This window comes from Amblyomma americanum, chromosome 4, assembly GCF_052857255.1.
Source record: "Amblyomma americanum isolate KBUSLIRL-KWMA chromosome 4, ASM5285725v1, whole genome shotgun sequence".
Lineage (NCBI taxonomy): Eukaryota > Metazoa > Arthropoda > Arachnida > Ixodida > Ixodidae > Amblyomma > Amblyomma americanum.
In genome coordinates this window covers 217,427,056-217,569,932 of record NC_135500.1, presented here as the reverse complement: position 1 = coordinate 217,569,932, position 142,877 = coordinate 217,427,056, and the positions used below count along the sequence as shown (strand labels likewise).

Here is a 142,877-nt window from a genome sequence, read left to right as displayed (position 1 = left end):
GGTGCTCTAAGCGCAGGCACTGCGGACACCTACTTGTATGAAGTCCTTTGTATACGCCTTGATTGAAGGATGTAGTAGGAGTTTTCCAGTGAACCGTATCACTCACTGCGGCCACCAATGCCGCTGTCAGCCGCTGTACCGCAATTTTACGCTGTTTCACATCAGTGGCAGTTGATTGAAATTTTCACTTCCATACCATGAGGTAGGTGGGAGCATGGATGCATCTTCATTGTGTCGCCATCCACATACGTACTAAACCCTTCTTCAAAAATTAGAGATCACTGCGGCTACCCGCAATGGAGGAATGTGAAAGCGTTAACGCCTCCTCGACACTCGTCGCCTTTCAAATTTGGCGCCATGGTTGGTTTTTTTCCATTTCCGTTACTCACCTTAATTAGCTAGTTTTACTCTGATTATACCCTCTTTTCATCTCAATCACCCATTTTCCAAATTTGGCGCCACGGTTCGTTCCCGCCCACTTACTGTATACCCGTCCAGCCTATTCAAACGTCCATTGACTTTTGCTTATATTACCTATTTGCTGCACAGCAATCAAACATTTAAATCGATTACTTTTAATTAATCAAACCGTTCTAAATTCATTCGAAATTTTTTCTCGCTTTTTGCACCCTTTCTTACTATTTTACCGTCCATTCCCATATCGACGTCCGCGCTAATTAGACGTTTTTTAAAAAGTTCTTGGCTGTAATTAATGAACTACTCATCCTACTGACATATTTTATTGGAGGGCGTCATCCTCATATCTTCCTCTTTCGATTACAACCACTCGTTTTGCGCTACCTCTACTAAGAACGTCACAACTACTGTGGACACGTTTTGATGACGCGCTTTGCGGACACGACCCTGTCGACATAGCTTAGAAATGCTTTCGCATTAAGACGCACATTGTACACTCGATCTCCTGTCCATGTTGTGTGTCCTATTGCAAGTGCACCTAGCGCCTCCTCGATTTTGATGCCAGCCAGATGAGCCGGTTTCGCCAATCAAGGCCTTCCCACTACTCGTTCTCTTTCTCCTTTTCGCCAGATTTCGTGCCTGCTCCACACGTGCTGGGAGTGAGTGAGAGAAAGAGAACCGAATAATTAGAAGGAGATCACAAGGAAATGAGAAAAAAAATTATTTTCCTTCGTGAGGCAGCAGCGCTTTATTGACCAGCCACGTCAGCTGCTCACACTATGACGTAAGCGGTCGCTCACCTTAAGTGGCGCTACGTCGCCGCAGTTGTAACGAAACCAATACATTTCAAGGGTCCCCTATCACGGAGCTATCAGTTAGACTGCCAGCAGCTTGCACTGCCTTTACTTTCGTCCTGGCTAGCATGACTATAACGCCGTCGTCTGCCTCGTCTGGCATTACCTGAATACCATTAGGCGTCTCTTTATATTTCGCTTCTACTCCTAATCCTTCCTTATTAGCGCCTACATTTCCCAACAGCGGGTCACCATCGCATCAGCTCAATGGGCTGGCGACGCCACCTGCGCACTTACCTAGCGAACCGCCTGAGCTGGCACCATGGGTCGAGTGTCACCCTGTCCAGCAAAATTTCTTTCGACCTGCACTATCACACGGTGAAAAGAGGATGTGACTTAACAAACCCTTGTTCTCCGTAGAGTCCGCTGTCTTCTGTCGGATGCCATCGAGTTCCATAGGACATAGCACTGCAGTGTTGTCGTAACAGCGACCAGCGGCGTTGTGGCCGCGGTGAGTTGTGACTGAGGTGTAGCCAGAGAAGCGAGTACGTCGAAAAAAACAAACAAAAAAACGATAAAATGAAGTGCGCACTTTCAGCAGCACCACCTAGCGCGCTCAGTGCTTGGTTTTTCATTGGTGTGCATACTTGAGAGACACGCAGATCTAACCGTGCGTCCCACGCGTGCGCACCACTAATCCTCTGATCGATGGGCGCACGGCTGGCTTCCGGAACCGCTGCAGGCCCAACAGGTGAAGGCACCAATGGATCACGCTCGGGGCGAGCAGGCTAAGGACGATAAGGCTGCGCCGGCCGCAGCAGAAGCAGCAGCAGTGATAGGCAAGGACAGTGATAAGGACAAGGCTCAGGACGAGTCTAAGAACGGGGTCGCTGCAAGCCCCACCGAGCCACAGTCCAGCGTCGAAGAGTTACCCCCGGAATTGCACTCGACCGTGTCGGCAGGCCCGACGGGACCGGGCTACGTCACAGACTACGCCACGATCAATCAACTCAGCGTAAGCAACTTGCCTGCAGAAATGATGATGCACGGAGAGGGCCGTTGCGCGTTCGAAGCATGTGTGCATGCGTGTTGCATGTTCACCGGGCAACTGTGCGTAACTTCAGCTATGTTCCGCACGCGTCCCTCCAGCGTTGCGATCTCGACGAATCATGTCGCCAGAACGGACAGCGAAGTGAGGTGGCTGACTGAGAACCCGGCCATGTACGGGACACGGTAAGGGCTCGGAGCTACTGCGCGTGCCTGGGAATACATGGCGGTTCTGCGCATGCGCGGTGGCTTCGAGCCCTTGCCGGCTTTCGTAACGGGACCACATGCCAGTCTTGTAGAGGTGGGCAGCACTCAAGTCATAGTGGCCGCCATGTTGGAGACGTTAGAGCACTGCAAGAAGCTGCGCCTTATCCAGTTATCACAATATGGTCCGATGTGCACTGTGAAAGCTATGCGTGGACTACCACCATGACGTCTGTGACATCACGTGCAACGTATCTATAACATAATGGCTACTCTCGCGATCTGTTATACTTGTTAACCAAGTATGCGAATTATATGACTAAAGAAGGGGAAGAATTAAGTGAACAAAATGCCCGCGCCGAAAAGCCGACTTGGTACCGGTCGTTGCCAGTGATGTTCCATTCGGGAATTTCCATGCAGGAATTTGAGAGCTAAAATTCGGCGAAAAGGGGAATTTATAATTTATAGAGTTTTGCGGAATTTGACGAACAGAAGTTGCCTCACTTTTTCCAAACTGAAAGGGTCTTCAAGCTGCTGTAGGAGAAAACGGCCTGAAACAGGGAAGTCTGTCTAGCCGAGGGAATTCTCGGCTACGGCATTTAACATCACTGATCGTTGCCTTCCCCCTCCCCCTTTTTTATCCTTAAACAAACCAAACACTCCTTTTTGCCAACCATGTTCTAGACAAGCCCCTGTGATACTTATTTAAAAACTTTGCGCAGAATAACACAGGACGGGAGGAAGAAACACGCACAAACACGAACGTTTCTCCCTCCCGTCCTGTGTTATTCTGCGCAAAGTTTCTAAATATGTCACTATACCAACTGGACCAACGTTCTACCCTATTAAACCCTGTAATACTGGCTTCCTCGTTTGCTCGGCTGTCGGAATATACAAGTAAATAAGGTTTCCCGACAAAGCTACTTAGTTTTTCTCCACTATGAGATGCCAGCCAAGAGAAAAAATAAGATTCATGGTGCATTACATAGGCGAAACAAAGCACGGATGCTCAAACAAAACGTTGAGATCAGAAGAAGGCAGTGGCTGCACGGAGCTCATGAGATAAACAGCTCCGTAACTTCGCGTGTCCAATATTTTGCTCGTCAGGCCACCAAACATTTAGCTAAAAAACAAAGACGACGTTGACTTACTGCCGAAGGAATCGATCACTGCTTTAGGGTATGCACTGCGAATACCGCATAAATGACGCATCCAGAGTTGATTCGAAGATCAAATCGGGGGGATTTTGCATTCATGGAGCGGGAGAGAGTAACATAGCCATTGAACGAGAATTTGTGTGGGTGTGTGTCTGTGTGTGCGCGCGCTCGCTTTTGTTCACTAATCTGAGCCAGCAAAAGGGAGGACAAAGATACCAGTGCAGCATTTTTGGTTTTTGGGTCTAAGGAACTGAAAAGGACCTCTGGCTTTTCTTGCATACAATGCAGATACACGCATGTGCCGGTCACTCGTTCAGAAGTGCATCAAGCACAGTGGCTCCTTCCTGTGGTACTTCCTTGCAAGGGACATACAGTAGCTGGCGTAAGATGTGCAGAGTCGCGTGCATACACGCGACATCAATAGGGCATAAGCTATGCCATTAATTGTGCAGATACGTGGTGGTGTATGTGTGTATGTATGCGAGTGTGCATTGAGGGGAATGGTTGCATGCTTTTTTTTGTTTGCTCGGCTTGTCGTCCTCTCGGGCGGGGCGAATGTGTGTCGTCACTAACGTGCGGTGTCCTGTGCTTGCCAGGAGGTCACGTCGTCGATTGAACCGTCCAGCGAGGCCGCCGGCAATGGCGGCGGTGGGGGCCGCAAGCGCCAGTGGCCGGCCTACGTGCCGCCCACGCATCCTAACCCGCACATGTTTATTCAGCCCGCCGCCGGCGCTGACAAGGGCCCTAACGGCTTGGTAAATGGACGCCTACGCTTGCATCTCTCTACCTCTATTAACCGCCTGCTTTTGATGCTTCTGTTCGCTGCTTTGTGGCTGCTAGCGGGGGAGTATTGTTCTCACGGGTCACCATAGGCAACAGTAGTCAATGCAGATCAGGAAACGGCGAAATCGCATCGAAATGCGGTCCCGGCAAAAATGGCTTGCACCGACGTCACATCGGCTGCTGTGCTGGTGGACTAGAACCATGGCGAAAGGCTGCACTCTTCTCTACATCTGCCCCAAAGTGCACTGTGGAAGCTGTGCCTTGTCCACCATCAAGGAGCCCGTGACATCGCGTGCACGTCATCTACACATACGGCGCTCGACTGTGGGTTCAGTATCACGCTTCGCATGCAAAGAGTTGCTTCCAAGAGTCCTAAATTCGCGGCAGGTCGTCGACCCTGAACCGGGCTCTGCTACTGGGAAGATATTCTGTAAAGTTGCCTTGTACGTCCGGTCGCTGGAAGCATGACAAATATAATAGGACGCTGAAACACCGTCCGCGGAAGCCGCCGCCGCTATTTGGACCTTACGACCTTCCTTCTTGTTGCGGCATTTGAAGCGTGCAGGGAAGTGCAAGGGGCAGGCCCACTGTGGCGCTTGACCTCCGCTATGCTCAGTCAGCACACGCGCGCAAGACATCTTAGTTTCCACCGGGGTGGATGCAGTGGCAAACGAAAACTCTCGGCTATTAACGTCATTTCCCAACTGCTGCACTTAAAGCGGGGTTAAGGCGTGCGATAAAAAGCAAAGAAGCCTGCAAGATGTGCTTGCCATGTAAAATACAGTTCGCATTGGGTGGCACAGAGGCAGAACAATTCAGGGTAGCGGCACCCATCCCGGCATATCTCTATTTCATTCTGATCGCATAACGATCAGCATCACTCGGCCGAAAGCAGAAAAAAAATGAAAATTGGTTTTTGTGGAAAGGAAAGGGCGCAGTATCTGTCTCAAATTTCGGCTGACACCTGAACAGCGTAAGGCAAGAGATAAAGGAGGGAGTAAAAGAAGAAAGGCAGGAAGAGGTGCCATAGTGGAGGGCACCGGAATAATTTCGACCACCTGGGAATCTTTAATGTGCAGTGATATGCATAGTACACGGGCGCCGTTGCGTTTCGCCTCCATCGGAACGCGGCCGCTGCGGTCGGTTTCGAACCCGGGTACTCCGGATCAGTAGCCAAGCGCCCTAACCACTGAGCCATTGCGGCGGGTCCGAAAGTAGGTCAAGGACAGAATTCTGTGCTGGATTCTATAGCAGTGCCGATATGGAAAGTTTTAGATGCTCTTACAGGGAGTTTCATGAAGAATAAGGCCAATTATAAAGATTCACGCAACAAGTGGAAGGCCATTCTGCACTGCAGCGCTTCAAGTTCCTCGCGCAGAGAAAAGGTCTACTGATCCTGGACCAGATGTGTGCACCTGGTGCATGCCCAAAAGAAGCGCAAGGAACGTCGGCAGTGGAAGGAATCTGCCTCCGTTAAGGGCCTGAAAGAAGGCGACAGCAAGAAAAAAGAAAATCCGAGACGTGTATCATAGAAATGAGTAAGGCTGCGTCTTTCCGGTGGACAGTTCCGTACGTGCTTGGAAGCTGGCGAGGGTAGTAGCACACTCAGCTTGGTGAGCCAGCGGAGCAGACTCAAAGCACTACAGGGCAGAATGGCATTCCACTTGATACGTAAATTTCTATAACTTGGCCGCAGCTTGGGTAGACTACAGTGTTATCGAAACCCTATGATGCTCTTAGCACTGATTGGGCGCTGGTCGGATGAACTACAGCGTTCGCGTAAGCTTGAGAGCTCTCGGGGGGATTTGTGTCGGCCGCCTGGACGAAAATCAGCAGCGCTTCCTATCGGTCGCACCACGAACGACAGAGTGCGAGGAGGGATGGGCCTGTTGACTGGCACCCTATCACTTCCGTGTCAGAGTGCGAGGAGGGACGGTGGCCTGTTGACTGGCACCCTATCACTTCCGTGTAGTGATAAAAGAGGAAAAGCAAAAACAAAACAAAAAAGAATAGATTACGTCCGTCAAACTATCTCACGAGCACGTCATATTCTTCGACAATGTTCCCACACACGATTTCGCTTAAGAAAAGAAATCAAGGACATACGACACATTTGTTGCGAACGGCGCTCATCCTCGTTGGTGGTTTTTGGTTGTTCTGTCATGCTGCTGCCATTAGTTTTCCTGCAGTTTCTGAAGCAATCACCACCTCGTGTGTGCCAGTGGCCTCCACGATCTGGTCTCAGAGCTTTGTTCTCATAGCATAGGTCAGAGCAAGTGGAGCTTTGGTTTCGTGGACGTGAGCACCACAATGGACAACTTCACTCTCCGACTGCAAGTCCACAGTGTGCACTTTTACAGCAGTTCGGCGATATATCAATAATGCGAAGTGCACCGTTCTCTATTCTACCCTTCGCGTAAATTTTCACTGCCCCGTTAGCATACCAGATGCAAGCCTGGCGAGTACCAAATAGTCTCGTAACTTTCTTACTCGTAACTTTCTAAGGGTCCTGGATACGAACACTCGGCTATTGCCCTAGGACGTGCGGGTCTGTTTCAGATGCTGTAGGGGCGTGGAAGAGGAACCAGTCATCGCACATCCAGCTCTCGCGTATTTTTTCTTCATTCGCGTTAGTGCGTTGTTGAACCAGATATAGTCGGCCATATGCGCACTAGTGAATCGAGTTCTACAATAGCGAATGAAAGCGAGGACGAGCTTTTTGAAATACTTCCCCGAGCGTTGTGGTTCCACTTTTGTCGCACGCAGTCAACTATGCGTGAGGTGGCGAAGAGCTAATAGTACACTACTACCACTAGGCACCTGATTGCTAATAGCGACTTGTAGCCTGCCGTTAGTAATAGCTATATCAGTTTTTAAAATGTCAGAAACTCGATTACCGTTGCCGCTGTGACTCAACTAATCTGAGCCACTTCTCGCGCGATTCGAAAACCGGGCGCCTGCGGGATGCGTTAGCTACGCATCCCGACCTCTCTCTCGACCCCAATCCTGGTCCCGAGATGCCGGGCGAGCTAAGCCGGTGCCTCCGTGTTCCGCGCAGACAGCGAAGAAGGCCGATCGGCCCATCGCTCGTGCCGCGCACGTGGCCAAGGGACCCGCGCCCAAGCCTCCCGTGTCGACGGGAGCCAAGGACGTGCCCATCACCGACAGTCGGGGCCCCGACTCCAAGCCTCCCAAGAGCTTTTTCGGCCCCAAGCCTCTGGTCACCATCGGCAGCTATCCGGACGGCAGCAACCCCAGGCCCAACCGGTTCGCCCGGCCCGCGAATGTCGAGATCGTCGATGCCGACAAGGGGCAAGTGCTCGTCCTTCCAGCTGGCATGCGTAATCATCTCTACATGGCATCCGAACCGTAGGTGGAGTTTTGACATCACCTCCTAAACTGCAGATTTGGTCAAGCTTCTCGGGCAGAGGGAGGAAAGGAGGGTAGTCATCAGCTCGAGTGGTCCGTCCAAGCGAGGCAGCACTTGTAAAATTATAAGGGAAAGCACGCACCGTCGCATCCACTTCCTCACCTGGCTCCCTCTCTTTGACACTGGCCCATATTGATCAGGGCCTGTCAGGATACTCCCAACCTTTCTTTCAGAGAAACTGTTCGTGTAATATTGATTCTTCCTTTATGAAATTATCAGCTCTGCAAGCTGGACCACATGCATGAGCTGCTTAGTTTCTTGGTGGATATTTGCTAAGTGAGGCTGATTTGGCACACACTGTTTCAGGACGACCACACTGGACTCATCTGGCAAATCTAGTGGTGCACGGACACCGTCCCCTGGTCGGACGCAATCACCAGATGGCCCCAAGATGACTGTCAGTATCAACTGCAAGGCACCCAACAGGCCGAGTCTCAGTACACGCTTCAGCACAAATACGTGAGCTGACCACTGAATTATTACTGAATATTTATTTGTTTGCCAATGCTTCCCTGTTCCCAGTTTGCCATATGTTTGGCAAGGCCACGAGAGTGTGGCTTTATATGCACCAACAGCAACAGGCAGTCTGTAGTTCTAAGCCCTGTATAGGATTATAAACCGCAATATGAAGTCGTTCTAGATCAATCAACCTTTTCCAGGCATACAGAACAAGCAGATTTGACCAAAACCAGAGCTTTCATATATACGGGGGATGACTAATTTATACACTTTTACAAACCATATTGACTGCTGAACGGGTGATAAAATTGAGGGGCCCGCTTGTTTGACTGCACTAGAGAAATGGAATGCTCAAAAGTTGAGTTCATAGTTTTATATTAATTACTCATTTTATGGGTACTTCATCACTGCTGCATCAATATTCTGTCTTATCTCGTAAGTAGCACATACATTCCATCACTATCAACAAAGTGGCCCCGGTGTCAGCCTTATTAAGTGTTGTTACAGGTGTTTGGCCCAACAATGGCATGCATCAATAAACTGCCAAATCCGGCTCAATTCTTTGAACAATTGCTGCTGTGGCGGATATGAAAAATTAATCGGATGTTTACCCTTGTGGTAATGTGAATTTCGGCGACAGTTGGCGTGGTGTGATATGCTTTTGCCGCTTGAAATGTTTAGTAACTCTGGGTAGAGGTATGGGATGTCTGTTTTGCTTATGTCGCTACGCTTGCATTAGTGCCACGGGTAAACTTCAGTCAATGCCTTTTGCGGACAGTGCTGGACCTGAAGATGCAATAACCAGTCATAAGCAGTGGGGTGGGATGGATAGTGTTGGGGGTAGGGGTGTTACTCGTCGAACTGTGTGTCATGCACAGTTGCTCATCCATCATTATAAGGCAACACATTAGCGTGACAGGTGCGTGCGGCAAAGGAGAGAGGGAGAGTGCAAACGATTATGATATGATTTAGCCTAACATGCCATATACAGCTGCCATTCTAAAAGAGCAGTTCACATCAAAGTGAGGGGGTGATAAAATTGAGGGGCCCACTTGTTTGACTGCACTAGAGAAATGAAATGCTGAAAAGTTGAGTTTACAGTTTTAAATTAATTGCTCATTTGATGGGTAGTTCATTATTGCTGCATCAATATGCTGTCTGCAAAAGTGTGAAATGCGACATTACTGCAGGCATCATACATAGTACACCATCTACTACACCACTGCTTTGGCACGCATGCAGTTTTCATTTAAGGAAGACGTGGCAAAGAACCTGCTTGTCGCAATCTTCGAGAGCCAGGCAGTACATTAGCTTGACCTGTTAGAATTTTTATTTTTTGCAGTATCAGTTTCTTTCTTGTGACATGAAGTGTGAGAAAGGCCACTAAAATTTCACTAAATATGCTGTTGCTCTGTATTCTTACAGCTTGCCATGCTTATCCTGGTTTACCTGTAGGTAATATTGTCATTATAGTATATATTTATGGTCAAGGTTCACAAATACTCGAGCAATGGTCAGAATGGAGAAAGCATGGCTCTCCGGCAACTTCACTATGATTTGGACAAGCTGTAGTGCATGATTTCGATTTACTTATAGTCAGCTTAAACTGGTTCCCATATGAACAAGTGTAAAATATTTGGTAATGTTTGTCACTGGGGATGTTACATTATTACTGATGTCAAGATGATGGTGTAAATTATGAGTTCCTCAATGAGACCTATCTTATCTTTTTACTTTCCAGCAATGCAACGCAGCCTGTTTTGGCAAACCTTGCGGTGAGTGACCAATTTGTACAGAAATATAAAAGAAGGTGCCATTTTAGCTTTATTGGCACTTTGAACGATAGTATAGTGTGCACAACATATGGTTCCTGGACACAAACATTGCAGCAATGTGCGGGAAGTCTAATCTCACAGCGCTGCTAATTGCTGCCTGTGTAGCACATTAGAGGAGTAACTACGCGAAATTTTCGCGGTACTAAAAGCTGTCTAAAAGCTTTCTGCGTGAACAAAGATGTGTACAGGTAAATATCGAAGGAAAAGTAAAACACGCGTGTTATTTTTATTTTAAGTTATGCAAATCTAAGCCTGACTATGGCAAGCAGCACCAGTATGACGCATGAAATGTGGCTCATAAGAACACATTGCCAACTACATGAGATCGATGTACTGAAAAAAAAAATATTAAACTCCTAACAGAGATGCATGGCATGTGTGGTGGAAAGCTGCCATTGCTGTTTCCCCAGGTTTTGACACAAGTCAGGCCTCAGAAATTGAAACAAACTACTGTGCAGAAGTTGCAAGTGTTTTGGTAAAAGTTTTTGCACAAAAGTCTCCATAAAGCAAACTATCCATAATAAAGGACATTGATAAAAAACAAAAAAATGTATTCAGGAGAAAACTTGGTAACAGAAGCCTGTTCTTGTGTTTTAAAACTTGCACAAGCAATATCAGAAAACCTCAACTACAAGTGCATTCTTCTGGTTGTCAGCACCTTAAAAAAAATGGAAACAGTTTGAGGCATGTTGCAACTGGTGAGAGATGTGATGACAACAGACATTGTCATGATTAAACTCTGGACAACGGCACTTATAACTTCACTAATTATGGCCAATTACAAATTTGCTATTGCAAATCGGGAACCTGTAGGAATGGCTTCATTTCCAAGGTATTACTTCAGTTTACTTGTCGTCATCAAACAATATATGAGCAGCTTTTACTGCATTCATTTTGGAAATACCTGCATCCTCAACACCAAGGCCAAACAGTGTGCTCCCAGAAATGCACACTCTCTATTACAACCTTTGCCTTGCTTACATTTTAAGCAATTTTTGTTACTCTTGCCAGCAACATATAAGTGTTACTAGCAACTCGTAGAGAGAGACTTCAGCAAGACGTTGCTGAAACATGAGTGAGAGTGTGCTAATGCTGCGACCCTTTAAAGTCGCACTGAGGACGAATTGAAATTTGACAGTATCAGTAGGATACTGTGGTCTAATTAAAAAGAGACCAGTCTCAAAGAAAAGCGATATTTCATAAGCTAGAAAAAAAATGAAATACAGGTGTCACCATCACCAGCTGATTCCAAAAGTAAGATGCGTGTGTCAGCACAGATTTTTGGCGCTGATCTAAAAGGCTTCGCTACACAGCCATTCACTTCAAAACTATAGCAACCAGTCCTTGTTGGTAAGAATGTCGTGATTTTTAATCGACTGACCTGGAAGATTTTTAAATCGAATTTTCTCACTGAGAAATGAATCTTTTGCTGCAGGACAAACATCAAAATAGCCACAAAGAGCCAGACAATTTTTATAGAGAACAGTAATTGCTGCTGTTCTTGTACGGCAGCTCAAGCAACCTGAATTGCTGTTTGTACAAGTTCTGGCCTTGGCTTTATAATCGTATAAATGAGCATATGTATGTTAAAGATCTGGGTTTATGTGCATATTTCACCTGCACTTGTGTTACCAAAAAATGTGTACGGCTCCCTTTTTGCTATGTGTCACTGCTGTCTGAACAAGGTGACATCTCAATTCAGTTCAGCGGAGATATCTACCACACAATGCCCTGGAGCGCCTTTCTCACTCTCCCCACTCCTAGAAGCCACCAGAAAACCCTGCAAATATATATAGGAAATTCACCATTACATGTGTGCCTAAACTTCTATAAACACTGCCCTATGGTCAAAATACTGGATACGGCTGCACTGTCACACACAGAATCGCTGTTGTACTTATCACACTGTTCGGTAGTGTATTGCTGTGTGGCCAAGGCAAGTAGAGGGAGCCATGCTTGCATGCAGACAATGTAAGCAGTTAATTCGATGTGGCTATTGTCATTTCTTTTTCAGAATGATGTGACTGAAGGAGCTGTTGTGAAGACACTGACATTTAAGAAGGTACTGGATACCTCTTTATTTTAGCAATTTTTCTATTGTGGTGATGAAGGCTTCTCATCAAGATGAGGTACAGAATATCATGGACTATATGTTATGTGTATGCCTGCCTCAAACTGAAGAGCCTCATTTGCACAGGTACAGTTGGCTTCATTACAGTGGACAGGCGCAGCACTAGACTGCAGCCACGTTTCAATAAGGTGATGCTCATTAGCAGCCTGATGAACTAGCTTGATAAATATTTTGAAAGTTTCAACATTGTGCTTACGCGAGATTTCATAATCGATTATTATTGCATGGTGGCTCTGTAGTTATGGCTCTCGGCTGCCGCCCGAAAGACGCGGGTTCGATCCCGGCTGCGATAGTCGAATTTCTATGGCTATGAGGCGAAATTCTAGAGGCCCGTGTACTGTCTGATGTCAGTGCGTGTTAAATAACCCCAGGTGGTTGAAATTTCCGGAGCCCTTCACTATGGCGTCTCTCAGCATGAGTCGCTTTGGGACATTAAACCCTCATAAACCAAACCAATTATTTGACTACTGCTCAGAAGCACACTGAAAGCAAAACTACTCCAAAAAGTAAATCGCATCTGTATATCCATTCTTAACAGAAAGCTTTAGTTAAGAATGAAGTTAGGAGCAGAACAGACTAGTAAAAATGTAGGGCACAATTAGAAATGAGGCAGCAACGTCGGGCTATTTCGCCTGAGCATCCCATCATTGTAGTTACGGTAAGGGCAGGCAACAGCTGCGATATTCAGATTTTGAAAGATATGCAGTAGCGTATAGCTTTAATGACCACAAATAATGTGGTTGGGCTCAAGCTTTCTCTTACGTTTGCATGGGGCTAGGCAGTGAAATAAAATGCAGTTTTAATTGAAAAACTTTGGGGGCCTTCTAACTACATTCTTAATGAAGAATATGCGATAGCTTTTAGGTTTCCTGCTATGGTGCCTACAAGGAGCATCTAATGCTCTTGCAATTCTCTTGCCAAAACTCAATTGAAACCAGTTCCATTGCCCTTATATGGTATGCATGAGTCATCAACTTCTAGAATGTTGGAGTACCTTCCACTGGATTATCGTTAGGTATTATACTAATCCATCCCACTAAACTACAGTAATCCCTCGTTATAACGAAATCGCTTTACTCGAAATTTCTTCCGGGCCCGACCCAAACGCATGCATTTTCGGTCGCATTACTCGAAGCGCACGAAGAGCTCGACCCGATTAGAGCAAAGTGGCGAGCGGAGGCATCGCTGCCGCGGCGATCCTTTTGTGCATGCACTGTCAAATTAACACAGCCGACAAATTAGTCTCAGGCAGGCACAGAAGAGGCCACAAAAGTACCAAACAAACCTACGACCGATGACCTGCCTAGAAACGAGTAAGCGAGTGCCCCCAGCTGTTTACAGCGGAAGCGCGCCCGAACAGGTCGCAATCGCGTCGCTGGTGTCCCCCTTTATAGAATCCAAACGAAAATAAAATTTTCGTGACGCTTTGCCATGCCAGAAAACCGCAGTCTCTTGGATGCTGAAAAGTGGCCAAAAGACCGTGGGCACAGTTGCGTCGTAGCATTCCATGGGGTGCGCTCGATGAGCAAAATTTTACCGCTCTTAAGAACATTTCTGGCGCTGAAGCGTGCCAAAAGGCACAAAAGAAGTGTCCCTCCGATTATCAGCCCATTCATGCTTGCGAGTAGCGAGCGAGGTGAGCTTTCGGGAACGAACTTAGCTGCTCCTTGGCTGTCGCAGTCGTCGCTAAGCCTAACCGTTTCACATCGGCCAAAGCAGACGGAACTCTCGAAAGCGCGCGAAAACGTCATTCCCGAGAGTTTTCGCTTCAAACGAGAAGGCGATCCGCAGGTCGCGCTTGCAAGTGTGAACAACGGTGTTGTCGAGCTGCTGCCTGGTCGCAAGCGACTGCTGGTCGCACGCCCTTTGCCGTGTTCGACGCGAGGAGCTTCGTTAAAGGCGCATTTATAATCCGACGTGTTCATCGCGCGGGCACGCGCTCGACTCAATCGCGCTACGCCGGTTCGATGCTCCCAGACGCCGCGCGCCGCTTCGGAGCATGCGCAGAACGACCGCCGCCTCGTGCGCCGATCGTCGACACGCGGGCAGTTTGAATTCCGTTCGCGCCTTTTTCTGCGTCGCCTCATCCGTTTCGTTACATCCACGGCATTGCGGCTACTATATAAACATGGGTAGGGTGTTATCCGCGCGACAGAAAATTGCTTTCGTGTTACTAGTCCACCGCTTGCGGCGAAAGCGCGGGCGCTCGATGTATGTGCGAAAGGTCGGTTTCTCCACGGGAACAACTCACCCGTGTAGAGATCGCTGCTTCGCCTTCTGTTGCCAAGCGTTCTCTTTGCCCTGGTGGTCTCTGAAATCCAGCCGTTTGGTGTCGTATACACAAGGGTGTTGTTTGATGGCTTGGAGAAACCGTTCCACACCGATATCCGGCACAATTTCAATATTTGGGCAGCTCGCGCCACTCACGCCGCTCGCACTGGCATCGGCCATTTTTCTCCGCGCGATGCATTGTGGGTCGACGCAGTCAGTGGCGCCGGCGCGCAATTGGAGCAGGAGCCAAATCTGCGCCGGGTCCATCGGGGCACGCTGGCAGCCACCGGTTACTTTGACCGCTGCAGTGCGTCAAACTGTAACGGAGCTGTTTCACCAACGCAACGCAGCGTGCGCGCGCGCTTCCTTGGTGTACGCCAAAACCGGTCAGCACATGCGCACTGCAGAAGACGCCAGCGAGCCTCGGCGAGAAGCAGATATCTGTCCGTGCTAGATATCGGCGTCAGCGCACGGGCGCTCGCGTACGCGTCGGAAGAGGGGTCCGGTCTATAGCTATGGGAGGATCGCGGGGACCTCGGTGACTCTTTTCTTCATGGCTTGAAGCTCTCCCAGGTTCCCCGAAGTTTTCTTCGCGGTTTAAGTTGTCCTTTCATCGCCGCCGCCCCCCCCCCCCCCCCCCAATCCCTTCTCTTCACGGCTTGAAATTCTCTCCCTCGGCTCGAAAGGGGAAGCGAGCCAGCTCCAGCAACAGGAGATGCACGCCTCTTCGACGCCCGTTCCCGTGTACACCGAGAGCCGACGCTGAACGCGTACGCCCAGGAAGGGCCCTCGGAGTTGGCACTTCACGTCGGACTATATTCGCGCCTTAACAAATCGGGAAGACGACTTTGGGGAAGCCAGTCTAGAAATCTGCTTACCGCTCGTCAAAATCGGCCTGCATCGCAATAAAACACCGCCCCTAGCTTCGTTGCACTTTTGACGGAGCAAATAGAGCGATAACTTGCCGAAAACGTGAAAAATCCGAGCGTCGCCAGCTGCGAGTGAGGCTGTCAACATGGCAGGTCAACGCAACCACGGTGTTTCCCCGGCGATTTTCTCGAGCCCGGTCATGCTTGATTCGCGCCATCCGACTAGACAAACGGTCTAAATGCGTGGTAGGGTCATTGAATTTTGTTCTGAGACATCTGTCAACGGCGCGGACGCGACGCTGCGCGAACACTGACACTCGAACCGTAGAATTAGCACAGTGTCGTCGACAACGGTGCTCTGAAAAACTCAAATGCACAGCTGTACACATCGGGAAAAAACTGCCCAGTAATCATGCGAAGCCCCTATTGCGAAACCGTTCAGTTTTCGCGATAGCGCTGCGTACCTACAATGAGCGGCTAATCGTTTTTTGAGCACAACAAACACCTCAGACTCGAGCCACGGCGTGACCCCCCCCCCTATGAAAGCAGCCACTGCCTTCGCGATTCGAAATACTCCGAAAGTTGAATGCATGGGTGCGGCGACCGCGGCCTCGTGCAATGCTTGGTCAGATTAGAGCAGCGGTTGCACGCGCCCGGTAAAAACTTGAAACAGCCAAAGCTCACTGCCGTTTTTGAACCTGAATAAAGCTTTGCTTCACTGAATACATTGTATTTCTGACTTCCTCGCCGTTGCGCCGCAAGTAAAGATCGACTGCTTTAGATTTTCTTGGGTGGTCGTTTATATCGAATTACCGCTTATAACAAATTTTTTCGCCGTCCCGCTGACTTTGTTATAACGAGGGATTACTGTACCTGTAATCTGCACTAATACACCTTAATCCATTTTCCGGGCTACAGACTTCCAAATTTGGGTGTCCTCAGATTTTAATATTTGGCAGTGCCCTATGATTGGTCCACTGGTGGCTATGTGGTGATGACGTCAAGACCCTCTAAAACGCATTCATAAATAGCGGGCAGTCCTCATACCACTACTGGCGCAGTGATGTAGCGATGCGCCACTGCTCCGCAGGTGGCTGTTTCAAGAATAGCCACCAGTGGGGCTTGCAAGACCCAGGTTGTTGTTCACGAGCTCCCACAAGGTGCATGCACAGTTCCACAGTGGGCATGCTGTAATGATTTCACAAGTTCATGTGACCTCTCTGGACCAATCAGGGAATTTCATGACAGGGGAGCTGGAAATTTTTAGTGTGCTCCACAAAGATCCCCATTCACCAATTTTGCCACTGTCTGTTTGGCTAAACTTGACATCGGTGGCCCCCTAGGTCACATGACCTTGTGACATCACCACAATCCACCCACCAGATTGTGAGCAAACTGCTCACTGTGGCAAGTGGTAGTTCAATTAATTGGTCGCGAGAGGTTGCTTGGGAAGAGCAACCTGGGTCTGACCCACTGGTGGCAGCACCTGCCATCGCAAGACAGTGGCCCCAGGAGTGATATGAGGACTCCCAGTGATCTATGCGTCTAGAAGGGAGAATGACCAATTTCACATATATGGGTACTAACGCTCTTGCGTCATACCCTTAAGGTGAATTTTAAGTGTTCCCTCCAGTCTTAGCACGCTAACATTAAGGCTGCCACTCACAGATTTCGCCGATCTTTGTCTGAAGCCTGCTTGACCTTGAAAACAGCGCCTCGAACCGAAACCAAAACTGAAGACAAATCGAAGTGCTAGCGCACCTAATTCACATTTGGCCTAACCACGCTAAATAATCATTTTCTGCGAGACGCCAACTTAAATGCTGTCACATTTAAAGCTTTTCACACTGAAGCGCTGATCTTTTCTTATTGCTGCAGGACGGCCCACTGAACCTTATTCTGGATGGAGGTCTGAACTCTGCGCACGACGGCCGCATTGTGGTGGCTGAGGTGCGGGAGGGTGGCATGATTCCGGTGGATGGAGAGATCAGCAGCGGCGACCAGATTCTCATGGTGGACAACACCCGCCTGGTGAACACCACGCTCACCGCTGCCAGGGTGGCCATCCAGAATGCCATGGCGAGTGCCGATGTATGTACACTTCCTTTTAATGAAATAGCATTAGGAGGGTCATGAAGGCGAAGTCTGTCCAGAGGCATAGGTGGTGTCTGTGTGAAGCCTTCACCTGCTGGGCGATGATTAGACGGATTTTCCACTCCACACCTGCCACCTGTCAACCGTCTCCCTCTCCTGCCTCTCTCAACTTGCAGGGGAAAGGAGGGTGAGGGCGGACGAAGAATGACTAAGCAAAAATGAAAACGACAAACTGGCATATGTGCAAAATGTACAGCCTAACGAAGAAGCAAGAGCTTAATGGACGTCAGAGAACCATTTAACTGCCCGAGAGCTAATTAAGTCTAGCTCTCAGCGCCTGCATTAGAAACACTATTACCTGTTTAATCGGGGCTAATGAAATGCCATACGTGCTTCTTACATGAAACTGTATTGAGCACTAGTCAAAAGTCGATTGCCTTGTAGTAAACTGTAATAATGTCACCTTACAGCTTGAAGGAAAGTAAATTGCCAGATTTGAAGTGCGAGTTAGTAGTTTGCATTCAGGTGGTATTGAATGCATGATAAATTTTCGCAAAACACACATTTCGATGTCTCAGGAAATCCCAGGACCCACATTATGAAATGTTTAGACAACTCCTGATGGATCATGGGACGATGCAAAAATTAGGGAGAAAGAAAAAAGGAATTTGTTGCGATATCAAACAGACATGAGCCAGTACCACTGTGGCTAGAACTACAGTAAACGGCTAGTTCTGGTAGTCATAAAGTTTAATACACAAATGTCAGATGTTTCAATGTCATGTAGAGCCAATGAAAGAGGAAGACTTCAGAAATACTGCTCTAGATTAGATATGTGCTAAATTGCTGCTTATTTGTGAAGAAATGGGCCAACACCCATAAGAATGCAACATTTTAATGCTATTGTTATGACACAAGTAGCAAAGAAAATCGACAAGGTCATTGTGCATTGCTTTCTTTTGCCTTGTTCATAATCAACGTGAATAGTTGTGGGAAGACTGTGAAGTTACCAGTGTTCCATTGTTTATTTCCTTGACTGTTAGTGCTGCCTTATTCATGCTTTTTTTTCCAAATAAAATTCTCATGCGAAGCACATGAAATACTGCAAAACAGGTCTCTAAATACTTGAACAACAAAGATTAGTATAAGTGCTGCTTTAATGCACGTGCTCTTTTGTCAGAACCCAGAACACAAGCAGAACAGAACGCACTAACCATTGCTAACAACTGAAGTGTGTGTCCATTCAATAAAATTAACTTAAAAATAGAATAGTTAGAAATAGAGTGCAGCAAAACAGAACTGCAGTCTATCAAGTCTGACTCTGCATACAAGATAAGCACATAGAACAAACACAACTGAGCCTCCAAATTCCTTCACTGAAATGATAGGCTGCATAGCACTAGCACGAACACACACACAAAACAAAAGGTGAGAAAGGGAATGAATCTTACAATGAAAGTTTTGAGAATATTTAACCAAATCGCCTAGTGTCTTAGTGTTCACAAGTCAAAAATATTTAAAATTTTTTCTCACTTTAACTGTTTCAGAATGACCTCCGGCTGACCATTGCAAAGATGCCGTGATGACCACGTCACTCTACTATGCAACAGATGTCACCTCAAAGAGCCATGAAACAATGCCTGCAGCTTTTTTATATAACCCGATGGGAACACAAAATGCAACAAGAGTTAACGCTCTCCATACACTGTGCCGACCATATGCAGACCCGGCTGCTCAACACAGTGGTAGGAATGTGAGGAACAAAACACTTGTCATAAAATACTCTTAGAACAACAACAAAAAAAGGCTTAAATTCCTTGTACATACAAATAACCCAAGCTGCTTCCCGAAGTACTTGTTTGATGTTGTACCATAAGCAGACACAATGTTTGTCCAGAGTATGTAAATAAAGGAAGACGAGCATTGCACTTTTTTTGTTGTTCTTTTGACTTCCCAAAAGTTATGCTGGCATACAGTTTAACAAGCTGTATCCCATGACGTAACCCATCTGCATTTGCAACAATAAACATTCTTCATAGAGTCCTGAAGTGTTGTTCAGTCACCAAGAACTGCAGTGCTACAAAACTGCACAGGCAAACTCTTGCAGTATATGGCTTGCAAAAGTCTCAGCACTACAATAATTTGACTAAAATTATAAACCAGCCTATCTGTACAGGTATATGGGGTTTAACGTCCGAAAGCGACTCAGACTATGAGGAACGCCTTAGTGAAGGACTCCGGAAATTTCGACCACCTGGGGTTCTTTAACGTGCACTGACACCGCACAGTACACAGCCCTCTGGAATTTCGCCTCCATCGAAATTAGACCGCCACGGCCGGGATTGAACTTGTGTCTTTCGAGTCGGCAGCCGAGCACCATACCACTGAGCCACTGCGGCGCGGGTCCAGCCTATCTGTGTTCAAGCAGGCTTACACATTCAGGTACAATTTTTCAAGTGCTACAAGGCACAGTTTCACAGGTCTCTCATGAAAGACGTCCCTCAAAGATGCAGAAAATGTGACAGTACCCTTTTGGTATCCGATCAATATGACAAACAGCAGAGAGCAGGCAATGCACACAGAAATACGGCAAAGAATGCAATGAAGATTAAAAAACATGTAATGCCAAGCAAACTCAAGACTGCGATTCCTATTCATAAGAGCTACAGCCACTGAAACAGTGAATGAGCTGCATTTACAGATGGGCAAAAAAATGTAATGCATGAAAAAACACAAGAAAAAAGCAAGTCAAATCATTTTTTCAGCTGCAAAACCGCCCAAAAAAAAGATATATAAAAGCCACTCTCTCTCGCTAAATAGTCAGGAGTGCATACGATACAGATCTGTTTAGGGCAGTCACTTCAGTAAAATAGCCACAAATGTAAACTTTGAAGAACAATGGAAAAATGGAAAAACGCACCCAGAAGAGGGTCTGTTTCAAACTGGACACAACCATTTAGTTTGCTGACTAGACTGTGCCTTGTCGTCGGAGTAAAAATATTTATGCATAGTAGTTACACTGACAAAGCTTATTTCACGCAAGAGAGAGAAATACAGTAAAACCTCGCTGATATGTTCCTGGTTCATATGCTCAAAATTGCAGGAATAATAAAAAAAAAGTCCCATACAGCTGCACTATTTTCTCCCAGTTAACGGTTCTCGGATAACACCTTTTCCCGGCTACCACATTTTTTTTTTTTAAAGTTCACAAAATTCTGGCTGTATGATGCTTCTAGCGCCCACCTGAACACGTGCAAACATAAAAGTGGGCCAAACATGAGGCAGTCACTCACTGTAGTGGCTTCTCTTCAGTGTATGCCAAAATTGGTGCATAAACTGGGAACTAAACTGATGCGCTTACGCACGAGTGGTTCGGTTGTGGAAAACGCAGCATGAAAAAGCAAGAAAAAGCTGTGACAGTCAGCCCGCAGTGCGTTGGTGCACGGGGGCCAAACATCCGAAAGCAAAAATGTAGAGGAAGATCAGCTCCTTTTGGCATTGCTGCCAACAAATCGGATGTGTTGCAAAGTTGCTTCTGTGCTTATGACAACGCACATGTGGACTGATTTCTACGAACACTTGAAAAGGAGCTGTTCAGACCTTGTGCCAGGAAACATACTATTCAACATTTCAATGAAGTGCAATTTCCTAATGCCTTTGTACCACAACCAACAGCTAGATTTTTAAAATTAGATGGTTTAGATCATAAGTTTCCACAGACAATATGCTTTTTCTAATTTTTTTTTCTAAAGCGTATCAACCAGGTTTTAGTAAAAAGAAAAAGAGGAGGGGTCACCCTTTATCCATACACTTGCCCCTGAATACAACTGAATGATGATGATGACGATAAATATGGGGAGAATAAGGTGAGGGGTAGCGCTTTTTTTTTTTTCGTGCGGTGAGAACATGAGAAAAAATCTCAATGAACATTGGGGATGCACGTCTCCAAAGGGAAACCGCATCAAAGTGGCCCAGAAACAGAGTTCCACAGCTCAGTACGTAGCAGCTTGACCATTCTCAAGCAGAATTTATTTCGTAATCGTAACGTAGTTCCACAAGAAGGACTGTGATTGCTGAGAAAGCATGGAACATCGACGAAAGTTTGAGGGGTCGAATAAATGTCCCATGCATTTAAAACTGAGCACATAGTCGTACTTTGCATTTTGCACGCTGTGTAGAGCTACAGGCCTGTTGGTGAAATACATTGTATGCAATTCACAAGGCAGCTGCACTGGATGCAAAATGCAAATGGTGCCATGCGCTATATGCTATCACACAGGCCAGTTTGTATATGAAAGAGTACACAGGAGAATAACAATAATACAGCAAAAAATTTTCACTAATAAATCTGTTAAAATAAACTGTAAACACAACAGACTGAGTGTTCAGTATTTCACTAAACAGCACGTAGCTGTTACATAATTCTTGCACACTGGTTGCTTAATTGCAAGGTTTGTCAGCCTGATAATCACAACACATCCATGGCATTATAAGGCGATGACACATTTTAAAATAATCCAGGTATGTCTTCCACATTTTTTTTTAAATTGAACAAAAAGAGCTCTAGTGAGCTATCTAGTGACGACAATCAGTCCACCTGTTCGGAAAATTCTCAAAAGGCACAACCTCTGAATTCCTCATACAGCTCTCTGCTTGATGGCACTTTTTTCCATACATCGTAATTTAAGAATAATTTCATGATTGTAGCCATCAGGTGTGGCCATTAAAAACAGAAAAGAAATGCACAAGTATAGAAAATGCACCATGGCAGTGGCAACAAAAGACAGTTAAAAAAATAAGTGATTAAAGTAAACAGGCCAGAAAGCCACCTCTGTCCTTCTTGTGAGCTCTCCACACTGTCTTCCGCTGTTTGCTGTCTCTGCCTTTGCAGCTGGCATGTCCAACAGCTGACGAGAACATATCTACATTTCTTTTAGTTTTTCTTCCCTCTGAGACTGCTTGCTGCAGGGTTATGATAATCCCCTGTTTATAGTATTGTTCACTTTGATGTCCTAGATCATTCCACTTCTACAGCCCAGCTGTGAGGTACGATGCCATACTATGTTAAAAAAAAAGAAGGGGGGGGGGGGGGGGGGGGGGGGGGGGGAAGATGTGGTGGCCAGTTAAAGCATGGTCATCATGACAATCAGACTTATAATTCTCAAATAGTTATTTAAAAGATGATGCATAGCCATTGGCTCAGCTGAAATTTCAGTTATAAGCAATAATTACATGGAGGCTGACAATGTCCATGTAATTTTGTTAAGCATGGCAGTAAGAACCAAAGCACGCTTGTTATACTAGTTTTGAGAAAAACTAAACCTTGCCCCTGCCTTTCCGCTTACACGACATTTATCGCAAGGCCCAGAAGAAGACAAGTCCTCTTGTCAGAACGTTGGCAAGCACCCTGAGGCTTTCCTCTCTCTTGTTCACTTTGTAATTAGAGTTATGGACAGACTAGGTGTAGGCTTCAGCAGAGTATTATCAGTATTTTATTTTTAACAAAATGCTCACCTTTATGGCGATGATTTGCTATGCTTTGTCTGTGCTGCTCTAGGACACAATGCACTTATCCATCCATCCCGCATAATTAAGCTAATCTGTGTTCAGACCAGTTACCCTGCCCAATTAGTAGGTAAAACCACTACCTACAATTAGAATGCATTCCATGACATCATGCAAAACATCACAAGTCTGGTTGTATGGCCAGTGTGACATGTTCTCACAAGTGCCAAAAGGTGCAAGGTCCACATACAGTAAAAGCTCGTTAATTCGAACTTCACAGGACCGGGAAAAAAGTTCGAATTATCCGATGTTTGAATTATCGAATGGCTTCGAAAAAACTGACAAGAACCATTTGCACTACGGTATATGCACCGTATTTACTCGCGTAGCGAACCCACTCGCATAATGAACCCACCCACCCCCGATTTTTGCCTAAGAATTAGCAAAAAAAAAAGAAGCGTTAACATTTCCTTTGTTTCGCACCATCACGGCCCACAACGCATTCCTTGGCAGTGCGCCAAGATGCTGCGCAGCGATAACATCACGGTGTGTTTACCTTTTGGCATTAGCTCAAGCAGAGGGGGGAAGCGAACTTAGCAGAGTGCCAGCGCTTGTCCGGTTGTGCAAGACTTTTTGAGCGGCGCGGCGGAAGCGGCGGAAAACAGGCGGCTGCCGCCAGACCGCTGCTGCCAGGATTTAGAAACAGCATGATTCCATATGCTTAGTAAAATGCTGAAAAGAACAGCTGTGCAATTACAATTAAGCTTTTATCTATTCAATGACGACAAAAAGGACGAATTATTCTTCGTGGCCCCTTTCTGAACCAAAATAGTTAACCTGTTTGAACCTCCCGCGCTTCTTGACGTCAATCGACACGTAGTGGCAAAGCCTAGCAGCCTTGAAATTCTAGAAGCAGTCTGAAAATCTGGCGTGTTTCATCGCTAAAACTTTGTGCTGCGGGCATCTTCAGAAAAAGCGAAAGCTTCGTGCGACTTTTGTTTGCCGTGAACAGGAGGCACATTGTAGCGGAAACGACGAGTTCGTGGTGAAGCGAGAGGCTGCTTCGGCAGGCGCGGCCATGTTTTAGAAGCGGGCGGAAGTCAGACGCGGTCGCGCCCTGATTGGTCCACGCTGATAGCCCATGTTGGCCGCTTCCACGGTTTTATCTGGTTCCGTCTGCTGTTCCCGTTTAGGACATGCACAACCTCTAACTATGCGGAGATGCTTTTTTTCTTTTTTGGCCACGTGTTGTGTGCCAAGCCGCCCAGACGCGGCAGCACGTAGTTCGAATTATCCGTAGCGGAATCGACTCTTTTTCGAATTAACGCGCTTATACACAGATCTCTATGGAGTTCGAATTATCCGAAAATTCTAATTATCGAGGTTCGAATTAACGAGCTTTCACTGTAACAGTAAAGAGCTGACCCAAATTTAAGTTCCCCATGGGTTTAAATTAATGAGAAACTCTACAAGAATTACTGCACAGAGAGCTAAGGTGCAACTCAACAGAAAATAAGAACCACTATAGTATAATACAAGAATATTTAGTTTGTGCAGATGCGCTACATTTCCTAGGCGGTTCTGTATACACACATGAAATATGATGTGTTTCAAAGGCGAACTCCTTACCTGAATGTCTGTGATTGCCTTCAGTATCCTGCTGGCTAAAGGACTGCTCTGCTCCATTGTGGGAATGTGCAGGTTTTCCCCTCTGTGATACAACCGTTCTATGGGGCAGATGACACATGCTGTTCCACAGCCAAACATCTCAAGGAGCTGCAAGAAAAACCAGTCTTTCTTCCAGATAGCTGAAAACATACTTTATAGAAAAACAAAAAAACAAACAAAACAACACAAGGGCTGCACTCGTATAAGTTACACTTCAGTGATGCTACAAGCTTGCGTTTCCCAACAGTAACCTGGGGCTTGTATGAGGGCTGTCTGCTATTTCGTTGTTTTTGCATGCCCCTTTCCATTTTTCCGCCATCTGTGTGCTGGTTGAATGGCAAGTTTCCTGAATTAACTTTCCTCTGGAAGTAGTGCATGTCTTGCTTGTTCTTTCTTCGTTCTTCTAGCATTCTGCTTTAAAAATCACGGAATCCATGCTGCTCGTTAGCCATCTCGGACTACCTGCATCAAACTCTTTGGACTGAACAGCGTAAGAAACTGAACAGGCTTGATGTAGCCCGAAATTCCATGAACTTGATTTTTACAATAAACTGCAAGAATCAACGACGGGGTTTGAACACTTACCCTCTTCTCCTTAATCGCCTCCCTGATTTCTGCCATTGTGATCTTGCGCTCGGAGACCTTGAACTCATTCTGGAAGAGTAAGCAATGAACACAAGTTCAGATCTGGCCTAATCAGAGCACATGTCAAGAAGTGCCAATGCAACTGCTCTCTGCTGACCTGCATCGAACTCAATGTATAATGTATTTTCTTCTCCTAGGGAAAAAAATAAAATAAAATGTGCAGGCAAATTTAACCTAGATTTAAACACATTAGGAGCCACAACTACAGCTGATCAATCTCACCATCATCAGCCTCACTACGCCCACTTTAAAGCAAAGTACAGCTGATCAATCTCACCATCATCAGCCTCACTACGCCCACTTTAAAGCAAAGACCTCTCTCCTATATCTCTCCAATTAAACCTGTCCTGTGCCAGTTGTGGCCATCCTATCCCCACAAACTTCTCAATCTCATGCGCCCACCTAACCTTCTGCCACCCCCTGCTACGCTTGCCTTCTCTTGGAATCCATTCCATTACTCTTAAGGACGATCGGTTATCCTCCCTTCGCATTACATGGCCTGTCCCGCCCGTTTCTTCCTCTCCCTTGCCCCCGCCCATTTCTTCCTCTCGATTTAAACTAGGATTTCGTTAACCCGTATTTGTTCCCTGACCCATTCAGCTCTCTTCCTAAATTAGGTTGACCCCCTTGTTACCCTCCATATTTCTGCCACATAGGTGAGTACCGGTAAGATACAGCTGTTATATACTTTTCTCTTGAGGGATACTGGTAAACTGCCATTCATGATTTGAAAGAACCTGCTAAATACCCCATTCTTATTCTAGTTATTTCGCTCTCGTGATTCGGATCTGCAGTCACTACCTGCCCTAAGTAGACGTATTCCCTTACCACTTATAGCACCTCGCTACCAATTTCAAACTGCCTGTGTTGAAGTCCATGGCACTAACCGCACATGTTGATGTGAGTGAGCACACTTCGTCAGTCCAGATCATGCTTAACTATAAGGCGCAAACGGCCATTGTCATCACAGTGAACCATCTTTGGGACCAACACGATGGGACCCTGTAAATCAGTTTAGCTCACTACAAAGTGGTAAGCTTAAAAACGCGCCCAAAAGTCAGGTTGTGTAGCAATAACTACACCACTAATGAGAAAAAAAAAATTGGAAAAAGTAACGTGCTGACATAGGGCCATTAGACAGCGATGATGCTGGGAATGGGTGCGTGGCTGAGAAACAAAGAACACATATCTTTTTCACCTGGACACATTTCTTATTGTGTAAATAGTTTGTACATATTACTTCTCCCCCTATCCTCTCTTCCTGTCCCCTCACCTCTTTCATTTCATTTCTCCATTCTGCCTGCTATCCTTTATTTCCGCTGCCCCAGCTCAGGTGCTTCAGTATGGATGGCAAATGCCGGGGCTAGTAAAAATCTTTTCCTTCCTTTTTACTATTATTTTAAAAAAAACCACTACCACCACCACCATATCTTTTTCACTGATGCACAATAACGCTGATGATCAGTGACAGAGTACAGTAAAATATAGTGCTATCTAACAAAGCATGCAACAATCGCACACAAATACAACAGACAGTAACAATTATCTATTGAGCGAGTACAGAAGTGACCTGTACTCCCATTTAATCTTACAGAACCCACTTTTATGACTCTCATGCCAGATGGTTTTACAGAGCACTCACCCATTCTCTCGTCAGGTCGAGTACACTTTGACGGGTGACTCCGGGTAGAATAATACCCGAAAGCGGTGGTGTGACCAGCTCAGTACCTACATTAACAAAGATGGACAAAATATGTTACACACTGAACAACGCAGCATTAAATGCCAACTTAACTAAATCTGCATCACAGAAACACACAGTCAATGTCATTTATACGTAGGGCCCTTCGTTTTCAGGTAAAACCCGATTTTACCCAATTTGTGCAGCCCGAACACATTTCTTAAAAATCAGGTTAAACCTGATTTCAACCTGAAAATGTACCTTGCTAAAAACGTGCTAGTCTCCTACTGTTCATGTAAACGAAAATAAGCTGCCTTTCCTTAATCTGAGTGAAACTCGGAATGCCGAAGCTGCCTTCAATGTGGTTCAAAGAGGAAAGCTGTCGAAAAGGTACAATGGCTTTTATCTCCTATTCTGAGTCACCACCCATCGCACGTTTCTGCGAAAATCAGATGGAAAGCGTGAGAGACTGGGGTCCGATTCCTGTCGGTCCTCCCTGCTAGCTAGAAGAATGGTTATTCATTATTCATGAAGCATGCCCATATGTAGACATATTATAGCAGCCACAGCTCTTGAAAAAAAAATAATAACAAGTGCGAGTCTAAGAACAGCATCTGCTGATTGAGATTTCCGTGAATGGTCAGCTTTCTTTTTTCCAGAAGCGCGTTCTTCCAGCAGCTGCAAGTCACATCTACAGATTTGTCCTCCGGAAAAGGAATTTGATGGGGAGCGGCCACTACAAATCCGTTTACAATAGCCTCTTGGGCTCACTTTAGGGAATAGGTAGGAACAGTTCTGGCCCAGTCTAGGTAGAGAAGGTGCGCATGACAAATATGCAGACAAGCCTTTCCGCAATACATTATCAGAGCTGCAATTCAAGGACGCTTGAAAACCAGCCAACGGGTTCTTGCTTGAGGCCCGTACAACAGTCTGCAGGACATGCCCTGCGAAACATCAGGTGAGGAGGTTGTGCTCATGTGCAGAACGCTACTGAAATAAGGTCTACACAAAGCCTTTACACATGTATAGGCTGTATGATAAGCCTTTACACATGTAAAGGCTGTATGATTAGTTTTGGAACTGCGTGTACATTAAGGCTGCAGTTTCACCTTTGTCTCAGTGTTTTGTACTACACCTCTAGTACCTGGCAGCCTAGTAGTGACGTCTACGACAAGATGGGCAGCAAACAAAAAACTGGAAGACTGGTACACCAAAAATGAAGATTTCCACGTTCTTCGCAATCAGGAAGGCAGCGACAACAGCAGCGTTCTAGTATGCAGATACTGCACCACAGAACTGGTAAGGAATCTGGCAAAAAAGTCCCACGACCAGACTCGAGAGCATCTATCATCATCTTGCCACAGGAAGTTTAAGGCGTTGGCCAAGGAAGCAGAGGTCAAAGGAAAATCCCAGCCTATGTAGTTTGATCTCTCAAAAAGTGTGACAGTGTGAGAAAGAAATGAAAGCGGATGGTTGATTCATAACTTTGTCCGTGCTTTGGCACACAGCATAATCAGCACAGAGCAGGCGGACGGACCTCTTGGTGACTGTGCGGAAATACTGCAAAGCAGCTATGATAATGCCGACAGGCCAAAGGCTTCAGATTAAGTACTCGAAAGATGTATATAAGAAGGAAATAGCAAAAATTCGTGCCAACCTGCACGATGTGCAAATGAGTGTTATCGCTGACGAGTCCCAGGATATAACAGGAAAGCTAACGACTACACGTTGTTCTGCTACCACTTTTCCATTGCCAAAAAGAAGCAGGTCTATTCAGTGGACACAGACAGAGTGAATGCATTAAGCAGCTACACGGTGGCTACTGCGATCAGCAAAGCTTTTCTGTTAATGTACAAGATGTGGAAAGACGTTACCGCCATGGCTACGGACTCTGTAGATTACCTGAAAAAAATCGTAAAGGAAGTGTGGAGCTGAGGCTGTTCCAGGTATTACATCTGAAAGATCTGGCCCATTCGATACATGTTTGTGTTGAGCATGCTATTGCTTCATCTTGTGTCTCTGACGTTCGGTCAGAAGTTATTAAATTTGGCGTTGTTTAAGCGTGCAAATAAGCTACGCCAGAAGTACATTAATATTTGAGCAGCTAACAGCATGTCTGAATATAATGCAAAGAAGCCTCCTTTTGTTGCAGCAGACAGATGGGGCAGTTTCCACAGGACTCTTTTGGTTATCGTGGAATTGTAGTGAGCTCACTCATGGAGCTTGTTGATAGCACCGACGAAAGAAGCAAAGCACAAACTGTTAAAACGCTACTTAACGAAAACAGGTTGTTTTTGCGAAAGCAATCATGATGAGGGATGCCCTTCAGCCGCTCTTAGGTGTACAGACAAAACTTGGGAGTGGTAGGTTGCCGTTGCCTTATTGCAACCACCTCGTGAGTGTCATGCTACAGCAAGCCATAGACAAGGTGCAGACTATAAAAGGGTGGAAAAGCTTAGGCAGTCTTTTCCCTGTTACTCAAGAGTTCCGCAAAGTGGGTCAACTCTCCAATTGAAGAGTTCTGCTCCAAGGTAAGTACTAAACAGGATACTACCATAAGACACAATGTCCAAGACAAAGATGAAAGCCAGTTGAAGATATCGAAACTTGCAGCTGCTTTGGACCATTTTCTAAAATGCCAACTGAGCCAAGTGTTTGAGGACTACAAAGCTCTCCTAAGCATAGTGACCTCTGACATGGCCCTACTACAAGACAAATTTGAGAAATACCTGATTGAAGAGTCCCCTCATAACACCAGCACTGCCCTCATATCATATAGGCATGGATGTACTGTGAGCTACCCTTTGCTGGCAAATGCTGCTTCACCACACTTTTGTGTATTATGAACAACAGCTGCGACATAGAAGAAACATTCTCCCAGCTGCGATACGTGGAAGCCCTGTCAAGTCTAGCATGGACACAGAACTCCTGCGAATGCAAATGACAATGTATGTGAACAAAAATCTGTGACAGATAAAAAAATCTTTTTTTTTTTTGGAAAGCTTCACATACATGTTTTTGTTTTATAAAACATATTATGCTTTGTGAAATGAACCTGTCCTCTTTACTGCATGTGTTTTTTTTAAAGCAGATGCAACCTGATAAACTCGAATTCTCTAATATTTTCTGAAAAAGCCTGATTTCTCCGCTCATATCAACTAAAAAATAAAAGCAAATCCCCCTCCCCAAATTTCAATAAATAAATAAATAAATAAATAAATAAATAAATAAATAAATAAATAAATAAAACCCAAAAACGACCCTATTTACAGCTTGTTGCACCAAAATTCCTGCTGCAACAAATAAGTCTGAGGACTGCTCCACCCAAGTGGATCTTCCAAAAACGCATAACTATCTTTCCTCGTTCATTTAAATTGAACATTTAAGATACTTGTACACCTGAAAACATGCAAATATACCACCTGAGAAACACTGTTTATTTTAACAGGAAACAATTGCAAAAGATACATATGGCTGCACCTCCCATAGGCACCACAACTGTTTTATGAGGGTGGCATGTCAGGGGCTATGACTATAGCTCACACAAAACAGCCAATCAGCAAAAAGCCATATCTCATGAAGTAGGGCTGCTTCAAGCACATCAGCACAAATGTTGATTCTGCTGAGGGCTGAATGATTAGAAAACCACAAACAGCATATAGGTAGGCAACGATGGCTGATCTTTAGATGAAGATAACCAATGCTCAAATCCCCAAAAGTGGGTTGCCTTTCAATGCCCACAGCAAAAATTGGAGGGGACATTTAAGCTTCGCCTTAATGATATGATGTGATAGCATTAATGGGTTAATGCCCTTATATGCCAAATTGGTCATTCTGGACTTAACATTCATATATCCCTGGGAATCTTCATATCACTCCGGCCACAGCGGTGCAGCAGTTAAACTGTGCATCGCTGCCCAGCAATGGTAGGTGCTGCCATCAGTGGGGCTTGTGCGACCCAGGCTGCTCTTCCCGAGCAACCTCTCGCAACCAATCACTATTTTAACTGCCACCTGCATTGACGGTCAGTTTGGTTTGGTTTGGTTTAAGGGGATTTAAAGTCCCAAAGCGACTCAGGCTATGAGAGACGCCGTAGTGAAGGGCTCCGGAAATTTCGACCACCTGGGGTTCTTTAACGTGCACTGACATCGCACAGTATACGGGCCTCTAGAATTTCGCCTCCATCAAATTTCGACCGCCGCGGCCGGGATCGAACCCGCGTCTTTCGGGCTAGCAGCCGAACGCTATAACCACTCAGCCACCGATGGTCAGTTTGCTCACAATTCGTTGGACAGGTTTGCGATGATGCCACAAGGTCACAGGACCTAGGCGGCCCACCTAGGTTGCTTTTCAGGGATTTTTCGCTCACAACGCCAGCTGGCGCCGGATTTTCTGAAGAATGGGAGCCTTAAGAACACCGCATCAAAACCTTTACATGATGGCAGCCCGTCTTAGAGGAAGAAAATATTAAGGCACTATGGTGATGGTATGCCACCACTGTGCTGCACATGAATGCATAGACTGCATACAACACACACATGCATGCATGCTCGCGCATGTACATGCACACTAATCATTGCCAACACCTGCTTTAGGTGTTTTCGGCGCCCCAAGCAAAAATCAACAATCCAGTGTTTTGTAGTCAGTTTTGAACTTAGAAGCATAAAGGTTTAAGCAAGTTGGTGACACATACTAAGCGACGACGAGAGGTAACATACACAAGTGCCAACTATCAACTTTATTGCATGCCCATAGCACCGCTGAATATATACAGGACAACACACCCCACATAGCGGGCAGTAGTGCGACAGCCATGCTATAAAGTTGATGCAGTCTGAACAATAAAGTTGATAGTTGGCCATTGTGTGTGTTACCTCTCGTCCCCGTCTTTTTCTGCCGCACCATTCTTCACTTAACTTAGAGCTTAGTCCAACTCATACTGAAAAACAATGCACACAATACAGAGACGAAGAAAAGAAACGACAACACGAGCGCTGTGTTGTCGCTGTGTTGTCAGCACTCGTGTTGTCGTTTCTTTTCTTCGTCTCTGTATTGTGTGTGCTGGTTTTCAGTATGAGTACATACCAACTCGCCCAGTCCAACTGTTCCAATGTTTGAACAGTGCAGTAAAATCTCAAGCTTAGCACCTTCCTTTCATTTTTTATAAAACATCAACCAGAGCTGTTAAAAGATGGCCAGGTGCTTAGGTTTGCGTCGATATGGTGATGTCCTCCTTATCATGCACCAAACAGCATCCAAATCAACACAGTAGTACTGAAATGAGCATTTCTGCCTAACTTAGGCGCAAGGCCTAAAGCCTTCTCTTATGCCATGAACACCTGGAAAGCTCGAGTTGAAGAGAACACATCATGCATGTACACAACAAAGAAGAGGAGTTCTGCATGTACATCGTACCGCCATCCCTGTTCTTGAGAAGCACCATGACATTCATGGCCCCCACTTCCGTAACCTGTTCATCTTCTCCAAACAGCCAGAGCACCTGGTGAAGGTTCAACTTCTCAGCTTCGTTCTGCACCATCAGCGTTGGGGCGTAATTGCTGCAAAGCAGTGAAGGAGAAGCAGAGTTGCTTTTGAAACTTTTTTTTTTATTATCTATGTCTCTGTGTGGGGCTGCACAATTCAATCTCCTGATATCTACCCCTACTGGGACTGTTAACTGAATTCTACTCGTGTTAATGTACAGGATTTCAGATGGCTGGTTCCCGAGTGCCCCCGAGTGGCCCAAGTGCCTAAAAATTATATTTTGCAATATTAATGCTCTCATGTTCCCTACAGAAAGATGCATTTATTTCTCTAACATTATTTCATGGCTATGCAGCAGAACCCTGTTGCATTTTTCACAGGACCATGCAAAAAAAAAAAAGCACCAGCTGGCAAATGTAGTAGCCAAGAAGCACTTGAAAAAAAAAAAAACATGGTTGTCTGCCATTTCGTTATTACTTCTACTAAAGTCAGCATGCTTCTCTGGAATTTTTTAAGCTTTGTAGCTCTCACGATTATTCAGATGCACAGAAAATCCTAAATACCCTGCGACAGCTCTCCATCTGGTTGAGCAGCTGCTGTTGAATGGGAGGCCGCACTGAAGAGAGTGGGCGCACGGAGCGGGCGGAGTTTGGGTACGCGTGCATGCCTCTAACTGTTTCCGTGGAAACTGCTTTAATTCTACACAATCCTAGTCTACTCCAATCAAGAAGTTGTGTTTTTAAGCTGCAGGCGACATGAAAAATGCCTGCGTGGAGTTTCCCACGGCATACTCCACGCTCGCGCTGCAGCGGTGATGGAACTGCACCGACAGCTGCAACAAAGTTCATGCCACCCTCAGGTGTGCTGAGCATCGGTGTGGGTGTACCACGCCAGAGACCACTGGCCATGGTTGCGGAAGGGTATAGATGAAATCAAGTTGCGCTTCGGCAAGTATGCTGTCATCGTTCCGCACACACTGAACGTGGGAAAATTCCGAAATGGGGTAAACCACTATTGCGATGTGACATTAACGACGTAGCATGCGGGAACACTGCCACAGTTGCGACGTAACAGCCAAGTTTGCATTGCATGTGTTTCTATGGGAGCTTGGTTGGGACTCCATCAAAATGTAACAGCCAGGAAAACAGCACCCAGGAACGCAACAGCGTGGTTCTACTGCATTCTTGCTTTATTTGTAATGAGAAACTTTTCAAGTTGCATCCTGCATAATAGATTTTTTTATTATTATTTACCTTTAATATTCCCTGCAACCTATACCAACCATTTGTACTGAACAGGTAGGGGGTTGCACTTCCTGGTTTAAAATGAGGGGGGAGGGGGCATATAAAAAATAAACAACGATAGAAGTATGCTGAACTCAATTTTCGAAATTTGTTGTTAACTGAGAAAGGTCAGTTTTATCTCATTTCATCTGGACGACAGCTTGCCGGATGTTGTGTAGGAGTCACACTTAGTCAATGGCGAAAATAACAAGGTATGTGCCATGCACGGGGCTGCGTCGCCTCCGAGAGCAGGCAGTTAAGACTATTCGGCAATTAAAATTATTCTCTTTATTCACATATGAAATGTAACCAAATTTGGAATAGACATGTAACTTTTTATGCTGATTTCACAACTGCATTTTATTTTGAGCTAGCTGGTACAGTTGTTGAGTAATTACATCCTCATAAAGTCATCCCCTGAAATAATAAGGAAGAAAATGCACCCCCTGAAATAATAAAGAAGAAAATGCACAACCTCTTTATGTCAGTATGTTCACAGAGCCCTGTTCTGTGCAATAAACCTATTATATTTTTTAAATGCCCAGTACTCATGGAAACAACAGTTAAATTCGAGCATTCATATTTACGCGAAAGCGTTTGTTACAAAAATAACTTATAAAAAATATCGCACGTGCACACAGAAAAATAGTGAACTTTATTGCACTCCTCAATGTATCAAAATTCATGTGCAAAAACAGAATTATTCTAGTCTCAATCACTATGAAATGCCAACGGCGACGGCATGAGCACTAGCAATCCTAGAAAAAGTGAAAGCTGAGAAAATCAGGCTTAAAGTTTGTTGCCTCATCTACTTCTTTTATCGCCTTGTATGCTTTTGCTTTCGATCAGAGAAATGCGACATTGCAGTCAACAGAACCTCTGATCTTCTGACCTTTCTTCTTCATTGTGGTAGTACTAAGATGGAGATGCTCAGTCGTCGGAAACCCGCGGAATTCACGATACTCCAGGACCCATCAGAAGCACGATTTGCTACCAGTCTTCCACAGCCACAAATAAAAAAAGAGATGTTGTACTGTATAGTTCATGATAATTTTTCGTAATGAGATAAATGAACACCTGAAGGTTATCCAAAAAATTAACTGAGTAATCAAAAATTTTACCAAATTGCCCATTTTATTTGCCACGTCCTTGCTTAAGGTGGATTCACACGACTGATCGAACTGCAGATCTCAAGGACTTGGGAACGCTTTCAGCACACGGACTTGGTGTGACGTCACAGATTCAGCTGCAACCTTATCCGTCGTTTGAATCCACCATTACCAGCTGCTATGTCGGGCATCAAACAGCCACCCTATTGTCATTTTTTGAATATGACCTCGCACAGTCACCCAATGCGTGACACACAGGCAGCCTGCAGCGCCCAGGCTGTGTCGCAATTGCTCCATTGCATGCCTAAAGCTGTCAGCTGCTTCGGTCGCAATAAATGCGAGATGACATTCTGAGTCATTTGAGGTGTATGTTTGGCTAATAACATTCCTTGCCTAAATGCTCTCAATGTGCCCAGTAAGCTGACGCATGCCATCTGTGGCTTCGACAAAGCGCAGAGCATCATGCGTGTAAGTGCAGGCAAGTGACGTGAATAAGCGCTACGAGTAAGCCTAAAGAATGCTTGATCCTCTCAGCAGACAACGCGTTATGGCTTTCCGATTGACACAACAAACTTCATTGCAGGATGATGTAAACTGGTATATCACAGGAGAGATACCAATCTACATGACGCTGAATATGACAAAAAATTTAGCAGCAGATTTCAAAGCTATCACATTAAATGAATTTTTTCTGCACCCTTTTTCTTTTTGGTTTTATTAAAAATGACTGGTCTTCCTTGAAAAGACAGCAAAGGAATATAAGTATGAACTGTTGCCTAACAAGGCGTCACATCATGCCTGCCTGGACAGTAATGCCAATGTACAGAGCAGCCTTATCAGTATAAGATCTCAAGAGTACCTCACACTCTGTTGGGGGTCAAATCGATAAACAGCACTGCAGTGACCCTAGCTCAAGTTTTATTGCCAGAAGCAGTAATGGGGGTCATACTCAGAACCATAGTGCCATGAAGCTTTCTTTCTCTCTCGCCTTCTTTTCAAAGTACTTTGTTCATCACTGCCGGCATGCAGCCCCATGACTTCGTCACACAAGGCAAATTATCAAATATGCACTCGCTACATGTGCCCAGATCAATCTGGAAGGATCACGATTGTGTTCAACAGCCTCTACAATGTAGCTGATCTTCATGGCATTGTAGCGATTTTTAGAAGGTTTGGTTTAGTTTGGTATATGGGGGTTTAACGTCCCAAAGCGACTCGGGCTATGAGAGAAGCCGTAGTGAAGGGCTCCGGAAATTTCGACCACCTGGGGTTCTTTAACGTGCACTCACATCCCACAGTACAGATTTTTGGAAGAAGCGCAGCTGAAAGCAATGGACATTCTGATCCTGATGACTATTGAGTTCACTTGCTGCCGCCACTACCGCTAAGCTGTTCTGTTTCTAGGCTAAGTTCATCTCAGTAAAAAGCTCATTTAGATTACGTGCCAGTATGCCATTCTGTTGTACACATCTGCGTCCATGACTGTTGGCACAGCCACAGGATGACAGCTGTACGAAAAGGAATCTTGGTTTCTTTCACATTTCACTGTTCTGATGACATCCAAGCAGCCTTACTCCTCCCAACTTCCACACCCACTGACCCACTGAGGCAGCAGAAACAAACTCGTCACAAAGACGATGTAACTTTCCACTGTGCTACAGGTGAAGTGAGGGTAGGAAAGAAAAGTTGGAGCTTCATTTATGATTACCAGCACAATGAAATCATCTCTATGCGCAAAACAAATGAATAGAGCTTCAGAATGCTAAACTACCAACCTAGCCTGACCAGATGTCAGCCTCCTCAGAGAAAAGCCTCTGTTATGGCAGAAAAAAAAATTGCAGCACTAGATGACTGCCTCAGTGCCACAGAGTCAGTGCAGATGCAATGGTATACAGTTATGACTAAGTTTCTAGCCTGATAAACACCGCTATGCATTGGATTTTTGCCCACTGCAACAAAGAGAGCGAAAACAAAGCAACAAGGACAGCATGAAAAAAATGACGTGGTCTGTGATAGAAATGCACGTGAAAAAAGGAGAAATTGTGGCCTGTCTCGCTGCCCAAATTACCGTAAAAACCGGAATATAGGTCGAACTTTTTTTCAAAAAACCATGGCAAAAAGTCGACCCCCATCTTATATACCGGTCATCGTCGGAAAAACTACGGAAGTCTTGCAACAATCGGCGGCTGAAGTCAACAGCCTCCATCCCCATCGCCATCAGCAGCAATGCAGTGTGACGGCACCGCAATTTTGCGTTTCCGTCATTGCAAAGCTATTTCGTTAAAAGGCTGCTTTTTCACATTTTGATCTAAAATGAGCGGAAGCCGACGGCAATTTACCATCGCCTTCAAGAAAAACACAATTGAGTACGCGGAAGCTCATAGCAACCTGGTGGCAAGGCGCGAATTTGGGGTATCCGAAAAGAGAATTCAGTACTGGTGGAGGCAGAAGCTGCATATTAAAACTTGCAGCAACCAGAAGAAAACATCATTCCGTGGGCGGACCGCAGCGTATCCAGAATTGGAAGGAAAGGCTGCGCTGCGTGCAAGATCGCTGCCTGTGACTGCCGAATGGATCCATGTGAATGCTGTACAATTGCAGCAACCAGAAGAAAACATTTCGTAGGCGGACTGCAGTGTATCCAGAATTGGAAGGAAAGGCTGCGCTCCGTGCAAGATTGCTGCCTGTGACTGCCGAATGCAACCGCATGAATGCGGTAGAGATTGCGTGCCTCAATTCAAGGGCTCGGCTATTCATGAAGAGCTAGGGCTTCGCTCTACGGCGCACTACTTCTGTGTGCCAAAAACAAACACGCGGGTCGATGGGCGCGTGATACTGTTAAAAAATTGGGCGCGTGTACATACGAGCAGCATTTAAATGAAAATAAATACTGTCACCATTGTGCAACCTGTTGCGTCACATTTGTTTCAAGGTAAGGGTGTCTTTCGGTACTTTTTCCATTGGAAAAGATTTTTTTTCATTTTTAGTATTGGTTAGTTAGGGGGTCGACCTATATTCCGGTCCGACCTATAGTCCAGTTTTTATGGTAAGCACGAGCACAAAGTGGTCAGGTCTTCAAAACGGGTAAGTGTAAGAGGGGTGCATGCACCTGTGCTAATTTGACAGCAGCCCACTGTGCATACACAGCTTTCAACATGAAGTCAGAAATATTCAACGTGGTCTCAAAAGACGCTTTGGCACAAGGTTCAAAGGATGCTGGCAAAGCAGGCCTAAATCATTTCCCACTTGATATGTTATCCAGAGGCATGACACTTGTGCATGAATATAGCAAAGAGGAAAAGGAACCCGGTGCAGCTTACCAGCCAAGCTTCTTGTCGCCAGTGCCTCCAGGCCATGCTCTGACATATTTGGGGTCAGCAAGAAGGGACACTGGCTTGATGCCCGTGCGGAAGTAAGGACCCACAGGACTGAGGATGACAAACAGCAGCGCCTGGTTGGACCGTGCCACTCCCAGTGTGGGCTACAAGCCAATGGCAGAACAAGGAGAAGGCAATGTAGCAGAGAAATAAAACTGAGTGAAGGTCTCTGCTGTGCAGCACTTCACAAGAGAAGTACAGTGAAAGTGTTGTTGATTCTGTCTCGCACAATTCGAACTTTCAGACTTCCAGACTGACGCTCGTTGAACTTTTGCATATATTTCAAACAAGTATCAGGGCTAACCAATATGTCTGCAATCATGCTTATAGTGTGAATGCCTAATTGCTATCCAAGTAAGAGCAGTATTAGCACTTCAACTGTTAACTAAAAAAGGCAGCTCCCTTACCTTGTTGAGAAAACATTGATCAAATACAAACCAGGGTGCAGGGTCTGAGCTCTATGCTCAGCTGTGAATAAGCATTTGAATATCGAATACAGCAAAACTTGGTTGATTAGTCCCCATTTATATAAAAATACGTATAATTCAAACTGCCAGCTGCTGTGTCCCAAACAATTCCTATGTGAATTGCATAGTGCAGTGTTGCCTGCACATATCGGACATGTGTGCAGTGAGATGTGACGATCGGAAAGCCCCTGCAGATAACCGGAGAGATAGACTGGCCATGTAGTTTTGTTTTCTGACATTTGTGCCAAGCCCAAGGTGACACGATCTCACATTTCAACACCAGGAAGTATTTTAAAACAAGAAGAGAGACGAAACCAGCCTTCTGGGCTTTGCCACTCCTGAAAGCTAACTGGCTTGAACCTGCATGCATTGCGACATTAGCCTGAGACAAGGTGACACTTTGTGGTCAACTTTTAACATGCTATTTCAGACGCTGGTGGGCATGCCCCTGTTACGGCCCAAAATGAGTGCACCAAAACTGCCCATTAACCAATTCCCTTCCGAAGACAGCGATTCACTGCCCTCGCTTTAAATATGTAGCGATAAATGGCACAAGGTGCTTGGCTGCTAATTTTCAGATAGTAGCTTTCAAATAGCTCACTAGTTTCGAAAATATATTGCGGATAAAAAATTCTTCTCACCACTTCTGAACACGAAGTTTCAGGAGCACTGAAATTCATGCGCTGCTTTTTGCCAGTTAGGGAAATCAGACGGCACATACCCTAAACTTTTCGATGTTAGTGATAGCAGTGAGTATAACTTGATCTGCAAGGTAAGGATTACTACTCGGACCCTGAGCATGGCACTCCAAAGTAGATTGAGTTCTGGCTTGGAAATCCGAAAGTATGCTTGGAAATATTCGTCAGTGTGTATTTGGCTGCTTACATCAGCTATAAATCCTACTAAAAGTGACTGAAAAGAATGCAGTACACCGAGAGAAAATTTTTTCTCGTCAAAAAGATCACTTGGCTGAGTTGCCGCGATACAAGAGCACAGGAAACCGGGTGTAGCTCAATCCCACATGCACTAGAAGCTTATCAATGGCACCATTTTGATCGCCAAATACCTGTCAATGACAGCATATCAGAAAACATCATGCAAACATTTAGCGTATAAAGTCCAAGAAGAAAGTAGCATAAGTTGTCGGCAGTTCGACAAGTGGCACTTCGACACCTCACTCTTTCACGCTTTTTCACAAACAAGAAAAATTTTACCATATTTCCTGGAATGTAACGCGAGTTTTTTTACTGAAGATAGAAGTGAAAAGTCATCCCTTATGTTAAAATTGAATATTCGCGCTAAAATTGAATATTACTCAAACGAAAAAGCACACTACAATGGTTGATGGGGGGGGGGACAAAAACGAAGATAAAATCCGGAAGCTCTTAGCCACAAATATACAAGTCAACACATATCGCAGATGCGGCCGAGCAGTCAGAAACTCCTCGCCGAAGATGGCCCACTTGCATATCGAGCGCAGAGTACACGCATCGTCCCGAGGAAATTCGATAGAATATGTGCGAATTGGAAGTATCGAAAGTATTGCACAGTATAAGGGCCTCTAGAATTTTGCCTCCATCGAAATTTGACCACCACGCCCAGGATTGAACCCACGTTTTTCGGGTCAGAAGCCGAGCGCCATAGCCACTAAGCCATCACAACGGCCCAGAAGAAGTGGATCTCCTAAACAACAGCAGCAAATATATGGATACTGCAATGCCTACAAACATGAACTGGTTTAAACATAATTCAAGAAGAAAATCTTTGCCTGTTTTCAGAAAGCAGGCAAAGAGGAACAGGTTTCCATAACATCAATCAGAGCAGGATAGAGGTTTAACAGGTTAAGGATTTTCCAACTGCATAAATGTGTTCCATGGTTTGTCCATATTTATTTTTCCTACAACTAGTTTTCCTATTTCGTTGGTTTATGGGGGTTTAACGTCCTAAAGCGACTCAGGCTATGGGAGACGCTGTAGTGAAGGGCTCTGAAAATTTCGACCACCAAGGGTTCTTTAATGTGCACTGACATCGCACAGTACACGGGCCTCTAGAATTTCGCCTCCATCGAAATTCCACCGCCACAGCCACGAACGAACCTGTGTCCTTAGAGACAAAGTGCTTAAAACAGACAACAATCCGAAGCATGACGGGAAATGCGGCACATAATCATGACAGCTCCATGAAATCCGCTCTGGTCTCATGCAGCAAAGCAGAAGAACCGACAACTGAGCTAGTTGGTGCATCTTTAAGCCGTGGTAAAAACAGCGCAGCGACGACAGACACAGAGAAGACAGAAGAAGACGGACAAGCGCTTGTCCGTCTTCTTCTGTCTTCTCTGTGTCTGTCGTCGCTGCGCTGTTTTTACCACGGCTTAATAATGCAGCAAAGCAAATCAATAAGGTCGCGTGCCAGAGACGATAAACAAACAACACGTAAAAAAAAATTAAAGCTTTGCGGAAGTATCCAGCTGCATCAGGCAATTTCCATATTTTCTGCAATTACTGAAAGACCATGCAATTCACTTATTTTTCATAACCCCTGCAATAAGTGCGGGTGTCATTTATTGTCTGATAACTGTAGTTTCGTATGGAGGCAATGATTGATACACAAGGCTGACTGTTAAACCAGAGGGATGCAATGCTGGCAGAACATCAGAAGATAACCAAATGGATTTTCTTGGCTCAACGACAAAGCCAAGTATAGCAGCATGCACATTTTCACGCCCAACATACGTGTTTACTGGTGCCTATGGAGGGAATTTCAAGAGCAATTACTTCATGCCCAGAGTTGCAATGCAGTGGGGTAGAGAGGGTGAACTAGCGAAATGAACTGGTGCAGTATTTCTCACTCTTTTGAGTACATCTATAATACAAGGCTTACTGATGCGAAGAGCAAGTTATATAACCAGCCCTTCTATTACCATAAGCTACAACCCCAGTACACAATTTGCAAATAAATTTACTGTGCACCAATGTGTGCCCTAAAGTGTACACAATCTGTAGAACCCCTTAAAGGTTTATAATGACTTCACCTTGTCATGGGCAATTGCCACTTTATAACGAGCTCACTTCCTCATGGGTAATTTGTTACTTTCTGAATCGCTTTTGATGAACAGAGGGCGCCAATCGGTGTTTTTCGTTTTACAACAGTAGCTGTTCTTTCAGGACACCATTTCTTTTTTTAATCAGTCCTTAAGAGGGTTAACACAGCAAGCATGAGTAAAGTATTGGCAATGGATACATAAGCAGAATGGAAATAGCTGTAAGCGTTGAAAATTTCACCAGCCTACCTCAATGCCTATGAATGTAGGTCGGATGTAGAGGGAACTCATAGGGTACTTTGGCACCCACTCCTTTTCTATAGACACCAGCTTTGACAAGCATTTCAGGAACTCGTCACCGTCAAATTTCTGGAAAACAAGAAAATGCAATGAGGAAAAAAACAAGATCACTTCATAGACTTTGTAAACACATATACAGGAAATATACTGGTCTTTTAGGTGACAATAGTTTTGGAAATGTATTTTTTGACATGACTCAACCAGAATGCTGGTAAGGCAAATTTAAAATTAAAGCAACAGTTTGCTGTTGGAAACAAGTATAGAAATAGTAGCAGCACATTCTTGTAGATTTTCCCGGTGATGACAATACTAAGGGAAGAACTGGCAGTTTTGGCAGGAATTTATATTTTAAATTGTCAAAGAAAGTCAGGTAAGAGCCAACAGTAGTGCCACGATGCATTCAAACTTCGCAGCTATCCATGTAGTCACATGGAGTGGATATATTGCACTCCGTGGACAGGACTAAACGCCATAGGGAGGGTTATTATTGCAGAAAGATACTGCATGAGACACATTTTTTTGCCATTTCTTACAAGGTAGAACCCTGCTGTTCTACCAATCCTTAAAAATGTTTCGAAAAGGCAGACAGCCAATATGCTGACAATGGCGCTGCCGCTACCAGCAAAAAAATGGTTGCTGGTATCTGATCAATATCACTAGATGTATTTTACTGAATGCGTTTTTAAAACCGTACACACACTCTAGACTAGTTTTAAAAAAACACATCTCAGTTAATGTCACTTACATTACAACCACCACAGAATGCCACTGTTCACTGCCTAAGCGGCGAGCCACTCGTATCAGTAATGTCAGGGTCAGCAGATGCCAAATACCAAAAGAAATAAACGCTTCCAAATAAAGAAATTATCTAAGTTGTTCTGCCATGTTTCTCAGCACCACAGCCGGGTATGTGCCTATTTGGGCAAAGAGCTTCCAACTGCTGCAAATGAAATATGCTCAATAAAATGTGAACTGTGAACTGTGGGGTTTAAAGGTGTACTAAAGAGTGTCGTGAAAAAAATTCGTTTTTGCTTTAATTTAGTTTTTTGGGTTTCCGTGAATAGTTACAGACACAGACAACGTAGCCGCACACTAAGCCGATGAAAACAGAAATGCGCTTGGACTATTGGCTTTCGTAAGACTCAACCTTTACTCAAAATACTATAACCCAAGAAAAACACTCAAAGTAACCGTTATTAGTCCTTTTGGACACGACGCGATAGTTTGATAAAACCGCTACATATTTGTAGTTCAGAGAACATATCAACAAAATAACAAGGCCTAAGCAAGCGAACTATGCTTTCTCCTTGTCTGCTGCCGCTGGGGTGGCGCATCCTACCATCTGCTACGGCTGAACACAGTCTGACCAGCAAGACGCACATTTTTGAAGATCCCTCCACTCATTACTCCACCGACAACAGAGCAGCAAGCCGCCATGTGATTGGCTGAAAGGCATGGCGAGCAAGCTTTTTGCCATGGCAGTCATGCTTTTTTACTCCTACTCTCCGCGGTGAGTTAAAAAAATGGCAGGAGCCAGGATGCTTAATGCGTTTTAATAGGGAAATCAGCCACACAGGACAAAAAGTTTCTAAGAATGCTCGTAGCATATAGATCGAGTTCCCACGATACAAAGATAAACTCAAGATCCTCTTTAGCGCATCTTTAATGTCCCGAAGCGAAACATGGGCTATGAGGAACATCACAGTGGACGGCTGTGGATTAATTTAGATCACCTGGGGTTCTTTAACAAGCACTGACATCACACAACACGGCATTTTTGTATTTCACCTCCATCAAAATAGCCACGGCTGGGATTGAACCAGCGACTTTGGGATCAGCAGCCAAATAGCAAAGCAACTGAGTCACCATGGCGCTGTTAATAGAATGTCCCCTTAACATTTATAATTGATGAAAACATTTGTGCATATTTCGTGTTAGTTAAAACAATTTAAACAGAATGTGAGCCACAAATAAAATGATCTCACTGCCACCTTTTGAACTATGCAGGAAAGTGGCTTGTATGTGTATGTACTTTACTGTAAAATCGAAGCCACCTTCAGTTAAGGCAGCACACTTCAGAGCTTTCCCTTCCGCACTCCCTTCTCTTTCTTCATGAAAAGATTACTGTCGTGAAGTTCTCAACGTCATGCATAAGATTAATACTTTTTTTTTTACCCATTCATCCCATGCATGACAGTCATGTACATGTCTGACATCACACTGGTTTGTAGTCTACACCCTTTTGTGCCTTTCTGCACACTTCATCTTAGACATGGTTTATCAACTAGTCCAGGCCCATACGTTACTGAACCATGTACACCTGCCTTCTGTTTTATATTACAACCATTGCCAAATCCAATCTATTATACTGTTTATTAGCTATGGTATTATCGGCTTTAATGTCCCAAAGCAACTCGGACTATGAAGAACACTGTAGCGGAGGCCTTCGGATAATTTTGACCACCTGTGGTTTTTAACGTGAACTAACATTGCCTGGTACACAGGCCTCTAGCATTTCACCTCCACGACCATCATAGCCGGGATCAAACCCGTGTCCTTCAGATCTTTCAGATCAGTAGAAGAGCACCATATCCACTGAGCCACCGTGGCCGTCTCTTTATTATCCATCATTGTTGCAAGAGCGCAATTCAAATGAGGGCACTGAATACTACCACATTCCATGGGCATATTACCTAAACAGAAAATCTTGAAGGCTCTTCAGATTTTAAAAACCGGCAACAGCTTTGTTAACTCTGTTTCAATAGTCCTGAGGATGAAAGGCATACATGTGCAGCATGAGACTGCCTTCAAGACACCAGCCATGCGGACCAGATGATAAATGAACCCTAAACTCTTTATTACCCAGTTTGTTCTTTTTCTTTTTTTTTCCATTTTGCCCACTTCTTTTTCTTTTTTGTGTATTGTTAAATAGGCGTAGTTGACTTGGTAATTTGAGCTCAAAATAGCCGGAAATTTGTTCGAACCAAGGGGAGTGCTTTTAACATGCTTGGTGCCGATCGGACCAAAGCCTCAGTCCAAAAACCTGATGATTGAGTTAAGCTTAGTTTGAAATAGAATGCACTGTACTTATTTCTCATAAGTGCATAAATAAAGCCCAGCTAGCATTGCACCCTTGTCTACGGATTAATGCATACTACTTCAATGACACTAAGAAAGCATATAATGTAATTCTTCCCCGTTGAAAGATGTTTAAATTCTTAGCTTCTCGGCAGGATTACTGTACATTCGTGCAGAATAGGCAAACGGGTATTTAGAACCATCTTAAGTACAATTTGTCTTTGCAAAAAGCATGGCATAAATATAAACAGTGACAAAACAGTAAGCATGACTTTTTTATGAAAATGAGTGTAAAATTGATATCTTTTCACCAATGGGACCACCAGCTTATGAACACTTGCTGAATGTGGATGTTCAGAATTTCTTCACTTCAACTGTTGGGTATAACATAGTGACTACATAATTAAGAAAGTTGTTAAGAATCTTGACCCATGCATGGGAACAAACATAACAGGCCCTTGGATGTTGCAGACCTCTGAGAAAACCTTGTGCAAGATGTATCTTAAACTATACACCTGCACAAACTGCAGCATCCTCAAAACACTTCAGTTCAAACTTCAAAAGTTAGAAAATGTAACTGTTCATTACGTGCTGGGGAAAGAACTCATGCAAAGAAAGGTTGCTTTTGGGGAAGACACTAAACTGGGAACTGCTGCACCAGTGAAGAGCTATGTTCCGACTTGAGTTCATTTACAGTATGTACCACTTGCAAATTGAATGACTACATAATCACAATTTCCTTTTCATTACAATCCTAGAGTCCAACATGTTGAGATTCCATACAAATGTACAGGCTCTTTCACACTTAGAGGAAAACTTGGAGCGTGTGACAACTGCACTTCGAGAACCGCTTCCACCGAGAGCCGGCAAGAAAAGGCGTGCAGGCGTGCAAAGAGTAGTGAGCTGTGCTTATTCAACATGTACGTTTATTGCCGATTCTCCCCAGCTGACCGTGGCAGCGCTTCACGAAGCGCAGTGGTCATGCGCACACAGTTTCTCCCTAAGTGTGAAACAGCCTGTACATTAGAAGAGTACAAATGTATAAATGCACATTAATCGGTCCTAGTATAAATTTATCTGCTATTTTTGTTCTCAGAAAGATAAACAGAGTGCTAAATTGGTTTTCAGCATCTGCTGCTTCTTTACTTTGCACGGTCTCTAAATGCTGTACCCTCCCTTTTTATGCTTACTAGTAATTGTTCATTACTGTATCATGTATTTTAACTACGCACTAGACAATGCACAGCTATGTACGCATTTGTACAGTTCCCCTGGCCAGTTTCTTGACATCTATTCCCTATCACTCACTACATATCAGTAGCCCTCCAATCTACAATACTAGCCAGCGGTGAGAATCTAAATACGCCCTTCCACAACAGGCTTCACAGGTAGCATCTTGACATGCAAGAAGTTGAACACACGAAGCCATGGTCAGTGGTGTCCGACTAATCAACCAAAAGTGCCAACTGCAATTGAAACACGCAAATGCAACAAACTGAACTACTCACAGGAAGGTCGATTCTTGTTGCAGAGTTCAAAAGTCGTCGAACATTCATGTCTGGTCTGAACAGCCGAATCTTGTCATCATGACCACGGTAAGCCTTCAATCCTTCGAAAAGCTGCACCAAGAAAGGTTTAAATAAATTGCATATGGCACACAGGCATCCTCATATCTCCACATTAAAGTAACAGCTTAATAAATAATCATAGGGGTTTTAAATGCCAGATACACCGGAGCTAAGTGGCATGCTGTAGCAGAGGATTTCGAATCATTTTGATCACCTGAGGCTATCTTAACACGTATTAACACATACTGAAATCCCAGTAAATAAGCATATTTGTATTTTGCCTCAAAATGTAGCCGCCATAGCCAGAAATTGAAACACAATGTCGAGCTCATTGGTAGTGTGTCACAGTTGCTAATGGGCCGACAGGTGTGAACCAATAGATATTGTGACCTGCATGCTACAGAGAGCTAGCCTGGTTTGTAAAGAAATAGACATAGAAAGAAGTAGTCTATTGACTTTTACCAACTATATTTTTTATATCAATCAAGAGCTCCTTCACCAAATAAACTAATGCTTGGCTGTGACACTGGAAAACACAGCAGAACAACTGAAGACCTATGTTTTCCATACAGTAGTCTTGTTTTCTCAATGATAGACAGTATCAGCAAACTATGACATCAAGTACAAGGCATAAGTTCATATACTAACTCTATGCAACTCTTTGGACAAAATGAGTGCGGCAATAATAAGTGTGACATTAATCAAAGCTGTTCAAGAAACGGTGCCAAGCTGCAAGAGAAAGTTTCTTCCAGCAATAATAACAAAAATAATGCTATATATTGCTCTCAGTTTTGTTCATAAGTGCATTCATATAGTGTACATCAACTCCAGGCAACGTCATCCGACTCCTTGGAGAGCTGCGAAGTTTCGACGCAGCATGGTGCAGTCAACGGCTCTGGATTTTCTTTGCCAATTTAAAATATAAATTCCTGCCAAAACCTCGAGCACAGTAAATGCTGCTGTCACCATAAGACTGACCCTTTAAGTTCGTAGGTTATAGATTACAGCCCTCCCAAGTAATACCCCTGTCACATGGCATTCCTCGAAGGCCTTTCCAGCAAAGGCACCTCTTTTCAACAAAGGACCGAAAGCTCAAAGGAGCAGCGACGCAGCTTAACGGTGCAGCCCAAAGGTGGAACAGTTGTTGAGGGATAGCACCCGATGCTGTGCTTGAGGCGGCTGAAGTGAGTGTTTTAAAATTAAAGTGGAGAATTCTGTTGATTCGTTGAGCTCAGACAATTTTTTATTCTAATTACTTCCTTAAAAGAACTGCAACAGCTACCCTCATCAGCAGCAGCAGGTTTTTGTATTGCCTTGGCCACCAGGGGCACTCTGTGAAGCTGCAACACTTTTACTGTCCTGAAATCTGGGCATAAAATATAAACATTTGTACAAAAAGCAAAGCCAGACCCACCTTTCAAATTTTTTAAAGATGTTTTCAAACACTGTTGGATGCATCTATGTTTTTTCATTGTTTTTACTTTTTGACGTTGGATGGCACTGAGACTACAGGTTCCTGAAGGCCATGCCTCTGCGCCCCCAAAGGTCTCACACAGGCGCCGTCGCCCCCAAAGACCTTAGCGGCAAAGGCGCAACATTTCAGCCGTGTAGCTGCACTCCTTATGCCTTTGGATATAAGGACCTGATTCTCAAAGGCCATTGCAGTGCCCGTGTGACAGGGGTATAATGCCATTTTGCTCAACTGGAATGCGACTGATGTCCGCCTAGATGCACAAAACCTATCGGGGGTGGAGGTCTGCTGTGCAAGTAAGCACAACACCAACATAAACAATAAGCACCACAAAACTGAAACCAAACTGAATCAGCAGCACTATACAAAACTACATTGGAAGGCTAAGCTCTTTAACAGAAAGCTCCTACCCCATGACAAAGTTTGCGATAAGTCTGCACATTCCGCACTGCAGTTTTAGGTAGACTTGTTACTGAAGGCGGAAATTACACTAACATACAGTTTGGAGAAGCTTCATTTAATTAAGCTACTGATGATTTGAACTATAAGATAAGTAATATTCTCAACTACCGCAGCTAAAATTGTCTACAGGGCTACATTGAGTATGCCTACATTGACTCAATTATAAGCGTAAAAAGCTGACAAAATTAAAACAAATGCACTCAGAGTAGCATTTTCATTTTAAAAGAACAAATTTAAGCAAGTGCTATCCCCTCATCGGCATAACTTTCAGCAAAACACCTTAACTTGCCTCCACAACACTTGTAAGCGGAGAGTAGGATTGGGCAAGTTGGCCATACATGCTAAAGGGAAGAAGGGCACAGTACCAAGTAACGAGGACAGCAGGAGAGCACACATATGCACAAGCACCAGCTTTCAACTTCATTGTTTGGCTGCCACTATGGCAAATTTATACAAAGCAACACACCCCCCAAAGTAAAGAAAAGCAGAAAGCGACGTCAGAAGGCATCATTTACAAGGTTCCTCTAACATGTGGTGCTAGATACATAGGACAGACAGGTAGGTGCATCAACGAGTGTCTGAAAGAACATCACAGGAAATTATGTCAAATGGTAACTGAAGGCCATCTAGTCAAAACACTGCAGGTCCTGTAACTGCAGGGCGCTACTGAAGAAATGCTCTATTATTTATAAGCACAAAGACCAACTTACCTGCAAAATTGTAGAAGTGCAAGAAATAGCACGAGCAGAGAAGACCAGCGTTCACGCGGCATCAATCTGCCTAACGGAAAAAGAATTAACCTTCCTCACCTGAGCGCTCTCGGGGTGGCAGACCCAACTAAGGGGTGGTATTTTTTTTTTTGTTTTTCATGCCATGCGGGGGGGGGGGGGGGGTTTGTTTCAGCATGCTGTCGTACTTTTATGCCAAGTTTCCTTTCATTCACCTGTCATCAAATTTTAGCCGTGTTATTGTTGGCTTTGTAGTTTTGTTTTATGTGTCCTGTTAATCAGCGAGTTTTTAGGTCTCTCAAGCTGTGTTCTGTTGGCGTTTTAGGTTTCACTCTCACGTTTTTTAGCGTTTTTAGTCCTTCGTCATCCCCTTGTTTTTTGCGACATGGCCTTCAGTCAGGTTCTTTCGATATATTCGTGATTCGTTTAGATTTTAGCCTGTTTTCTTCCCGTCTTTTACCTCATGTTTTGTCCAGTTTGTCATCTGCGACAGGGATGTTCCATGCTGCTGTTCAGTTTAGTGTGGTTGTCATGTTGTATGTCATGCGCATTATGTTTTGTTGCTTTGCAAATCGTCTCCACGTGCGTCGCTGTTCTGGCTGTTTTTTTTTTCACTTTGTGGGGGCGTGTTGCTTTGTACAAATTCGGTGTAGTGGGAGCCAAACAATAAAGTTGAAAGCTGGCGCTTGTGCGTGTGTGTGCATTCCTGCTTCCCTCGTTACTTGATGCTCTGCCATGCTTCCCTTTAACTTTTAAGCAGGCCAGCATTTATACATCTGAGAAAATTATCTCTTTGCTGCCTGCATATTTTAAAATCACTTGAAAAGGCACTTCAAAGCATAAAAATTAGATGTGGTAAATGAAATTAAAGTACATTACCTCCTGTGCATAATGCAAGACTTTGGCTGCAGGATGAAGCTCCAGGTTGCGCAGGGGCGATATCTTTGGCTTATCCCAACCTTGTGCATCAGTATATTTCACCAAGAACATGTGGTCACTCATGTCTTGGCCAAACAACAGTGTCGATGGATCTGGCTTAGGCTTCCTGCTGGCAGCTGGTGCAAGTTCCACTTCGAGATCACTGAACTGAAAGGATGACGCGAGTTTTATATCAGTTCCCGTGACAAAATTTTACTGTCACAAGTCACTTTTTTTATTTATTTACCTGCTTTAAAGCCTGCCATACTGTTTGGTCAATAGATACCATACTAAAAGCAGGCTACCCATCTCCTGTCAAAGCAAAATAGCATATAAAATAACAGATTAAACACAGAGTACCTCAGTACCACATTCATTTCCTAAAGCTGTACACCGGTGAGACCACCAAGCCTCCTCCTACATATGCTATTTCATATATTGACAGATTCTATTCACTGATCAAAAGAGCACGATTTCTTGGTAGTAAAGAACTACATTATGTTAGATTCGGCTGGCTGCCATAGGCAACAAATTATACTGACGCATTTCTTTACACTAGTATCAGTTTTCAATTCTGCTTTAATATTCGAGCTATTGCTCCCATTACCATTTCCTGTGAATGTGACAGCATACAAATGAACATCATAATGTTCATTTACTGCTTGTTCTGCTCGCAACAGTAGTAGACACTGTGCCGCCTCAGACACTGTTTGTATCATAGCTGCACACTGGCTTTTCGTGGCCACTTGCTGCATTTTTCATTCCGAATGTTGCTGCTTGCATGAGCTTGCAAGAACTGTCATTGCAAGCACTATCAGCACATTGTCACATCACATTGTCATCAGCACATTGTCACAAGGTTCACAGTGGCACAACTAATGCTTTCCCTGCATTCGTGGCACGCAGATTTCTAGTGAGAGCTGGTGGTAAAGCAAACACAACAGCACAGCTCAAAGACACTAGTCCTGAAGAGTTAGTTTCCACATAACTGCAGCGTAAAAAATTACGAGCACAAAAAAGGGGAGAAACACATACGACACGGAGCTTTTGTCCGTGTCGTATGTGTTTCTCCCCTTTTTTGTGCTCGTAATTTTTTACGCTGCAGTTATGTGGAAACAAAGTAACCAACTTGCCCAAAAGCTCGTTTTACTGAAGAGTTAGGTTTCTATATGCAGCCCAGCCGTACATTATAATTACTGATGTTTAAACTTTAGCACATTTGTGTTCAAATTGTTTGTATTGCCTCCCTGTCATGACACTCAAATAAGGGAATAATTAAATAAATAAATTAACCCATTACTAATGGAACCTTTCCATTAATATGGTACTGCAGCTGACAGCTATGTGGACTACATGTGAACAAAGAATGGCAAAAAAGCAACAAAATTTACCAAAAATGTGGACCTCGCTTTCTCAGCATCTTTCTTGGGCTGGTCAGCAGCGCTCCAAGAGTACCTCACCTGGAAGTGGTTGCAACAGCGCACAGTAGATGACACTTAATCAGTGATAGCGTGACTAATCTTCGCGGCAGGACGACAATCACCATCGAGCTGCCTGAAAGAAAGCTCAAGGTAAAGAGCCTTGCACCACAACAATCTCGATTATCAACGCCTTCGCGGCGGCGCCAAAACATTGTTATCACCGGCGTTCTCCCCTCGCAACGCGATTGATAGCTGCCGAAAGCGCGCTTTGCGAACTCCGATACGAAACCGGTATCTTCAGTCTAGACAGTCCAACATGAATGCATCTGGGTAAACATACCGAAACAAGTACGAAATCGTACGACAACCGTACGACTCTCTCGGGCGGCACAAAAACAGATAACACACTTCAAATGGTGACATTAGCTCCCCTGATCAAGATTTTTCAAGTACGGCGTTAGTGAAATGAAATGTGCGGCTGTCTAGTGCCGGTCATGGCACGAACTGACCACACTTCGACCACAGATGATGCGTATGAAAACCAGTGCTTCCGAATGCGCTCACATTTACCAGCAAGCGCCAGTTTTTACAGAAAAGATCTAATCTTTTCGCTAGCCTTGCTTCGTAAATCGCCCCGTCGCCCTTGCATTACAGAAAACGGGTTCCAGTGAAGGCAGTCGTTCGCGAGCAACTTGAGAAATCTTTCAGAATATGAGACTTGCCCTTAGCTTTCAATTCAATTAAACCCTTGCTCGGTAAACCGGCAACGTGTCTTGACCGCACGGCACGCCACACGAAACTAGCATGCCGAAAAATGCACAAGTTTGGCACGCATCTGCACATGCTGTCTGAGTAGCTCCGATCGGCTCACAGGCTACAGATACAATAGTGGGTTGTTCACGGTTACTTACATTGTTCCGGCAGATTCGGAGAGACCGGGCGAGCATCTTGCAGAGACAGCTGTACTTTGAAACCACAAACGATGCGGCGAGATTCCTGAGGTAGTACAAAGCACGCCGACGCAAGCGCAAGCCGAGATGGCCGAGACAGCCGCCAACAGGACCGCAAAAAAAAACCACGCGATAGTTTCCGCGTGAAAGTCACAGAAGGCGCTAGCGTCGATTTCCGCGTACTGTGAAAGCTACAGTCGCTTACTGTGAAGCGATCGGTGAAAAGATGATACCGTAAATGCGATAGCGTGTCGCAGCGCGTAGGGATTGCTTCCGTTGAGTGGGATACGCGTACACGTTGCAGAAGCAGCGAATTCACCTGTCCGCAGTTCGCTTCGGGGGATGCGCTCCGTCGCTGGTGGTCACATGCAGCTTACGATCACCGGAGGCTCGTCTTGACGTCGAAATGACGTATGCAGTCACAAGACGCTTGCCTGCTCGGCCATGGGGCACGAGGAAGGTGCGCTTGTCGGCCCGTAAACACAGGCGTGGCGTGTTTCACGTGGCACTGCTCCAGACCGTAGTTAAAAATTGACGCAGGCCCGGGCTATTGCATAAATGTCTGCTCGGAAGACATGGGCAGCAGCGTCAGTTCACTTGGCATACCAATGGGGTGTCGTCTCTCGCTAAACCTGGACGCTTCCTGTGTAATATACAATGTCAGTTTCTTTTTATGTACTCGATTTTTTTTTGTATTATACTTAATTCCAGGTACAGGTACATAATTCATTTTGATTTGGTGGTTACAGGTGAAGTTATAGTTTCATTCGTACTACGGTAGCATTTCACTGAGCGCAGGCATGATATGATTTGGCTGGCATAAGATTCTTACAAAAAAAAAAGCTATCAGACTTCGCCTCCCATTGAGGCAAAGAATCGACAGATTTGCTGTATTTCCTCCCTCCCCCTCCTCTCATGCACACGTACCACGTACGATTGGCCACTAGTGGCGCGTTCTCGTAGGAACTCACTTCGTTTACGACTGAGTAAATTCCTCACTGTACACTGTAGGCGTATTACCGGTGTGAGAATGATATGACAAGCGCCTGCAACACGCTTCTATAGTTTTGTTGGTTAGTTAGAGCTGTTGCACTTTTATTACGTTGGGTGTCTTCGCACGGTCACGTTTCTTTACTTGCGTTTTTAAAACGAGAAAGTAGGATGAGAGATATTTTTCTCTTTTGGAGAGCTAAGCACACACGTGTGTCGATCACGGCAATATTCCTTTCTCGCCCACTCGATTGGTGCTCTCTCTCTCTTTCTCTCTACCTATCTATCTATCTATCTATCTATCTATCTATCTATCTATCTATCTATCTATCTATCTATCTATATATATATATATATATATATATATATATATATATATATATATATATATATATATATATATATATATATATATATATATGCACACACAAAAAAAGAGTAGCGAACCGGATTCCAAGTAGGCGATCGCCTAGGTTGTCTATATCTTTTTGTCTACTACTTGTTGAGACATATCCGCTCAGCACCACAGCATCTCTTGCTGCTTGACCACTTCATCGGAATTCACAATTAGCACGTAAAGAGCTCACAGGCTTTGGCACCATATCAGGTAGATGACTTCAACCTTTCATCTGTTTTTCTCCATCACCTGATAGCAACAAAAGAAAATGAAAAAGAAGCATTGCTATTCTTAACTCGTCGCATTCTTCCTGCAACATGCATACGTTGCAAGTGAACATTGCGCGTGGAAAACGACGGATACAACTCAGGAACGAAGCGACAGATGCCACTCAAAGGACGCCCTCCAGCGAGTGGCGTCGACCGACTGTAATGATGTCGTGGTCGATCCCCTTGCACCTGGTAGCATGACATCGTGGGGACTCACCGGATTAATTGCGACTTCAACGAACTCGGCTGACGCCACTGGCTAGAGAGGGCCTGCATTGAGGGACATTTTCCTCTTCGTTCTCCGTGCATCCAATATAGGCTGTTTTCTTTCACTTGCCTTGTAAGTCAAAATTAGCACACGCCGAATATACTGTAAGCGACCTACTTTTAGCTAACTAAATATTTTACGAATTCGGCTGAAGCTGCAGTTTAGAAATACTTCGCAAACGAGGCGTGGAAGACCCCTTATAGTCCACTCTTTTGTCCCAAGGTCTGCATACTTTCTGACGCTGCAGAGACCGGTTTAATTCGTGGCTTATGTTGTCCAGGAACAACTCCGTCAACGTGCTTTGTGTCAATCCACTGCTAAGTTCTTGCTAATAAGCGCCGCGAGAGTGCATGCATGGTGTCCCACTTTCGCGGCACTTAGTTAGCAAGAACATATCAGTGGATTGACAGAAAGCCCGCAAGGAATTGAAAACATTTTGGAGATAAAACGGATGAAATGGATTTTCGACCAAAATGAACTCTTTCAAGAGATCTTTTATCGTCAGGATTTGATCTGCCCTAGCGATACGCTCAGAAGACGGGTCCTATCTCTGCCCTCTCAAATACGTCTTAAAGGCGATTGAAGTTTTGGCGGGAACGGCATCTTATTTTGGCGGGTTGTTTGGCCTTGGTATGAACACAGGGCAGATGGCCGGTTCTATGTTAGCCCTTTTCAAACTTCCTATAGACGATAGAAGTTTTGGCGGCAGAGAACTCAATTTTGACGGGCTTTTCGGGCAATTTCAAGACAGATAATAGACGACAGACGTTTCTGCAGAAAGGCGCATCTAATTCTGGCCGGCTGTTTTGGCTCGGTGTTTTTCTTAGTGGGCAGCTGTCTGTCTCGACGCTGGCGGACAGCGGCGGATCCGCCATCTTTGCGGCCTCCACGGTGCACGCCTGAAACGTCGCGCGCTCTCTCTCCAAGCCTGATTCATATGCTGTGAAGGTTCCTCATCGCGGCGCTAACTTTGAGGGCACCTGTGTTCGCACGTAACCCTTAATGCAAATACACCGTGTTTCATCAGCGGATCCCTCGTCGCTCGTCTGGCTGCTCCGCTGCACAGCGGCCATTGCTTGCGCCTTCGTGCACTTCCCTCCCATCGTCGCCCGGTGCTCTTCTTGCAGCTGTCCTCGCGCAAGCCTGTGCACGCCTGCAGCCCTATCCGCGTTGCTGCAAGGTTACACCGGTTGCTCCTTGGTCCTTCGTGCGGTTTCCTCGCTGCTCGGCGGATATTGCGCGTTGTTCCTTTGGCGCCACCTCTGCGCGGTGGCATCCAACGAACTCTTTGTCGCTGCTCGAGCTCCACGCCGTGCAGCGACCATGGAGCGCGCACACCTCTTCGCGCCACCGCTGTGCAATATGGTTCCTCCGTGATCTTCCCCTGCTCGCGCGGAGTTCCCACCGTGTTGCGATGTGTACGTGTAAAATGGAGCGTAAAGGGCGAACCGAAGCAAAGAATTGCCGATACAGAAAGGGTGCATGGTGTACAGAGAGGGCAGGTAGATGCATTCCTTGCAAACACAAAGCGAACAAGGGGGGTAGGAGCCCCAGGGAGCTTGCCAGATACAGAAGTGGAATGGCAGACGGAGACCCTTACTTTTCCGCGCAGCAGCTTACAGCTAGGGTTCATTATGTAAGTACACAATAGCGATGTGACGGTCTAGTTGGTATTGGATTTCCGAAAAAAAAAGCGCTAGCGACAGAAGACACACAAGGGCGATGGCTAACAACTAAGTTTTATCTCGAAGCGAAATAAATATAGGGAGGACAACGAGCTTTGTGTGATCGCAGGTAATCAGTGTATTCGTGTAAAAAAATAAAAATAAAAATGTTACAACAGACGGCAGAAAATGGGGCTAAAGGCGACAAAACCCAACGATGTAAAGGGCCTTGTTTGATGAGCGTCAGGTAAAAAACGGTTAAAACGTTAAACCCGATAAGAACGATAGAACATAAAAACATGGCCAAAATGGGCTTGTAGAAGCGTAAACGCCAGGGGGAAGAGTAATACGATGTGCCAGTTATGTACCCTTTCATTTTGCATCCGCCACAAGATACTGCCGCCAGACGTCCTGGCTATGTTCGTTGGGCTCGCACGCTCATCCGGCCGCGGGATTCGAGTGCTCAAGCTTCTGAGGTCAGAATGGCAAGGGAGAACGCTGTTCGTGCGGCTGTTCGTGCGTGGAGGGACTGCCTTCGAGTCCTCGACAGTACGGCGGAATTCATGTGGCAGCGAAGCCTGCTCACGCTGCGGTCGTGGTTGCCAAAAAAAGAAGACAGCGAGAACGTGCAATGCGGTCCACACGGTCGGTGACGTCTGGCTACCGGATAACGTGCGAAATCTTCTTCGCCTGGGACCAAAATTCGCCGTAGAACCCACGAAGTCTTCGGCAAGACTTCTCGGCCTCGTAAGACTGACCGGGCAACGGCAGCTGACTCCGATAAGACCAGATGCGTATCAGAAGGCGTCGACGTCCTGATGAATCATCAACCGTCATCCAAGAAATATCCGGTGCATCCAAACCGTCAACTTTCTCCATTCCAAGGAACTGTTACTGGTTTCTTCCGATAAAGAAGGTGGCTTCCCGGTGCTCCCGGCAGGTTAATTCAACTCGAGAGCCTCCAGCGCCCTGGACACCGTCAGGCGGGACAGCGCCGACCTATCCAAGGCCAAGAAACCAGCCGTGCGTCTATGTAAGTCCCTCAAACTGTGCACACGAGCCGGTAGCATGTTTTTTTAACTGTCACTCACTGCTGACCAAAAAAACAACCACCGGCGCCGGAAGTTATTCTGGATTTTGCCACCTAGTGTCTTTTTCAGACTAGAAAAGACATTTTGGCGCGAACATTGTTAACTCGTGGCAACGCCCATGCACCTGGAGTCATGTAACGCAAGGGGCCCCATCCTAGCGCGAACTTTCAAGGGCCTATCGATGGCTCGCTGTTGCTACTGAAATTTCGGTGCAATTGGTCTCAATTCATGACCGGTGACAGCTGCTGCTGCGCAGTACACTGGAACAAAAGGACAGCGTCATTGAGGTTTTTTCCTGGCCGTTGCATATGTAGAAAAATGTAAAGGTTCTTGAACGACTAACATTCATTTAAATATTTGTCCTCTACTTGCTAATTTCATGGCCTTTACGTTTTTCATATCAGCGGCATGCACTGCTTTGCTTGTTCCGGACCGATATAGTTGTAGATTTCGTGTGATATTTTCTTTACTTATTAAATAAGCGAAAACATGGAAGCATTGGTATCAGTTATGTCTGCCACAAGTGAAGGATAAGGGGATAGTTGGTATGACATGATTACAAGACATAAAACTGAACAGGGGAGAAGACACAGGAGAGAAGCCAACAGGACGAGCTCGTCCTGTTTGCTTCTCTCCTGTGTCTTGTGCCCTGCTCAGTTTTATGTCCTGTAATCATGTCTGCCACGTTTTTTAAGACATACGAATACGTTCTTTTATTTTAAAGAATACATATTTCACTGGTCTAGACACTGCGTAGCGTTATCTAATACACAATCGCATTGTCAATGGCAATGCAGTTATTATTGCTGCGTTTGATCCTTCCACAAATTCTATGAAGAGTCCGCGCTGCAACATGAGCCCCCCCCCCCGAATAAAATTTCTGGCTACGCCACTGGCGCGCGGCCTCGGTCAAGTATCCGACGATGGATGGATGTATAAGGCCGAACCCGGGCGGTGGTTCAGGCCACCTAGCCATGACTTGTGAAATTTCACTCTTGTCTTGATTTTAGCCACCAATCAGATAACCTTCGCTTGGTTACGACGGCGACAAAAATATGCGCGGCGGCTGCGTGCCGCCCATGGTCTTCAGGCTCCTCCCACACAGTGACTTCTAAGAGTTGCAACGCCTTGAAAAAGGAAGTTGACTGCGTTCATAAAGGTTTCCTCCACGACATCGCTGCCGCAGAGGCGGCAGGTGTACGATACTCTACTTTCGTTCCGTTGGAAGCGATCGATTCGACGTGTGCCGAATTCAGCAGTGCTCTCTTCCTGTCTAAAAAAGCAAGACACACACACACACACACACACACACACACACACACACACACACACACACACACACACACACACACACACACACACACACACACACACACACACACACACACACACACACACACACACACACACACACACACACACACACACACACACACACACACACACACACACACACACCTGTGTGTGTTTTGAAACTTACGCGCATGCTCAGTAAGAGCAGTGAGAATGCATGCTTTGGTCCCGGCTACCTGGCTTCGTGTGCCTCACGGTGCGTGTGCGTGCGTGTGTGCACATGCAGCGTGTGCGTGTGTGTGTGCACATGCAGTACATGTAGCGCTGTCAAACATGCAGTAGTCCCCGCCTCGCTTGTGCAGACGTTGCACGGCAGCGGCGGAGAAGGTCGGGCACAAACAATACGCGTGAGTGACGCGCCTGAGAAACGAAGTGACGTTCGGAACGAGGTTAGTCGAGGGACCAGCCGGATCCATCTGTACGACGTTGGTCGGAAGCCGCCAGGGCGCAACGCACGGGGCGGCGACAATAGCTACATGCTAGCTCCGTTCAAATATAACATGCATGCTGTGTTAACAATCCGCCATTTTTTGCCACCAGTGGCTGTAAGCTATGCAGTGTTCCCAGTCGGGAACGCTCTAACGTAACACAAATGCGATATTAGCAAGCCAGCATATTTTAGTAATCCTTCTATATGTAACCTCTTCTTCTTCATTTTACCCGTTTCTTATTTCTTCCTTCATTACTTTCGAAAACTGGCAACGCGTCGTGAATGAATGAATGAATGAATGAATGAATGAATGAATGAATGAATGAATGAATGAACTTTATTCCCGTCACCATGGGGCCTCACGGTCGGGGCGCAGCAGTTAGGAGGGAGTGCCTCCCTGCCGGCTCTCCAAATTATCCAGAGCCTTATACATTCCTTATAGCCCAATGTTCTACTTTGGCACGCAAAAAAGCAAGTGTCTTGCCTCAGCGATAATCCTGGAGGGGGGGCACTTAATTAACGCATCTGAAAAGTAGAATGCGATAGCATTCGAGATATCTATTGCTGCCATTATTTTGGCGTTTATGTGTGCTTTTTTTATGTGTTTTGAGGTACTCCTCTGACACACGTCAGCACTTAATCAGTCCACGTCGATCACACTGCTGAAGTAGCAGATGAGATTGGATTAGTTGAGCGCTGAAGGACCATGTATACAGTGCTTTTTCTGGACATCGTATCTCAAAATCCGGTGCTTGCTCACAGTTCAGTGGGCCGGTTGTGAAGTCGTCACGTGGTCGCGTGACCTCTCTCGATCAATCATCTATTTAATCCCCACCTGATACGCTGGGCATGTTGGGAAGACATCACAAAGTCACGTGACCTCTCTCGACCAACCTGCGATTTGCGTGGCACACACCGCCAATTTTTGCCGAATGTGGGCCCTAATGCTATCGCATTAAAATCCGGACCTTCCCTAGTCAACAACAAAGCTGAGTACGACACTTGCACGATTGTCCTACATGCCAAAAAACGCGCGTTTGTATAGGGTAAGCTGGCGGTCCCAGGTTGCCTCTGCTGGGCTGTCTGGACTGACTGAAATTTTGGTGCAGGGAAAGCGTAGGCCGAAGCTGTGCATATATGGCTGTACATGCAGCATGTACTATCGTGGACGACAATGACAATCAGTGGACAGCACTGAAAAGCGTAGGTGTATGTGCGCGAACAGTGTTATTTATGCAGCTAAATTTTATGGTTGCTTTGCTACCTTATGTCCAACACATTTTTTTTTCTGTGCAGGGAACCCTTGAAGGTTTCTTAGCACTAATGTGCCAATAAAACAGGTAAAAACCTGGCTTGAGGGTGGACAAATCATAGAAACAAGGAAGACAGGAGGCGTTGTCAGAAAGTTTTCCTCCTTTATTCAATCTCTTTAGGAGAGCTTCGCAGACGCATGCGCAAGAGAGCTCAGGAAGACCTTGACTTATGGAGATTTAGAATCGTCAATCTGCACGAAACAGCGAGAAGAAACAAATCTTTTTTTCAGCGACATGAGCTAGGAACGAGTCAACGAGCGCTAACCACCGACAGAACTGCTATTCAGTTGATTGCGCTCCTATTGTCCTGCTCTTTCTTTACTGTGCAGCTGTCACGATGTACAGTGAAGCGAGCCCAACTATCAAATCTACAAAGGCAGCTAGTGACCTCGTGCCCTCGTAAAACCAACTACAGCCTGCCTTAACGTGCTAACGGTTCAGTGTCATTACGTGCGTAGCTCTTATGCGTGTTTCACATGCAAGCGAAAATGCCAGCGAATCTTGTCGCCGCGACGTAAAAACCTGTTTGGACCCGTCGCGGCGGCTCGGCCGGCCAGAGCGAAGGGGTTCCAACAAGTTGGAAATTTTCGCAGCGACAGCTCCGCCCTCTGACCAATGACAGCACGGCGGAAAAGCCAAGTGACAAGAAGAGCATTCGTGCGGGAAAGACAATGTTTGTTTACTACATGTGCTTCCGACACGCACGCACGAGCTTTAAAAAAATGATATTATTCTTTGCCAGCAACACTGGGATTCGCAGCGGCAGTAAACGCTCTGGAGCGACGCATGCGAAACAGAACCTTGCGAAAAGCATCGATCGCTGCGCCGAGCCACTGGTCGCTCAGTTCGCTCAATCGCTTGCACGTGAACCGCCCTTTACATACGCGAGTGAATGGCGGTAGGTCCACAAGCCGCACTAATTCGATTTTCGCGCAACGCGTTGTTTTTACGGAGAACGGGGTGAAGCGTCGGCAGCATTGCCGGAGCAGTAGTTGTGGTTATGCGTGCATGACTTAGCGCGCGTGGTTTAGTAGAACAAGCTGTGTACATGTTTCTGATTGTAATAATGGGAACTGTTCGCAATACGCTACGCAAGCAAAGCACCTCGACTTCTATCACGCTGCTCGATTTGGAGGGCGTATACTCACGCTTGTTCATGGTGGTGCTAATGACCTGTGAAATGTGACTGCACAAAGTGCTCTACAAACTACGCGCATCCCAGCAGAGCCTTATAAGCAGCCAGTGGCTGACCCTCTCACCTTTTTCGGAAATGTAGCCCGTCTCACACAGTGCCGTTTTCTCTCCATCAAACTCTCTCTCCCTTTTACCCTTTTATTGGTCCCCTCAGAAAATATAAAAAAAAAACATAAAAGAAAGAGAGAGGGAGCCCGGACCAGCAACGCTTTGTCAGGCTTAACGCCAATTGAAATAAATGAAAGGAGCTTAATGCTCAAAAGAAAAAAAAAGAGCAATTTAAAAGGAAAAGCAGAGCAGCAACAACAAAACTAACACCAAGAAGAAACCAAAGGAACCGCATAGTCAAAGCCACAGTCACAGGCAGACAGTCAAAGCACAGAGTGCAGGCTATACGACAAAAAAAAAAAAGCATGAGAAAACTACAGTCAGAATCTCAGTAACAACCACAGACAGTCAAAGCACTAAGTGCAGGCCACGACGAAAATCAGGGAAGTAAAAACAATCAAAAGAAAACGAGACAAAATCAGAGTAACAACACGTACAGTCCATGTCACAGTCACACAGTCAAAGTAAAGTATGCAGACCACGACGAGAGGCACCTATGCCCAATAAACGAGCGCGGAGCCCTCCTCTGCGCAGAGCTGCTCGTGTAAGAGAAATGAGAGGAAATAAATAAACAAACGAGGATAATTAGGAATAGTGTTGCTTATGAGGTGAACCATTTCCAGCAGAAGAGCACCAGTAGGCGGGTCTCTCGGAAGAGAGGATTAAGTAGATGGTGCGATGTCTGATGAGCAGAGAGGTTTTAAACGGGAAACGATAGGAGCCGCAAAGGAACAATCCCGGAAGTCGTGGCGGATGTCTTCACATAACTTTCCAAAGGAACAAGTTGAAGATGAGAGAGGCCATTTCCTTTTTTTTTTTAATAGAAAGGAGGTCGACCATTTCCAGTGAGTAAAGGGATAAGATGACCCCTGGACAGTCAAATGGGGGTCCTATTCAGTGTATAAGGGATCCAATTGAACGATTCTCTCCCGCCATTATTCTCGCGCCAAACAGTACGCCATAAAAGAAGCGAAGGACGATGTAAACGGGAACGCACGCAACGGCGTGAAAGGGTAAAAGTGAGTAAACTGCCATATTACCCGGCATTACCAGCAGCTTGGTCGGCCAACTCGTTACCGAAATTCCGAAGTGACCTCGGATATGAAATAAAAGAAATGGGGCCAGATGAGACTAACCATAGAGATCTTTCTTAACGTATATAGTTGTCGGGTTAAACGACGTAACTGAAGACAGGGCAGAAAGCAGAGACAGAGAATCGGCGAAAAATGAACGGGCGTAGAGGGAGGGTTATGCATAGCATACGCAACAGCAGAATGAAAGGCTACATGTTCAGCGGCATAGGCTGGTCCTAAAGGGAGACGATGAACGTATACAATATTTTGTGTTCAGCCACGAACAAGAAAAATAGCACCAGCTGCAGCACCATCAGTGTAAATATGCTGTGCACGTCGACAAGGAAAGTGCAAGGCTTCCTGAGAACTAAGTTGAACAAAAAAATTTGAACTTCAGTGAGGGGTGGCCGGAGCAGGGATTAAATAAAGGCTTAATTTCAGATGAATTATAAAATGTATTACCGTATACTGCGGATTGCCTTAATGTGAAATGTATGAACTCTGCACATAACTGGCCTAGATAAATAAGCAATGGAAGTACTTTTGCAAGAACATGAAGAGCATCGGTTCGCGCAGTACTGTAGGAAGCAGTAGGAGCAAGAAATGGAATTCGTTGAAGCGATAAGACACGATCTCGTAGTCGGGAAAGGGGGCAATGAGACCACCAAGCTGGGGCGGCGTAGGTGATTGTGGGAAGAATAATATGACAAACTTGGCGCATACGAGAAGGAGAAACACGAAAATGGAAATGGAACCAACTAAGTAGCTTGCTTTTCTAAGGAGTTTTCGCTTGCAAACGATTAACATTAGGAATGCGTCAAACATGTATTTCAATCCGTCTGCCCCCTCCCCCTTCGGACCTTGCGGGAATTAAACTTTTGCCGAGATTAAAAGTCTGGGTAGGAAAAAAAAGTCACGCGGCAACCTTGTGTGACGTCATGTGAAGAGAATCTCAGCCCAGTCACAGGACCTTGTCATGGGCAGTGCCTAGCAGGCGAATTGGCACGCATGTATTCCTATCTTCTCATTCGTTTAGGTCACGGGAAAACAGTCCAGATGATTTCGCCGTGGGCAGGCATAAGTGTTAGGGACAGAGAAGCAGCAGAACAGCTTCAAAGAAGGTTGACTTGCGACGGCATGCACGCTGCCTATGCGCAGTGCACGAGTTCCTTTCTCTTTTTTACCCATTTTCCATTCCTCTGCCTTTGAAACTTTAGACTCGCAGTAATGGACACTGATGTTGCGAGATTACATGTACCGAAATAACGAAGAGTTAGTTCGAATGGTACTTGTCTTCGCGCATGTGCGACAATGTTTCTAACCATTCAGAGAGAAAAAAAAAGAGAGAGAGAGAGTGAGCTCTTAAATGAAAAGAAGATATTTCAGCCAACTTGTTCTACCCACTGACGTGTTATACTCCGTGTAGGGACGGCAAAAGTAGGAAGAAAGGCCGAAGAATAGTAAAAAAAATACAAGTAAAATAGTTAATTGTCCTGAAATTTCAGAATAGGCAATTCGAGAGGCAACGCAAAAAAAAAAAAACTTAGTTTTTACAGCGATAGCTGTTAGGCGCTCGTCCCTGGCTTTCTCATCGTAGTCGTCCGCCCCCATCGGCGTAACCGCGGTGGGTTGCGCCGGTCAACCTGTGTCGCATAAGCCTACGGGTGGCTCTGTTTGGAACAGCCACCTGCCAGTGCAGGGCTGCATCACGTGACCACTACACCAGTGCGTCACCAAATATCCCGAAAACTACACTCCTAAACAACTATCGCTGGACCTCGCGTTACACAGTCGTAACCGTCGTGCGAGTTTTTTTTTTTCTTGGAAGGTCAGTGCCACAAAGATAAGTAATAGTTCAATTCATGACTGCTGCTGACGGCATTACGGATAGGGACCTAACTGACACGTATATGCCAAGCAATTTAAAAGAACGTACTTCGCGCGCTCTCCATCGAGCCAGGATTGCGAAAGTGCGGACTGATAGTTTTCTCAAGCGGTATCGATAGCTGTTCGTAAAGGCAGCGCAGCTCTACGTACTCCGACATTCCACTAATCCGCACCTAAAATCAAGGCTTCCCCACCGATTGGCTCGTCATTTCGACACTGGCTGAGTTCCGCGACGAAGGTAGGGAGGGAGAAAGCGTTTTGTGATTCTGAAAGTAGGTCGCCTCCAGCGGCAGCGTCGGAGGTCGGTTTGTTGTTAAGCCATTCCGATCACGTATCGCTTTCGCTCTCCAGCGTACCTGTGGCCATGCGCGAATAAAAAAAAAGGAATAGGAACAAGAAAACGCGTAGATAAATGTTGGCCGCGCAACACCGAAGGCTCGACTCTACTGGAGGCGAGGACAGAACGGTCGACCTCACGTTTTCGCTCATTCTGGGTAGAGATGGAGACCCCGTAACGGGACAGAGTGGAATGGAAAGCACGTGCAGAACATCCACGCTGGGTTTTGTTCTTTCTTTCTTGAGATCTTCGCCTCTGATAATTATTCATTTCCAGCCGCTGCCTCGGAGCCATCCATCAAAGGATGCATGATAAACGGGCATTCAACCTCGCGTGAAACTAAGCACATTTCTGTGCGAGAGCTAGCTGTACAGCGGACTTTCTTCGCGGGCTGAATGGCGACGGTGCGTTTTTGGGTGACTAAAAACTCTCGAGTGTGTATTTCGAGGCGACTCTTTTCGCGATTCACTCTTTTTCTGCTTCCTTGCCATTGGGCAGCCTCGGCTTCGATACCGCGCAGCCGCCGAATGACATTGCTTGTTCACCTGTCAGGCATGGTGTCGCAAGCCACAGCTACAAATAGTTTAGAAGAGCAAAATAAGGAGAATCGGGAAAAAAATTGGAATATATATATATATATATATATATATATATATATATATATATATATATATATATATATATATATATATATATATATATATATATATATATATATATATATATATATATATATATACACCCACACGACCATGTGGCCATGGCGTGGAATCACATGGTCTTACGACACCCCCATCGGAGGTCATCACGTGGCTTCACATGACCTCATCGGATGTTCTTAAGGCCAAAGGCCAACCCAAAAGTCACGCAGTGTCAAAGGTCAACTCAAGGTCATGGATGAAGGTCAGGAGTCAAGGGTTCGACACCGTAACTGTACCATGCACATATGGTCATACACGGCTAATGTGGTTGGGCTGAAGGTAGTTCAAGGGTTAGCTTGGTGAAGCTTATTGCTTCAAAAGAATCATTAGAAAATACGGCCTCTAATTGGGGCCTGAGCTATGTTCATTGAATGTGGCCAGGAATTTCGGGGGCTTTCGAGAAGCACTTCCGTTCACGTGATTCGTGCCACTTCCGGTAACGTGAACTGTGTGGGTGGGCGACGGGACTGAGATGAGAGGCTGCGCTCACTCCATTGGAGGGCAGAAAGCATGGCTGAAATTTGTTTTTTCTCTTTTATTCTTCAATTTGGGAAGCCATTCCCGCGCACCTTTTTGTTTACATTCAGATCCTGCGGTACCACGTCGACGTTTCGTTTCATTCTTTGTTTTCGTACATTTCTTCAAATTTCGGTGCGACCGTTTGAGCAGAAAATCTCCAAAATATCCCCGTTGGTACTCAGCGCACGTTGGGTTGAACTCAACAGCGATGAAAAAGGCAACAAAAATGCACGTGTTTCGTGTTGAGGGACGGAATGCGCGAATAACGTTGAAAATACTTGTTGCCCCGTAAGGTGCTGACGTCAGTTCAATTCTGACTTGTTGAAGAAACGCATTATAACGCACAAGCAGATTAATAAATCGAGGTGAGGAGTTTCAAACCTGTACCGCTGTAAATACTTCCATTTTTGTCGAGCGGTGTAACGCGTAGCTAGCTCGTTTTACGGTGGGATGAGACTTCGGTTTGTCAAAAAAAAAAAAATGATGATCATTTTTTCAGATTTAACAACTATCTGATAGACCATTGGGTTAGTTTTTAGGAAATATATTACAGTAAGGTTTTCGCGAGTTCAGAAAGGCTTTTTGATTCTTTTTCATGGTCAGGACGAGGGGAAAGATGGTAGTTTTTAAAGGTTTCATTCCCGTTTTTCCTACCCCACAATGTTCTGCAAAATCAAACGATAACAATATTCTTATAGAACATATATTTATAATTCAGAAATTATGTTGGGCTTTGGTATTAGCGACTTTTTTTTAAATGCCTTTTTCAACCGTTTTTGTGGTCACGTCGAACAGAAAAGGGGGGAGTTTTCAGAGGCTGTGTCTGCATTTTTCTCAAAATTGCATATTTGGAGGTGTATGTTAAATTTTCCGCATATTTCAGTGGATGATTTTTACGTGACTGCTACCAGAATCAATAGGGTATGCCCATTTGTATATTTATGACACAAAAAAAAACGTTGATGGGGATTTTTTTTTTTTGGACGGAGAAAGAGCATAATTTTTTTTTTTGTACAAGGCCCAAAATTTTGATTCCAGTTGTGTAGACTACATTTCTACTCTCACAAAATGTCAACTCTCTGCATCCACTAGATCTTACGGAAAAGGTGCACTACTAGCAAAAAAAGTGAACAACAAAAATGAGAAATACAAAATTTCCGTCTAGTTTTGAGTGCAAGATGCATCTCAGACTGTGAACAAATTTTATAGCCATACTTTATAGCCATACCTTTCATTACAACTGCTCTACAGGCAACTTTCGAAAAGGAGCGAGCAAAATAAGAAAAGTGACGCGCAGTGGCGTTTAATTGCGGTAACACCTCAACTGTTGAACACAAGCGTATTTCATAACACTATTTAAAATCAAATCTGAAATTTCTATGGAATGAAATACCTACTGCTTTCATTTCGCTGTCCCGAAGAAACTTTTTTTTGTCTGTATGCGCGCGTCTGGATCTTATATGGTGACAACTTTTCCTTCTATGGGATGACTCACGTATGGAAGCTTGCCAGATCGACTTTTGCAATTTTAACACGACAGATGTTGCGTGGCTGGCTCCTCGAGATTTTTCTGTATACGTCACAGAAACCTTTCGCGCATAAAACGGGTTGAGAACTGAAAAAAAAAAAATGAAGAGAGTACGGCGTACGTCAGCGGTGAGATACGAAAGTACTCCCAGGAGATCCCGGTCGACAGCTGAGGGGGAGGCCATGGCTAACCCAGCTGCGTCTCGGTTCCCCGCCAGCCTTTTGACGGGCGCTAATAAATGTTATTTCTCTCCTACTGCAGCGGTGGCCAAGTGGTTGAGCATTCGCCTCGCATGCGGAAGGGGCGGGGCTCGATCCCCAGTGCCGACGGGTACCCACCGGTGATACAATGGGTACAAGCTTTCCCCTGGTCTGGTGGTCGGCTTATTTAGGGTGAAAATGCTTGGGAATGGGTCTCTGGCCCCACCGAGAGTATAGTCGGGAAACACCTTGTGCCATGGCGCTCTTTGGCCACAGATGCCCTTGCGCCATAAAAATTAATCATCGTCGTCGTCATCATCATCATCATAATAATAATTTCTCTTCTCTTCCTCCTCCTCTTCCTCAGCTCTGCAACGGGATCTACGAGCGGCGGCTTCCATGCGTTCGTGGCGGAATAATGAGCGCGTGGAAACAGCTAGCTGGTGGAAAGTGTCACCTGGCCCTCGTACCTTCTAGTGCAGCTGCAAGGACTTGTCCTCAAGCCATAGTCAGGGGAAAGAGGAGGAAGACAGACCTACTCGAGTTTAGGGCCTGCTGAACGCAGCAGTATGCCCCGCTAAGGGCAGTGAACCACCGCGTACATACGAGGCCAAATACAGTTCAGGAGGAAGGGTGTGGGTATGGGAAATAAGAAGAAGTATAATGTCATCGTTACATGCGTGTAGCATATGTATTCTGTGTATATGTATTCCCACATCGCGAAATCTCGGTGGACACCTCAACCGCGCCTAAAACATGCAACTGAAGGTGCATATGTCATCGGTCCGAACTCCTGCAATAAGATAGCCTCCAGATTGACTAAAGCATGTAAGCTTTAAAAAAAGCTTACTTTTCTAGGCGCATGACTGAGGTGCTAAAAGTATTTGAATAAAATGCTCTAGAGTTCCCCACTGAGGTCACGGCTGATAGCAGGCTACAGTTTTTATATCTGAGTTTGAAAGTTGGGACGGGACATATCTGTTGGGAATATCTGCCAAGGGTGGAAAAACCGTTGTTAAATTATAAATCGCATCATTCCAATACAGTTAAAACAAGAACTGTTGTCTCATCTCTGTTCTCTGCATTATCAAAATCCTGTATCCATATGACAACCGAAAGCTTCAACGAGCAAATTAAAAGACTCAAGCTAGCTGGATTCATGGATGATGTTGTGCTATTGGGCTGTACTAAGACAGCCAAAAAGCTTAGGAAGTCAGCTCCGGTGCCTAGTCCACAAAAAGAGAAAAAAAGAGAGAAGTTTTCCATTCTCCCTTATGTACATTATGTATCGTCTGTCACATTCACACAATCTTAAAAATGGGGCAAAAAGATATATATGACTCACAAGGGTTGTTTTCTCCGCACCCAAGAAACTTAAAAGGGTTTGTGCGATTCTGGAAAGAAAGGCTGAGCAACTAAAATAATCTGAAATAACCTGCGGTGTTAGGCACGAAACAGTGTGTGTGTGTGTGTGTGTGTGTGTGTGTGTGTGTGTGTGTGTGTGTGTGTGTGTGTGTGTGTGTGTGTGTGTGTGTGTGTGTGTGTGTGTGTGTGTGTGTGTGTGTGTGTGTGTGTGTGTGTGTGTGTGTGTGTGTGTGTGTGTGTGTGTGTGTGTGTGTGTGTGTGTGTGTGTGTGTGTGTGTGTGTGTGTGTGTGTGTGTGTGTGTGTGTGTGTGTGTGTGTGTGTGTGTGTGTGTGTGTGTGTGTGTGTGTGTGTGTGTGTGTGTGTGTGTGTGTGTGTGTGTGTGTGTGTGTGTGTGTGTGTGTGTGTGTGTGTGTGTGTGTGTGTGTGTGTGTGTGTGTGTGTGTGTGTGTGTGTGTGTGTGTGTGTGTGTGTGTGTGTGTGTGTGTGTGTGTGTGTGTGTGTGTGTGTGTGTGTGTGTGTGTGTGTGTGTGTGTGTGTGTGTGTGTGTGTGTGTGTGTGTGTGTGTGTGTGTGTGTGTGTGTGTGTGTGTGTGTGTGTGTGTGTGTGTGTGTGTGTGTGTGTGTGTGTGTGTGTGTGTGTGTGTGTGTGTGTGTGTGTGTGTGTGTGTGTGTGTGTGTGTGTGTGTGTGTGTGTGTGTGTGTGTGTGTGTGTGTGTGTGTGTGTGTGTGTGTGTGTGTGTGTGTGTGTGTGTGTGTGTGTGTGTGTGTGTGTGTGTGTGTGTGTGTGTGTGTGTGTGTGTGTGTGTGTGTGTGTGTGTGTGTGTGTGTGTGTGTGTGTGTGTGTGTGTGTGTGTGTGTGTGTGTGTGTGTGTGTGTGTGTGTGTGTGTGTGTGTGTGTGTGTGTGTGTGTGTGTGTGTGTGTGTGTGTGTGTGTGTGTGTGTGTGTGTGTGTGTGTGTGTGTGTGTGTGTGTGTGTGTGTGTGTGTGTGTGTGTGTGTGTGTGTGTGTGTGTGTGTGTGTGTGTGTGTGTGTGTGTGTGTGTGTGTGTGTGTGTGTGTGTGTGTGTGTGTGTGTGTGTGTGTGTGTGTGTGTGTGTGTGTGTGTGTGTGTGTGTGTGTGTGTGTGTGTGTGTGTGTGTGTGTGTGTGTGTGTGTGTGTGTGTGTGTGTGTGTGTGTGTGTGTGTGTGTGTGTGTGTGTGTGTGTGTGTGTGTGTGTGTGTGTGTGTGTGTGTGTGTGTGTGTGTGTGTGTGTGTGTGTGTGTGTGTGTGTGTGTGTGTGTGTGTGTGTGTGTGTGTGTGTGTGTGTGTGTGTGTGTGTGTGTGTGTGTGTGTGTGTGTGTGTGTGTGTGTGTGTGTGTGTGTGTGTGTGTGTGTGTGTGTGTGTGTGTGTGTGTGTGTGTGTGTGTGTGTGTGTGTGTGTGTGTGTGTGTGTGTGTGTGTGTGTGTGTGTGTGTGTGTGTGTGTGTGTGTGTGTGTGTGTGTGTGTGTGTGTGTGTGTGTGTGTGTGTGTGTGTGTGTGTGTGTGTGTGTGTGTGTGTGTGTGTGTGTGTGTGTGTGTGTGTGTGTGTGTGTGTGTGTGTGTGTGTGTGTGTGTGTGTGTGTGTGTGTGTGTGTGTGTGTGTGTGTGTGTGTGTGTGTGTGTGTGTGTGTGTGTGTGTGTGTGTGTGTGTCATACGCAGAAGAGGTAGTTCATAAAATCCCAATGTCATGCGGACAAGTGTATATCGGGCAGACTGGGCGATGCATTAATACACGTCTGAAAGAGCATGCAAACAATTTGAAATCTAACAAGTCTATTAATCTCTTTAACCATGTCAGTGACTGCAAATCTTGCTTTCCTTCCTTGCGCTGTTGTGATATCCTGTACAAGCACCCGTCCCGCTTGGCACGTGAGATTAAGGAAGCCTATCACATGGGCAAGAAAACAAGGTTGTGCGTTAGTAAGCCACCTATTTTATTACATGATAGTGAGGTTGCATGCCTTGATGCCACGTAGCAACACGGGTTTGGGTTTGTCTGCTTGTTGATAGGTTGGCCGCTTTTCCCATATATTGTGTTGCTTTCTTCGAATAAACTTTCAGTTATGAGTCAGCGCTCGTCCTGTGTTTCTTCTGCTACGGTCTTCGTCTTTGCGCTGTTTGCCTTTCAGTATGCAAAGAGAAATATATGACAACGCCCGGAACGCTGTACGACGAACGGTGCTCAAAATATTGGTGCTAATATAATTGGAAACACTGCCACCACATTGACGTGAGCCAGTAATGCCACTGCTGGGATTTTATCTCCACCTTCATGGATTAGTGGGTCGGCATTTGGGCCGTGTACTTAAGCGGCAGGTAGCTTACCTGTCACGTGGCATAAACTATTTGCACTCATCTCTCGGGTGACTTTGTATGCGTCACATTACACCGTGGTCACGTGACTTGGCATGACGTCCTATTGCATCGTTGTCACGTGACTTGGTATCATGTTGACTCGTGGTGTCACACGGTGCCATTTTCTGCGGACGCGTTTTGCGGACAAATGGTCTTGAACTGAGGCATTTAATGATTTCGCATTAACAGCTTTGCTTCCGCCACGGCAACAGCTCTCACTTGACCCCACGTCGCACGCCGTCTCGGCGCTACCCATTGGTCAGTCTCGCACTGAACACACCGACGCTGCGACTGAATGCCAGCCGGACGGAGCACGACAGCAAGTCGTCTACAGCTAGACCGACGGCCGTCGCGAGTCGCAGACCGACAGAATTCGCAGCGCCGTATAGCGAAAATCGCATGCATGTGAAGCAGGCCTTACGCTCTTTCCATACCCTCTTCCTTCTCCGGTAAACGCCCCCCGGGTGGCTCCCGTGGCAACCACCCACCGGTTGCACCTTCTTACGCTCTCTCCATACCCTTCTCCTTCCATGGTAACCATACTCCGGCTGGGGCTCCCCAGCTCTCGCGATACCCTCCTGCTTCCAGGGTAACTCGAAAGGTGACCACCCGCCGAGTGGTTACCATGGCAACGCACCCTCCGGGCATGCACGCCTCGAGGACCAGGCAGCGCTCCTCCTCATCGCCAGAAGGCCGCCAGAAGCCTCCCTGGACTGAGGGCCAACCACGTGCGCTGCAGCCACCATCCTCTTCAATGAACGTTTACTCACTCACTCGCTATACTATACATTACTGCTCACTCGCTATACTATACATTACTGCTACTGTTACTGCTACGACGACGACGCGAAAGCCAGGGACGGGCGCTTTACAGCTGGCCCGATATGAGGTTGACAACAACAGCTGGCGATCGGTGTAAAACAGAAAAACAGAAAAGGTGGATGATAACGCCCTGGAGAGCAACACCTGGGGGTCCTAATTCGAATGGAGAATGGACTGCAAAAAAATAGACAGAAAGGGTAATACTGGGACATGAAAACCGCTTCGTCTTCCTCACTGAGAAACCAGGCAACGAGAAAGAAGACCGTCGCTTGCGCACCGAAGGCGGCACGCGGTCGAAGCAGCCGGCACCATGGTCCGACCAGAACATTAGGCTTAGATTGCGGGGCTTGATATCTTCATCCAAAATTGGCGCCATGTCGTCGCACTACCTGCAATTCCAGAAGGTGGCCGTGGACCGTGTGGAGCGGGTCAAGGCCAAGCTGGGACTCAAGGACCACAAGCACCCCTCGCAGGCATCGGCCACCTCGCACCAGGACCGCTCACAGCTGGTGAACACGCTCAAGACGGGGAAGGCGCACCCTTCGGACACCATCGAGAGGCTCCATGCCAAGGACCTGCCGCTGGACACTTTCGTTCGGAAGAATGACAAGCTCTGCCGCCCTGTGGTCATCAAGGGACTCCTGGACGAATGGAAGGCGCTGGACCGCTGGTCCCTATATAACCTCGTCTCCAAGCACAGTGATGACGAGTTCATCGTGGGCCGCGACCACAATCAGAACGCAGTGACGGTCAAGATGAAGTACTTCGCCTACTACCTCAAGGAGTACCGCGACCCGACCCCATTCCAAGTCTCGGATGACCTGGCCAGCGGCGGCAAGAAGAGGCTGCGCGAGGACTACGAGGTGCCTTCGTACTTCAAGGATGACATGTTCAAGTACGCCAAGGAGGCCGACCTGCCCCCCACCCGTTGTTTCAACCTCGGCCCTGCGCTCGCGGGAGACAGGATCCAGACGAACCCGCTCCACTGCAACCTTTGGAGCGCCCTGGTGCACGGAAGTCGCCTCTGGTGCCTGTTCCCGCACCACGTGCCGCAGGACCTCCTCTGCAACGACCACAGGGCGACGCGCAAGGACCGCCGACTAGACTCGGCCGTCGCCTGGTTCGAGAGGATCTACCCGAAGACGCAGTCTTCCCGCTGGCCGCGATACTTCAAGCCCCTGGAAATTATGCAGGCCTCAGGCGAAGTGGTCTTTGTACCCGCGGGATGGTGGTAAGCATGCGCTCTCGTGACTATTAGAATTTATTGTTAACTGCGGGTAAGCGATCATTATCTGGCTGGTTCTGAGAATTTTTTGTAGGAAGGTACAGTAGGGTAGATACTTCGGCTTGTTGGTTCATTTCAAGGGTAGAATTCGTAGCGCAAAAAAGACAGGGACACAGAAAGACGACACCACAAGCGCTATTTCCAACAAATATTTATTTCGTAAAAGAAGGGTGCTTTTTATATACTGACTTATCATACAATTACTATCAAACCACAGCTAGCAAAGCATATCAGATAGATATAAGAGCTCCTTTGGCAACAGAGCTACTGAAGGGCTACTCACACAATCATCTTCCAACAAGGAAATCCATTCCGCTTCAATTATCTCTCGTGTTAAGCGGTTTTTGTGCATTTTCAAGACCACACATTTTTTTAGGAGTGGTATACAATGACACAAACGGCAATGGGCTGACAAACCTTTCCCACGCATATCACTAATGTCACGCCCATGTTCCCGAAGCCTATCATTCAGGCATCTGCCTGTTTGACCTACATACTGTTTGCCACAGGAAAGAGGTATCTGGTAAACGACATTTTCAATGAAGTCAACAAATTTATTTTTATGTTTCTTAATACAGCCAACCGCCTTTTTGGATTTTGTCAAATTTTTCGTGCCCAAATAACGTAACTTTTTAGGGGCTGAAAAAAATATTTCATTGTGTGTGAAATATTTCATTGTGATTCCCAGATTCAAACACCTGCACTGTGGCTTGGGGTTTGTTCTGACTGATAAATTCATTGAGAATGTTTGCCTCTGAATACGTCCGTCCAAGTTTCGTCAGGCGAATTGACGAAACAAATTTAACGCTTTAATGAGAGGGAACATGTATGGTACTTCTCCCTTGGTTTGAAATGCCTGCAAGTGATGGGTATGCAGCGCTTCACAGCCATTGATAACGATGGTGTTCATCCACTCTCCTTTTGCTAGTCACGTAGTTTCACTAACGCGTGCTTGTGCAGGATTGAGGTGGAAAAATACTTTTGATCTGTCGGAACCCCGTATCGTACAAACGCAAATTCGTGACTCTGACGTCAGTTGATAGATAATTCAGCCTCCCTCGACGTCAGGACAGCTTAACGGCTTAGCCATTCGTCTAAAAATAAGGAGCGATACCACCGGAGAACGAATACAAGCGAGGAATGGAAATGACAAAGTTCTCCGGGATTTGTCGGCTTTCAGTAATGGCGTTAATTCGTCGTTGCGCTGCCCCATACAGACGGTATAGCTGACGTGCTGTGTCAAAGGAGACGGGATGCCTGCTTTCGCAGAGCTGAGCCACCTTGCCATTGCCCTCACCGCCTTGCAGGTACGTCGCCATCAACCTTGAGGTGTGCGTGGCCATCTCGCACCACCACTGCAGCCCGACGAAGCTGGCGCAGGCGTGGCCTAAGCTGACGCGCGCCAACAAGAAGTTGGAGCGCGCCTGGTTCGAGGCACTGCGGCGCCGACGTCCTGAGCTGGCCGTGCTGGTGCCCCGCAAGCAGCAGCGCCGCTCGCGCGATAGCCATTCCTCCAAGACGGGTGACACGAGCGGCACTTCCTGCTCCAGCGACGTCGACAAGGACGGCTCTGACGAGATGGTCTCTGACAATTCGTGAACGCTCAGCGTGCGCTCAGTAAAGATTCTTTTTCCTTTCCCCGTCCACAGTGGTTGGAGTCCTTTATTAGAGTGCGTTCCAAGAAAGTTCTCCATGTTCAGGATTTAAGAGCCATGGCGTGCCCTATAATCAGACGCTCCATCATCACCAGCTCCAGTTGCAGGAAGGCCCCTATCAATGATCTGCAGTTGTCCTCCGGTATACCGCTGCCATTCTTCGTTAACCAGTTTCCGAAGGAAATTTCCTCCTCCTCGTCCTCTGAGGAAGTGATGGTCTGGTTGGCCAGTGGTAATCAATTGCATTCCAAGAAGAGCAGGAATCGGAAAAGAAAGAGCTCGTCTTGGGCATCTCGTGACATGCCTACGTGTATCTACAGTCATGCAAGTGATCTATGTGCATACCGAGGGAATAAAACTTTACTCTCTGTTGGGTAGGGCGCTCAGCTACTGATCCGGAGTTCCCGGGTTCGAACCCGACCGCGGCGGCTGCGTTTTTATGGAGGCAAAACGCTAAGGCGCCCGTGTGCTGTGCGATGTCAGTGCACGTTAAAGATCCCCAGGTGGTCGAAATTATTCCGGAGCCCTCTACTACGGCACCTCTTTCTTCCTTTCTTCTTTCACCCCCTCCTTTATCCCTTCCCTTACGGCGTGGTTCAGGTGCCTAACGATATATGAGACAGATCCTGCGCCATTTCCTTTCCCCCAAAATCATTATTATTACTCTGTTGGCAAGGAATTGGAATGGAGGGATAAAATTAGCAGAAAGAACGAGCGTACAAATATGCATGCCGTGGTGATGCGGTATTTTTCTAGAAGATGCAAGACTTTGATCGGAGAACACTGCAGAAAATTTTAACCCCTCGGCAGACCTAACCTTGGTATTGATTATGATAATTTATAATATTAATGATGATCCATGCCTGGAGGGGGCGCTCATGCAAAGCAAATTCCAGCATTGTGCAAGGTTACACCCTCTTGCGGCAGATGTATGCGCGTGTGTGAGATATCTCCACATTCATAGTTAGTTCTCAGACCCTGTAACTGAGTCCCGCCTTTCAAATTATATTTGCGAATCGCATTGAGACAGACAAGCTTAATCATAGCGACGCTGAATTCAGGAACTACAGTAGCAAACAAATCAAGATATACTAAGCTTGATATCGAAGCATAACTTTAAATTGTTCAGTTTGGTCCCGCAGCCGTTGAAGCACATTACTCCGAAGCTATGAAACAATAAAGGAGACGGCGTAAGTGCGTATGGCTCCTGTTATGAAGTGCTGTGGCAAGGGTGTTTCGCCTCCACGGCTTCATTTAAAAAAGAACAAACAAACATGGCGCTACAAATACAGGCACAAAAAGACGAGAAGACGAAAGACAGGCCCCATCTTCCAACTGTTTATTGCGAAAGTGAAGCACATGTATTTACAGCATCGTGCTACGCCAACTTCTAACATAACCTCCCCCGCAGGCGAGGGTTGTGTTAAAAGCCTTTAACATAAAGAAAAAAGCAGCCTTGTGCGTAAGCGATGCTTCAACCAATTTATAAGCGGTAGAGTTCGACTTTCTGTGCAGGCACGAGAATGCGTTGCGATAAGTGTCAGCAACGATAAGGCACAGAAAGTGTGAAAGTGGGCGTAGCTCGATGCTATAAATACAGGCGCTTCACTTTCGGAATAAAAAGTTGGAAGTTGGCGCCTGTCCTCCGTATCCTCTTCTTTGTGTGCACGTACTTATAGAGCGCCATGACTTTTTCAAAAATTAAAAACCAAATAGCTCGGCAACATGCGTTATTGATACATGGCTCCACCCGCCTTTCTAGCTTTTTCTGAATCCACGTGGTATAACAGCGGCTGTTGTGGCGGTGGCGGTGCTCCGAGGAGGCACAGAGACAGCCATTCAGCCGTTGCCTAGCAACCGCCGCCGCCGGGCGGACGCCGCGCCATCTGGCATGACGTCACACAAGCGCCTCGGCGCGGAGCCACCCTCATCCGCCCTTACCATTACCCGCTCTTACGCGCTTAACCGCTAAGCAACGTATCCGGTGGCGGCATCTATGGGAGCCACTGAAACCCCCGCACACTCACTGAAGAAAAAAAAATCTGCGCCGAGGCTTGCAATCGAAACACGCCCTTTGGCGTTTGAGGCGGAGACGTTACCAATCCGCCACGACGGCTCAAAGCTTCGTTAGGAATAAAGGCGCATCTACTGAATGCACGGGTTTCATATATTAAGTATTCCGATCCAGAAGTCGCCGCGCTTTCGCTACGTATATCCTGGCCTAACAGAGCTAGGCCATCAGCAATTTTTGGTTCTCTCATTAAAATGGGGCAACCACGACGTAGTACTTATTCTGAAATCAGCAACACATTTGCATTAGTTTCTTGGGCCAGCGATTTTATGTTGAGAATCGCTGGATGCGGTACAAAGAAACGAAGAAGGCAAGAAAGAAAAAGGAAGCAGTAATGGAAACAAGCGCGCAAGCAGCAAAACACGGAGACAAATGTTTTGTTCACCTTGAGCGCTGGGCATGGCAGATGTTGGGCAGCTGCCCCTCCCGCAGCGGGAGCGAATACGCAGCCTGCTGCAAAAATGCAGAGCTCACCACGCGGCGAGTTTCTTATTGGCGTAGGAGTTTCATCGTTGTGGACAAACCACGGACAATTTATGCTAAACAGACACATGATCATCAAATAATGAAATTATATAGAATAATCGTTCAGACATCATCGGGATCGCTAGAACCTGTGGAAATCGACGAACCTTCAAAGGCAGCACACATCTTTTTTTTTGTTTACTTCAAATAATATGAAGATGGTGACTAATCCAGATATGTAATTGCAGTGTTATTGTGTTCTGATTTCTTTACCTGTGTACGAAGTGTCATGTGTAATTCTGTATGGTGATAATTGTTGTACCTATAGTTGTATACTTACTTTCTACATGTATTTTGTACCCGGTGCTGTTGCGCCCAGTGGGGCCAGGGCCTCGTCAGGGCCTTTTGACCTGCCCCACAGGCAGTACCATGTATCGCCTATACAAAAGATCATAAATAAATCATAAATCTATAACAGTTTACTTTAAGGCCTGCAATTTCATATTTTTATTTTTTAGCAGTGCAAAATTCAGAAATCTCCCAGCCACATTTTTTTATTCACCTAACCTGCATTCCGCGACAGAGAGCATTAATCGCCATCTGTAGGGGGAGGAAGACAATGCAACAATATCAGCGCTTACCTGCGTTCAGTTACGGCTTGAGTTTAACAAGCTGCGTGCCAAAGCGCTTGGCGACGAAGCTGTTGTCTGTTGTCGCTCCTGAGGTGCATTGCCAGCTTTTCGTTAGCATCACGTGGCACACGTCAAACAGATGGCAGGCACGCTATTGTTCGACCTCCTGAACGCGCCGTCACGGGATGTCAGGATGGCCGAGTGGTCTAAGGCGCCAGACTCAAGGCTTGTCCTTCCCTCTGATAGAGGGCTCGAGGCTTCTGGTCCACGAATGTGGGCGTGGGTTCGAATCCCACTTCTGACAGAATTTTTTGAGTCTAGTTATGCGAGCCCTGCAGTCTTGGAGCTCGGGACTCTTGGAGCGTTCGAAACTCACTTCGAAAATGGGTTCTAAACTCACTTCTAGGATTTTTTTTAAAATTAATTTTAAAACAACAGAAATCATAGAAGGTAGGGTCAGAGGCTGAGTGAATAAATTATTACGTCAATCCTTTCCTGCTCCTAATATTGTATATGCAAGATTCCTGTATCCGAATTTATTTTCTGCATTTTTATAAATTTGAGAGAACGACTATGCACCTAAAGGTATAATTAAACCCCTAAAAAATAAAAAAAAATATGATGACAACGAAATTGAAGCTTAATAACCTTACTACCAAACCCGGTTAGCCACCATAGATTGGTTATGTATATCGCCATTTAATACTTCCACTGCAACAAAACGTGTAGGAAAATGGCGTACTGGGAATAGAACAGTAGAGCAAAACGATTAGAAGGATATAAATGCATGCATGATATCAGACGCTGTCGGTACAGTCAATCGCAGCAAAAATGGCTAATGGTTTTTTTATTCATCCGAGGTACGATTTTCGTGTTTGTTCTTTCATTAGCGGATTACCTCGTCGCTTATTTAAAAAAAAAATTCTTGGGACACTGGGATTCGAACCTACGCTTGATGCGTAGGCCTGAAGTACCGACCTTCACTGAAAAGTCGTGCCTTCGTGTCAGGGCGTCAGCAACGAAAGGCGCAAAAGTTTTTGTCAGAAGTGGGATTCGAACCCACGCCCACATTCGTGGACCAGAAGCCTCGAGCCCTCTATCAGAGGGAAGGACAAGCCTTGAGTCTGGCGCCTTAGACCACTCGGCCATCCTGACAGCACGCTCCAACGCGTTCAAGAGTTCCAACAATAGCATGCAGACCATTTGTTCGAATTTTTTTTTTTGCTCTCGGCGCAAATGGCTGCCTCGTGTATCTAGTGAGAAGCTGGCATAGTTCCTAAACGCAGTTCGCGCTCAGAGCTAGGCACTTGTCAATAGCGATAACAGGCAACAGATCTAGCGTCAAGCGCCTTGGCACTCAAGCCCTAGCTGAACGTAGATAAGTTCTGATAGCGTTAGTTCTCTTTTCCAGCTACTGACTGGTTCATTCTTTTTGCCTCAACATTATATGAGCCAGCAGGGAGGAAATACACTGTTGCAAAGATACCGACACTGTATTTCACGGACCTCATAAAAATAGTAGTAAAAAAGACGAGGCAAAATGTCTGTAGGAGTGCGCATCTACTCTACACACGTGCGAGTGAGTTGAAGAGTTGAAGGGAAATGTGCCTCAGTACACACACACACACACACACACACACACACACACACACACACACACACACACACACACACACACACACACACACACACACACACACACACACACACACACACACACACACACACACACACACACACACACACACACACACACAGGCATATATATATATATATATATATATATATATATATATATATATATGCGTGTGTGCGCGTGTGTGTGTGTGTACGTGTGTGCGTGTGTGTGTACTGAGGCACATTTCCCTTCAACTCTTCAACTCACTCGCACGTGTGTAGAGTAGATGCGCATCCCTACAGACATTTTGCCTCATATATATATATATATATATATATATATATATATATATATATATATATATATATATATATATATATATATAATGAGCCACCCCCCCCCCCCCCCCCCCCCCGCGGTGGCTCAATGGTTATGGCGCTCGGCTGAAAAGCCCACGACGATAGCGGAAAGGTCACGAAACCAAATATGGCGGCGCCCATTTTATCGCACTGTAAAATGTCTGAAGGTGGGCTTGGGCTATCTACACCTCAGATCATGGGATCTATAGTTCATGATCTATAATCGTGTGCACACCTAATGTTTTTTCTAACTACACGTCTGCACTGCAAAGAAGCGACCTTACCGAGAATCAGCCTGACGCGTTTATGTCCGCGGCGCTGGCCATCGAGGCACCCTAATCCTCTTGATGCCCTGTTTCGAAGTGGAGCTCGCTCTGTTCTGCACTAGATATATTTAACTGCAGTGTCTCATGAAAAACCTACTTAAAAAATTGGTTTTTGAGGAGAGGAAATGACGCAGTATCTGTCTCCAGGGGGTAATAATAATTGGTTTTTGGGGAAAGGAAATGGCGCAGTATCTGTCTCATGTATCGGCGTACACCCGAACCGCACCGTAAGGAAAGAGATAAAAAAAGGGAATGAAAGAAGAAAGGAAGAAAGAGGTGCTGTAGTGGAGGGCTCCGGAGTAATTTCGACCACCTGGGGATCTTTAACGTGCACTGACATCGCACGGCACACGGGCGCCTTGGCGTTTCGCCTCCATAAAAACGCAGCCGCCGCGGTCGGGTTCGAACCCGGGCACTCCGGATCAGTAGCCGAGCGCGCTAACCACTGAGCCACCGCGGCGGGTCCGGAACTTTTTCTTGAGTTGGGGGGGGGGGGGGGGGGGGGGGGAGGGGGCACGACATCGAGCTTATTTTGTTATTTATTTATTTAATGGTCATGCAAACTGCAACGTTGGGGTGACGAAACTTTAGCAGTCAGGAAGACAACGAAAAGGCTTCCAAAAGAAACTTTAAGGGGATGACTCCCGCCCACTTAGAACTGAATGACTCGGCGGCGGCAATAATCACAAGCGCGCTGGGCGGTCATCGAACTGAATACATGCAGTTCTTGGCCGCGCTCAATTTAAATAACCTGGCAAGTAACCTTCGAGATAAAGAACCAACAGCAACTACAACAATATAGAAAAATGCGGAAGCATTTGCACGTGACCACAATCAATGGAGAAAAGTCTGGTTGCATCTAGCATTACAAAATAAAATGATAAAGCTGTGTGGCGGCGGTTTTGAGTGCAAACGATCAAACGGTGCAAAGATTCACGGCAATATAAAACGAACTGGAATGGGCAGCTTTATAGATGTGCGCACGAGGAGTGATCAATTGGTTAAAAAAGTTTATGCCCAATTTGTTTCACTTCTGGTAATCATGATCGTGTACACGTGTTAGACAGTCGACTTCTGTTGGGACATGACTGGTTTAGGTTACTCATATACGAAATGCTTTAGAACTGGCTACGAAGCCAAGTAGCTCAGCTCCACTGTGGTTTGCATTAAAACAGACCTAGAACTGAAGTATTTCAATTGTGAGAAATCTGATCCAAGTGCAAGCAACTGGAGACCGGGGGGGGGGGGGGGGGCAGCCGCCCCCCTTGCCCCCCTGTTCCGGGGTCTTTGTCTCTCACATATATCTGCGGACACCTGAACCACGCCGTAAGGGAAGGGATAAAGGTGGGAGTGAATGAAGAAAGGAAGAGGTGCCGTAGTGGAGGGCTCCAGAATAACTTAGCACACCTGGGGATCTTTAACGTGCACTGACATCGCACAGCACACGGGCGCCTTAGCGTTTTTCCTCCATAAAAACGCAGCCGCCGCGGACGGGTTCGAACCCGGGTACTCCGGCTCTATAGACGAGCGCCTTAACGAATAATCTATTTAATGAAAATTGGTTTACCTGAATATGTATTCACAAAAGGGACAATATTTGCTTGGAAGAACAGACGCAGTACGACAGTCAGGGGATTCGAATCCTCCTGCTCCTCCTTCAGAAGTACCGCTGCTTGTCTTCCGCTTCCTACGTGGCGGAAAAAAACGCCTTTCCGGCGCTAAGTTGGCACCGGATCAGCTGCGTGGTACGGCTTGAACAGAAGAACCTGAACGTCGGTCATGGGGCAGGTGAACGACGTCGGTCACCTGATGGAGTACGTGGTAGAAGAATAGTACGGTGAGTAGTTTTTGTCAGAGCATGACGCTGCCAGATGGACGCCACTATAGGATGAGCGAGTCCGTGGAGAAGTGGACCTCCGTTGGCAAGATGCGTCAGTACAGGCTAAAAAGGTTGGGTTATCGGCAGAGTGATTACCGACGAACGGCTATCACTCGGGGTTAAGTTTTTCCATCGCTCCTAGCAAAATGGACTTCTTTTTTGAGGAGCTCTGTTAGTGGATGGGCTCTGTTGGTGAAATGGTTAACGAAACAGCGTAAGTACGAACGAAGACCGACAAGGCTCCAAGTAACCTTCATTCACTGGTGCATAGGGAAGCCCTTTACGACGCTGATGTTACCGGTGCCCAGTTGTAGTCCAGAGGTGCCGATGGCTGAGAATGGTTAGATACAGCGGCCGAACTGGAGTAGGCAAGAAGGCTACAACATCGTCGACATAGCACACACCGGTGGTGTACTTGAAGCCCCGATATGCAGAATCCATCATCCTCTCAAAAGGGGAAAACATAGCACCCAAATCGCAGTGCCGTAAACTGATTCAGACCGTGCGGTCTAACCAATGCGATCGTTTCGCGTTCCATGTCACCCAAAACTATTTGCCAATAACCGGGGTGCAGATCGATAGGTGAAGTCACCTCAATTGTCGTTTATTTAGAGGTTTACCTATTAAAAAAAACTGAAAACAAGAGCTCGAAATTTTTTTCAAAAGGAGCAATAGTGAAGAAATGGACACAGCGAAAGTTATGTGACATGAATGAATATGTGGATTGACAATGTGAAGCTTAATAGGGCGAATAAATTGGCAAGAAATGGGAACATTGAGAATGAAATACGTATGTATCTCACACAGCAGCGTTCCATTCGACAATCGTGCGAAATTCAAAATCAGCAAATTTTTGTTGTTACCTACGACATTTGAAACGCGAAGGCTGAAGTGATAAGCCCAGCGTCTAAACCCTGGTTACCCCCCCCCCCCCCCCCCCAACAACTCCGCCCCCTCCCCAGTGACGCCACTGCATGTGATAATAGATTAATAGATTATGTTCTGCAATCGTGTGCTCATGTGGTCTATAGGTCACGTTTATTTTATTTTTATTTATACACACTGCTGGGCTTTCGGGGCTACAACATGAGTGGGTATCGCAGCATAAGGAGCCTGTCACCAACACACGCACGCACATGAACGAGCATCATATACTCCAACCATGGTTTCAGCATTTTCGAGAAACATGGTTGAATGGAAGGGGGGCATGGCTGCTCCCAGAAAGCGAGTTCCAGTCATCTATCGTTCGAGGGAAGAAGCTGCAATTAAACAAGTTGGTCCTTTCGTAAAAAGGAGCAGTGTGCAGCGGATGGTAGCTTCTTGACGGGGTTGGTTTAGCGAACATTAGGTAACTTTTTATGAGTTTTTGTGAAAACTGACAAAGCAAAGTAAAAACTTCTAAGAACAATGCGCTGACGTTCTGAAGGAGCAATTAAATTGACAGATGAGTGTGTGGAAGAGGGGATCAAATAATGCTCATAATAATAATAATAATAATAATAATAATAATAATAATAATAATAATAATAATAATAATAATAATAATAATAATAATAATAATAATAATAATAATTGGTTTTCGGGGAAAGGAAATGGCGCAGTATCTGTCTCATATATCGTTGGACACCTGAACCGCGCCGTAAGGGAAGGGATAAAGGAGGGAGTGAAAGAAGAAAGGAAGAAGGAGGTGCCGCAGTGGAGGGCTCCGGAATAATTTCGACCACCTGGGGATCTTTAACGTGCACTGATATCGCACAGCACACGGGCGCCTTAGCGTTTTTCCTCCATAAAAACGCAGCCGCCGCGGTCGGGTTCGAACCCGGTAACTCCGTATCAGTAGTCGAGCGCCCTAACCACTGAGCCACCGCGGCGGGGTAATGCTCATAACGCCGAATAATAAAAACGACGTTCCTCGGCGGAGCACCCTCATTGGTAAGCAGGTGAACAAGGGATTTTTTGGTCGCTGCCTCCTTCGAAGTCAATGCCGTTACCAAGAAGAAATTTCCTCGAACGCCCACCGCTGGGAATTATTGAACCTAACCGACTGCTTCGTGCATTATTCCCCATTATATGACCACCTTGTTTATCGTCTAGAGTCTCTAATCGACCCACTTAGGTAGGCAGGCAGGGAATCACTTCCGTTGCGGGACACGCACGTCGATCAAAAGTAAGAGTTTGATTATTCATGGAACTTAACTAAGGCTAAACTAAAGATGCAAAAGAAATATCCCTGACGAATCTCATCTCATTTACTTAAAAATCAGGGTGGAGACTATGAATAGGATAATATTAGGCCTCTTTCTTTGACTTCAAACGTGGTAAAACTAATAGAAATGGTGTTACGAATTCTGGTTTCAGCCATCGTGGACCGTGGAACTATTCTTAGCCCGTGTCAACTCGGTTTCCGGCCACGGTGTTCGATATAGAATGCACATGCGGATCTTGAGAGCTGAATTCTCCTTTCTCGTCGCCAACGTCTGTACGCGGCTTTGGTTACGTTAGACGTCGCCAAAGCTTACGACAGTGTAGAACACTTCATCCTGATAAATAGGTTACAGTCTCTTCAGTTTCCAGATTATTTAGTAGCTTGGATATCTGAATTTATCTATAACAGGGAATTCTTTTGCGTCCGTAATGGTGTTCATTCAGAGAGGTACAAACAAACGAGAGGTGTACCGCAAGGTGCTGTTCTTTTTCTTGTGCTGTTTAATATTCTGTTGAGCTTCATTCCTCTCCATCGCCATGTTCGCACTTACGTCTATGCGGACGACATTGCGTTTTCTGCGGCTGCGCCCGATATACATTCCCTCTGTGATCAGTTGCAGTCATATCTGAGAATATTCTTGAGCACTGGTTGGGCAGCTGACACCTGAAGCTAAATGTTAGCAAGCGCGCGATCCTTGTTTTCCCTCTACAGACTCCTGTAGTGGTCTCTCTTACATGTCAATTACAACCAATACCTCCGGTTCAATGCCTAAACTATTTAGGGGTTATTATTATGACGACAAATTCACCTGGCAGCCCCACATTGACCATGTCGCGTTGAAAGGGGCTCGTGCCGTGGGCATGTTACGCAGGTTGTGCGGTCACCGGTACGCTATGCGCAGAGATGCGCTATTAATGATTTACATAATGTATGTCAGGCCCACTTTAGAATTCGGATATGTGTTGTTTTCAGGCTCGGCTACATACGAACTTCGCCATCTCGTCCTTTTGGAGAGGGAAGCGCTTCAGATGTGTCTTGGCCTCCTCAAAACTGTGGCTACCAATGTGCTGTACCTTGAAGTACGCATTCCCCCTCTTATATCTAGATTTCACTTTCTAATTGTGCAGAATCTATGATTCACATTTCCACCATTCGCAAATAATTTTCTGTTGCCAGCCGACCACTTTTTTTGGTGGACTGTCTCGTTTTCATGCCCCTCAGGTTGTATTTGTGCAAAGACTACTTGACCCTTTAGACGTGAAAATTTATAACATTCTTCCTGCGCTATGCAGTGCATGGGTCCGCTTTCCACATACAAATATATACAAACCGACGCATCACAATGCAACGAAAAGGCAGGTGTGGGAATATTATGTTCGCATTTAGACTCGTCCTTTTCAATGCGCCTTCCAGATTTCACTCCTATTTTTCAAGCAGAGTTTCTGGCAGTAGTTCTTGCTCTACGCAAGATAGACCCCTCTATTACCGCAGTGGCAGTCATTACGGATTCTTTATCTTTGTGTTCGTCCCTCGCGCGCATGTTGACAGTCCCACTTTAGACACATTCTTATACCCGCTTCTTTCACGTTTAAGCCTTATTCATTTGATATGGGTTCCCGGTCACAGCTGTGTGACAGTAAATGAGATCTCTGATAGCCTCGCAAAGGCTTCCATAAGCGGCCCTGTGTCGCCTATCATCCTTGCTACGGCCTATATAACAGCATCTCGTTTCCAGAAGAGGGTTGTAGCGCCGAAAAAGACAACACATAGCAAGCGAGACGGGATGCGCCTTTCCCGTCTCGCTTGCTATGTGTTGTCTTTTTCGGCGCTACAACCCTCTTCTGGAAACATGCACCAACTAGGCCCCCAACAAGTATTACAGCATCTAGGTTTCGGCGACGTGCGTTTTTAAGCGCTCAAGACACAGCACTTTTAACATCGGCGGATTATCAGCACCTGAGATATTCTTGGAGCAGGAAAGTTTGTCGATCTCGGCAGCTTGAAGTATCTCTGAAGAGACTGCGCTGCCGTATCCGTCCTGTAAATTTATATCTACACCGGTCTAGTTTGGCGCAATCTCCCCTATGTGCATTTTGCCGTGGGCCTGAATCTATTGATCATTTTTGGCTCTATTGTCGCCGTTTCACCTCTTTGAGAAGAAGCTCGCTGGAGGAGCCCTTGCAGCACCTTGGCCTTAGTTTGAGCAGCCCGCCCTTGCTATCATTTGGCGCCACCACACTTGGTTTCAGCCACAGATCTGTTTGTACCACTGTTCAAATTTTCTTGCTGAATCTCATCGACTGCCTTGCTAAGTGTTACAAAATTTTCTTGTCTATATATTATTACATTTTGCCTTAATTATTATTTCTATTCCTTCCTTTTTATTATTATTATTTCATTTTCTTTAATCAAATCTGTTATCCCTTTTCTGTCAATGCCCTTCTTGACGTAGAATCCACCGGCGTTGCTTTCCTGCGTGCTTTTCTTTTGCCTTTACTCGGTACAGGTGAATAGCAACTTCTGCCTCCTGATTCTTGGCCGGTCCCCCAGTGTGGGTATGTGCCATCTTTAAAGGCTAACAACAACAACAACTCGCACGAAAATTTTTCTTCGATGAGCTCAGAACACAAAACTATTACCTAATTCATTGCTTGCGTTCTTTAGCCTTGCTTATCGGTCATTTTTATAACGTGATTTTCAGCTCTAAACATATGTCAACTTATTATCTGCCTTTTTTCATGGTAAAGTGAACAATCCGCAGTCATCATCACTGGGGGCCACTCGCCGCGTGGCGGATTAGCCGCAGCTGCACGTGGCACGGGAAGAAGAAGAAGAAGAAGCAGAGAAGCGGGTAATATCAATCTCGCCGCCGAAGCACTCCCGAAATACCGGAGAATATCACGTATATACTACCTCGGAGAGCGCACTTCCGTCATGGCCGCTTCCCAGCCTTCGATCGAGGAAGGTGGCTCCTCTTCGAAGTCTCGGCGCCACGCCGCTCTGGCCACGGTAACTACGTCCGACCTTCCGAAAGACGCCGCAGGTGGCGGACCTGACGCACTGAAAAAGACGCCGTCGGCATCCGCTTCGGCGACCACCGCAACAGCCTCCACGCCTGAAGCGGCAGAGCGCGGTCGTCCTTCAGCCACTGCGGTCGCCGTATCGCCCTCTGCGCAGTCCGTCAGGCCCGAGAAGCCTCCAGCCACTGCCATCTTTGGCTGCCAGTCGACCACCAGCGGCAGTTCGCGCTCTTCTCTCGCACGTGGCTTGCCCGAACACACTAACCGTGACGTGGCCAAGCCTGCAGTGTCGGCGCCTGCGGAGCATGACGTCACAGGTGGCGGATCAGGCAATATGCGGCAGTCGTCATCGTCTGCCACCAGCTCTACCGCTGTTTCAGCTCCTGACGCACAGCTGGGTCACCCCGCAGTCCCTGCAGCCTCCACGTCACCTCGTAAGCAGTCCTCGAAGCCGGAAGAACCTGCTAAGAGCGCCGCCACAAACAACAAAGCTGGCCGGCGTCATTCGCGCTCTTCTACTGAGAGCGCCTCCTCCGGTGGCACAAAAAAGAGTGGCTCGACAAGGTCCTCAGGGTCTGCGCACGATGTCCAGAAGGATGCTGCAGATGGTGGAGCAGACGGTGCAGAAAAGACTGCTGAGGTGACCGCCCCCAATGTTTCCTCTTCATATGACGGAACAAAGACAAGCCCCTCCATGGATCCCACAGCTCCCAAGTCGGCCCGTCGCCACTCTGTAAAGCTAGAAGAGACTATCAAGACCGCAGGCTCAAAGGATCGTCGATCTAGGAAGCGTTCAAGTTCCTCCGCAAAAAGTTCCTCGTCCGGGCGCAGCAGACGTCACTCCTCGGAGCCCGCAGAGCCTGACGTCCAGAGAGACGCCGGAAGTGGTGGACCAGGCCCCGCAAGAAGGGTCTCTCTTGCTGCTGCTGCGTCGGCCACCGCCTTTGCAGCCGCCTTAATTGACGAGCCTCTGCAGCGTCACCGTGCGGGCTCCGTTCCGTCTACGTTGAGTCGGTGACAGTCCCTGAAACAAGATGTGTCTGTGAAAACCATCGGTCTGGGGAGGCGGCAGTCTATGAAACCCGAAGTGTCCGCAAAAACCACCTCCCTGGAAAGCCAAACAGCCGGCAAGCGCAGATCAAGCTCTTTGAAAGGTAGTGCCTTCTTCAGCAGCTCCCATCATCCCTCCATCGGAACTACAGAATCGCCGCCTGAAAATCCGCAGGAGAGCTTCGTCGGCCAGGCGGCTGTTGAGGGTAAGGCGATATTCGACAAGTATCATTCGGCAAGTGCTTCCGCCGCCACTAAGCCTAAGCCACGCCTTTTGAGCGTATCTCATCACAGATCGGCATCTCGAGAGCTGCCTTTGTGCACCGCGGAACACAATTTCGCTGGGGGGGGGGGGGGGGGTGCAAAACATCTGCTTGCAAGTGAATGACAATGGTCCGTCGTTTGGGCTTGGGAGGAAACGCGTAATGCATTTACACTTTACACAGCATGCGGCCCTCAAGCAGCCATCGCGACGCCGAGAGGTTCAGTCCCCGAAGCACTAGCAATGTCTGCACCACTTAGGAACAGTGAGACAGCCCGGATTGCAAAGTTGTAAACAACTGTCATTAAGCTGTTGTCATAGCACGCAGCGCAGGTTTTCCAGCGGCCAGGGCCTCAGACTTTCTACCAATCGCCCGCAGAGAAGCACTAAGCGGGTGACGACAGCGGCTGAGCTTAGATTGCTCCGAATCTCTTCCCCGCGTGCCATTTCGGCACACAGTTCACGTCGAAAAAGTCATCATATAGTTGGCCCTTCTTTTCGCTGGCGATAGGATTCGACCACAGACAAAATCGATAGGCACATGATACATGCATCCGTACATTTCGTTCTAAAATGTCCGTACTTGCGCGAAGGAGGAGGACAAACGACACGTATACAACGTCTCGAATTCCATTTTAGTTGTGGGGTTGTCGAGAAGTTTCACGCGCGTGTCATTTTGATATTGACTGCTGTATTCTGTATTAACTCGCTCCTTGATCTTTCATTGTCTTGTTGCTCGGCAGTGGCAGCTCCCACCTGTATCAGTTTGGCCGCTTTTCTAGGAATTAACTGGTTGGAAGTTGTGCAACTTGCGTATCGTATGCGCTCCAGTTTTTTTCCTCGCCTTCTCCACACAGATACTCTCATTCGTGTTGTCGCTCTCCTTCCAGCGCGAAGAACTGACAAGTACCTGTATACCTTTAATTCGTTATTTCATAAACTGTGGCTGAAATTCATTCCTAACGCAGGTTCTGCGAAACTAGCTGCTGCCGTGTCGGCGTCATCAGATGCTGCGGCAGATGCGCCTACCGAACACTCGACATACGCTCGACGCAAGTCTTCGGATGGAGACGCAATGTCCAGCCGCAAAACACGGACCGCCCATTTGCAAGATACATCAGTGCCGGTATTCTGCACGCCGCTGATTCATTTTGCGCGAGATGTCACGCCTCATAACGCCGGCGTCGCGAGAAGTCGGATTTTTTTTTTTTCATAATAGGCCTAAGTCTTCCTTGGCTAGCCGGTGCTGACACGGTGACGCCCCGCGGTAGAGCCGTATACGACTAGGATGATACTTTCTCAAGCATGGAATAGGGGAGGTACCGCAAGTGAAGAGAGTCGCATCACTCATTGTTTCACTGAGAGAACGAGAATCAGATGCTCCATTCCATACACTGTCGACTCCAAAAGTTCGCAGAATATCTGAGCTGCGAAAATTTCAAATCATCGCGAACCCTGAGCAAGCAGCGCGAAGTTAACCATCGTGCGTGCGCTTCCACGCAACATTAGAGTTAAATGCAGGATTCCTGTCAAAGATGAATAGAAGTTAGCCGACGCAGCGCGAAACGCGAGGGCAAGACGAGCACACGGAACCAGCGCTGCGTCGGTAATGTCCAACCAACTTGCCCAAGCTTGCACTTTGTATGAATAGAAGCTTGCGCCTTTGGCAGATCCGTCATCCCGCAAACATTTGGCATCAGCCACCTCCGTCTCGGCTAACGTGCCTCTGCAGGGACCACAGGAAGCCCAGCAGCAGGAACCCAAGGAACAGCTTCAGCGGGGCGGAGCGCTCAAGACAGCGATGGGCACGGCGTTAGTCCTCGGGGCCGCGCTGTTTCCCGTGCTGGTTCTCACGTGGATTTACTTGGCGGGCACGTTCCATCCCCCGCGCCGGGCTGCCGTCTGCGACAGCGAGGACTGCCGGCTGCACGCGTTGGCCCTGGAGGCTCGCCGCAACCGGTCCCTGGATCCGTGCGACGACTTCGGCCGGTTCGTCTGCTCGGCCTGGGAGCACAGGCACGCCAGCCTCACCAGCTCGCTCACAGAACAGGTGCGCCGACACGTAGCTCTTCCCTGTCATCACGTGACACCCAGCACATGCCTCGCGCCTATATAGTGCAACAATCGGGTGGAATGCGCAGTCCTAAGACGCCGCCAAGTGCTTCAATACGCATTTTCTCGGATGATCTGTGCGCATTGTGGGGCTATAAGTAATTTCCACATAAGGCGTGGACAGACAGAAAAACTTTATTTCGCAAGTCAGTTTTAGACGGTGCTGGGTCCCTGGGCCACTGCACGGTCCCGCACTGCATCAAGTAGGTCATGTCGGGAGATCACGTCGGTAGCCCGAGTGTCTGCAGACGTGAGCAGGACCTCCCAGCTCGAGATGGCGTGCTGTCCCTGCGGGGGTGGGTCAGCAGGGCAGCCGAAAATGATGTGGGAGAGTGTGGCGTGAGGGTCACCGCATAGGGAGCATGCAGGGGACGTGCCACAATAGTGGGATAACAGCTGAGGGGATCACAGAGAGCGGGTCTGGAGGCGTCTGAAGAGGACCTGTTGGGAGTGCGTAAGAGAGGAGTGGGGAACGGGGCAAGTCCGACGGTCCAAACGGGGTATTTGCGTGAGCTCTGCAAAGTTGTGCGCCCGCTCCCTCGAGAATCCTGGATCGAGACTGTCCTGAGCCCGGCAAATCAAACCTCGGGCCAATTTATCGGCAGCCTCGTTTCCAGGGTTCCTAGAGTGAGCCGGCGAGGGGCAGTTTTACAGTCGGTGGCCACTTGAATTATAGTCGGATACAACTCAAGAACGAAGCGGCTTTTCGCCATCAACGATCTTGCAGACAATGGCGTCGACCGATTCTCATGACCCTGTATACGTCTACGGTGATACGTTTCCGTTATGCCAAGAAAGTTGTGATAGGGACTTTTAGAACAAGGTTATCCTATCGGTTAGGGGAATAGCGAGGTGCTAGTGCGCATGCAGGAGTCTCAATAACCGGAGCGGCGTTATTGTCCGGCGCCCCGCTATTCCCCTTTTGCCTTCACCAATAGGGGGACCCTAGTCTAAAAGTGTCTATTTCCCCTACTTGACGAGTGCACGGGGCCGGTCCACGGGTCGCAGATGGTCCTGGACTCCGTGCTGGCGCTCAGTCGGCCCAACGCGAGGGTCTACGCCGGCGACGCACCCCTGCATCAGCGTCCCGAGCAGTTCATGGGGCTATGCGACAGGACGATACCCACCAACGACGCACCAGCCATTCGTGCTTTGAAGGAGTTCCTCAGCCGCGATCTAAGCTTCCTCATTCCACGCGAGGAAGAAGAGCGGCCGGGCGTGCCAGGCTTGCATGCGAAGCTTCTCAAAGCACTGGTTATACTGTGGGGTTGAATTGGGGAGATAAGTACGTTCTCCCCACTCAATCGCGGCTGACACGGTTCAAAGCCGCCCGGACCCCACCCCGTGAACGCGTACGCTACCGAGCGCTCGCCGACCACGGCGGACCTTGCTCTGAGGGAACAAAGGAACGACACATTGGCTGACACAAACAGGCATTTATTGCTACAGAAACAATAACGCCAGCTAGCAACAAGGTACGCTAATGAATCGAGGTCGTCCGACTCACCAGCAAGGTTCCGAGCGAATGTTCGCCCGCGCTAGGGCAAGGGATATAAACTCCGCAGGCCGGACGGGACGAGTACGGGAGCCTGTCTCCCCGTTGCTTCTTCGCCCCGCCGGCGAAGAGCGGAGCCGCGAGCGACGCGTCCGCTCGCGGCGATTATCCCAGCCGAAGACCCCCTCTCGCGCGCGGGCATTGGCAGTCTCCGCGCAGCGATGCTGGCGCCCTCTCTTGCCAGTTAATGTAACTCACAATCATAAATTCAATCTCGGGTTCATTTCTATTTCTCACATTTTGTGCGAGATGCGTACACGCGTTCTCAGGTGTATGTTCTTATTCGCAAGTAGGCTATATAGTATATAGGCAATTCCTGTTGGACAGAGCCAGTGCTTAAAGTCTGGCTCCATCGAAGGGAAATCTCTACAGAGTTATTCGAGCACAGTTGGAGCGGTAAATAAAAAGCGATTGAGCAAAAGAGGCTGGCTGCGCCTGTTTTACACATCGTTTTATACAAAAGGGAGATATCATTTCTAAAGGCCGTTGTCAACTCAATTTATGACACAGATCTGAAACAGGTGATTCCCATGATCTGCCAGTTTGCTCGTTGTTGTGTGCTGCTGTTTAGCCTTGGAGCTGACTGGCCACCTCTGGAATGACTCGTGGTGTGAGTGCGCAGATTTTCCTTTTCCTTCCAGCCTTTGCGAAGTGCTGCCGATTTTTTTCTCCGTCTTGGGTTTTAGAAAATTTGTTATTTATTCTTCTAAAATTCACAGTGAAATAGAGAAGAAATGGTCCGACCGCCACTGGCATGAAGAATAACAAATGGTTACCGGCTTCGGATTCATGCAGTCTCTACATCCCAGCACTTATGTATCCAGTACTTCGCTATCTCGAACCTACGCGTGCAGCGCACATTTCTAAATGTTCCTTTTGCTCTCGGGTTAGTTGAAAAACAATAGTAAACACACCTCTCACTGTTCATGCTTTTATTGCGAACACTGTGGATGTTTACGTGTACTGCCGCAATCTTTCTCCTTGATCGAATTTTGTAATTGGCAGACGTAAACACCACTAAACGCCATCTCCATCTACGCTCTGAAATGACAGAGTCAATGAGATCCACTTCAGGTTAATTACAGAGGAGGTGCAAACAACATCGTGATTTCTTTTACCTTGCACCACCACATTTAGCGGGAAGCTGGGTATACCATACCAAAAAGCTAGGCTTCACTAGCTCGGTTCGGTCTACACGTAACTGCCTTCTTACAGCATCCACCTTTGCCACGTCAATTCAGGTCTTGGTACAAAGCTGCCGGCAGCGTTTACAGAGTGGACACGACCGCCCTCTCCTCGTACAACCCGGTCATCGACGTCATCTCGGTGGCGGGCGCCGCTTTCATGCCGCCGCTCTACTACCAGAATGGAACGGCCGCCATGCTCTACGCCGGCCTGGGCTTCCTGTACGCAAGGGTCCTCCTGAAGGCCATGGACACCGCCTCCCATCTTCATGCAATGTCACAGAAACATCTCACCGTCGCCAGGAAGGCTGACCGCCTCGCCCAGATGCTGGAGTGTATCAGTAGCAAGGAGAACTTTGACGACGTGTTCCCTTCCTTGCCGGCGCTGGAGGTGGCGCACGCCGCCTTCATCCAAGTAAGGGGACATGTTTTAAAGCCTTGACAAAGTGGCAATGATTCGGTTTAAGTTGAGCGTGTATTTCGGTATACTTTTGGCATGTAATTTCCCGGACTTTCAGTATTGGGACGCCGTAACCATAAGCGGTGCAGGTATCGAAAGGAGGTGACAAGGTGCGACAGAGACAGCCAAGGTCAGGGACCACGTATTCGGGATGCGCCAGGGAGTCTGGACCAAAAGTATAGAAGTAGGAGGGCTCCCCATCGAGCATCCTCGAGGGAGGGACGATATACCACGATATCGTTTCGGAGCTGGGAAAGGAAGGTCCAGAGTTGGAACTTACGGGGTTGGAGTCTTGCTGCCCGGAGAAGCTTCATGCGACGCTTCCAGAGCCGGATGAGCTCGGGGCCGGAAGTAGGACAGTTTATATAGATCAATGATGAAGAACTGTGCCTGTCCGTTTTTGCGAAATGCCTCTAAATTGCTGTACTCGTCTCTGTCGCCATGCACCCGCTCCTGCGCAATTCTGTCTGCAGTTGCTTGTAAATATAACAGATTTCTATGCATAACCCGCTTCGGAAACTTTTTCCTTCTCGAAAACTCATCGTGTAACGGCTTCTATTCGTCAAAAGACGAGCGCGTATCTTCTGGAATTCAAGTATTAGAGTGAACCGCTTCAAAAAAGAGGCAGTTCGCTTGGTTATATATAGTTCAGTCTTTCATAGGTTCCAAGCTAGCTCAATATGTCATGAAGTTTATTTCATGTTAGTCTACAAAGTGGCTGCTTACAGCGATTTAGCTGAGCGAGTTTTTTTTTTCTTCTTCGGTGTAAACTACGTCGCATTCACTGCCGTATATAGCTTCAAGCGCGTTCACACCACAGTGAGTCGCACAGGTCGTGCGACCAGTATTGATTATATATATTCTTTGCGAGAGGCCCCAACAAACGCTCGCTGACCGCGTTTTTGACTCATGGCGCGCCATTTTGACGGTAGCCGTCACTGGCCAGGAGACCCAGCTGAGCATGGATGTTCGCGTGACTTCATCCGGGACTCTTTCAAAACTCCTCAGCCAAAAAACGGCTGTCTGAAATGAAGCCGTGTTAACGTCACGTTTATCTACATCCGGTTTCTCCCCGAAACCGCTCCGAGCGCTTCTGCGGCTCGGAATGTTTCCGGAGAACGCCTGTTCTCGCATGCGGGTGGCTCGCGCGACTTTCGCGACTTGCGGGTGTGAACGCGCCTTTGCGCCAATGTCGTAATTGCTAACTCCCTCTCTCTCACCAACTGAGGATTGTCAGCAAAGTTTGCGCATGTGTCGTGTGTGTGTTGTCTTCTTGTGTCGCTTTTAGCGCATACGTTCGCATCATGAGAATTGTTACCCGTGTCGCCTTGAGGGTACCCTTGTGGTCATGTCCAGCTGCGTATACGGTTCACAAGAGCCGCAGAGTAGTCGCTCTCATATGGTGCGAGGTCAGAGGTGGGGTGGTGTAGCACACCTGTCGTTGTCACTTCATCCCGGCAAAAGATCTTGCTTTCCACTGGCGCAGGCTCTCAATGGCACCCATGACCAGCGGCTGATAGGCCTGGAGGCCTTCTCGGGCGAGCAGGTCTTCTTTATGACCACGTGTCTCAGCCTGTGCGAAGAAGGCAGCGCGGGACAGCCCTCGTCGGCGGCCTGCAACGCTGCGGCGCGCAACTACGCCCCGTTCGCTGCCGCCTTCCGCTGCTCCAACGGCTCGGCCATGAACCCCGCAGCAAAATGCCGCTTCTTCGGCATGGGCGAGCAATTAACGCCCGCTGCTGTAATTACGAGTGCCGTGGCGAGTGCGCCGTCGTACCAAAGCTCGCGTGTTAGCGCTTCCCTCTGCTCCATAGCACTTGTAGCATACCGTCAACGACGATGACTCCCTCGGTGACAGAATCCTGCGATGCATTTAGTCCACGGACTGTGCGCTTACTTATAGCTGACGACTTTCCGCCATGTTTTTATGTATGACATTCATTTAAGGTTTTGTCGCTAATTTTTCGACGATGTACACTTTTTTTTAAGTAGACCTGAGTAAATAATAGGAGTAACTATTGAAGTTCTATGAGTTTTATCGGTACTTAATTAGCAAATATTTTTTGTGTGTGTTTTCTGTGTTGCTAATATTGCTTCCTATTCTGTGTGCCTTTTTAATGTTAACTTTGTTCAGGTATACACGGACTACCAGTATTGTTTTCGGAACTATTTCGATGTAACTTCTGTCATGACGCCTATTGTGAGATTAATTTGCCTTGTTTCGATATGGTTATGATACAGTTCGTTGTATTGTTATTCTGCGTTGTATTTTTGGTTGTATTTCCATAGTTAATTCCAGTGCCTTTGCTTTACCCTTAATATTAGTTGTCTATTTTATGATCTTCACCAAAATGATGTATTTTTTGAACTGTTATTACTAACCCTATTTTGCCCTCCTGCAACAATCCCAAATGGGATTAGCAGTATGTATAAATAAATAAAATAAATAAATATACTGCGAAGCAATTACATTGATTTGGGCATGACTCACGCGTGTTAAGAGTTATTTCATTTTCTATGCGGTGAAAATAAAATACCACTTTTTTTTCAACGTAAGAAGGATAGACTCATGGAACAGTCTGTCGCAGAGACGTAGAGGCCAAACAACGCGCGCAAATGTATTGTACCGTGGAGCGTTCGATGTTAAATCGCATTTCATGCTAAGTACTGAATAATTAGAGAAACCGTTTTTATTTTTCTGTAGCACATATCGCGGCCAGTTCTCCCTTCTGATCAGTAGACCCCGCCTTTTGAACATTTCAAGATAGAAATAATATGGGCATGTTCGTTGCAGCAACTTGTCTAGGTAAAACGGCAGCGTTTGCAAGCAGTCAATTATCTTGAATGTGAATCTTAACTGCGCATGTCAGCAGACGTTTGCCAAAACGTCTAACATGCCCGGCTAAGAGTGTGGTTATAAATGCTACTAAACCGTCTTGTTTCAGTAATCCAAAGAGATCAAGGCGTAAACTACGTTTGAATCCCTTAAATATGTTTTTGTACGCACGCGAGCCGCCGTACGCTGACGCTTCTCAAGCAAGGAGTAGCGACGACGCGTCCTTCCTAATAAAGCGGAGCGCCTCCGTTTAGTCTGGGCAGTCTAGTATGTCTGGGACGTTTGGCGTGGAAGTGCTGACGCGTGGAATCATTCTTTCTCCATGCGTGGAATGACACAAAGATTTTACTTCATAGCAAAGAAATGGTGGCGCCATCTGTAGGTAAAAATATGAGTGTGACCCTTGTCTCTCTTTCCTAAGGACAGATAGCGCGTCTTTCCCGCTAAGTTGAAAAATGAAAATTGGTTTTTGGGGAAAGGAAATGTATCTGTCTCATATATCGGCGGACACCTGAACCGCGCCGTCGGGGAAGGGATAAAGGAGGGAGTGAAATAATAAAGGAAGGAAAAGATGCCATAGTGGCGGGCTCCGGAATAATTTCGACCACCACCTGGGGATCTTTAACCTGCACTGACATCGCACAGCACACGTTCACCTTAGCGTGGCGCCTCCATCGAAACGCAGCCGCCGCGGTCGGGTTCGAAACCGGAAACTCCGGATCAGTAGCCGAGCGCTCTAACCACTAAACCACCGGGGCGGATTCTCTGTTGAACTTTTTGACGCCTCAACCTCCACCCACCCCCCCTTTCCCCTCTCTAACTTTTCTTTTTTTTTGTACATGGCTTGAGCACCCGTTCCAAAGAGTATGGCCACGAAAACGTACAGGCAGACAGGCGGGTGCAGGTGGAGGCTCAGCCGGGGAAGTGCATGGTGGATGCAATGGCCAGAGCCAGGGAGGTAGTGGTGGGCAGCATGGATGGCGAACACCTTGTCGTCATCCATGCTGGTCTCAATGATGTACTGCAGTGGAGGAGCCAGAATCTTGAGACGCAGTTGGAGGTGGGGATGCGTAGGCTTAGAGAGGCCTCTGAGAGTGTATATGTGACCATATGCACAATCCCAGAGGCCCAGAGGCAGGCTCGCGAAACGGAAAGGAGGGTCGTTGAGGCTAATCGGGTAATTAGGCTATTGAGTCGACGACTAAGATACGAGGTGATGGAGGTCAACAGGGAAGTGTACGAGGTTAGGCCCCACCCTTTTGCACAGGATGGCATCCACTACGGTGGTGCCACTGGCAAGAAGGTGGGTAGTAGGATAGGTCGCCAGGCAACAGCTTTTTTGGGGGGACCCAGAGCTCTGAAGGAACCAGTGTAGAGAAGGAAGAATTAAGATCAAACGGACAATGGAACCATAGGGGAAGAAAGAGACGAAGCGCCAGGGCCAAGTTAATTCAGATATAGGTTTCATTAACATGCAAGGTGGCAGAAAAAGACTGAAATGGGAGGAAATAGAAGAACAGTTAAGACAGGAGGAATGAATGGTATATGGTTTAGTGGAAACACATCTTAGAGACATGGAGCAACCACCCTGTAACCCAGACTACGCATGGGAATATTGCAATAGAACAGAGGGCAGCAGAAAGGGAGGTGGAATTGGGGCATTCATTCATAAAAGTATGAAATTTCAAAGGGTTAGACTGGGATGCAGGGAACATTTATGGCTAGAAGGAACAGTGGCAGGCAAGCAAACACTCCTTGGATTTGTATACCTGTGGACAGGGGTTAAAGCCAAAGAGGAAAACAGGAAAATGTTAGAATGTATTGCAAGCGACATTGATGTGCAAGGAGGCAAGGGCGAGATAATTATATTAGGCGACATGAATGCACACATAGAAGACCTGGATGGGTACACGGATTCGACAGGAAGCATGCTGCAGGACATGTGTGACAGGCATGATTTAGTTGTATGCAACAGCACCGAGAAGTGTGAAGGGATCATAACATGGGAGGCGGGGAGTCTGCACTCGACGATAGATTATGCACTAATGTCACAGAGGATGTATAATAGATTAGGGGTAATGAGCATAGATGAAGATGGTTCCAGAAGTCTAGGTAGTGACCACAAGCGTATCAAGTTGAGCTTCAGAAGAAAAAGCAATGTAGGACTGAAGCAAGATGAACAATCAGGGGGAAATTTTTACTCAGAAAAGCAATTGGAAGAAGCAGCCAAACAAATTGAGAAAGTAATTTTTGAGGATAGTGAAACAGAATGGACTTATACCAAATTAACTCGATTACTGGAGCTAGAGCTAGCTAAGGTGCGAGTAAAGCTAAAAGGGAAAAGATGCAAACCCAAGAGTTGGTGGGATGAGGAGGTCAAGAGGGCAATAGAAAAGCGCAAGGAAGCGTCCAGGGATCACAGATATTCCAAGAAGAGGGGGGAACCAAAACCCGAAGTAGACAGAAAATGGGATACCTTCATAAAGTGTAGAAGGGACGCATCCTATTTGATTAATGAGAAAATTAGCCCAATGGATGTCAAAAGTAAATAAAAAGGATAGAAAAGCAGCCCAAAAATTCTGGAAACATCTAAATGCAGTGAATAATAAAACTAGGCTAGAACAAAGGTTTATTGTTACAGATGAGGGTATTCGACTAGAAGGGGATGAAGCAATAAAACACATAGGAACAAGGATGACGGAAAAATTTTCAGCAAAGCACGTGGTACATAATTTATCGAAGGAGGATAGACCGGTTACAGCAATAGCTTCACTTGAGCAAGGAGAGTGGGAAAGGGCAGAGAAGAAGGTTCCTAGTGGCACATCAACGGGACCAGATGGTATCCCGATTATGTTGATAAAGAAGTTAGGACCAAAATACAAGCAAACATTAATACAGGTAGTGAACAAAATGATAGTGGATGAGAAAGTCCCCGATGAATGGCGATTAAGTAGAATGAACATGATATATAAGGGAAAGGGGGACAAAGCAGACGTAAGTAACTATCGCCCCATAACAGTGACATCTGTGGTTTACAGGGTGGTGATGCAAATTATAAAGGATAGACTGCAGGCTTGGGTGGAGAACGAGGGGGTGTTAGGGGAACTACAGAATGGGTTCCGGAAACAAAGGAGGTTGGAGGACAATCTATTTTCATTGACACAGTGTATAGAAATTGCGGAAAAGGAACATAGGCCCTTATGGTTAGCATTTCTGGATATTAGGGGAGCCTATGACAACGTTACTCAGGAGCATTTGTGGGACATACTGGGCACATTGGATGTGGAAAATGGAGTAATTAATCTTTTAAAAGATATATATAGAGGTAACAGAGTGCTCATTAAATGGGAAAAAAATGTATCAGGGCCTGTAGAGATACAACGGGGACTTAGACAAGGATGTCCTCTGTCCCCTTTGTTGTTCATGTTGTACCTGCAAGGGTTGGAGACCAAGCTAGAGGGGAGCGGACTAGGCTTCAACCTATCTTTTTTCAAGCAAGGGGAATTGATTAAACAGACATTACCGGGACTAATATATGCGGACAATATAGTGATAATGGCTGACAACAAGGAAGACCTGCAGAAGTTGTTAGACATATGCAGTACAGAGGGAGATAGATTAGGCTTCAAGTATAGTAAGGAAAAATCTGCAGTCATGATATTTAATGAAGAGGGCGGCGAGCATAGAGTACAGGAGTTCGTGCTAAAAGTAGTGAATGAGTACAAGTATCTTGGGGTGTGGATAAATAACAGTTTTGAGTATCTGACAGAGCATGAAAAATATGTAATGAATAAAGCTAGTAGGAATGCAGCTGTCATGAAAAATAGGGCACTGTGGAATTACAATAGGTATGAGGTGGTAAGAGGGATCTGGAAAGGGGTGATGGTCCCTAGCCTGACCTTCGGTAATGCGGTCCTGTGTATGAGGCCAGATGTTCAAGCAAGGTTAGAAATTAAACAACGGGGAGTAGGGAGGTTAGCTTTGGGAGCACATGGCAATACACCAAATCAGGGGGTACAGGGTGATATGGGATGGGCGTCTTTCGAGAGCAGAGAGGCTAGCAGTAAGATAGCATTTGAGGAACGATTGAGAAATACGGGAGGAAAAGCGGTGGGCTAGGAAAGTTTTCAGATACCTGTATATAAAGAAAGTTGACACGAAATAGAGAAAGCGAACTAGAAAATTGACAAGCAAATATCTGGACAGCAGTAAGGGGGCAAATCAGCAATTATCGGTTAAGAAAAAGGTTAAAGAAACAGAGAGAGCTTTGTGGAAAACAGGGATGCTGACGAAATCGACACTGGAAACATACCGGACCTTTAAACAGGAAATTGTCAAAGAAAATATCTATGATAATTGTAGGGGAAGTACTTTTTGTTTGAGGCCAGGATTGGAGTTTTGCGGACTAAGACGTATAGAGTCAGGTACCAGGAGATAGACACTTTGTGCATTGCGTGCGGAAAGGAGGAGGAAACGGCTGAACACTTGATACTCTCCTGTAAAGGGCTTCACCCTACAGTGGAAGGCGGCGGGGCTGACTTACCCAAGGCATTGAGGTTTAGGGATAGTGAAGGGAAAGTGGATTTTAAGAGGTTAGAAGTAACCAAGCGAAGGTTATCTGATTGGTGGCTAAAAGCAAGACAGGAGTAAAATTTCACAAGACATGGCTAGGTGGCTTGAGCCACCGCCCGATGTAAAGGGTTCAGCCGCATCCATCCATCTTCAACCTAGCCATATGCGTGGGCTACCAGAGAAGCTAGGCCGCATCCAAGGCATTGAGCACGCTATATACGCCGACGACATTACGATCTGGCGTTGCAGCGGTAATGAAGGGGAAATTCAAGACCAGCTTCAGGAAGCAGCGAATGTCGTGTGCCAGTATGCGGCGAGACATGGGGTAACGTTGGTAACGTGCTCTCCCGAGAAATCGAGTTACTCCTGATCGACCGTCCACCCATCCGACCACCCATCCATCTATCCATCGTTCGTGTATTATAAGTGCATAGAGCTACTACTACCAGTATAAGTGCCCTGTTCTGCGTTCGTTACCTGCACTAGCCGAGAGCCGAGAACAAGTTTAGTTTATTTTAGTCTATTTAGTTGCGAATGTTTTCTTTATTGATTGCACATCACTGTAGAGGACACAAGCACCAAAGCCTGGAGTCCAGTTAGGGCAGACAAATAAGTACCGCAATTAAGCGACTAACTAGCAAAGAACCAGCGTTTGGTGGCGATAGAAGTTCTAGTTTCGTTTTATTTTGTGGAACTTTTGGTTGAATACTGCACATTTGATAAATGCAGTAGCAGGTTCAGAAGATCATTGCTACTTGTAACAAAAACTTTTTGAGAGTTAAACTTTTCCTTCTCTTTAGAGTTTCTCACAACTTTCCAGCTTTTGATTTGACGCTGATTGCTGGCAACCAATGGTTGTCAAGCGTCAAAATGGCGTCCTGCACGCCTGTGAGGCAATTTTGTTCAGATTTATTTCCAGTGCACCGCGTTTGATCCTCGTTTCTAGCGGACACCACCGCCAGAAAGCGGCAATCGTATGCTTTTCCTAAAATCACAGCTTCGTTTCTTGCGCGATACCGCTCGGTCGTAGCTTGTTTTGCATAGTTTAAAAGAACGTCTGGCCGTGTTTACACAAAACGGTCTATCTTATCTGGCACGTAGTACGTAGCCCTGTTGAGCGCATAAAAAAACAAAGAGCGCGCTAGGCGAGAAATGCGACGGTTATAATCTACTCGCGCCGATGATTTCATAACTTTTGACCTCGTCTGGACGAGTGGAGCCGATACTCGGGTTACTCAATGACACGTCTATCGATTAAAAAAAAAAAATCTTTTTTTCCCCCTCTGCTATGCAAACGCACCCAAGCTTGCTCTCCGTTGGCCGCCGATGAAACTTGAGCTGGGTGGTTTCGGGGCGGCGGAAAAGCCTCTCTGCGTCGGCTGCTTCCTTCGTGTCCGTGAGTACTGGCCGGCTGCGCTGATACTGCCGCGATCGCACATGCGTGCCGTGCTTGTCTCGAGCGCTCGTTTGAGTTATGCAGCGCGAGAGTTTGGAGCGCGTGCTTGCACGGATCCGCGCCCGCGACCCGCTTTTTGCTGTTTTCGTTTTACCGTGACTGTAATTTTGCGATGCGTTTGCCAAACCTTGTTTACCGAGTGCCTGATTGAAGAGAACACGGCCGTTGGGAGCAGCGCTGGATGGGTAAGCGCGCACAGGCGCGGCTTCTCGGCCGCGGCTGCCTCCTCTTAGGCTCGCTGTCTTGCGACAGGGCGCCAATTTCGACATTGCGCCTCCCTCAGTCCACTTGTGTTTTCTCGGCGCGTGCTGTGGCCAGCAAGCAGTGTGAGACTGCCGGCGGAAATGCTTATGGTTCTTCTAAATATGCGCTGAAGTGCTGCGATGTGATGATAGATTTTATGTTTTAAAGTTTTATCTCCAGGAAGCGAGAGCTAAGTTGAAATTTTGAAGAAAAAAAATTAAAAAGGAGGATAAAAAAGTTTTACTTGATGCTGTCGTGGTATTATTTTCTCATTGGTCGAGAGAAAAATTGCTCAACAAATTCCTGCAGGAGGCTTGTTTGATTATTAGATAGTAGTGTTATCAAGGGCACTAGTAGAAACATGATCTTCACTGTAACCTAGCAAAGATTACACAAAATCACGGGCATTGGGACTGGGACGTGGCAGCGCGAAGTCTTTTGCAACAGCAACGGACAAGAGTCGCCCTTTGCATTATCTCTGGGGTTTCGTCGGCATGTAAAGCGGCAGGACGGTTGACTTTGCAATGCAGATCCATTCCGAGCATGAAGTTTAATGGAATAGGTACACTGGAACAAGGTACATTGCATAATTATTGTGGCTTGCAGTTGCAATGCCTTTAAATTGATAATGTTGTAGTACATTGCTATCAGTCGCATGGCTTGTAGACTATAGAACTAAGAGGTCACTTTTTTTCTTGAAATGCCTTGCTTTTCTGCATTTCTTCTACTGTGTAACTATGTTCTTGCCTAAATGTTTGTCCAAGTGCTCGTAATTTTTTTTCTGTAAAGCAGCTGTATGTGATAGTATGTGCCTGCCATCTGCTGTTAATTGCGGCCTGATTTACCACCTCTTAACAGTGACCATAGATTGTTTATGCTTCTTCAAGTGCTTCTCTTTTTCTGGAAAGATTTCCTTTATTGGCATCAGCTGCCTGGGCTCCTTGCTTTCCGCTTCTGTTTACAGCCTTGTGCAAGATCAGTCGTGCTTGCTTCATGGTTTACTGCACTGCAGAGGTGACAATAGCCTTGCTTCATGTGCACCTGTATATCATTAGGCAGGCTTTTGCTGGTTGCACATTAATATTTTCACCCCATCAGCAGCAGACTGTGCTTGCTAGGTTGATGGCCATGGCAGTGTGTGCAATGATAACTGAAGTGAATCAACAACGAGTTGGCGAAGAACAGCTGGCGAATCTTTAGCGTAGATAAACACGTTTTAGTTGTGCACGCTGATTCACAACAATTCAGTGCTGGCAAGTCTTGGGAAGAGAGGAGTAACTCAGCGTCTACACACATGGTTGGTGTCACTGTAAACTAATGTGCAATTACCCATAAACAGGTTGATAACCTGTGCAGGATCAAGCTTCGTAAGAGACTAAGGGTCCTGATCATCCAGCTGTCGTTGCACTACTAAGTGATGTTGATTTGTGGCAAACTGCTGTCCGTCTTGCAGAGGTTGAGTGTGCAGTGCAGAGATGTGCCAATGTGTAGGGCAGTGGCAGATTGGGGCTCTTATTCTTGTGTGCAGGGGAGAAAACGGGAGTTTGGCAAATGCTATGCAAAAGTATTAGCAGCCTCTCTCAATTCTCATATTGTGCATCAAGAATATGTAAAATGCTGTAGTTCGGCAATAGCCAGCAAATGTTCTCTGTAACTAAGGAAGCTATAAACCTAAAATAAGCCCTTGTTAGATTCTTGAAGTGACTAGGGCAAAAAATAGTAGCTTATGCATGTGTCATATCATATCCTCACCCCCCCCCCCTGCAAAAAAAAATAATAATTTCATACGGTGAAAAAAAAAAAGGTCATATCTTGTGGTTTTCATAAATTTTTTCCCAAGAACCCGGACGTTTAAAATTCAGTGCAATACATCAAAATGAAGCTGGTTAAATACTGATAATGAGTTTCGTTAAAGAGACCCTGAAATGGTTTTAATGGTCATATTCTAATGCAACAGGTGTGTACAGGTGATCTTTGTGAGTGTTCGAGTCAAATTTAGACGCACTGTGTGGACTCTATTATTTACAAATAACTTTTAAAAACTGCTACTTGCAACCGATCAGGGCAACACTGCACCATGCATGCTTAGCCACCCGTACGGACTCGAACTCTACTGGGGTTTCCCCCACGCAAGTTTATATCTTGTTGGCTGGGAGTCACTTTTTGAGCGCACCACTGTAAAAGGCTTAGGGCCGTTAATGGGCACATCTGAATAAATAAATAAATAAAAATCCGGATGACATGAATGGGCAACCTAGGCGAGCCTTCTCGTTGGGCATGGCCTAGGGATGTGGACGGGATGGGGGGCAACAGAGTGCAGTCCCAAACTGTTTTCTTTATCTTTTTTTTTATGGTGAGTCAGCATGTATCATTTGAGGGAGGGAGAGGTGGAGCATCATTTTAATCTTCGATATCTTTATTGTTAAAGGTGCACTAAAGAGGAATCTGAACTCTTCTTTTTACTGTGGGAACTCGATCTACACGTTGCAAGCATTCTCAGAAACTTCAAATTATTGTCCTGTGCGGCCGATTTCCCTAATTTAAATCGGTTTAAATGTCCTGGCTGCCGCCTTTTTTTGAACTCGGCGCTGAAGGTAGGAGGAGTCAACCAACATGTGGGATGCCTTTCAGCCAGTCCTATAACGGCTTCGCTTTCACTTTTACTTTGTTTTTTTAGGTTTCTGTGAATAAATAGTTTCAGTCGCAAACAACATAGCCACAAATTAGGCCCACGGAAATAAAAATACGCGTGCACTCATTGATTTACATATCACTCCGCCAATGGCAGAGTGGCCAACCACCACGAGGCTGCCTGAAAGGCACTCCACGCGTTGGTTGACTCCTCCTACCTTCAGCAATGAATTATAACGAAAAGGCTGGAGCTGGGATGTTTAATCCGATTTAAATTAGTAAAGTCGGCCACACAGGACAATAATTTGAAGTTTCTAAGAATGCTCGGAACGTGTAGGTTGAGTTCCCACTGTTAAAAGACGAGTTCAGATTCCTAGCGCACCTTTAATGAAGCTAGCTTAAAGATTTTTGCACTGCTGGGGCGAGTGTTAGAATATCGAGCGCTCATGCAGTTTTCTAAACCTCATTAAATACCATTTCATGGTGCTTTAAATTGTTTGGTATCATTACCAAATTTTATTTGAGAAATCAAAGTTGTATATGCTTGTATCCAAAACAACAAAATTATGAAGAAATTTGGAATATACGAAATGTCTGCCTATATGCAATAGGAAATACGTCTGAAAAAACCCAATTACTAGCTCATAGAGTTTTCCGCCTAGAATACAATAACTTCAGGCCCTATAGTTGGGTGTGCCGTCAAGTGAAACGGTTGAGCAAACCCTTTTCAGCGCAGGTGGTATCAAATCCAACCCAAAAGATGTGGTAACCCTACAAATGAGGCAAAAAGCGTTGGTAAAGCCAATACCCTTTTCAAAACAGCTCCATGAGCTGAGCAAAACAGGCGCAATTAAGAAACTTAACCTAGGCGCTGCCATTGATGTTCTGGACTGGTTCCTTGGGTATTCTTCGCCCTCTGGATTAATATCGCATGATGAGGCAGCATCTTAAAGGGACCCAGAAAGGGGGTCTCAATAAAGGTGCGATATGTCTGGGATGTTAAAAGACGAAGGTTCATAATTATCTCTCAGCAGGAATTATTTTAATGCGTTTTGTGGAAGCTGAGTTATATGCAGACAAAATTTGAACTTCCGCGTCTTCGTGCCTTTCCCTCTCCTCTCGCATGCCAAAATGGCGGCGCTCCTGCGCCGGCCCTACTCACTCGGCCGCTCCCCTACGTCCGCCGGCTGCGGCGCGCGCGGAGTGGCCACGGCTGCGGTAGCGCGTGACGTCTGAAAGAGTTTGGCGCTGTGAACCAATGATTACCCTCGGCTTCTGACGTCATTTGCAAGACGTGACGTCGTCTGCCAGGTTTTCGTGCGAAAGCCCGGCACCGCGCGTCGTCGCGAGGTGCGAAAGCGGGAATTTTTAAAAATGTATTGTAAATTTCCTGCCCGCTTCTGAGGTGTCGTACGCGGCATGGGCGCTCGGTGGCCTGTACTCTACTTGGTGCAAGCATTTTAAAGCCAAGCTCAAACACCCCTTTCTGTGGCCCTTAAAGAGTCACTGCTACCTCAAAAATCAGCTATGGGCACAGCTAAATGATGAGATTTTCCGCATTTCTGGGTATGTGCAACACTGACGTAGCTGGCCATTCTCAACTTCTATGCCCCGCTGTTTTCACAAGCGGTTCAGAAATCACTGCCACTACGAAAACAGAGAAACTAAAGAGAGAATTAAACTGCAGTTTTCTAGCTTCAAGGCAGATCACACAGCAAGTTCAAGAATGGCGCAAAAGCATTTGAAACTGGCTTTGCACGCATAGTTAGTGGGCAAACGATGATTAGTGAATGTGGTAGGGAAAGAGTTAATGCACATATTGATTTCACTTCTCTATGAAGCAGTAATTATATATAGGTACGAGCAGTACAAAATTTTGCATCCTAGAATTCGACTTATTTTTACTTTGCTTAGGTCTTGAAAAGCTACTACGTGGTTTGTTCAACTTATGAAAAACCTGCTCAGAAATAACTATGCTTCTCACTCATACTCGGGGCAGTATTGTCTTCTTACTAAACACAATTCTCTTTCATATTTCTTGTGCCTGTACTCATCGTAAGAATTCTCAGTGAAATTTACTTTTTCTTCATGCCTTGCTTTGAGTCTGTTTTCTTTTCATTGGCATTAATGAAGAAACGTGTGTTATTCTAAACCTGCTTCATCTCTCTTTCTTCTCTTTCAGGTTTGTTGTCGAACTAATGCAAGTCCAGTCTTTGAAGCACAGTGCTGATGAAGACTACAGCTGTGCTAATAACAAGTTTTGTCTCAAATTAGTACTTTTCTGTTCCTGCTTTGTGACCTTGGTTTACATGATATAATTCCACAATTTGTTACTAGACGTTGGGTGCTGCTATCACTCTGCATTGTTCCATCTGTTGGAGTCACATAGTGGCAAAGAGGCCTGTGTTAGCATCATGCATACTTATGGACCTGTAGCCTTTCAACTGTTATGACTCCTTTGATGCCTTTCTTTGATTTCTGAAGCTGTGTTGTTGTGCTGGGCATATCACACAACATCAATCTCAAAAGTTCTGTGCCCTCATATCCAGGGCTTGAATGGCTTCAGCACTTGTTCATGCTTTAACAGTTGTGGAATTTTTCCTTGCATCTTTGACTTCACAATCAGCTAGTTACAGCTAGAATTGTGTTGCCTAAGTTTTGTGTCATCACCGCAGCTACAGTGACATCAAACTTTTTTAGACAGATTGTGCATATCTGGTAACTATTGAGCATTTTTATGACGTGTTTGTTGTCATTCCGTGTGAATACGGCACATTTATGTTTTGTTTTGCCTCTGTTGGCGGGTAGTTATTGTTGGCTAGTGTTTCTAACCCATGTTAAGCTTACAGAGAACCTTTGTTTCAGTCTGAAGAGCAATATTTATTTATTTATTTAATTTATTTATTTCAGAATACTGCAGGCCACTACTTGGCCCAAGCAGGACTATTTTTCTCTTCAAAGGGATAGGAGCAGTGTAAGATGAAGTGAGGCTTAATATTAATGTAGCAGTACATTGCAGCCAATTTTAAGGCAGCAATCTTTTATATATAGGCATGACACTAAAATATATTGTTGCTGATGATTTTCCCAGTCTCTCATGCTACACTTTTTTCACTATACTATTTACCACATTTGTCATGAGAAATTGTAGACAAGTTTCTTTGCAACTAAGGGTAGACAGCTGGGCTAGTTGGTTGTTTGCATTATTATGGAACATGGTACCAGCACAAGAGACAAGGACGAAGAGAGAAGACTAACACGAACGCCGGCAATATGTCTTTTTGACACTATGGGCTTGCCTTCACAAGCTGTTAACTGTATGTAGCACAGCATCCCTCGGGACCGTTACTGTGGTATACAGACCTACCTAAATACCTGTTGTGTATTTTTCTTGATCCCTTCCTGAGTGTAGTCACATATTGCTGTAGTGTGTGTACTTTTTATACGTTAGTTCATCTCTTTAGATGGGAGTGCATTTCAGGCAGTGTACACTGAAGGTTATTTTTTTTCATCAGGTGATGCAATGATGGGCCTATTGCATGTCTGAGAAAATAGCACCTAAGGATGATTCTTTGCATAATTTGCTCGATGCAATCGCTCATTTTTAAGGGACTAAGTCATCAGTTTCATTAAGTCAAGCATAAAGATAGGTTTTAATTCCATTCCTTATCTTTCTAGTTTTGATAAAAAACAAGTGTGTATGATGACAGTACATTTTCTGCATTGTCTTATTCAGGGACATGAAAACTGGCCATATTGTTTGCCATACTGTTAATGATAGTGCAGTTTTGGTACTGCTACTTTTTCTGATCTGCTTGTTTAGTGAAGCTGAAGATGTAGCCCGAATAAATTGTGAAATATTAACAGCCTGTCTTCTCCCTGCAAGTTTCCCTTGTCAGGAAAGTTGCGCTACTTGTGCTCTGGAGTATTTCTGACCATTGAAACCGATCTGGCAAAACCTGTTATCTTTTCTTGCTCAGGTGCCTATTGGCATGGAATTGAAAAGCTCTGGCTTTGTGCTCAAGAAATATACTGTAGTAATGATCATGCAGATGCGAAAACATAAAGAAGCTGTCATGCTCACGATCCTGCAAATGCAAAAAGGAAGACTGTACTATTGGCAGCTAAAGTTGACGGAATGCGGATGTGTGAGAAAAAATTTATTTCAACGCAGTCACATAAGCCGCTCAGGTGAACTGTCTGAAAGTATTTGGGAATGGGCATGCTCCATCATTTGATAATATTGCAAGCAACTAGGTCATGAGGTAACACTACAATAACTTTTTTGACAAGAAGACGCATCCTGTGAACTTTTGCTACCGATAGTATATATTCGCAAGGCAGTCCACTACAGTTCGTCACTGGGGCTCAGTGGCTACAGTGTCTTGTGCTGGACGTGAATGCCTGTATTTAATTTCTGGCTTCTGTGGCCATATTTTTATGAATGTTAACCGCAAAATCACTTAAATGCATTTATGCGACTTCAAAAAAATCCCTGGACACCTGCTACTATTGCATGCCTCGAAAACTAGGTGTTAATTTTGCTTGTGAAAAAACATAGATTATTTCAGCACCCAAAAAGCTTTCATACATGAAGCAATGACCTGTGCTGTGATGGTTACCATATTTACTCATATAACAAAGGCAGAAGTAATAAATGTGTTCTTTATTTTCAGTCACTAAAAAATTCTGCAAAAAATTTAATTGAACTTGGCCTCAGTTTTTTTGGGGGGCATAATAAGCACACCTCTGAAATTGCCACCAGCTCTTTTTGACAAGGAAATGCATTCATTTTGCTGGTGAAGAGAGTACTTTTGAGTTGTAAGAGGTACTGGGAGTAATGCCTTTATTTGAGTGAAGAGGTCCGCACTGTAGTTCCTTCCTCCCCTTTTTTTGCCCATTCTTTGTGCCTGCTTATGTGCGTGCCATGTGATGACTGGCAAATCCGCAGCTGCCTGTGCTCACCTGAATTCTTCCTCTTGCGCCCCCGACCTGTGTTCAGGAGGCTACTCGGTCCGCATCCGTGACAGCAACACTCCCGGCCGCAAAGTGGGCCTCTGGGGCTGCGACTTTTGTGCCTTCACCCATGTCAACGTGGCCAAAGTCCAGGCGCACGTCCAGGAACACCACTTGGCAGCGCTCAAGCGCACCTGGGAAATGGCGGCATTGTGGCAGGGCAGTGAGTCTCAGGACGCCCAGTGCAGTGGTGGCGAAGGAAGTGCCGACTCCTGTGCTCTGGGGCAGCAGCAGCAGACGGCCCGGAGGCAGCCATTCCGTTTTCCACCGATGGCGCAATTCGCGGCCCCCGAGGACAATGGTGGTTCGTCGGTACTTGAACCGATTGTCATCTGCAAGGTAGACGATGATGAAGAGGATCAGGACTGTCTGCACCGCACTGGGACCTCGTTTTAAACTGTGGTGCATGAAAATGGGGAGATGAAATTTCTGGTTTTGAAGCTGTGGCTGCTGTTTTGAAGCTGTGGCTGCATTGGCACAATCTAACGAGAGCCTTTGATTCATTAGCCTGGCTATTGTTCTTGCAGAGGGCAGAGGCTTTCACTAATCTCAGCAAAAGTTAAATTTTTGCAGAGGAGTTCTCAGTGTTGACATCAGAATCATGCCTGGGAGCACTCGTAAGCATATTTATGCCCATATAATCACATGAATAAAGTTCTCAGAGGACTTCTTTGTGCAGTTCATACACCTCTTAAGGCAGGGGTTTAGGGGCTACTGGTGCAAAATACTGAAAGACCGGAAGTGACCTGATGATTAGTCTGGGATCCCATCAAAAGTACTCTCATAGAACACAGCCAAGTTATTTAGAGGTGTGCCTGGTTAGCATAAGGAAGTATCAGAAGGGGGCTGTTCAGATCTTTCGTGCCAAAACTTGATTCAATTTCCCACCTTCCTGAGCACTTTTAGGAGCACCACCTTTGGGCAAAAAATGATAACCTGGCCTCCTTATGAAGTACACAGAGGCAGTATTGTTAACTGATTCAATGCAGAAAATGTGATATAAACCTGATCCAGGGTATTGATATTGGTCTGCTCTCGTGAGCTTGTGTTCATGTAGACAAAGCATGTTTTTCATTGCGTGATGCGGCAGTGGTGAGTAAGGCTTTTTACTCTCGCTAGTAAAGAGTGAAGTTTTGCATAATATGCAGAACATCATAAAGGATGACTGTTTGTATGGGCTCATCTGAAGGCGCAGTCAAATGCCGTACAGAGTATTTTTTATTGTCTTGTATGTTGACAATCGTTGTGTTTTTTGCTGCTGGACTGTTGTCTCTAGAGCACATTTTTGCAGTAGTGGAATGAGTGTGTGGATTGCCATTTATTCGTGCAGTCAGTGTTTTGGCATGGGAGTTTGTATGAAACTGTTTTCTGTGGAAATAGGTAATTTTTGCCTTGATCCCAATACCAAATGTTCATTTCTTACTTTTTGTGGCCAGCATGGTTTCTATACATGCCTTTCTGTTGTGTTGAGTCAGTGACATGCTAGGTTTTGTGTTTCCTATATTCAGACCTTACATTCTTCGCTGCTGTTCAGATGTTTTTTTTATTTTATTTTCTGCACGATTTAACTAGTGCTGAGTCGGTTATTGGTTCCAGATGAATCTAACTTAACTGGAAGTAGACTTTAATATGGTGCCTACAGCATTCTTGTTCGAACTTGTGTGTTCTGTTTTATTATGTTTAAAGATGTTTAGGGAGGATTTAAAATTCAGTAGCCACATAAAAAAAATCATTTTTGCGTTTGTAGCCATGGTAGCACTGTTTCAGTAGCTTGAGAGAACTATCGAGAAAGAAATTAATTTAACATTCAAGATTTTCTTAATGATGACCTGATTCGACCTTAAATCGCCTACTTCAGTGCTGCTTCTTGTGCACTTGGAAATAGGAAACCTTTCATTTTCGCTTGCAGAAATAAGTTTTTTCTTCTCTCGGCAGTAGAGCTAAAGGCCTTTCAATTTTGGTGCACCTGCAAAAGAAAGGGAAATGAACAGAGAACACATTAGTGTATAAGCATGTGCATTAATGAAGTTTTAACAAATATACATGTTTTGAGTAGGTGAAGCACACAAAAACACAGCACACAGGAGAAGAAGAAACATGAGACAGGCGCTTCTGTCTCACCTGTCTCGTGTTTCTTCTTTCCTTTGTGCTGTGTTTTTGTGCGCTTCATCTACTCAAGCTATGAACCAACTTGCCCAAGAACGTGTTCTACTGAAATATACATGTTTTGGAAAGACCATTTCTTGCTTTTTCTAGCAAGAACAACATGATCTCACTATTGCCGATAGTAATGTGCAGCTAAGCCCACAGTGAATCTAAAATCTTAGTTTAGGCTGTGTAACAAATGTGCAATAGAAACAAACGTATGGGTGTGGAAGTGCACCTGGCCTGTTTTCTTTGCAATTACCGTGGCATTGTTTGTTTGACAGCGAAAGCCAATGGGTTGACTCATGTCGCTGGGGCTTGCTGTCTTTCACTGTTGTCCTGGAAGAGTTTTTGTATACTGACAGGGTTTTAGAGTGCAGAATGAATATCATTGTTGACATAATGGGTGCAAAGTGTTTCCTGTGATGCATATTCTTTTCTGTGCTTTGTTACCTGTACTCGTTATTTTTTCTCCTTTCTCTCTCTTCAAAACATTCCTTCAGTGTCATGTGCCTCTTTCTTTTTTTTGACACTCTTCCTTTTTGTTGCAGGGCACACTGAAGTTTCTTTTGTTCTTTGTGGCTAATATTGTAATGCTTGCACAAATATTTTTTTTTCATTTATTATTACTATTGTCATTATGAGAGAGTTTATTATTAACAGAGTGTTATTATAAAAGCCAAAATCAAGTGTAATTTGTGATGCATTGACCTTTGTCCTGCCCAAATGTTATTTTATAATGAGAGATCATCAGCCCCTTTTGAAGGCATGTAAATGCCAAGTGCCAATATGTACCTTGAGTGTTGTTGTCGTTGCCAGGTTCGTTTTTTTTTATTGCCACTGTCAGTGGCATTACGATTGCAATACCTGCCCCGCATAGAATCACTGTGTTGGTCGTGCCCATATAGTCATTGATGTGCGCAATCTCAGCTCTTTCCAGTAATTAAAGAAAATATTTTCACTAAACAGCATTTAACAATCTGTGAAGGTTTCTTGTTACTGCAATCACTGTAGTCATTTTTTATAGACAACTGCCTATACCCTGTCATTTTTATCATGTATTGTTGCACTAGTGGTGTTAGTACTTCGTGTTGAGCTGAACTTGAAGTTTGCAGTGTGTGAGGGGGTGTGAGCAGATTTTTTGAGCCTTCTTTAGTTTTTAATTTTCTCAGAGGATCACTTTAATTATTGAATGCCACAATGTTGAGGCACACCTATTTCAGTGGTGCTTGTCAGACTGAAAAAGAAAGGCCTTTTTCTTTCGTTTTTTTTTTAAATTATCAAACTACTATTTCACATTTGTTCATAGCGCTAGCAAATGCTTGGGCTAACAGATGTCCCATTAAAATATTGCTTTGCATTATATGCTGTAAAGCTGTCTGCTACAAGTTTTAGTAAGTTAAGTAAATTCTGATTTTATTCCATTTGGAGACGCATATTCCCAGATTAACTGAGCTGCTGGTGTGGGAGTGTCTTTGATAGGGGATAGGCTGTAAGAAGGAAAAGATATTTGAATCGCCCTTCTTTTTCATGAGTGGTGTACCCCTAGGTGAGGTGTGCAAAGCTGAAATTGATGTTTCGCAACTTTGATTCTTTCTGGAAAAACAGGTGAGCTGATAAGGTGGGACACGTGGAGAGAAACCGTGTTGCAGCCATCATCAAATGCACTTAAAGAACTTATCAGTCGAATTGCACAACAGGCTGACGTTGAAATGCTGCCCCTGCATTGCCCAAGTCGCCAGTACGGGGCCTGTATCATTGCTAGATACTCTGACAATTGCCTCCTATTCTGAGAAGTGGCTGAAACGACACTTGCATCATGGGTTGTAGGGGCTGTGACAGCCGCGGGTTGAGTTTAATGCTCAGTTTTTTGCAGTGGTCAGCTACTGGTTTATCGTTTCATTTTCTCACATTGAGCACATTTCCCCAGCTAATTCTCAGACCTTTTTTTTTGTGACTACGTCATTACTTACTTTAAGTTTAAATTGCTTCATTTCTTTGCCTGCCATTGCTGTGTAATTTCAAACAAGAAATTCTAGAGCTGAACTGTACATGCTATCTTTCTAGCAGTTGTATGTACTTACTCTGGAAGATGGTGCAGGTTCAACACTTGACCTGCCGCTGTTGGCCATCATTCTTACCTGCCAGCCATGGCCTGCTTGGCTGGCAAGTTCTCGGTTCTGCTTTTCACCCATGCATTTGTAAAGTTGGCCCTTCATTGACAAAAAGTGTATTGATACTTAAAATGCTAGCTGAAGAAACCCTTGGGTATTGGTAAATGTGATTAACTTGAGAGTGCCAATAGAAGTAGTACAACAGCAAAGGGTATACGTGGAACTTAACTGGAATTGTTTTTTTAAATTTACAATAAAGCAGAATCGGCAAATGTTGCACTAGCTCAATTCACTAGCTCATTCATGCACTATGATGCTGCATTGCAATTTTGGGTGAATTCTAAACTTGCTCTAGAGGTGTACGGGTCCTCGAAATGGCATCATTCAGTCCTTGTGTTACGTTTAACTGTATGCACTTGACTCATTTCTCTTGTGAGCTAGCTAAGAAAACATTGTCATGGAGGACCTTAGAAGGTTCATAGACTTCCAGTATTAAACCCCTGCCCTCAATGTAAGGGAAACAAAAAGCATTTATCAACAGCAACAAAGCAAAGTGACTTGTCTTTCCAGGCTCAGCACTGCTCACTTGCACTGCACTGCAAACTTAAGTTAAGATCCAGCCTCTGTTACAGTACGCTCCTGTTGGTTGTGGGTGCTGCAATGCTTTGTGTTTCTTTTCTCATTGTGTTTTTTTTAAGGGGTGGACTGTGTTAATAAAGGCTGCTTTCCTTTCTTCCCAAACCCTCACTCTCCATGCTTCCCCTGCCTCCACCCTCCCCAAAGTCCCTGCAGGTCTTCTGTCAATGGTGTTGGCACCGACGGCATTCCCGGCCACGGCCAGGTCTGTCGCCACGCCTCGGGGTGGCGGCAGCGGTGCAAGTCGCAGGGGCCGACAGCAGCACCCTGCTGTATCATGGCCCATTGCAGGCAGTGCAGTCAAGAAGAAATACACGTGCAACCTGTGCAGCTATTCGACCGACTACCCGACCAACATCCAACGGCACATGCTGACCCACACGGGCGAGCGGCCCTTCCGATGCGACACGTGCGGCAAGGGCTTCACGACGAAGCAGAACCTTGAGAGCCACAAATTGCAGCACGTTAAGAATGCCTGGTGTCCAATGTAGACAGCGTACACAGCTTGTTTCGTGCCCTCCATCTTGCTGTCTTTTTTTTGCTGGTGGTGTAGTGGCCAGACTGCTGTTTTTTTTTTTTTTTGTCTTGCTCATTTTATACTTTGTTTGCTAAGAGTTTAAATGGACACTGAAGGGAAACGTTAAGGAAAGTTGAGAAGTTAGGCTATACTTATTCGACAAGAGCTCTTTTGGCATTTCCGGATAGCAAAAAGATGACTTGATTTCTGACAAAATTCCTAATTAAATCTTCAGTTTCTTCTTCGATTTACGCCAATGTCATTTTTGTCATGTAGGATATTTCGGTTTCCTAATGAATCAAAGAAAACACGTGAAAAGGAAACTGCTTTGCCCCACCAACCTTGTGATCACTCTGTTACTAGATGGCATGCCCATTGATATAGTGAAGCACGAAAAGCCATCGCGAGACATCAATCTTTCAGCGTAGCTAGGCATGGTATTTTCCATTTGTGCCTCCCTAAGCAGCAAGCCTTCAATTTTCGATTGCCTTTGTTTTATCTTTTTTTCAGCATTGCTTGGAGCTAATTTGATTGTTACAGAGGGCAAATGGAACCTTTCAGAAGTAGCCTAGAGTAGGTCATTCTTTCTGCATATCAGCCTTTTCTTTTTAAATTCTTTAAGCGTTATTGTCAGCCAGCTCATACTTTTCTTATTTTAATTTTCTCAAGCTCTATGTGCTTTCACAAACTAACCTGCATTGGTGATTCATTAGCTCTGGCTTTCTGCCAGTGAGTGGGAGATTGTGGGTTTGTTTCCCATCCATGGAGGCCATATTTTAACAAAGATAAAATGCAGAAATGCCAGTACCCTGACGTTTTGAAGCAATATAATGAAAAGTTTAAATTAGTCCAGAGGTACCACAATAGTTTCTCTTAGCCTGTGTTGCAGCTTCAAGATTTAAAAATGTACTGAATGCCTTCTGTTTAGAGTTAGTACAGCAGTTAAAAGCAGGTTTTTGCTAGGTAGGATAGTTTGTCCTTTTGTCCATGTTTTGCAACGAAAATATTTGCAAAGTGATAGAAGCTTGTCGGAGCTAAGGCGAAGAACTAGCTCCGACGGCGTTGAGGTTCAAACTGTTTTTAATTGCTCTGCTCGCGCCGCGGCCTAGCCCAACTTCCTCCTTCTTGTCCGGCGCCATGTGCCATGGCCTGCGAGCCGAGCGCGGTGCGAGGGGTGCTACAAGCTCATAGAACAGATTGAACAAAATGGCGTTTTAGATGAGTGTAGATCATGATGCCAGGCATGGTCTGTCTTTTGGGCCGTTGTGGTGTAGTGGTTAATTTGTTCAACTTCATGCGACCAAAGTTCTTGCAGGCTTGTTTTCATGTGGTTGAGTGGCATGTACGTTATGTGTCTTGACTGTTCATTTGATTTCTACTTCTTAAAGCTTGGTTGGCAATCAGTTTCATTTTTTGTTATATTTCACAAACTGGTCAGCCATGCTCATTCTGCAACAGATGTCAGCCCTCGTGATGTTTGGTGATCTATACATTGTTGGTTGTTTTCTTCATGTCCTGATTACTCATAGCACTTTGGGCTCTCTTGTGCTCTCTCTCTTGTTCTCTATATCTGCAATGTGGCTAATCTTGCCTATCCAGAGTCATACTCGCATCCGCACTACCAGTGTGGCTATTTTTCTGGCAGTTTTTTATACTAGCTGCGTTGGCAAATGCCAAGATTCTCACCTGTTGAAAGGAAGTGCTCACGTAAAGTCTATCAAAGATTTCTCTGTTTCCGCGGTGTTCTCATCCTTTGCTGTAATTCCTGGGCCTTTTGTGCTTCCAAAAAAAAAAAAAATCTAATTCTATTTTTCTTGTGGACCATAAGCTGGTTTTATGACATTCTGCTTTAGTGTTTCTTTGGTTTTGTTGGCTTCTGACGGCTCGGTCGAGACTATGTTTGTGTTTCAAAAATGACCGGAACTTTTTCGAGCTTATAACTGGCTAGTCACTAAGCAGTCATGCCACGAATTTCAAAAAAAAAAATGGATTTTAGCTTTGAGCTTGAAGAGTGGAGCAAATTATTGTTTGAGCTGTTATTTTGTTATTGCGTTGAAAGCCTACGTTGTGACGGGACGAGAAGGTTAAGGAAGCACGAACACAGACACGAGTCTGGTGCGAGACTGTGCCAGTCCCATGTCTGTGTTCATGCTTTCTTATTCTTCTTGTCCCATCACAACGTACGCTTTCAGTGCAGCAACAAAATAATGACGCATCAAGTGCGCCACCAAACTGCCATGTATAAGCTGACTGTTCCACTTTTTGGAACCATTTGTAATGGATCAGTAAGTTGCAGTATGGCTGTGAAAGGGGATGACATTATTGCTTTTTTGGTAGTAGTTTTATACTGTGTATTTTTGTATATTGTGCCACTTTTTTCTGATAAACATTTTTGTTTGCTTTGAAGTATATTGCACTTTATAGATTTTCTTTCTGAAGTGCTGATTTGTATTGCATGTTTATTGCTCTGTTGTGTCTACCCCTGGTTATATCTGTGTTGTTGCTTTTTTGGAGTTGACAGGGTTTTTCTGGTAGAAGGAAAGTACATCACTTCTGCTAGAGCTGAAATGTACACAAGGTTTTTCCAGGGCTGTTTAGTGTGCTTTGTCACAGCAGAAGGTAACTTATTTGCACTATAAAGATGTGATGAGAGGCCTTAAGTTGGTGGTCTCTGTCGTGTAGGTTTTAGTCTTTATCGTGGAAAAGAGGCCTGTTTCTCATGATGATGATAATCCTGGCTTTCTATTGAAGGAGGCGTTTAAAAGTGAGCTTAAGAACTGAGTGTGTTGACCTGTCTGGGGAAATGCGCGATTGTATTTACCTGGATACGTGAAGTAGCTGGTGTCATTGTGTAGTTCTTGCATTAGTGCTTTTGAAGCTCGATGACGGTGGTCGGAAATTTAATCCAGGCCAGTTTTTGGATTTGTTACAAGGTGTCATAACTGGTGAATGTTACGGCACGTGACACTGAGATGTTTTGTGTTCAACTTGTAGTTTGCTGTTTCTTTTCTCTTTCTCAATATTGTGCCTTTGTTTTGAGCCTTGTCACTTTCTGGGCTATGCTGAATTTGTTTGGAAACTGCTTTTGTATTGCCTTCTTCTTTGTCTTGTGGAAAATCAGTCCCCTAGTCGTTGGTGAGGTGTTCTTTGCTGTAGAGCAGAAGTCTGTTTTCTCACTTTTATAACTGTTGTTTCATGGGCAAAAATCATTTCTATAAATTAGTCGTCTTCATCTATGAGGAGCCATATATCTTGCTTTAGTGCTGCTAGTTCACATGTGCGCTATTGCCACAGCTGTTGCAAACATAATTGCAACAAGATTAAAAGCTGAATTTCTTCAGCAGCAAGTATTATGAACCAAAAGATCTAGCAGAAGGATAGTTTTCTTTTCAGCTGCTGTTATGCTTGTTGTCACAGTGATATTCATGATCTTAAGTAAAATGAATTATTGCAAGAGCCGACTCCTTGCAAGTAGGCAGCTTTTCACAGAAATGTTTGATGTTGTTTGAGTTTCCTTTGCCATGAAAACTGAAGCAGTCATCTTATTTTCAGTCCATTTGTCGTCCATGTGCCTTTTTTTTTTATATACTAGAGCGCAAAGTCTTGATTGTTGAGCCTCACCTAGCTGCTCTTCATTTTGCTTGCCTCTGTACATTTCAAATATTTTCATGTCCTAGCTTCGGTCACTTGCGCTAATCTCTGTCATAATTGACTCTCTAATTAGTCATATTGTTGGAAAGATTGCCGAGATAGGCATAAATAGTAAACAGGCACAGCATGTAACGAGAACAGTCATATTTCAAAAACTTGAGTTTGATTGTTATGCAGTGAGGGTTAAAATTATGAAAAGCACCATTGGGGAAGCCAGTAGGACACTGTGTTGCACTAGACACAAACTGTTTTGGACTGGTTGGTAGAAATAAAAAATCGTGCACTATTGCTGTATTGTCAAGGTAAAGGCGAAAGGTGCACCTCTGTTCATTTTTAAGACTATGCGACTTGTGCCTATTCGTGGTGGCTAATGCTAGTTAAAGGGACCCTGAAATGATTTTGATGCTCATATTATGGTGCAACATATCTGCAGGGGTGGTCTTTGTGTGTATTTGAGTACAATTTAAAAGCTCTGCATGGACCCTATAATTTAAAATTAATTTTCAAAAATCGCTGCCTGAAGTAGCTCGCAACTGATTGGAGGGACATCTCACCACACATTCTTAGTTGTCCCTACCTCGATGATGTCAGTGGTCAGTCTGGGCGAGCCTTCTCATTGGGCATGCCCAGGTGGCCTGGGTGGGATGGGGCTTGATGAGGTGCGGAGGGATGTGGAGGGGTGCAGTCCTAACCTGTTTTCTTTATTTTTTTGTCTGCTGAGTCGGTGTATATGAGTTGAGGGAGGCAAGGAGGAGCACCATTTTTAATCACTAATATCTTCGGTGTTAATGAAGCTAGCTTAAAAATTTTTGCGGTGCAGGTACTGGTGATGGAATACTGATGATTGGCATGCTTTTCCTAACCTCAGTATATACCATTTCACAGTCCCTTTAAGACGTGAACAGCATCCTGGAAATGCTCTACATTGCATTCGGTAGTTTCAAGCATCAGGGGCAGCATCAAGGTGTTCATACTAGTTGGAAGAGGACATGGCACATTCACTGAATTCCTTTAGTGAGGCATAGGTCACAGGGTCTTTTGTGAGCACCTTTGTACTCCTTCAGGTGGCAATGAAGGCGAGACATGGAGTGAGAAAAAGTCTTGTTATTCACTCCAGATCTGAGTACCAGCAATATGGCTTAGGTACAGTTTTTGCTAGCTACTGCTGGGAACAGACATGGTTCAGAAACTGCTGCATAGGATGTGCCACGAAACCTAGCTGGTAGAAAAAGTGATAAGTTTCTTGTCGACTCTTTTGGTGTGCATATTGCTTGTTGCGACACAATCCCAGAAGAAAGCATCATCTTTCTTTGCTAGCCCCACTCTGCAATTTGTACACATGTTGCTGACTCTTGTGTAGCATTGTGCAAAATGAACTTGGCCACTGGCAAGTGACATGGCGGATCATGGTTGTCCTGTTGTTAAGGAGCCCTGTCCGTTCCTTGCACGTCCGTAGGGCGTCGCCGTCGGCTCTCTTCAGCCGTGCCGTGCTCGGCAAAGATGGCCCCCGGCAGCGGCTTTCACTGTCGTGTCTGCGGAAAGACCTTTGCCCGGAAGCACACTATGGTGAACCACTTTTGCCTGCAGAAGCAGTGAGGCCAGCGCCACACCTCACCACAGCTCACAGGCAAGGCTGCACGTGCTGGGGAATACTGAACTAACACTCTCGACAGCGCTGAGCCGCTTCTGTGGTCACCGAACCACCACTAATGGCTTCCTGAGCAGCATAAGCTAAGGGAAGACGGGTGGAGGGGTTTCTTAGCCAAAACTTGCTACAGCTGCTGGGGTTGTCAGAGCTGCTTCGTAACTGCTATGACCTTTTACTGGCAAGTGGTACGGTAAATTTTTGTTTCAGACTAGTAACTGAAATTTGCAGTAGATGGTGCCACCGGTGCTGTTGTACTTACTACTTTTCTTTCCCCCCACTACTTCAAAAAAGTGAGTGGTGATATGGAATGCAACAAGCCAAGTTTGAAAGGCAGCTGTAGGGGAATGGTGGTAGATTTGTTGGGTTATTAGTAACTCTTCAGTCAATTGTGTGTGGTTAGGAACTACTGGTGTGAAGTGGTAAATAGCATTGGACAAGGCTGTGCAGTGGTACAGAGCAAAAAGTTTGCATATGTGCAGGGCGCAAGGGGCTGTGCCACACTTCAGTTTGCTGTCGCGCACAAGGTTCTGCCCACATATAGAGTGGGGAAAGCATGCTTGGAAGAGCCAAGGCCTCCTGTATGCTACTCATAGAATTCCTGCCAAGCTGCACAAAGTGCGCGAGCGCCAAATGTCTCATCTTGGTGGCCCAATACTCCCAAGGAATTGGCAGGCCTGTAAATGCACACTTGGGCTTAAAATTGAAAGAACTGGCAGTTTGGCAATGTTGTCAGGTTCTGGGAGGCAAGCACAGTGTTCAATGCTTTAGTGAATTAATATATAGTTGAACCTTGTTATAACGAAGTTTAAGGGGCCCGGCGATTACTTCATTACAACCGCAGCATTGTTCTAGCCCATGTTGACTGAGCCGAGCTTCCAAGGGAACCGTTATAAATTGTTTTGTTATAACAAGGTTCGGCTGTATATGCAAATTTTAGTTCAGGAGAGCAAGCTGCCGGGCTAGTTGGTGATGCATGTTGTAAACTAGGAAGCGCAAAAAACTGTCCCTCGTCCCTCGTCCGGTTTTTTGCGCTTCCTAGTTTACAACATGCAAATTTTAAGAGTTGTTAATTGTAATTAATGGACATCCCTGGGTACAGATTGGGAACTGACATGTCACACTGGCATGTTTCTGAACACACTGTAACGGCATGTGAGGAAATAAATGTTGCTCCACTAACCATACCTCACAAACAGTGACCAGCTTTGGTAATCGAATTCTCGGTGTGTGAATGAGGATTTGGTGGGACTGCATTGGCATTTAAGAATTAGTGTGCAGGAGCATACTAATTGACTTATAATCAGCCCAGATATCAAAGATGTTATCGGATTGGATCCATTATAGGTTTCCTGAACAGGCAGCTACTTTTATAACACAGGGCTCGGTGACGAAAGTGCAGATTGGGAACTTGCATTTGAGGCATTCCTGTTTTACATGAGGTCACTGCTGCTTGTGGCTCGAAATAAATTGCAGTAATTCACAAGCATGAATTTATATGTATACTGGTGTTGGTATTTTGTTGCATCAGGGGAGGCTGCAAATGTGTCATGTTTGCTTGCTTGTTGAACAGTGTGGCATCCTAAAGTTGGCAGCAGTGGAACTAGACCCTTTAAAGCACAAAGCTGGGCTAATCATTACTTGGACCACTGCAGTATAATTGCTGGTGTAATGATGCATGTACTTGTTGCTTTTTCCCTTTGTCCATTGCACTTTTATGCTAGCAATTATGGCATAATGCAGGCACAGCCAGACTGGAAGTAATGAAAATGCAGGCGTTTGCAGTCGTTGTGTGTATCGAACAGTTTTTAAAGATTAGAAAGGTGCAGCATGAAAGTATAGCTAGAAGGTCAATTATGATCAGTGAATATGACGGGCTTAAAGCATTGCATTTTCGCTTCAATAAGGTTTGAAAGTAATAGTTTTTAGGGCTCTTATGGTGCAGCAGTTGTCAAAGTTATAATGCATCTGAAGCAACAAAACAAGGCCTGGATAAACAGATACATTGCTGCAAAAGTGATCAAGGCAGCTAAATCTCAATGCTAGAGTGTACCAGCACTGTGGCAGCACAAACTGTTCTGGAGACATAAGTCTAGATGGTTTTGGTGCAGTGTTGTCAAGAGGCACTGGGTGCGCAATACTACTAGGTATTTAATTAATCGGTACGTTTTTAAAGTTTTCCTGGCAGACTAAAAATGACAGTGTTTGTTAAAAAGCTAAAGAAAAAGTACAAAATAGCAGAAGAATCAGTTGAAAAAAAAAACAGTAAGCATCATTGATTGGTTGATGAACAAAGCACATTGGTAGGGTTACCAAATATCATTGTGCAGGTTGATGTTAGTACTCCATTACTACTAAGTTGCCTAGCTGATAATTTGGGCTGTTCATGTCTTCTCTATGCTATGAACTTTGAGGGTGGGGGGGGGAGCTGCAGGGAGGTGAAACTTGTTGCAGACAGTGTGTCCTGTTTTACTGCGCTAAAGCTCTCGAAAAGATGCCTTAGTATGTGCAAACTCCATGCATTAGTATCTTGCTTGATGGTTCAGTTTGTGGAAGCCCCTCTGACAAGCGTGCCTAGGTTTACTGAATGAAGTTTTCTTAGCTATGTTTAAGTGCACAAAACAATTTTCTTAACCTTAAAATTCTCAGCAGCTCATTTGAGCTCAAAATGTGTTATTTAGTGATGAACGTGCAGGGATCCTGTTTTTTTCATGCCAGCTTTACAAAATTCATGTACACATCTTGGCAAATGAACGAGAGACAAGGACACAAACAGCTCTGTCTTATGTGTGAACACCCCTGGCATATTAATGCCTGCAGTTGCTTAAATTCAATGGCTTGCTGTCTCATTTAATTCAAAACTGTTCTGGTGTTGTTACTTGCCTGGTTTGATGGATGGAATCAAATTGTATCTGTTGTGTATGAGCCTGGCTATGGAAAGATGTAGCCCAGGTAGTCAACTGGATCATTCCACTGATATGCATGGTGAGCTGTGGTCAGGTGGCCTGTTCGCTATTTCAGATGAGCGCTGGGCTTGCTTTTCTGCACTGGATTTGTGAATTGTATTTCATATATACTGGTCAAATGAGGCATACTAAACTGCAAGGTTGAGTCTCTCCGAGATGAAGGTACAAACAAGTGGTGTGTATGTGTGGAGAGATTTAATGTTAATTTGCCAGGTACAAAGGCTCACTCGATTTGGTACAAAACATAGCAGGCAGAACAGGCTCAAGCTGATGCTGCTACAATTCTTTTATGTAATGTCGAGGTCAAAGCAGTGCAGTTAAGCAAAAAGACTGTTGCAACAGCTGTCGGTAGTGTAGATGTGAATGATGACATTGCCACAACATAAGTGCATTAGCCATGTCGAATTTGTGACACAGATGGCTTTGATGTACTGCTTCTTTAGAAGTGGTCCCCACAAAAATGGTGTGGCGGCTTGATGAGTAAGCGGAGTTAGAAAGTTCGCTGCTCTTGAATGAGAGGTGTATTTTGCTACCAGGCAAGTGACAACGTGCCTTGTGCACCGATAAGTACGAATTTAGCCGCAACACCAGCCAGATCTGTATAGCTGCATATGCGCATTTATGACACCACCATGCTTTTTTGACATGCGAAGTCACTAGTCCTCTTTGGCTAGCCTTTTGCTGGCGTACTGCCAGGAGTGATGGCCATGTGGCCAATACCTCGTTTGCAAGTCTGCTTTGCAGTAAACCAATTATCATGCCCTAGTAGGCAAGCCTAGGTCTGACTTGGAGCCGCCCATGGGTGCTTTGATGAGACATACAAGATGATATTCTGAGGCAGGAAGTTGCTCCTGACCAGTAGCTGACCACGTCAGGTCTTTTTTTTTCTTTCATAGTGTATGGCTTTCAGGACTCCTTTTAGCTAGTGTTCAGCCTGTTTGTTTTTGTAGCAGCATTACTAAATTTGTACCAAGTGCTTCACATTGGTGACCCATAGTTTGGAGTTGTACATGAGCACACTGGATGCTTGCATTTGCTGCTCAAACAAGATCATGTTCTCCTGCCATATTTCGTCACCATGAACTGAGAGGGCTTCCTTGTAGTCTTGTGATCAGTGTCAAGAAGGGGAGTCTGCAGTGTCTTGAAATGCCTTTCATGTTTTTACTGCGAGTATTTTTGTGGTGTTTTTGTGACTGAGAGAGTTTGTACTATCTGTAACCATTGATAAAAGTGCTCCTTATATCTTTTTTTCCCAAAATAAAGGCAGGAGCATTTGAAATGTGGCCAACAACTGCAATACTTGTCGGGAAATAGGGCTTGCTTTTGAAACACGGACAGTGAAATCTTTCGTGGACTCTGCTACAGGATAGTTAACTTGACTGGATGGGTTGCTTTTTTTTTTTAATTTGCTTATTCTTTACTTCATCATACCAAATTTTTTTTCTCCTTACCTTTTGCTGGCAGACAAATATTAGACCATTTTCGGCAGGTAAAGATCAAGCATTCGTACATATTTATGAAAAAAAAAATTACTTTTGGTAACTACTGTTGTTGCTTTTCTGTCTGCATGCTGTTCAACTTGCTGCGAGTTTCTCTTGATCTCTGCTTGGTATTGTGCTGTTCCCTGATTGGCTGTTTCATATACTGGCTTGCATTGTTTCATTATTAAAGGGATACTGAGGATAAGTAAATTTGAAATATGTAGATATATTTCTGTGTTTTAATGAAAAAGAGGCTACTTTTACTGAAAACAAAGCTTTTATAAGCTAGAAAACAAAAAAAAATGAAGTACCATAGTACATGGTATCACCACCACTAATGTTTTTTGCAAAGCAAACTGCATCAAGGCAGTTTATTGTGTGTAGATCCCTGAGGCTGGGCTATGCTCCCATTCACTTCCGAATGGTGATTACAGAATTTCTTTTAGCCTTGATGTCACTACCCACGAAACGCAAGAATGGATACGCAACGTGTAACAAACATCTACAATAGTATACGGTAATGTCTAGAAGAAATCTATTTTCAGTTGTTCTGTAGACAATGAGGCAAAAAGAGGTGTTATATGCCTGCTAATGCTGTGCCAAAAAAGATCTAGAAATCTTCTTTGTAAGAACTTGTTAAGAACATATTTAGACATTTTTATTTTTTGGAAATGGCTGCATATATGAAGCCTATAGACTCAAGTTCAGTATTCTATATATTCGGTTTGCTACCCTACACTGGGGATGGGGGATAGGGGATATATTCGGAATCCTCTAAAATCAACCAGTGGGATTTCATTACGTTTAGTGCTCATGCTTTTTTTAGAGCTGCAGATTTTGTTTGCTCAGATACGTGCAATATAGCTCGAACTGCAAAGGGCAGGCAGCTGCCCTTTGCAGCATAAATACACATGCAAATGAGGCAAGAAAACCAGCTTCTTCAGTCTCTGCCATAGTTTCATCAGTTTCTGCCAGCGGTGTGCGTGGAGCTTGGGAGCTTGTTGTCTCGTGCTCTACTATACGTACGGCACGTCCGACGAGCACTCTATATTGCTCTTATTACTCTTATTGTATATTCACTTCGAAGAAGGGTGCTATTTGCAATGTTCGTTGCGTGGAAATTCCTGCTGCCCTAACGCCCGTGCGTAATTATCCTATGTTAATTGGCGCTTAGTGATGTAAATGACTAGCTCAATCGTCACTAATCACCGAAAGTACCGCAGCGGTGGCTTAGTGGTTTGAGCATCTGCCTCGCATGCGGGAGGCACGGGGTTCGATCTCCAGCGCCGCCGGGTGACCACCGGTGATACAATGGGTACAAGCTTTCCCCTGCATGGTGCTCGGCTTCTTTAGGGTGAAATGCTTGGAAAATGGGTCTTCGACCCGACGTTGAGTAGAAGAAAAACCCTTGTGCCATGGCGCTCTTTGGCCACAGATCACAGATGCTCTTGCGCCATAAAAATTCATCATAAAAAAAAAACTAATCACCGAAATAAAAGATGTATAAAAATGCATATGATTGGATTTAGGTTTACTGCGGCATTAGTTCACATCTACCGGCTGTTTGTGTCGACTACTTGGACATACATGCAAAGATACGTTTGGAACAAAGTGCTGTTAAAAAACCTAGCTAAAACGTTCCCGAGTAAACTTCTCGACAGAGAAACTTGTAAAATGTTGCATGGGATACGCATATTTAGAGAAGATTTTAAAACGTTTGTGGATACACCTCTTTTGTAAGTATGTTTTTAAAACGTTTGTGAATAAACACCTTGTTAGTATGTTTTTAAAACGTTTGTGGATAAGCCTCTATTGCTGAGATATTTTTTAAATGTTTCAATCTAGAGGTAGACGTTGCTAGATGTTCGGTGTTGTTTGAAGACGTTTTATAGAAGTTATGTGTTTCGTGGGTAGTGAGAATTGAGTGGCAGGAAATTTTTGGAATCCAATTTTGCTTTATAAAGAATGCGTTTTTTTGCTGCTGGGCAAACATCAGTTTGACTGAAAAGGGCCATCAAAACAATTTTTACCGAGAACAAAAATTGGATGAAGTTGGCTTCAGTGACCCTTTAATTGGCTCTGCAGTCCACAAAGGATAGAGTCATGGAGGTTTAGCTAATGGGTTAAAAAATGAATGACTTGAATTGGTTATTTGTTGCGTCCAATCTTCGAGATTACTAGGTCCAGCAAGCGAGCATGAAGCAGTGGGATCTGCAGAGAATAAACTGTTTGATTAAAGATATAATCATTAAAATTCAAGCATTCAGTGAAGCAGAACTAATTTTTAAGGTTATGTGCATAATCAGAGTAAGCATCACATGGTGTCTGCTTTCTGCCATGTTAGTATCCGAATAAATCTAAACGAGCGGCATCAAATGCTGGCTGATGATGTCGCACAATATTGCATAACAGAATGGAATTGTAAAAGGCCTGTGGTGCGTACAGGCATAAATAAAAAACAGTGTTTAAGTGTAACAAGACTCAAGATATGTATTTTTGTTACCTGCGTAATATGCACTCGCGTTTGGTTATGCATGTATGAGACAACTTCTTATCACAAACATGAGCTGTAGTGCCAAGGTTATTTTGCATATTCAACACTGCTATTTTCTTTTTTTTTCCTGGGTGGCATAGCATGTATGAAATGTTTGTGGCTGGGTTTGTGACCCTTTGGTTTGGTCACTCTTTATGCCTCTCTAGGAACAAAATTTTCAGGAGCTTTGGGCATGTTGCAAAAAAAAAAAGTCATTTTTTTGTTGTTTTCTTGGTAAGTAGTCATCTCATTCTCTTACATCTCGTTGTGTCAAAGATAGGCACCTCTTGTTGGCTTTCTCTTGGCAGCCTTGCACTTTTCAACTCACATTAACAAGCTCGTTTTTCTTTCGCTAGAGAGCATGCTTAATGGCACATATCTTTTTTCTTCAATTGAAGGTACTTTCTCAGCTTTGTTTCACTTTTTTTTTTGAAGGCTGACGTGTACATTTCATTCTTCTTGTTACACACAATTTAACAACCTGTGTTGAATTACACATATTTTTCTTGGCTCGCAAAATGTTTTCGATGACTGGGTCTGATTAAAGTGACTGACATTTTGAAGGTGCCTCATAAATGTTGCATCTCATGCCCCAAGTTGTTTCTTTGATGAGCGAGAAGAGAACCCTGGCTTTCTACTTAGCTGCCTAGCGAGTGATGTTGTGCACGCATCATTGCCTTCAAGTTATATGCATTATAAACTTGCCTTCTGTGGTGTATGTGTTTGCTTGTTTGAAGATCATGCTGTTTCGTCTTCTTAGCTCATTTGGTGTTGCGATGTTCTCTCAGCACTGACATTGCTAGGACGTGTATGTGTGTGTGTGTGCGTGTATGACCTAATTTTCAAGAGTCCTTACTTTTTCCATCTTTAAACTTTGCCTGCACCAACTGTGTAGTTTCACAATTTTTTGCCTCGCATGATACCTTTTGGCTTCTGTGAAAGAACAAGTTGACTGTGTACCCTGCAATATGCAATGGTAGCCATAGCTTGCTGTTGGGGACAAACTTTTTGATATGCTTCTTTTTTCATAGATCTTCTTTCTTTAATCATTTTGTCTGTAAGTTTTGATAGATGAAGAAATAAATATATGCTGCATTTTTGCAACAGCAGTACCTCCTTGCATCAATCATCAAGACACTTGCCATTGTGCAAAACTTGCTGCTTTGCAGAAGGTATATGGCATCACAGTTTCCGTGGATATATCTTCACACCATCGTTCCTGTTGATTTTTTTCTTTCCTAAGCTGTGCTAGTTCCTTGTATGTGTTCGCGGCAGCATTTTAAATAATGGTTTGCTGCAGGCAGCCTACAAGCATAACTTGACATTTTCCACAGCTTTTCTGTGTGATCAGGTGTCCTGTAGGAACGCCCACATTAATAAGATTGCTTAGTCATTATGTTACAAACATGTTCAGTGAGGTTTTTTCTGGGGAAAACAATACAAACCTCTTTGTACCACTCTTGGCATGCACAGATTTCTTACAACTGTTGTTCTTCATATGAGCTTTTCCGAGGTGGAAAGCTTCAGCAATTAGAGCTTGAGTTTACTGATAGTACCCAAACATTGTAAGTGGTAATACATCTCTCTTCAGCAAAACGCTGTCTGCTGTTGCTGCAGCCTCCCGCATTTCTTTTTTCATATCACACGATGTTTTTTTTTATTGCAAGCCTGCATGAAAGGAGAACTGTAAAGTGTTTTGTTGGAAAATACTTTTTTCTTGTAGGCGGTCAATAAACACTAGTGCTGTTGAGCTACTAGTTGTACAGGGTGGTTGCTAAACAGAAGAAAGATTGTTGGGCGACACAAAAGATATATACAAATGGTGCTGAAGGATCAGAGGTTTGAACTCTGGCAAATATTTGTGCAGCACAGTAATTTAATTTTATCAGGAGATAATAGGTGTAGAAAAGCATGGTTTGTTGGAGTGTTGAACTCAACTTTTATTCTGACTTACTCTGCAGATTTCTTTCCCTATTAACTGCACTTGGCAGCAGCCACGAACCCTGAACAGGGCCTTGTGTTGCCTTTAGGTCCACATTATTAAATGCTCTAATTTTTCTTCAGTTGATTGTGTGCGCTTATCACCAGAACTGCTGCGGTCCACAGCGAATCCTGTGCAGTTGTCACATATCAGCTGCAGAGCTGAATGGTAAAAAACTGAGGGAGCTTGCTTCTGCTGGATTGAAGAGGACTGCAGCTGCCTTTTTTTGTTTATGTGTTGTATACGCCCTGCTTGCTTGTTTGGACCATATGCTTGATGCATTGTTCTTCTGGGGGCCAACTGTTTGCAGTAACTTTCGTAATATTTGACTCCACCATGAATACTTTGATTAAAGCACCTGTACCAGTCTTATGGCCGTGTCAGGTTCTTAAACATACTTAAACGCAAAAAGAACTAGCTCTCTTCTTGAAAAGTAAAGGCTCTTCTTAGTTATGTGGATTTATTCGATGCTATAGCTTTCATTCCATAGCTTTCATTTGTTTTACTGAAGCTTTCGTTGCCCTGGATTTCGTACGCATGCGTTTCGCTGTTGCTACAATAATTTGTTGCTACCTACTGATTGAGTGATTGCAGTTTTGAAATGGATATAGTAAATCACAATTGTGGTCTTATGGTCCTTAAAACACCTTCAAACAGCTTGAACTGCCATCATGTTTTATGTGATAACTATATGTGATAACTACTACCTTGTAGTAGAGATGGAAAATAACTTTTCAACAGATTTGACATTCGCACATAGTCTAAGTTTACTAAAGAACAAGTAGGTCATGCAAACCTTAACATGGGCTATCTGACCTGTACTGCCAGCAGGTTCTTGTCATGGTTTATTGGCTAGCCGACTGATAATGTGGCTATTTAGACAGGGTTCGAAGTACCAGGGTATTAGTTGTAGTCTTTGAAGACTACAAGCTGAGCGCCGTACCTTTTGTAAGCTAGCTCAACCGGTGCAATCAAATTGAATATGCGATGCCAAGTGTTTAACCAGTGTTTAGCGTGACTCCAAAAACGTTAAAAGGGCCTACTAAAAATGCCTGACAACTGGAAGAAGCTTTCAACTCATCTTTATCAGCCGGAAGGCTGCATTTGAAGTGAGCATGGTACTTAGTTTCTTGGAAGTCTTGTGCCTCTTTCTGGTTTCTCGGCACTTAGATCGTGGCACGTGGCGAACTCTCTGCTCGAGTGCATGTAGGGCCTGCAGTGTTCATTCATTTTGCTCTCTCTCTTTCCTCTCCTTCCCCTTGCATCTCCTCCATCTGGTCCTGTCATCGATGGCACAGCCACTGCTGGCATGCCTTGCCCCCAGGAGCCTGCTGCAGCACCTCGCCTGGTGTGCCAGTTCTGCTCCTACTCAACTGTCTACACCACCACCATGGTGCGGCACGTGCGCACACACACGGGCGAGCGGCCATACCGGTGTGCCTCATGCGAGAAGGGCTTCACCACCAAGCAGCAGCTGGAGAAGCACTGCAGCCAGCCCAGCAAGCCATGCTTCAACCCCTTCGCATGCTCCTACTGCTCCGAACGGTTCCCGTCGGATGCCCTCCTGAGCCGACACCAGCGCATGCACAATGTTGCTGTCACCTTCCCCAATTTCTGAGTGCTCTAGAGCGTGACTATCAGGTACTTCACATGCCATCACCTGGAGCACTTGATCATTGTGGAAGGGACACACAAAGAACAATGAACAGGAATGCTGTTAGGCATTCTCGGTGGTAAAGACACAATGGAGGTCTTGGCAAGTAGCAGTACCATGGAAGCTTGCAGGAGTTTCTGAGAGGTGCTTGTGCACATCGAGGAGTAAAACGTGAGTGTTGCTGTGTGGAGGAGGTGTTAAGGTACATGAGCTTTTCCAAAAAGTGGGGTGATTATGTGGTTTGTATTTCCTGGCAGGATAGACCGTCTCTTGAACCGACTGGCCATGCAAATCTATGCTGTTACGGTACTGCAGTATGAATAAGAAGCCTTTATACATACATGCGAAGATGTGAAAGTCGTGTTTTATATTTCTTTTTGATGAGAAGTGGCCAGAGGACACAGCTGACTGTAGGGTTTAAAGGCCTGGTTGACCCCACACTAATCTTACATCTCCTTATGGACAGATAGCATAAGATATTTTGTATTTTTTGAAAAAAAAGCTATTTAACGAAAGAAAGTGTATTTGCATTGCTGTCAGAATTTAGGTTTAAAGATCCTTATAATGAACGGTGCACCGTGTTAGCAATTTTCAGCAAAGAATGTAAATTTAGTGAGCCAGAATGTGGAAAGAGCATTGAAGATAGATATATGTCTTGAAAGAAGGACAAAGAGTGGTGCTGGGTTGATGGTGGGAAGCATTTGAATCAAAGTCGTGCCCTTGAGCAGCTTCAAACTCACCCCACAGTGATCTCTCAGTTCTCTATTTCGAGGAAGTGGGCACAGCATAAACACTGGCCTAGAGCAGTTAACAGCATTATCTGTAGCAAATGTGCTCATTTCAGACAAGATCTAGAAAAACCATTTGGTATTCGAAAAATGCTTAAAGCGTACAACGTGGGCACAACAGTTGTAAAGCACACATCACTGAACCATTCTTTTGAAAGCTGTTGGAAGCTATGCATGTTTGTAAGTCCCCACAGAATACCTTGCCAGTATGGAGAGATGTTGCAAAGGCGGGTTCCTCTTATGTGATGGCAGCATCTGCGTCATATCTAGACTGGTAATTTTTGTCTTTTTCCCTCTTAGTGATAGCATCACAGATATGGCGCCTATTGCCAGTGGAACTTCACCAGTACTAACTGGAAGTTAGTGCTGTGCTTGTATGTCCTATCTGTCCGTGTCCTGGTCGCGCTACGTATTTTTTCAGTACATATTAACTGTTTTTTTTTTTCAAGAGAAACAGGCTTGTAAACTCTTGGTAATCGCTTAAAATCAGCAAAGGAAGGTGAATTGTTTTTAAAATATCTTCTAGTGATGGTATTGAAGGTTTCCCTTTTTTTTTTTAAGGCACATTTTTGTTTCAGGCACAGTTTTGTATTTTTAGCAGTATGGGCTGTGTTAAATACTAGTTTTACACAGTAGTGTTCTGGAGTTATTGTCATCTTAAAGGTGCACCTTTAGGTAAGGAAAGTCTGCAGGAAAAAAATATATGCAATGGTGGTGGTTCGTTTGCCTTAATTATTAAAAGTTTAAAATTTCTCATTGCTGCTATTCATGTGCATAAACTTTTTGCCTGCAAACTTCATTTTGTGGTATATTTGTTTTTATGTTATCTGAGAAAATAATTGATTTTTAATCTGTTGTTTTCTTTTTTTGTAAAGTACTGGCCAGAGCTATTTAAAAACCCACCTCATTTGATGAACTGCTGAATGTGAAAAGGTGCCTTGAAACAAATATAATTGAGAAAACAGCATACCTCTGTCCACTGATTTTTCTTTATTCAATGCTATGCAATTTTGCAAGATATGTACTTAAGCAAAACGGATAAATTTTATTTAAATGGTCCAGTCCTATGTGGTTGGTTGTTAATTTCAGTGGTTACCTAAGCCTGTATTCTGGAAGTGTCCATTTTAATCAAAGCTCCAAATGTAGAGGAGACACCTGCGCAATAACAGCTGATCTATCTTTCATGTTGTGCCATCTTGGCAGAAGCTGCGTTTACCGTTGCATCAGTAATTGTAGCGAAAAGGTGAACATTACAAAACTTACGATTGATATTTAGGGCCCTTTGTTTTAGGGTTTCACTTTTTTTTGGAATTCAGGGGTAAAAATTGGGCAATATTATGTTGATCTCAAATTTGGTTATAAATCGGGTTATTCGGCAAAAAGTTTCAAAACCTGTTTTTTGTTGGGTCATTTTTTTAAGCAAAGGACACGCTCATTTAGCACTCATTTTTGTGTTGGGCGCACAATGCTCTGTTTTTTGCTCACTATAGCTTATGATTGTGGTGATGGAAACTGCACCGAAAAACTTTACCAAATGAGATGTTTCTTCTTTTTACTGATTTATTACAAACATTTTGTTGCGTACATTACTATGTATCTTCCGCGCATCACTTTCGTGTGTGTGCAAGACCTGCTTGCCTTAGTGCACAGCAAAAACATTATTCACTTTTCCAGCAACAGTTTTAAATGCACGACAGCCTTGGAGCAGGACGTAGCACTTGATACAATGATGCCAAAAAAGGCATCTAGTCAACACTCGTGCTTTGGCCTCTCACTTCTGAAACATACTTTCCAAACTTGCCTTCAAGCTGCATGAATAACAAGTGATAAAAGAGGTTTAAAGTGATCTGTTATATGAAGATGTGGAAAGAGTGCAACGCATCTGCTAATTTTCGTGCAGTGTCTTTAGATTTCTATGCTTGAAACCTATTATCCAGAAATCGCATTTTCAGGTGGAAATCATGTTTAATACAATTTTTTAGAAATCTGTTCGGGGGTGCAAGAATTCGGTAGAACTGGGTTTTACATGGAAATGACGGATCCTATATATGTTGAAGAGTTTTGAAAGTGGAATCGGGCTGCGGGTGTTTGAATTAGAGCCAGTAGGCGTTTCTGCATGACTATAATGGGATCAGACATGGTAGTGTCAGCATTTGCTGTTGTCTGGCGTGAAAGAACATGCCCAGTTTAAGCCTCACCTGTTTGGACATGCTCGCATAGTGGACAGTTCCAGGCACTGGTGTCTGTGGGCTTTTTGAATGAGTGCCGAGGTGGTCTTGCAGTGTCCTGCTAAGGTCTGTAGGACCTCCCATGTGATGTGTTGTGGCAGTGTCCGCTGTTATGACTTCGAGAATGTGATGCTAATTGGAAGACACTAGTGGAAGTGGAGATACTTGGTCTGTAGATACATTTTTTCCTTTGCTGTCACATGGAAGTTTTTGAATGTGAACATATGAATTCTTTTGTTTTTCTTTATGTAGTTTTTATTTACTTTAAGCTCCAGCATTCTTGCGCACAATTATTTATTTCTTTCGCTTTGCCTGCTCTTTTCAGGAGCCTAAAGTTGCACATATGGCTTGCAGTTTTGTTAAAATTATCTTTAAGCTGTTGCCAAGCTGTATCAGAGGGGGAGTACTTGTGAACCTGCTGAATAAAATAAATGGCTTGGCAGAGTTTCTGCTCTCTAGTTGAGTGTTATTGATGTTCTGGTCATCATGGAAGTTATTTAGGTTGAATAATTTTTTAAACATTTATTAGGAATAGGTATAGGCAGTGATTGAAAGATCATTTAGATAATATAGTGGCACCTGGATGGATTTTTAGCTTTATTTATGAAGGCATTCACTAAGTGAGGTTTACTGTTGTTTTACTGTTCCTGTGTAGCTCTTTGCACTTTTCATCCTTTGATGATGTGATCCATAATTTAAAAGTTTTCCTTCTTTATATGCTGATCTCACAGTACTAGCCTGACTCACCAATGTTGCAAAATCCAAAAGGTATCCCCAGTCTATTGGCACTCTCTGAATGAAGTGTTTAGCTTTGAACTCTGCAGAAGTTGTGTGTGTAGGCAGGGTTTGTTTGCAAGGCCATGTTTGCTAGCAGTGTGTTAAGATTCTTTCAGTTGCAGTGAAACAAATGTAGCTGATTGACCAGCTGTGTCTTGTCAACTTAAGTTAGTGATGCTTGTAATAAAGTAAGAGTAGGTTTTCTGCAACAAAAAAGATTAAAGCAGATAATAGCACTGTGTGATGTCGGCACATGTTAAAGAATCCCTGGTGGTTTAAATTATGTGCAGCCTTCCACTGCGGCATCCTTCATAGCTGTGTTGCTTTTGGATGTTAAACTCCACTTTTTACAGTTTACAAGTAAATCATCCTGTGGATTCCTTGAATTCTTTGCATGCAGTTGTGTTGCAGCCGTTCTTCAACACCTGGTTCACATAGCCTTCCGGAGGCATCAGTGCCTGAACAAATAGAGAATTTTACTGCATATACTCAGTAGGTGCATTTATTAAATGGACGTGTGGATATATACAGAAGCTTCCATTATTTGCTTGATTTTATGTATAGTTCGTATACTATGTAGTAATGCACGCATCTGGATCTGCTTTTCAGAGAACCAAGTGCTTATTTTCAGTGTTCTTGTCCGGCAGTATTGTCCATGCATTGAACCTGCCACTTTGTTGTGTATCTTGCATGTTTAATTTCCTGCAGAAATTATGTGGGTGAATGCAGGTTCTTTTTGTTATCTATTGCGTCAAGGTCTATTGAGGTGTTCACATAAATAAAAGTGGCACAAGTCTTATACGTTGGAGCGCACAAGCACGTTCAAGTCTGCAGTTTCTATCCATTTTGTTGCAGTCTTTTTTTTTTTTCATTCTATCGATGAACACTGCTCTCTAGGCATTCTGGCTTCTTTCCCCCTCTCGCATTAGAGATGATTGATCTTGTCAGTCATGCTTAGTACTTATAGCACGTTTCTTTTTGCGCATTATTTGATTGCAACATTTCACTCGTCAATATAGACTGTTGCAATGCTAAATGAGCACCATAAAATGGTTCTCTCGGTTAAACCACTCGCTTATTCGTGCCAAAATTTGATGCAGAGATGGCACACAACCATCTTGCTTTTACAGTACCAAGTATGGATGATTAACTTACCTGATTTGATCAGAATTAATTATGAATCCACGTTGCTGCAGTATTCCGACCCCCTTAACAAGCAGCTTTTGCATAGGGTGTGTTTAGCATTGCAACAGTCTGTATATTTGTCGCACAGATGGCTTCCATTGTTTCCATTATTCTTTTTATGCACCATTGAGGAACCATAGGATACTTTTTTTCGCTCTCTTGCATTTGTGAACAAACAATGTGATAACAGATGTCTGGACACAGTTCTTGCTGTGTGGTCAATAAAGTGTATGTGCTTTTCTGATGCATGGTGTTCTTGAAAACAATAGAATAATGCGTAAAACGGGGCTAACGTACTACACAAGTGAGCAGGCAGGTTGACCTACCAAAAGCTGGTAAGCGTTAGGTACCCGCCACATCCCTCACCCACCCCCTGGTCCCCAAGAGTGATGCCACAAAAAGGCCAACATACGCCGGGACCAGTGTCCCCCTCCCCAGAATAACTCGGCATCAACCACCACCACCACGTCAGTAATAATAATAATTGGTTTTTAGAGAAAGGAAATGGCACAGTATCTGTCTCATATATCGTTGGACACCTGAACCGAGCCGTAAGGGAAGGGATAAAGGAGGGAGTGAAAGAAGAAAGGGAGAGGTGCCGTAGTGGAAGGCTCCGGAATAATTTCGACCACCTGGGGATCTTTAACGTGCACTGACATCGCACAGCACACGGGCTCCTTAGGTTTTTCCTCCATAAAAACGCAGCCGCCGCGGTCGGGTTCGAACCCGGGAAACACCACCAGTTAGGCAAGGCTTGTTTTTTGTGTGCGCGTGCGTGCGCAGCCGTTGTTGAAAGTATTAAGCCCAAGAGATTTGCTTACCAGAAGTACTTGCTGTTGGGCTGGTTTGTTCCAAATAAATTTTAAAGGTGCAAAGGAACAAACACAAGAAGACGGAAGGCCAGAGAAAAAAATTATACCAATGCACTCTTCCTTTATTCTCTCTTCCTGTGTTTGTTCCTTTGTGCCTTTCAAATTTATTGCTTATCAGCTGTGCAGTGGGGTCTTTGTAGCATTTGTTGAAGCCGCAAGGAAGCGAACTGCTCTCGCAGTCAAGAAATTTGGAACACTGGTGATGCAAAACGAGCCGCATAGCATGATCCAAAATGAAACTCCTTGCGCTCCTTACTTTTGACGAAGAAACACCCTAATAATGGTGTTATGTATACCATAGGGGATGTATACTACTACCTTTGCAATAAATAGGTGCGCCGTACACGAGTAAAATATGCGCTGAAGCTTGGAGCAAAACCGGCCCAACATCTCGGGGCAGTGAGCAATTTTCGTTGCCCTTTGCGGTTCCAGAGCGAAGCTTTCAGTTTCTATTTCACTGCAGCGCGGAAATGCCCTTCTTAATATTATATCACTGCCTCCGCTCAACGTAATTGTTACTCTGAAATCGTCCACAAGGTCGTGAAGAAAAATTGAAGATAACGTTAGTTTGGCAGCGGTGGGTTTGTGCGCTTGTGAACGCAGACAGCTCCGAAAAAGTTTCTCGGTGTTGGCAACCATGACTGGTTGAGGAAGATGGCGGTGTGCATTAGTGCTGTTTGTTGTGTTTGTTGTGCGTGCTTGGAGTCGTCATGCCCTGCATATCCTTTGCTGGCTGCGAGCAAACACTTAACAATGCCCTGCATAAATACTGAGTGACCATTCTTCATCTGTGCCTGTAGTGCATCCGCTTGAAACGCGTCGTAAAAGTGGTCGCCAAGTCGAGTGGGAGTGGTTGACCCTCTATGGACCCCCCCTCCTCGGCGATGAACCCCCGCTATGTGGCATCAAATTGGGGACGCTCGGTTTGACGTGACCCGTTCGTGTCCTGTCGGGCGTACTACTCCTAAAGCTCATCGGGGCTGCCTTGTCGAGTGGTTGCCTCTGGATCGCTGCGAGATCTTCAAAAACTTTCGCCTTTGAGGGGCTTTCAGGGAGCGGACGTTTTAAGCGGGGGCAACGTAACCAGTGAGAGGAACCTGATATCCTCCTGCTCTCCGGCCGCGATGTCGTTTGTTCGTGCCTTCCAGCTGCCATACGAGTACTTTGGCATTGCGTGTTTGCACAACAACCAGTTGAATGCCCGCCGACATCTGTAACTTGCGGGAGTTGCGCAAGATTTAGATCCTGCTTCGCGTTTTAGGTTCACGAAACTACTGCTTACGACGGATTGCTTGCTTAAGCGTACCGGTGGATGCTTTATCATGGCAGGATTTTTCGAAAACCACCTACTTCAGAGCGTTGGCGAATACTCTCCGTCAACTGTGGCGAAAGAAAAGTGCCGAATATCTCTGTGCGTGCAAATGCGCATGTTTTGGTTTGCGGTCTTTTTCAAACTCTTGTGTGAGAAAATATCACTTAGGAATAAGGACTTATAAAAGTTGGTGATCATTAATCGTTAAGCATGTTAGTGCTTCTATCATACCAGGCAAGAGTATGTATGTCTCCGTCTGTTTATCGCTCCTCTATTTTTGATGGTCGTTAAAATGTAACCCTGAGCCCTCTTACTTTTCTTTCTTCTTTAGGTAAGTGGATGAAATCGCGTGTGGATTTTCAAGATATGAACAGAAGCTGACCATCCTTGACACTCAAGTTTAAGAAGAAACAGGATGAAGTCTTGGTTTTGAAAAGTCACGAACGCAACCTTCAGTTGAGGACTGTGGGCATATGTGGATATGTTAGCGCTAAATGAGTCGTTATTTTCTTGCCATAGTGTGAATACACAAGTTCCCAGTCAAGATAAGTATGTGCTCATATCACCCTTCCTTACCATCGTGCCTGACTTTCAGATGCATTCTCTGCTTCCGTTGCTGCAAAGCTGTTGAGAGTATTTTTATACATGATTTGCATCAGTAGCGTTGTAGGTGCAAAACTTGACTGCATAGCGCTGCATTTCTAGAGAGGTAGTGCCAAGTGATGATAATGACTGCAGTGACAATTTTTTTTTTTGCCATGGAGTAATTGGAATGAAGTACATCCACAAATTCAGCCAAGAAAACGATCAAGCATTTTTCTTTTTGCTGAAGTGGCCTTGAGCGAATAACATTGTTGATAAACTGGAAAAATTCGAAAAAGCTGTACATGCCGCAGGAGGAAGACATGGTAGTCTGTTGACATTTAGTCTTTTAATGGCATAGCTACAGTGCCTGAAATAACTTCATTCACTTTTGGAGTGTCTTATGCACATGTGCATGATGTGACATGGCTTTCATAAACAAACACACAGTGCCAGCCTTGACAGCTGTGGCAAGTTTCAAAAGGTTCTTTGGTGAATGTAGAATTTACTTCGATTTAAAGGGGCACTCAGGACAACTCTATGCAATTATTGTTCTCAGTAAGAATGGATTCTCTGGCTCTTTCTGGGTATGCTCACGTTATGCAGCTGCGTAAGACATAATCATGGCTGAGAAAATTTAATTTCAAAAGTCTCTCCCCACCACTCGGTGCGAACTTGTGGCATCTGCTCCGAGAAGTCTGGTTGCCACCATTTTGAAGTGAATGGAAGTGATGCATAGCCTACGATACCTGGGCCCTAATTCGCTGCCAACGTGCGCAGTTTACTTGCTAACTCAGCCGATGATGGTGACACCTTTATTTTGTTGTTTGGTCTTTTCTATCTTATATAAGCTCCGTTTCTGGTGAGAGTGGTCGCTTTGTCATTAGACTGCCATAGTCTGTCTAAAAAAGTAAAAAGTGTCCATTTTGAAGTATGCGACATGCGAATGGCTTATGATGGTTTTTTGCTAGCATAGATGTCCTTAATGTGACATTACTGCACTTTCAATGTTATAAATTCTGTGCTGTACATACAGGAAATATTTTACTTGGGCTTTGATACATATTTCTTGAACCTTTCACTACCATTGGTTGAGGTATGTTTGTCACTTCTGTGGCATTTGGTAGGAACATGAATTCTGTGTTGCATCACCTCTAGAAATTTCAGATGCAACCTTTTGCTTCTGTTACATTTTCATTGCTTTAAAGAGGTGTCACCAGTTTTGACAATGAACTTCATTAAAGAATTTCATTAACTATGCAGCATAATGAAATCAAAATGGATGAGATGCTCATGAAGATTTGTAATTAAACAATTTAAAACATTTTCTCTGACTCACAGATGTAATTTCTGAAACTATTGCCTTGAGGTGTAATTCTAATTGGCTATCTGCCAAAATGGCTCAATGGCCATGGTGTCGCCCCAAACAGTAAATACTTAGTTCACCTCTTAATATGTTCCAGAGCGTACTGAAAATGCTTTTTATGTCATCATGAATGTTGGAATCTGACCATAAAGGTATTTTAACTGCATCTTTTTTTAGATGAGCACCTTTGTCATTGCGTGTTAAACTGTAACGTATTGCAACTGGCATCTGATCAGTGTGTACCTGAAGCAGAATAGTTGACACATTCATGGTGAAGTGAAGAAATGTTGTTTTCTGGAAGCAATCTGCATAAAGCTGGGTGAACTGTATTCACCCCTGATTTCCCTTAGAGCAGTGGAATAGATACCAAGATAGAGAGAGATGTAGCTTTTCTTTTCGTGCTCAAGTGCGAGCCTTTTTATTTGCAAGAGAAGGCAAGCATAGCAAGGGGTGGCAGAAAATTAGATATGCGGATGACATTAGGAAGTTTGTTGGGTTAAGGTGGCTGCAGCTGACACAGGATAGGGTTGGGAGAGGCTTTTGTCCTGCAGTGGACGTAGTTGTGCTGCTGAAGATGATAAATTATGTTCAGCTGTTTTGGTAACTTTTTTTTTTACATTCCATGCTACTAAGCTTGCTTGCAGTTTCAAATGCCCGCGGTCGTTTTTTCTACTGCCATTGTACAGCCATTGTGAACATGTTAAAACAAATCTATCTTTTAAATCGTGTGTAGTCTAAGTGTGCGGCTCGAGGTCAGTATAGACAGTCTACTAGAGTTGAGAAGTAGGAGTGTGCGAATATTCGAAAATGTTGAGTAGTGAATCGAATGTCCTCCTATTCGATTATTCAAACTAATGAAAGAAGATATGTTCAAATTATTTGAAACGGATCAAATATGCTTGTAAACTTTTCGAATAGTTTTCGAATAACTGGCTCGATGTTCAAATAAGGTTTGCAGTATTTTTCTTCAGAGGCTGCTAAAGAAAGGACCCACACCAACGCTGCGTACCATCCTGCCGCG

General features: G+C 45.1%; 6 protein-coding genes, 1 long non-coding RNA gene and 2 other non-coding genes across 28 annotated transcripts in view; 7 read left to right on the top strand and 2 right to left on the bottom strand.

Annotated features, from left to right (window-relative positions):
* The window catches only part of LOC144129350 (uncharacterized), a 116,571-nt gene extending 97,152 nt beyond the window's left edge, over positions 1–19,419 (top strand). For 4 of the 16 annotated variants that reach the window (XM_077663404.1, XM_077663407.1, XM_077663408.1 and 1 more), the window contains 8 exons: positions 1,954–2,226; positions 4,216–4,374; positions 7,461–7,771; positions 8,139–8,291; positions 10,033–10,066; positions 12,141–12,188; positions 17,276–17,488; positions 19,039–19,419. In XM_077663404.1, coding sequence (XP_077519530.1) covers positions 1,954–2,226; positions 4,216–4,374; positions 7,461–7,771; positions 8,139–8,291; positions 10,033–10,066; positions 12,141–12,188; positions 17,276–17,488; positions 19,039–19,074 — 1,227 coding nt within the window. In that variant the 3' untranslated portion in view covers positions 19,075–19,419. The remainder of the gene's footprint in view (positions 1–1,953; positions 2,227–4,215; positions 4,375–7,460; positions 7,772–8,138; positions 8,292–10,032; positions 10,067–12,140; positions 12,189–17,275; positions 17,489–19,038) is intronic. The other 12 variants (XM_077663417.1, XM_077663413.1, XM_077663415.1 and 9 more) reach the window with 5 other exon arrangements.
* Positions 19,420–21,483: 2,064 nt separating this feature from the next.
* Positions 21,484–53,027, bottom strand: Bcat (Branched chain amino acid transaminase). The gene is made up of 11 exons (XM_077663420.1): positions 52,608–53,027; positions 51,667–51,735; positions 50,237–50,443; positions 46,637–46,747; positions 42,000–42,119; positions 38,187–38,347; positions 32,406–32,548; positions 26,952–27,037; positions 25,250–25,318; positions 24,626–24,772; positions 21,484–22,550 (listed from the first exon to the last, which is right to left on the bottom strand). Exons 1-11 carry the CDS (start codon positions 52,641–52,643, stop codon positions 22,509–22,511), a joined length of 1,191 nt encoding a protein of 396 aa, XP_077519546.1. The 5' UTR covers positions 52,644–53,027; the 3' UTR covers positions 21,484–22,508.
* Positions 53,028–72,779: 19,752 nt separating this feature from the next.
* On the top strand, positions 72,780–75,459 carry LOC144127597 (bifunctional arginine demethylase and lysyl-hydroxylase JMJD6-A-like). The gene is made up of 2 exons (XM_077660579.1): positions 72,780–73,761; positions 75,123–75,459. The coding sequence occupies exons 1-2, from the start codon at positions 72,905–72,907 to the stop codon at positions 75,412–75,414; spliced, it is 1,149 nt and encodes a 382-aa protein (XP_077516705.1). The 5' UTR covers positions 72,780–72,904; the 3' UTR covers positions 75,415–75,459.
* A 3,366-nt stretch (positions 75,460–78,825) lies between these two features.
* TRNAL-CAA (transfer RNA leucine (anticodon CAA)) lies at positions 78,826–78,942 on the top strand. Its single transcript has 2 exons — positions 78,826–78,863; positions 78,897–78,942. It is a non-coding gene; the product is annotated as a tRNA-Leu (tRNA).
* Positions 78,943–79,676: 734 nt separating this feature from the next.
* On the bottom strand, positions 79,677–79,793 carry TRNAL-CAA (transfer RNA leucine (anticodon CAA)). Its single transcript has 2 exons — positions 79,756–79,793; positions 79,677–79,722 (listed from the first exon to the last, which is right to left on the bottom strand). It is a non-coding gene; the product is annotated as a tRNA-Leu (tRNA).
* Positions 79,794–89,121: 9,328 nt separating this feature from the next.
* On the top strand, positions 89,122–92,742 carry LOC144130022 (uncharacterized). The gene is made up of 4 exons (XM_077664064.1): positions 89,122–89,302; positions 90,327–90,484; positions 91,091–91,408; positions 92,479–92,742. Exons 1-4 carry the CDS (start codon positions 89,122–89,124, stop codon positions 92,740–92,742), a joined length of 921 nt encoding a protein of 306 aa, XP_077520190.1.
* Positions 92,743–92,751: 9 nt separating this feature from the next.
* LOC144129349 (uncharacterized) lies at positions 92,752–97,166 on the top strand. The gene is made up of 2 exons (XM_077663403.1): positions 92,752–94,624; positions 96,156–97,166. The coding sequence occupies exons 1-2, from the start codon at positions 94,370–94,372 to the stop codon at positions 96,510–96,512; spliced, it is 612 nt and encodes a 203-aa protein (XP_077519529.1). The 5' UTR covers positions 92,752–94,369; the 3' UTR covers positions 96,513–97,166.
* Positions 97,167–102,940: 5,774 nt separating this feature from the next.
* On the top strand, positions 102,941–137,966 carry LOC144129348 (uncharacterized). Of its 5 annotated transcripts, none has more exons than XM_077663401.1 (3): positions 102,941–103,473; positions 108,590–108,664; positions 111,410–137,966. In XM_077663401.1, exons 2-3 carry the CDS (start codon positions 108,637–108,639, stop codon positions 111,817–111,819), a joined length of 438 nt encoding a protein of 145 aa, XP_077519527.1. In that variant the 5' UTR covers positions 102,941–103,473; positions 108,590–108,636; the 3' UTR covers positions 111,820–137,966. The 5 variants fall into 5 exon arrangements, with proteins under 5 accessions (XP_077519527.1, XP_077519526.1, XP_077519525.1 ...); XM_077663400.1 differs by having other exon boundaries at positions 102,941–103,718; XM_077663399.1 differs by having other exon boundaries at positions 108,590–137,966.
* A 1,269-nt stretch (positions 137,967–139,235) lies between these two features.
* Positions 139,236–142,525, top strand: LOC144129347 (uncharacterized). The gene is made up of 2 exons (XR_013313910.1): positions 139,236–140,007; positions 140,240–142,525. It is a non-coding gene; the product is annotated as an uncharacterized LOC144129347 (long non-coding RNA).
* The last annotated feature ends 352 nt before the right edge of the window (positions 142,526–142,877 follow it).

Excerpts from the sequence above, each read along its gene's own strand:
- Bcat (XM_077663420.1), bottom strand. The coding sequence starts at position 52,643 with ATGCTCGCCCGGTCTCTCCGAATCTGCCGGAACAAT. Across the intron at positions 32,549-38,186 it reads GGCGACAAGAAGCTTGGCTG|CAATTACGCCCCAACGCTGA; the intron begins GTAAGCTGCACC and ends ACTGCTTTGCAG. Across the intron at positions 25,319-26,951 it reads TCGACCTGACGAGAGAATGG|AATGAGTTCAAGGTCTCCGA; the intron begins GTGAGTGCTCTG and ends TTACTCTTCCAG.
- LOC144127597 (XM_077660579.1), top strand. The coding sequence starts at position 72,905 with ATGTCGTCGCACTACCTGCAATTCCAGAAGGTGGCCGTGGACCGTGTG. Across the intron at positions 73,762-75,122 it reads TTTGTACCCGCGGGATGGTG|GTACGTCGCCATCAACCTTG; the intron begins GTAAGCATGCGC and ends ACCGCCTTGCAG.
- LOC144130022 (XM_077664064.1), top strand. The coding sequence starts at position 89,122 with ATGAAACCCGAAGTGTCCGCAAAAACCACCTCCCTGGAAAGCCAAACA. Across the intron at positions 89,303-90,326 it reads CGGCCAGGCGGCTGTTGAGG|GTTCTGCGAAACTAGCTGCT; the intron begins GTAAGGCGATAT and ends TTCCTAACGCAG. Across the intron at positions 90,485-91,090 it reads TGCAAGATACATCAGTGCCG|GGACCACAGGAAGCCCAGCA; the intron begins GTATTCTGCACG and ends GTGCCTCTGCAG.
- LOC144129349 (XM_077663403.1), top strand. The coding sequence starts at position 94,370 with ATGCCGCCGCTCTACTACCAGAATGGAACGGCCGCCATGCTCTACGCC. Across the intron at positions 94,625-96,155 it reads CGCACGCCGCCTTCATCCAA|GCTCTCAATGGCACCCATGA; the intron begins GTAAGGGGACAT and ends CCACTGGCGCAG.
- LOC144129348 (XM_077663399.1), top strand. The coding sequence starts at position 111,340 with ATGACTGGCAAATCCGCAGCTGCCTGTGCTCACCTGAATTCTTCCTCT.